General features: G+C 44.0%; 2 protein-coding genes across 3 annotated transcripts; both read left to right on the top strand.

Moving 5' to 3' along the window:
* Positions 1–76,297: 76,297 nt before the first annotated feature.
* SRP9 (signal recognition particle 9) lies at positions 76,298–87,363 on the top strand. Its single transcript, XM_063441525.1, has 3 exons — positions 76,298–76,515; positions 85,433–85,501; positions 86,500–87,363. Exons 1-3 carry the CDS (start codon positions 76,444–76,446, stop codon positions 86,617–86,619), a joined length of 261 nt encoding a protein of 86 aa, XP_063297595.1. The 5' UTR covers positions 76,298–76,443; the 3' UTR covers positions 86,620–87,363.
* Positions 87,364–93,006: 5,643 nt separating this feature from the next.
* EPHX1 (epoxide hydrolase 1) lies at positions 93,007–136,583 on the top strand. Of its 2 annotated transcripts, none has more exons than XM_063444070.1 (9): positions 93,007–93,261; positions 110,505–110,692; positions 111,533–111,713; positions 117,425–117,652; positions 118,052–118,181; positions 118,308–118,528; positions 124,745–124,853; positions 133,857–133,982; positions 135,955–136,583. In XM_063444070.1, the coding sequence occupies exons 2-9, from the start codon at positions 110,510–110,512 to the stop codon at positions 136,154–136,156; spliced, it is 1,380 nt and encodes a 459-aa protein (XP_063300140.1). In that variant the 5' UTR covers positions 93,007–93,261; positions 110,505–110,509; the 3' UTR covers positions 136,157–136,583. The 2 variants fall into 2 exon arrangements, with proteins under 2 accessions (XP_063300140.1, XP_063300139.1); XM_063444069.1 differs by lacking the exon at positions 93,007–93,261 and adding an exon at positions 96,576–96,596.
* Positions 136,584–144,179: the final 7,596 nt, after the last annotated feature.

Here is a 144,179-nt window from a genome sequence, read left to right as displayed (position 1 = left end):
CACACGATCAGAGCGCAAGCTCGCACCGGACGCACAGTCGCTGTGAGGGTGGCTGGGGGCGCTATTCACAAACTGCCCACCGCTAATATCCTTGTTGATTGGGGTTCCGGGTCGAAACAGCTAGAGGTGGGGATTATGCAAGAACTACCCGCCGAGGTTTTGTTGGGGAATGATGTAGGATGCTTGACCTCCCAACTGGCCCGAGACCCCCCTGCTGAGGCATACCCAGTGACCACCCGAGCTCAAGCCAGACTGGAAGCTCCGCTGCACTCTGAGGAAAACCAGGTAAGAGTCGAAATACCCCCCTTACCCGATCCTACCTTCCCTTTCTGGGATACCCCCCAGGGGTTTGAACAAGAGCAGCGTACCGACCCCACATTAGAGGGTTATAGGAAGGCAGCGGCCGTTACCCCAGGGAACAACCCGCACGAAAAGTTTGAGTGGTATAAGGGGTTACTATATAGAGTGACCGAGGGGGTGGGACAGGGGGCCACCCAGGTCATCAAAAGACAATTAATTGTACCCCGTAAATTCCGGGCTGAGTTGTTAAAACTCAGTCATGACATTCCACTAGCAGGACATTTAGGGGTTAAAAAGACAAGAGACAGGTTAACCCAAACCTTCTTCTGGCCCAGGGTCACCCAGGACCTCAAGTATTATTGCAGGACGTGCGACGTCTGCCAAAGGGTGGGAAAAAGGGGAGATCTTCGGAAGGCCAAACTTCACCCATTGCCCATTATAGAACAGCCCTTTCACCGAGTAGCGGTAGATTTAATAGGACCCCTCAGCCGACCCAGCCAGTCGGGCAAAAAGTTCATACTAACCGTGGTCGACTACGCCACTAGGTACCCGGAGGCAGTCGCCCTCACCAATATAGAGGCCGAGACCGTGGCCGAAGCCCTTATTCAGATTTTCACCCGAGTAGGTTTCCCACAAGAGATCCTATCCGATCGGGGAACTCAGTTCACGGCTACCCTGACACAACAATTGTGGCAGAGCTGTGGAGTGAAACCCCTGTTCAGCGCCCCGTACCATCCCCAGACTAACGGGCTCTGTGAACGTTTCAATGGCACTCTAAAACAGATGCTAAAAACCTTTACGGAGTCCCACAAGAACTGGGAAAAATTCCTCCCCCACCTTCTGTTTGCCTACCGTGAGGTGCCCCAGGCCTCCACTGGGTTTTCCCCCTTCGAACTCCTGTATGGGAGAAAAGTTCGGGGCCCACTGGAGCTCGTACGGGAGCACTGGGAGGGCAATACAGACGAGGGGGGAGTCCCTATCGTCCAGTATGTTCTGGAGTTCCGGGACCGTCTGCGGGCGCTCACCGCATCGGTTCGGGAGAACCTGCAGACGGCCCAGGAGGACCAGAGGAAATGGTACGATAGGGGAGCCCAAGATAGAGTACTAGAATTGGGGCAGAAGGTGTTAGCTTTGAGGCCAGTTAAAAAGGATAAGCTACAAGCCGCATGGCAGGGACCATTTAAGGTAGTAGAACGGGTTAGCGAGACCACCTACATCGTGAGCAAATGCTCAGATGAAAGGCTGACCAAAGCCTTCCATGTGAATATGCTCAAACCATACTTTGAGAGAACAGAGGATGTGGGCGCCGTGTGTGCGCCCGCCACAGAAGATAGTGAGGGACTACCCCTTCCCGATTTACTAGACACCGCTCCCTGTACCATTGACCAAGTAAGCTTGGGTCAAAATTTAAACCCCCTGGAGAAAGGTGAGGCCACGCAACTGCTGCAAAGATATCAAGAGATGTTTTCAGCCACCCCAGGCTATACCTCCGCTGCGGTACACCGCGTGGAAACCCAGGGAGAGACGCCACTGCGGCAACAACCCTATCGGATCCCGGAAGCAGTGCGTGAGAGTATGCTCACCGAGTTAAGGGATATGTTACAGTTAGGGGTAATAGAACCCTCGCAAAGTCCTTGGGCCTCCCCGGTAGTCCTAGTACCGAAGCGCGACGGTACCACGCGCTTCTGTGTAGACTATCGGAGGCTTAACGATCGTACCATAACAGACGCCTACCCCATGCCCAGAATAGATGAGCTCTTAGACCGTATGGCGGGGGGGAACTACTTGACTACCCTGGACCTGTGCAAAGGTTATTGGCAGATCCCCTTGGAGCCTGCGGCCATCCCCAAGTCGGCATTCGTCACCCCTTTCGGGCTATACCAATTCAAGGTTATGCCCTTTGGGATGAAGAATGCCCCGGCTACCTTTCAGAGGATGGCCGATAGGCTCCTGGAGGGATTTCAGGACTTCGCATGCGCGTATCTAGACGATATTGCCGTCTACAGCCGCACATGGGGAGACCATCTGGGCCATGTGTCCAGGGTACTCCAACGAATCCACCTCGCCGGGCTCACGTTAAAACCCGACAAATGTCACGTAGGTCTGGCCGAGGTACAGTATCTCGGCCACAGGGTGGGCTCCGGTAGACAGCGTCCAGAGCCAGCGAAGGTAGAGGCCATAGCGAACTGGCCCCAACCTAGGACCAAAACCCAGGTACTAGCTTTCTTAGGGACGGCCGGTTATTATAGAAAGTTTGTCCCAGAGTACAGCGCCCTGGCCAAACCCCTCACCGACCTTACCAAAAAGGCCCTCCCCAAACAGGTTTCCTGGACCCCAGAGTGCACGGACGCTTTCCAGAAGCTTAAAGCGGCATTGAGTGAGGCTCCTGTGTTGGCAGCACCTGACTACACTAAACAATTTCTTGTACACACAGATGCCTCCATGTTCGGACTGGGAGCCGTGCTAAGCCAAGTGGGCACAGACGGCATGGACCACCCGGTGGCATACCTCAGCCGTAAACTGTTACCCCGAGAGGTCAGCTATGCCACCGTAGAAAAAGAATGCTTGGCCCTCGTGTGGGCACTCAAGAAGCTCCAGCCCTATTTGTATGGGCGGGCATTTACCCTTATGACGGACCACAACCCCCTGGTATGGCTTAACCGGGTAGCTGGAGACAATCCCAGGCTATTACGGTGGAGCCTAGCCCTTCAACCTTATAATTTTACTATGCAGTACCGGCCTGGAAAACAAAATGGTAATGCGGATGGCCTGTCACGCCAGACCGAACTGGACTCCTAAACCGCTGCTTTTCTCGGACATCCCCAAGCCAACCCGACAGGGTCTAGGCGGGTATGCCGACCTATGGACTTATAGGGGAGCAGTGTGAAGAAATGACTATATTATTCGATATTTTGTTGCATAGTTCTTGTTTTTTTGTGTACTTTTCATTCGGCAGATGGGACTGCCGAACCGAGACCACCCCTGGCTCACTTAACTTCAAAGCCGGCATCACTTTCACCCTCTATGTGTGCGGTCAGCGTTCGTACTGTCGAACGCCACGTGGCAGAGAAAACCGCGGCCATCTTGTTTTCGCCAAACAAAGGCAGCGGGACTTGGTCGTCGAGTGTCTGGAACTAAAATCGGACACTCGACTTCCCAAACACCGGTCTCCATCATGCGAACGCTGGAACTAGTGATACCGATTAGCTAGGAGAGCGCTATTCGGTACAAATATGCACACGAATGAGGGGAACAATCGCTGCTAGGAGCCAGGGGAATTCATTCGGTACTTTTATGCATTTCTTCCCTTTTTCTGAAGTGACCGGCAAAACCACACGAACCTCTGGAACTATTTTGGGCAGTCCGCCCCCAGTGGACCGGTCACAAAGGACTTCCATACTTTTTGCGAACCCCTGAACCGATCCGGGTGAAATTTGGATATGTTGGTCACCCGGATCGGGGCTATCAGGGGATATAGTATTTGTGGGGATACCCCAGGTATAAAGGGGTGTTCCAGAAGTTGGGGGAAATGGTGAATTTTCAGCCTGGAGATAATTAGGTTGGCACTATATCAGACCTGATTATCTCCAGGACTAGGGGAGGGAACTGCCTGTTTGTATTAGGTGTGTTTTATATTTTTACTGTCCAGGATTGGATAAATATTACTCCTCCCTGTGGGATGTCCCCTTGCATGGGGACCTGCATAAAAAGCCATGTGTGTGAATAAACGTTAGTTCTGCTTGTATCCTGAATCTGGACTCTGACTGTTATTTTGGAATTCGTATGCTGTAACAAGGGAATTATCTTATGCAGCTGTTATATTCCGTAGGGATTTCGTTCCTGGGACTACCGAACCGGACTCTCGCTACCTTAGGCTCTGACCGTCCGGGAGGAAACTACCGAACTCGGTTTGGTTAAACTGGGTTTCCTTACACACACCATTTACCTGACTCCCTTCTTCCCTACTGACACCATTTACCTGTCTCCCTTCTTCCCTACTGACACCATTTACCTGACTCCCTTCTTCCCTACTGACACCATTTAGCTGTCTCCCTTCTTCCCTACTGACACCATTTACCTGACTCCATTCTTCCCTACTGACACCATTTAGCTGTCTCCCTTCTTCCCTACTCACACCATTTACCTGTCTCCCTTCTTCCCTACTGACACCATTAACCCGTCTCCCTTCTTCCCTACTGACACCATTTACCTGTCTCCTTTTTTCCCTACTGACACCATTTACCTGTCTCCCTTCTTCCCTATTCATACCGTTTACTCGTCTCCCTTCTTCCCTACTGACACCATTTACCTGACTCCCTTCTTCCCTACTGACACCATTTACCTGTCTCCCTTCTTCCCTACTGACACCATTTACCTGTCTCCCTTCTTCCCTACTGACACCATTAACCCGTCTCCCTTCTTCCCTACTGACACCATTTACCTGTCTCCTTTTTTCCCTACTGACACCATTTACCCGTCTCCCTTCTTCCCTATTCACATCATTTACCCGTCTCCCTTCTTCCCTACTGACACTATTTACCTGTCTCCCTTCTTCCCTACTCACACCATTTACCTGACTCCCTTCTTCCCTACTGACACCATTTACCTGTCTCCCTTCTTCCCTACTGACACCATTTACCTGTCTCCCTTCTTCCCTACTGACACCATTTACCTGTCTCCCTTCTTCCCTACTCACACCATTTAACCGTCTCCCTTCTTCCCTACTGACACCATTTACCGTCTCCCTTCTTCCCTACTGACACCATTTACCTGTCTCCCTTCTTCCCTACTGACACCATTTACCCGTCTCCCTTCTTCCCTACTGACACCATTTACCTGACTCCCTTCTTCCCTACTGACACCATTTACCCGTCTCCCTTCTTCCCTACTGACACCATTTACCTGACTCCCTTCTTCCCTACTGACACCATTTTCCCGTCTCCCTTCTTCCCTACTGACACCATTTACCTGTCTCCTTTCTTCCCTACTCACACCATTTACCTGACTCCCTTCTTCCCTACTGACACCATTTACCTGACTCCCTTCTTCCCTACTGACACCATTTACCTGTCTCCCTTCTTCCCTACTGACACCATTTACCTGTCTCCCTTCTTCCCTACTGACACCATTTACCTGACTCCCTTCTTCCCTACTGACACCATTTACCTGTCTCCCTTCTTCCCTACTCACACCATTTACCTGTCTCCCTTCTTCCCTACTGACACCATTTACCCGTCTCCCTTCTTCCCTACTGACACCATTTACCTGTCTCCCTTCTTCCCTACTGACACCATTTACCCGTCTCCCTTCTTCCCTACTCACACCATTTACCTGACTCCCTTCTTCCCTACTGACACCATTTACCTGTCTCCCTTCTTCCCTACTGACACCATTTACCTGACTCCCTTCTTCCCTACTGACACCATTTACCTGACTCCCTTCTTCCCTACTGACACCATTTACCCGTCTCCCTTCTTCCCTACTGACACCATTTACCTGACTCCCTTCTTCCCTACTCACACCATTTACCCGTCTCCCTTCTTCCCTACTGACACCATTTACCTGTCTCCCTTCTTCCCTACTGACACCATTTACCCGTCTCCCTTCTTCCCTACTGACACCATTTACCTGACTCCCGTCTTCCCTACTGACACCATTTACCCGTCTCCCTTCTTCCCTACTGACACCATTTACCTGACTCCCTTCTTCCCTACTGACACCATTTACCCGTCTCCCTTCTTCCCTACTGACACCATTTACCTGTCTCCTTTCTTCCCTACTCACACCATTTACCTGACTCCCTTCTTCCCTACTCACACCATTTACCTGACTCCCTTCTTCCCTACTGACACCATTTACCTGTCTCCCTTCTTCCCTACTGACACCATTTACCCGTCTCCCTTCTTCCCTACTGACACCATTTACCTGTCTCCCTTCTTCCCTACTGACACCATTTACCTGACTCCCTTCTTCCCTACTGACACCATTTACCTGTCTCCCTTCTTCCCTACTGACACCATTTACCTGTCTCCCTTCTTCCCTACTCACACCATTTACCTGTCTCCCTTCTTCCCTACTGACACCATTTACCTGTCTCCCTTCTTCCCTACTGACACCATTTACCTGTCTCCTTTCTTCCCTACTGACACCATTTACCTGACTCCCTTCTTCCCTACTGACACCATTTACCTGTCTCCTTTCTTCCCTACTGACACCATTTACCTGTCTCCTTTCTTCCCTACTGACACCATTTACCTGACTCCCTTCTTCCCTACTGACACCATTTACCTGTCTCCTTTCTTCCCTACTGACACCATTTACCTGACTCCCTTCTTCCCTACTGACACCATTTACCTGACTCCCTTCTTCCCTACTGACACCATTTACCCGTCTCCCTTCTTCCCTACTGACACCATTTACCTGTCTCCCTTCTTCCCTACTGACACCATTTACCTGACTCCCTTCTTCCCTACTGACACCATTTACCCGTCTCCCTTCTTCCCTACTGACACCATTTACCCGTCTCCCTTCTTCCCTACTGACACCATTTACCCGTCTCCCTTCTTCCCTACTGACACCATTTACCCGTCTCCTTTCTTCCCTACTGACACCATTTACCTGACTCCCTTCTTCCCTACTGACACCATTTACCTGTCTCCTTTCTTCCCTACTGACACCATTTACCTGACTCCCTTCTTCCCTACTGACACCATTTACCTGTCTCCCTTCTTCCCTACTGACACCATTTACCCGTCTCCCTTCTTCCCTACTGACACCATTTACCTGTCTCCCTTCTTCCCTACTGACACCATTTACCTGTCTCCTTTCTTCCCTACTGACACCATTTACCTGACTCCCTTCTTCCCTACTGACACCATTTACCTGTCTCCTTTCTTCCCTACTGACACCATTTACCTGTCTCCTTTCTTCCCTACTGACACCATTTACCTGACTCCCTTCTTCCCTACTGACACCATTTACCTGACTCCCTTCTTCCCTACTGACACCATTTACCTGTCTCCCGTCTTACCTTCTTCTCACACCATTTACCTGACTCCCTTCTTCCCTACTGACACCATTTACCTGACTCCCTTCTTCCCTTCTGACACCATTTACCTGTCTCCCTTCTTCCCTACTGACACCATTTACCTGTCTCCCTTCTTCCCTACTGACACCATTAACCCGTCTCCCTTCTTCCCTACTGACACCATTTACCTGTCTCCTTTTTTCCCTACTGACACCATTTACCCGTCTCCCTTCTTCCCTATTCACATCATTTACCCGTCTCCCTTCTTCCCTACTGACACTATTTACCTGTCTCCCTTCTTCCCTACTCACACCATTTACCTGACTCCCTTCTTCCCTACTGACACCATTTACCTGTCTCCCTTCTTCCCTACTGACACCATTTACCTGTCTCCCTTCTTCCCTACTGACACCATTTACCTGTCTCCCTTCTTCCCTACTCACACCATTTAACCGTCTCCCTTCTTCCCTACTGACACCATTTACCGTCTCCCTTCTTCCCCACTGACACCATTTACCTGTCTCCCTTCTTCCCTACTGACACCATTTACCCGTCTCCCTTCTTCCCTACTGACACCATTTACCTGACTCCCTTCTTCCCTACTGACACCATTTACCCGTCTCCCTTCTTCCCTACTGACACCATTTACCTGACTCCCTTCTTCCCTACTGACACCATTTTCCCGTCTCCCTTCTTCCCTACTGACACCATTTACCTGTCTCCTTTCTTCCCTACTCACACCATTTACCTGACTCCCTTCTTCCCTACTGACACCATTTACCTGACTCCCTTCTTCCCTACTGACACCATTTACCTGTCTCCCTTCTTCCCTACTGACACCATTTACCTGTCTCCCTTCTTCCCTACTGACACCATTTACCTGACTCCCTTCTTCCCTACTGACACCATTTACCTGTCTCCCTTCTTCCCTACTCACACCATTTACCTGTCTCCCTTCTTCCCTACTGACACCATTTACCCGTCTCCCTTCTTCCCTACTGACACCATTTACCTGTCTCCCTTCTTCCCTACTGACACCATTTACCCGTCTCCCTTCTTCCCTACTCACACCATTTACCTGACTCCCTTCTTCCCTACTGACACCATTTACCTGTCTCCCTTCTTCCCTACTGACACCATTTACCTGACTCCCTTCTTCCCTACTGACACCATTTACCTGACTCCCTTCTTCCCTACTGACACCATTTACCCGTCTCCCTTCTTCCCTACTGACACCATTTACCTGACTCCCTTCTTCCCTACTCACACCATTTACCCGTCTCCCTTCTTCCCTACTGACACCATTTACCTGTCTCCCTTCTTCCCTACTGACACCATTTACCCGTCTCCCTTCTTCCCTACTGACACCATTTACCTGACTCCCGTCTTCCCTACTGACACCATTTACCCGTCTCCCTTATTCCCTACTGACACCATTTACCTGACTCCCTTCTTCCCTACTGACACCATTTACCCGTCTCCCTTCTTCCCTACTGACACCATTTACCTGTCTCCTTTCTTCCCTACTCACACCATTTACCTGACTCCCTTCTTCCCTACTCACACCATTTACCTGACTCCCTTCTTCCCTACTGACACCATTTACCTGTCTCCCTTCTTCCCTACTCACACCATTTACCTGACTCCCTTCTTCCCTACTGACACCATTTACCTGTCTCCCTTCTTCCCTACTGACACCATTTACCCGTCTCCCTTCTTCCCTACTCACACCATTTACCTGACTCCCTTCTTCCCTACTGACACCATTTACCTGTCTCCCTTCTTCCCTACTGACACCATTTACCTGACTCCCTTCTTCCCTACTCACACCATTTACCTGACTCCCTTCTTCCCTACTGACACCATTTACCTGTCTCCCTTCTTCCCTACTGACACCATTTACCTGACTCCCTTCTTCCCTACTGACACCATTTAGCTGTCTCCCTTCTTCCCTACTGACACCATTTACCCGTCTCCCTTCTTCCCTACTGACACCATTTACCTGTCTCCTTTCTTCCCTACTCACACCATTTACCTGACTCCCTTCTTCCCTACTCACACCATTTACCTGACTCCCTTCTTCCCTACTCACACCATTTACCTGACTCCCTTCTTCCCTACTCACACCATTTACCTGACTCCCTTCTTCCCTACTGACACCATTTACCTGTCTCCCTTCTTCCCTACTGACACCATTTACCTGTCTCCCTTCTTCCCTACTGACACCATTTACCCGTCTCCCTTCTTCCCTACTCACACCATTTACCTGACTCCCTTCTTCCCTACTGACACCATTTACCTGTCTCCCTTCTTCCCTACTGACACCATTTACCTGACTCCCTTCTTCCCTACTCACACCATTTACCTGACTCCCTTCTTCCCTACTGACACCATTTACCTGTCTCCCTTCTTCCCTACTGACACCATTTACCTGACTCCCTTCTTCCCTACTGACACCATTTAGCTGTCTCCCTTCTTCCCTACTGACACCATTTACCTGACTCCATTCTTCCCTACTGACACCATTTAGCTGTCTCCCTTCTTCCCTACTCACACCATTTACCTGTCTCCCTTCTTCCCTACTGACACCATTAACCCGTCTCCCTTCTTCCCTACTGACACCATTTACCTGTCTCCTTTTTTCCCTACTGACACCATTTACCTGTCTCCCTTCTTCCCTATTCATACCGTTTACTCGTCTCCCTTCTTCCCTACTGACACCATTTACCTGACTCCCTTCTTCCCTACTGACACCATTTACCTGTCTCCCTTCTTCCCTACTGACACCATTTACCTGTCTCCCTTCTTCCCTACTGACACCATTAACCCGTCTCCCTTCTTCCCTACTGACACCATTTACCTGTCTCCTTTTTTCCCTACTGACACCATTTACCCGTCTCCCTTCTTCCCTATTCACATCATTTACCCGTCTCCCTTCTTCCCTACTGACACTATTTACCTGTCTCCCTTCTTCCCTACTCACACCATTTACCTGACTCCCTTCTTCCCTACTGACACCATTTACCTGTCTCCCTTCTTCCCTACTGACACCATTTACCTGTCTCCCTTCTTCCCTACTGACACCATTTACCTGTCTCCCTTCTTCCCTACTCACACCATTTAACCGTCTCCCTTCTTCCCTACTGACACCATTTACCGTCTCCCTTCTTCCCTACTGACACCATTTACCTGTCTCCCTTCTTCCCTACTGACACCATTTACCCGTCTCCCTTCTTCCCTACTGACACCATTTACCTGACTCCCTTCTTCCCTACTCGTCTCCCTTCTTCCCTACTGACACCATTTACCTGACTCCCTTCTTCCCTACTGACACCATTTACCTGTCTCCCTTCTTCCCTACTGACACCATTTACCTGTCTCCCTTCTTCCCTACTGACACCATTAACCCGTCTCCCTTCTTCCCTACTGACACCATTTACCTGTCTCCTTTTTTCCCTACTGACACCATTTACCCGTCTCCCTTCTTCCCTATTCACATCATTTACCCGTCTCCCTTCTTCCCTACTGACACTATTTACCTGTCTCCCTTCTTCCCTACTCACACCATTTACCTGACTCCCTTCTTCCCTACTGACACCATTTACCTGTCTCCCTTCTTCCCTACTGACACCATTTACCCGTCTCCCTTCTTCCCTACTGACACCATTTACCTGACTCCCTTCTTCCCTACTGACACCATTTTCCCGTCTCCCTTCTTCCCTACTGACACCATTTACCTGTCTCCTTTCTTCCCTACTCACACCATTTACCTGACTCCCTTCTTCCCTACTGACACCATTTACCTGACTCCCTTCTTCCCTACTGACACCATTTACCTGTCTCCCTTCTTCCCTACTGACACCATTTACCTGTCTCCCTTCTTCCCTACTGACACCATTTACCTGACTCCCTTCTTCCCTACTGACACCATTTACCTGTCTCCCTTCTTCCCTACTCACACCATTTACCTGTCTCCCTTCTTCCCTACTGACACCATTTACCCGTCTCCCTTCTTCCCTACTGACACCATTTACCTGTCTCCCTTCTTCCCTACTGACACCATTTACCCGTCTCCCTTCTTCCCTACTCACACCATTTACCTGACTCCCTTCTTCCCTACTGACACCATTTACCTGTCTCCCTTCTTCCCTACTGACACCATTTACCTGACTCCCTTCTTCCCTACTGACACCATTTACCTGACTCCCTTCTTCCCTACTGACACCATTTACCCGTCTCCCTTCTTCCCTACTGACACCATTTACCTGACTCCCTTCTTCCCTACTCACACCATTTACCCGTCTCCCTTCTTCCCTACTGACACCATTTACCTGTCTCCCTTCTTCCCTACTGACACCATTTACCCGTCTCCCTTCTTCCCTACTGACACCATTTACCTGACTCCCGTCTTCCCTACTGACACCATTTACCCGTCTCCCTTCTTCCCTACTGACACCATTTACCTGACTCCCTTCTTCCCTACTGACACCATTTACCCGTCTCCCTTCTTCCCTACTGACACCATTTACCTGTCTCCTTTCTTCCCTACTCACACCATTTACCTGACTCCCTTCTTCCCTACTCACACCATTTACCTGACTCCCTTCTTCCCTACTGACACCATTTACCTGTCTCCCTTCTTCCCTACTGACACCATTTACCCGTCTCCCTTCTTCCCTACTGACACCATTTACCTGTCTCCCTTCTTCCCTACTGACACCATTTACCTGACTCCCTTCTTCCCTACTGACACCATTTACCTGTCTCCCTTCTTCCCTACTGACACCATTTACCTGTCTCCCTTCTTCCCTACTCACACCATTTACCTGTCTCCCTTCTTCCCTACTGACACCATTTACCTGTCTCCCTTCTTCCCTACTGACACCATTTACCCGTCTCCCTTCTTCCCTACTGACACCATTTACCTGTCTCCTTTCTTCCCTACTGACACCATTTACCTGACTCCCTTCTTCCCTACTGACACCATTTACCTGTCTCCTTTCTTCCCTACTGACACCATTTACCTGACTCCCTTCTTCCCTACTGACACCATTTACCTGACTCCCTTCTTCCCTACTGACACCATTTACCCGTCTCCCTTCTTCCCTACTGACACCATTTACCTGTCTCCCTTCTTCCCTACTGACACCATTTACCTGACTCCCTTCTTCCCTACTGACACCATTTACCCGTCTCCCTTCTTCCCTACTGACACCATTTACCCGTCTCCCTTCTTCCCTACTGACACCATTTACCCGTCTCCCTTCTTCCCTACTGACACCATTTACCCGTCTCCTTTCTTCCCTACTGACACCATTTACCTGACTCCCTTCTTCCCTACTGACACCATTTACCTGTCTCCTTTCTTCCCTACTGACACCATTTACCTGACTCCCTTCTTCCCTACTGACACCATTTACCTGTCTCCCTTCTTCCCTACTGACACCATTTACCCGTCTCCCTTCTTCCCTACTGACACCATTTACCTGTCTCCCTTCTTCCCTACTGACACCATTTACCTGTCTCCTTTCTTCCCTACTGACACCATTTACCTGACTCCCTTCTTCCCTACTGACACCATTTACCTGTCTCCTTTCTTCCCTACTGACACCATTTACCTGTCTCCTTTCTTCCCTACTGACACCATTTACCTGACTCCCTTCTTCCCTACTGACACCATTTACCTGACTCCCTTCTTCCCTACTGACACCATTTACCTGTCTCCCGTCTTACCTTCTTCTCACACCATTTACCTGTCTCCCTTCTTCCCTACTGACACCATTTACCTGACTCCCTTCTTCCCTACTGACACCATTTACCTGACTCCCTTCTTCCCTACTGACACCATTTACCTGTCTCCCTTCTTCCCTACTGACACCATTTACCTGTCTCCCTTCTTCCCTACTCACACCATTTACCTGTCTCCCTTCTTCCCTACTGACACCATTTACCTGTCTCCCTTCTTCCCTACTGACACCATTTACCCGTCTCCCTTCTTCCCTACTGACACCATTTACCTGTCTCCTTTCTTCCCTACTGACACCATTTACCTGACTCCCTTCTTCCCTACTGACACCATTTACCTGTCTCCCTTCTTCCCTACTGACACCATTTACCCGTCTCCCTTCTTCCCTACTGACACCATTTACCCGTCTCCCTTCTTCCCTACTGACACCATTTACCTGTCTCCTTTCTTCCCTACTGACACCATTTACCTGACTCCCTTCTTCCCTACTGACACCATTTACCTGTCTCCCTTCTTCCCTACTGACACCATTTACCTGACTCCCTTCTTCCCTACTCACACCATTTACCTGACTCCCTTCTTCCCTACTGACACCATTTACCTGTCTCCCTTCTTCCCTACTGACACCATTTACCTGACTCCCTTCTTCCCTACTGACACCATTTAGCTGTCTCCCTTCTTCCCTACTGACACCATTTACCCGTCTCCCTTCTTCCCTACTGACACCATTTACCTGTCTCCTTTCTTCCCTACTCACACCATTTACCTGACTCCCTTCTTCCCTACTCACACCATTTACCTGACTCCCTTCTTCCCTACTCACACCATTTACCTGACTCCCTTCTTCCCTACTCACACCATTTACCTGACTCCCTTCTTCCCTACTGACACCATTTACCTGTCTCCCTTCTTCCCTACTGACACCATTTACCTGTCTCCCTTCTTCCCTACTGACACCATTTACCCGTCTCCCTTCTTCCCTACTCACACCATTTACCTGACTCCCTTCTTCCCTACTGACACCATTTACCTGTCTCCCTTCTTCCCTACTGACACCATTTACCTGACTCCCTTCTTCCCTACTCACACCATTTACCTGACTCCCTTCTTCCCTACTGACACCATTTACCTGTCTCCCTTCTTCCCTACTGACACCATTTACCTGACTCCCTTCTTCCCTACTGACACCATTTAGCTGTCTCCCTTCTTCCCTACTGACACCATTTACCTGACTCCATTCTTCCCTACTGACACCATTTAGCTGTCTCCCTTCTTCCCTACTCACACCATTTACCTGTCTCCCTTCTTCCCTACTGACACCATTAACCCGTCTCCCTTCTTCCCTACTGACACCATTTACCTGTCTCCTTTTTTCCCTACTGACACCATTTACCTGTCTCCCTTCTTCCCTATTCATACCGTTTACTCGTCTCCCTTCTTCCCTACTGACACCATTTACCTGACTCCCTTCTTCCCTACTGACACCATTTACCTGTCTCCCTTCTTCCCTACTGACACCATTTACCTGTCTCCCTTCTTCCCTACTGACACCATTAACCCGTCTCCCTTCTTCCCTACTGACACCATTTACCTGTCTCCTTTTTTCCCTACTGACACCATTTACCCGTCTCCCTTCTTCCCTATTCACATCATTTACCCGTCTCCCTTCTTCCCTACTGACACTATTTACCTGTCTCCCTTCTTCCCTACTCACACCATTTACCTGACTCCCTTCTTCCCTACTGACACCATTTACCTGTCTCCCTTCTTCCCTACTGACACCATTTACCTGTCTCCCTTCTTCCCTACTGACACCATTTACCTGTCTCCCTTCTTCCCTACTCACACCATTTAACCGTCTCCCTTCTTCCCTACTGACACCATTTACCGTCTCCCTTCTTCCCTACTGACACCATTTACCTGTCTCCCTTCTTCCCTACTGACACCATTTACCCGTCTCCCTTCTTCCCTACTGACACCATTTACCTGACTCCCTTCTTCCCTACTGACACCATTTACCCGTCTCCCTTCTTCCCTACTGACACCATTTACCTGACTCCCTTCTTCCCTACTGACACCATTTTCCCGTCTCCCTTCTTCCCTACTGACACCATTTACCTGTCTCCTTTCTTCCCTACTCACACCATTTACCTGACTCCCTTCTTCCCTACTGACACCATTTACCTGACTCCCTTCTTCCCTACTGACACCATTTACCTGTCTCCCTTCTTCCCTACTGACACCATTTACCTGTCTCCCTTCTTCCCTACTGACACCATTTACCTGACTCCCTTCTTCCCTACTGACACCATTTACCTGTCTCCCTTCTTCCCTACTCACACCATTTACCTGTCTCCCTTCTTCCCTACTGACACCATTTACCCGTCTCCCTTCTTCCCTACTGACACCATTTACCTGTCTCCCTTCTTCCCTACTGACACCATTTACCCGTCTCCCTTCTTCCCTACTCACACCATTTACCTGACTCCCTTCTTCCCTACTGACACCATTTACCTGTCTCCCTTCTTCCCTACTGACACCATTTACCTGACTCCCTTCTTCCCTACTGACACCATTTACCCGTCTCCCTTCTTCCCTACTGACACCATTTACCTGACTCCCTTCTTCCCTACTCACACCATTTACCCGTCTCCCTTCTTCCCTACTGACACCATTTACCTGTCTCCCTTCTTCCCTACTGACACCATTTACCCGTCTCCCTTCTTCCCTACTGACACCATTTACCTGACTCCCGTCTTCCCTACTGACACCATTTACCCGTCTCCCTTCTTCCCTACTGACACCATTTACCTGACTCCCTTCTTCCCTACTGACACCATTTACCCGTCTCCCTTCTTCCCTACTGACACCATTTACCTGTCTCCTTTCTTCCCTACTCACACCATTTACCTGACTCCCTTCTTCCCTACTCACACCATTTACCTGACTCCCTTCTTCCCTACTCACACCATTTAACCGTCTCCCTTCTTCCCTACTGACACCATTTACCCGTCTCCCTTCTTCCCTACTGACACCATTTACCTGTCTCCCTTCTTCCCTACTGACACCATTTACCTGACTCCCTTCTTCCCTACTGACACCATTTACCTGTCTCCCTTCTTCCCTACTGACACCATTTACCTGTCTCCCTTCTTCCCTACTCACACCATTTACCTGTCTCCCTTCTTCCCTACTGACACCATTTACCTGTCTCCCTTCTTCCCTACTGACACCATTTACCCGTCTCCCTTCTTCCCTACTGACACCATTTACCTGTCTCCTTTCTTCCCTACTGACACCATTTACCTGACTCCCTTCTTCCCTACTGACACCATTTACCTGTCTCCTTTCTTCCCTACTGACACCATTTACCTGACTCCCTTCTTCCCTACTGACACCATTTACCTGACTCCCTTCTTCCCTACTGACACCATTTACCCGTCTCCCTTCTTCCCTACTGACACCATTTACCTGTCTCCCTTCTTCCCTACTGACACCATTTACCTGACTCCCTTCTTCCCTACTGACACCATTTACCCGTCTCCCTTCTTCCCTACTGACACCATTTACCCGTCTCCCTTCTTCCCTACTGACACCATTTACCCGTCTCCCTTCTTCCCTACTGACACCATTTACCCGTCTCCTTTCTTCCCTACTGACACCATTTACCTGACTCCCTTCTTCCCTACTGACACCATTTACCTGTCTCCTTTCTTCCCTACTGACACCATTTACCTGACTCCCTTCTTCCCTACTGACACCATTTACCTGTCTCCCTTCTTCCCTACTGACACCATTTACCCGTCTCCCTTCTTCCCTACTGACACCATTTACCTGTCTCCCTTCTTCCCTACTGACACCATTTACCTGTCTCCTTTCTTCCCTACTGACACCATTTACCTGACTCCCTTCTTCCCTACTGACACCATTTACCTGTCTCCTTTCTTCCCTACTGACACCATTTACCTGTCTCCTTTCTTCCCTACTGACACCATTTACCTGACTCCCTTCTTCCCTACTGACACCATTTACCTGACTCCCTTCTTCCCTACTGACACCATTTACCTGTCTCCCGTCTTACCTTCTTCTCACACCATTTACCTGTCTCCCTTCTTCCCTACTGACACCATTTACCTGACTCCCTTCTTCCCTACTGACACCATTTACCTGACTCCCTTCTTCCCTACTGACACCATTTACCTGTCTCCCTTCTTCCCTACTGACACCATTTACCTGTCTCCCTTCTTCCCTACTCACACCATTTACCTGTCTCCCTTCTTCCCTACTGACACCATTTACCTGTCTCCCTTCTTCCCTACTGACACCATTTACCCGTCTCCCTTCTTCCCTACTGACACCATTTACCTGTCTCCTTTCTTCCCTACTGACACCATTTACCTGACTCCCTTCTTCCCTACTGACACCATTTACCTGTCTCCTTTCTTCCCTACTGACACCATTTACCTGACTCCCTTCTTCCCTACTGACACCATTTACCTGACTCCCTTCTTCCCTACTGACACCATTTACCCGTCTCCCTTCTTCCCTACTGACACCATTTACCTGTCTCCCTTCTTCCCTACTGACACCATTTACCTGACTCCCTTCTTCCCTACTGACACCATTTACCCGTCTCCCTTCTTCCCTACTGACACCATTTACCCGTCTCCCTTCTTCCCTACTGACACCATTTACCCGTCTCCCTTCTTCCCTACTGACACCATTTACCCGTCTCCCTTCTTCCCTACTGACACCATTTACCCGTCTCCCTTCTTCCCTACTGACACCATTTACCCGTCTCCCTTCTTCCCTACTGACACCATTTACCCGTCTCCTTTCTTCCCTACTGACACCATTTACCTGACTCCCTTCTTCCCTACTGACACCATTTACCCGTCTCCCTTCTTCCCTACTGACACCATTTACCTGTCTCCTTTCTTCCCTACTGACACCATTTACCTGACTCCCTTCTTCCCTACTGACACCATTTACCTGACTCCCTTCTTCCCTACTGACACCATTTACCTGACTCCCTTCTTCCCTACTGACACCATTTACCCGTCTCCCTTCTTCCCTACTGACACCATTTACCTGTCTCCCTTCTTCCCTACTGACACCATTTACCTGACTCCCTTCTTCCCTACTGACACCATTTACCCGTCTCCCTTCTTCCCTACTGACACCATTTACCCGTCTCCCTTCTTCCCTACTGACACCATTTACCCGTCTCCCTTCTTCCCTACTGACACCATTTACCCGTCTCCCTTCTTCCCTACTGACACCATTTACCCGTCTCCCTTCTTCCCTACTGACACCATTTACCCGTCTCCCTTCTTCCCTACTGACACCATTTACCCGTCTCCTTTCTTCCCTACTGACACCATTTACCTGACTCCCTTCTTCCCTACTGACACCATTTACCCGTCTCCCTTCTTCCCTACTGACACCATTTACCTGTCTCCTTTCTTCCCTACTGACACCATTTACCTGACTCCCTTCTTCCCTACTGACACCATTTACCTGTCTCCCTTCTTCCCTACTGACACCATTTACCTGACTCCCTTCTTCCCTACTGACACCATTTACCCGTCTCCCTTCTTCCCTACTGACACCATTTACCTGTCTCCTTTCTTCCCTACTGACACCATTTACCTGACTCCCTTCTTCCCTACTGACACCATTTACCTGTCTCCTTTCTTCCCTACTGACACCATTTACCTGTCTCCTTTCTTCCCTACTGACACCATTTACCTGTCTCCTTTCTTCCCTACTGACACCATTTACCTGACTCCCTTCTTCCCTACTGACACCATTTACCTGTCTCGCTTCTTCCCTACTGACACCATTTACCTGACTCCCTTCTTCCCTACTGACACCATTTACCTGTCTCCCTTCTTCCCTACTGACACCATTTACCTGACTCCCTTCTTCCCTACTGACACCATTTACCTGTCTCCCTTCTTCCCTACTCACACCATTTACCTGACTCCTTTCTTCCCTACTGACACCATTTACCTGTCTCCCTTCTTCCCTACTCACACCATTTACCTGACTCCTTTCTTCCCTACTGACACCATTTACCTGACTCCCTTCTTCCCTACTGACACCATTTACCTGTCTCCCTTCTTCCCTACTCACACCATTTACCCGTCTCCCTTCTTCCCTACTGACACCATTTACCTGTCTCGCTTCTTCCCTACTCACACCATTTACCTGTCTCGCTTCTTCCCTACTCACACCATTTACCTGTCTCCCTTCTTCCCTACTGACACCATTTACCTGACTCCCTTCTTCCCTACTGACACCATTTACCTGTCTCCTTTCTTCCCTACTGACACCATTTACCTGTCTCCTTTCTTCCCTACTGACACCATTTACCTGTCTCCTTTCTTCCCTACTGACACCATTTACCCGTCTCCCTTCTTCCCTACTGACACCATTTACCTGACTCCCTTCTTCCCTACTGACACCATTTACCTGTCTCCTTTCTTCCCTACTGACACCATTTACCTGTCTCCTTTCTTCCCTACTGACACCATTTACCTGTCTCCCTTCTTCCCTACTGACACCATTTACCTGACTCCCTTCTTCCCTACTGACACCATTTACCTGTCTCCCTTCTTCCCTACTGACACCATTTACCTGACTCCCTTCTTCCCTACTGACACCATTTACCTGACTCCCTTCTTCCCTACTCACACCATTTACCTGTCTCCCGTCTTACCTTCTTCTCACACCATTTACCTGTCTCCCGTCTTACCTTCTTCTCACACCATTTACCTGTCTCACTTGTAACTTTTACCTTCCCTTTGACTTTACTGCCTTTAAACCTATCCCCTCCGATCCACTTGATGCCATTGTCCTGCTTTACACTGATATCAACGGTTAATTATCTGAGCTGTGCTGCCATGCTTTTTAAATCACCTTAATCCAGATTACAGAGAGGCACTCAGCGGGTTGGTGGCCTTTTGACATAATTGTTGAAATCTCACTTCCTGGTGTTGTCAGATACAAATTTAGCTCCAGTCCTCCTGACAAGGTCACATAGATTGCTTCCTAAAATATTACAATAATTTCAGTTACATATGGTGGAGACAGTGCCGTCAGCTTACATTGCACCATTAACATGCTTTCAGACTACTGGGTTTTGACCTGTATTTCTTTCTTAGTAATGTTGATACAATGTAATAGATTCTATACCAGCTGTTGCTGCCCCGTCATTCAATTCTAAGGGGGCCTCAGTAGTGTTGTTGTTGTTCATACCCTATCACCTTCCTGATTACCTTTACCCAAAATGACATATTTGGGCACCCTAAACCATATGTCCTCTAACCGCAACATATCATCATATTAAAGAAACAACCAAAAGCACCATAACCACTCCATCACTCTGCAGTATACTATTATTTGCGTGTGTTTGTGTATACACACACAATGTGTTTTATGCGATTCCGGTTTATGATTTTCTTTACATCCTTGGCTGACCTTGCTGTCTGATTCCCACGCATGCATGAGAAGGATATAAACAAAATCCACTGCTCAGATCTGTCCACATATTAATGTGTGTTTACTTACTATAAGAACATATACCGGTAGATAGAACTTGGCTTCCTCAACCAAAGCTAATTTAAATGCGATCTGAGCCTTCGTTAACCTTGTCTTAAACATTACGCTTAAAAAGTCCTATCTGTCTGAGTGTGAGAGAGAGTGAGTGAGAGTGTGAAAGTGTGAGAGAGAGAGTGTGTATGTGTCTCTATCAAAAATTAAAAACTACGACTTTTGTTTTTATAAGAAGAAAATACAAACACTTTTTAAGGAGATTTCATTTATGGCACAGACATGGGAGCATTTCCCCTTGAGACAATGACTTTATCCATGTAAAAATAATTCAAATCTAGCTGTCAAGTCAAAATAGTTTAGTGACTAAACCCCTTAATGTTCCCATCAGTCTCTTTTTTTGAGTATGTCGATGTCCATATGACACATGGTGCTGTCTGGTTTTTGTCATTTGTGAATGTCTAAATCAGTCCTGTCAGATGTTAAGGCTCTCCGTCATCGCTATAGTCAGGAGTGACCCGCATTATCCTCGGCTTCAACGGATGGTGAGTCACTTTGCTGGCAGCGTCACGGCTATTGTGTCTGTCCTGCACTCACTCTTGTTTTCTGAAGTGCTTTATTCGTCCGGCCAGACTATCTTTGGCAAATTACCTCATCCCTCCATTTCCCAAATCACCAACTGTACTAGGGAACTGTTAGTTCAATATGACATTGTAATAATACCGGTTGATAAAACACTTAAATTCACTCCAATGAGTTGAGCTGTTCAAACATCCCTGTCTGCTGTTGATATTAAGGCCAACTTAGTTTTTATTTTCAAAACACAAAATTCCTCCTTGACCACAAACTGGCCAATCTTTTTTGGGTCAAAAAGCTTTAATTTTCACTCAATCTAGGATTTTGTTAGATGACACTTCTAGGTCAAACTAAAATACTGTGCCCCCAAAGGTGGGCTCTGCTTACCCATTTTATTCCAAAATACTGGGACATAGCATGGCGTGGTTCCCCCTTTGTGGCCCATTTTCCTTAAAAGCTTTCCACTAATTATTGGAATATGGTCTTGCTGTTAAGGAAAACTCCAAACACCTCAAGCACTTTGTCTTGCTGACAGTTTGTCCTCTTCTTTCATTTTGCAAAAAGTGCAGATTTCAATAGAAATTGTCACTTTTATAAATTAACATTGTTACACCTTACTGGCTGTCAATCAGACAACCTTCCTGGTTTGGTTAGTTCAGTGGAGCTGAACTCAAGAGGCAGCGATTGCCCAGTGCACCTGCCTTGCAAAGACTTTTCATTGAGCTGCATTGGGAAGTCTGTGATTGGACAGCCACGGAAAGTGTGGGTGGGGTTAGAAGGGGAGGAGCTTGCAAAGGCTGCAGACAATAGCTCCACAGCTTTTGCAAGCTGTTTTGGCATTCTGCAATTGCACTCCTGACGATCTCAGCTACAAATGAAATGTGCACACTCTGTATGATTCAAGGGATAGCTTAAAGAACAACTCAATGACAATTAGTTCCTATTGTGGTTATTGATATATACGCCTATTGGGTCTGTATGTTTGTCTGACTAATTTGCCTTGTAAAGACTTGTTTTGACTGTTTTATTTTCTCCCTTTGCTTTGTATGCATACTCAGAATGTCTTTTTTTTTTTATATATTTTTTTTTTTATATTTTATAGCACCGTCTAAAGACAGGTTTGAAAAGTTTGACATTCTAATGGTGATAAATTAATTTTCAGTTGTTTTTAACAAATAAAACCTTGCAGTATGGCGGTGATACAGTTAAACAGAAAAAAATATTTCCAATGATAGTATATATTCAGCTTCATTCAAATCTAACATTGCCATTTTTGTGTTTGATTGATAAACTCACTTTTTTTCATTTTTTCTTTCATTTACATTATTTTGCATGGTTCTTTGCCAGCGTCCACTATCAGTCCTGTGAAGTTATGTTTCATTTATCCGGTTATCAATCTCTTGTAGTCATTTTAACCAGTGGAGCTTACCGAAACACCCAACAAGGTTACACATATAGATCTACTCAAAGGCTCATAGTAAGGACTGAATAGTTCTCTCACACTGTCCGAGAGCCAAATTCAATCTGATGGGATGTAATAAACAGAACACCACGCAACTAATCATCAGTGGATACAGGCAATTAGAAGGTTTAATTTACACTATGACTCAGTGATACATTCCCTGACTCTCAAATGACCTAGAATTATATAAATATTAATATTTCCGTAATGTCTTTGTGCACTGACATTACAAATTGTCTGGAGCCGGAAAAAGATGACTTCTGTATATGAGAAAATAAGATGTGAGGATGATAAGGAATGAACAGTGATTGCAAACTTCGGCACCCCAGACCGAGCAGATCATCTACAGAAATACAGCCCACAAACAAATTGCGTAGACAATATCTGGACACTAAGAGCGGCAACAAAGTATATAAAGAGCTCTGCTGTTTTTTTAATCAATAAGTAGAGTTCAAAGTGAGATTCCCAGAGTGTTCAATCGTTTAAGAAGTGCCTTAAAACCCATCTCTTCAGGATAGCTTATGGCCTCCCAGAGTAATCTCTACCTCATATACCTGTCTCTTGCTCTCTCCTAAAGGGCAGCACTCTACTCTACGAAGCAGCCTGTGACAGATTTTACTTTGAGTACAGACCTGAATGTTGGAGCTTCATTTTTCATTTATTTTTTTTTGTAAATCTTTTTATAAAGCAATCATATGTTATATACGACAAGCAGGATAATTAAACAGGTGAAACTCGCAGGTTTCTATCAACTGTAAGGCAAACAGTAAGTCAAGATGCAGAGGTCTCAGCATTAGTGTCAGCTTGGAGGCTCGCAGGGCTCCGTATGAAGAGAGAATATCTTAAGTGTGAGATGAATAGTACAATAACATGGTTCACGGGAGAGAGGTAACATACAGGATGACATTTTCAGGGTAAGCTGGAAGTATCATACAATACCATGATATGTCGTTAACTGTTGCGTATCATTATTGGGCACAGTAATCTGGCAGCTTATCATAAACATATGCGGTGTAGGCTATGCCAGAGGTACAAGACAGGATGAAAGCGTTAGATTGGGATGTCGAAGGATCAGACCAATAGGTGTCCCGCCAAGCCCTTTCTACTGTGGGCTCCTGGGACAGCGTTAGGCTCTCAGGATGGTCCCTGGAGGGTAGGGGTAACCATAGTCGAGAATCTAATTGGGTGTACCCATGGTGCGCACCTCCATCTCCATGTTATAAGCGGGTCTGATTACGGTTTCCCTTCCCAACCCTCCCAGCAGAGCCTGTGATACGCGAGTGTCCCAGTATGTAGTTGACCTATTGTCCTCATTGATAGCGTAGCAAGCTCACGTTGGTGCATATGACCAGGTGGCGGTCTGTTTATCCGTATAGGCTCAGTTTTGAGTGTGGTGCATGTCTATATGGTTAGCGTCGTGTGCTGTGGGCCTGAGTCTTTCTACATCTCAGGGTAAGTCGGGGTAATGCGTGTCACTAAGTATAGCTCGTGTTCCCAGAGTACGGGGGTGTATCCGAGCCCTGCGAGAGTTAAGAGTAACATAGAAACATAGAAACATAGAAACATAGAATGTGACGGCAGATAAGAACCATTCGGCCCATCTAGTCTGCCCAGTTTTCTAAATACTTTCATTAGTCCCTGGCCTTATCTTATAGTTAGGATAGCCTTATGCCTATCCCACGCATGCTTAAACTCCTTTACTGTGTTAACCTCTACCACTTCAGCTGGAAGGCTATTCCATGCATCCACTACCCTCTCAGTAAAGTAATACTTCCTGATATTATTTTTAAACCTTTGTCCCTTTAATTTAAGACTATGTCCTCTTGTTGTGGTAGTTTTTCTTCTTTTAAATATAGTCTCCTCCTTTACTGTGTTGATTCCCTTTATGTATTTAAATGTTTCTATCATATCCCCCCTGTCTCGTCTTTCCTCCATGCTATACATGTTAAGATCCTTTAACCTTTCCTGGTAAGTTTTATCCTGCAATCCATGAACCAGTTTAGTAGCCCTTCTTTGAACTCTCTCTAAGGTAACAATATCCTTCTGAAGATAGGGTCTCCAGTACTGTGTACAGTACTCCAAGTGAGGTCTCACCAGTGTTCTGTACAATGGCATGAGCACTTCCCTCTTTCTACTGCTAATACCTCTCCCTATACAACCAAGCATTCTGCTAGCATTTCCTGCTGCTCTATTACATTGTCTGCCTACCTTTAAGTCATCAGAAATAATCACCCCTAAATCCCTTTCCTCAGATGTTGAGGTTAGGACTCTATCAAATATTCTGTACTCTGCCCTTGGGTTTTTACGTCCAAGATGCATTATCTTGCACTTATCCACATTAAATATCAGTTGCCACAACTCTGACCATTTTTCTAGTTTACCTAAATCCTTTTCCATTTGGCTTATCCCTCCTGGAACATCAACCCTGTTACATATCTTAGTATCATCCGCAAAAAGACACACCTTACCATCAAGACCTTCTGCAATATCACTAATAAAAATATTAAAGAGAATGGGTCCAAGTACAGATCCCTGAGGTACCCCACTGGTGACAAGCCCAAGCGTTGAATATACTCCATTGACTACAACCCTCTGTTGCCTGTCACTCAGCCACTGCCTTACCCATTCAACAATATTGGAATCCAAACTCAAAGATTGTAGTTTGTTGATAAGCCTTCTATGTGCAACAGTGTCAAAAGCCTTACTGAAATCGAGGTAAGCAATGTCTACTGCACCACCCTGATCAATTATTTTAGTTACCCAATCAAAAAAATCAATAAGATTAGTTTGGCATGATCTCCCTGAAGTAAACCCATGTTGTCTCTGATCTTGAAATCCATGTGTTTTTAGATGTTCAACAATCCTATCCTTTAACATGGTTTCCATCACTTTCCCCACTACTGAAGTATGGCTTACTGGCCTATAGTTGCCCGACTCCTCCCTATTACCTTTCTTGTGAATGGGCACAACATTCGCTAACTTCCAATCTTCTGGGACTACTCCTGTTATCAATGATTGGTTAAATAAATCTGTTAATTGTTTTGCTAGTACACCACTAAGCTCTTTTAATAGCTTTGGGTGTATTCCATCAGGTCCCATTGACTTATTTGTCTTTACTTTTGACAGTTGAAATAGAACCTCTTCCTCTGTAAACTCACGTGTAATAAATGACTCATTTATCCTTTTTCTTAACTGAGGTCCCTTTCCTTCATTTTCATCTGTAAATACCGAACAAAAATATTAATTGAGGCAGTCAGCTAGACCTTTATCCTCATCTACATACCTTCCTTCTTTTGTTTTTAATCTAACTAATCCTTGTTTTACTTTTCTTTTCTCATTTATGTATCTAAAAAAGGTTTTGTCCCCCTTTTTTACTGACTGTGCTATTTTCTCTTCTGTGTGTGATTTGGAAGCTCTTATAACTTGCTTAGCCTCTTTCTGCCTAATCTTATAGGTCATTCTGTCTTCCTCACTCTGGGTTTTTTTATAATTACTAAATGCTAACTTTTTGTTTTTTACTATTTTGGCTACATCTGTGGAGTACCACAGTGGTTTCTTGAATTTTTTGCTTTTACTGACAAGCCTAATGCAATTTTCTGTTGCCTTCAGTAGTGCAACTTTTAAATAATCCCATTTCTTTTGGACTCCATTTAAATTGCTCCAGTCTGATAATGACTCCTTTACACATATTCTAATTTTGGAAAAGTCTGTTTTTCTAAAGTCTAAAACTTTTGTTTTTGTGTGGTGTGACTCAGTCACTGTTCTTATATTAAACCACACTGACTGATGATCACTGGATCCTAAACTTTCACCTACAGTAATATCTGATACCAAATCTCCATTTGTTAACACTAAATCTAGTATGGCCTCTTTACGAGTTGGCTCCTCAACGACTTGTTTTAGAGACAATCCCAGTAGGGAGTTTAGAATATGTGTGCTCCTGGCACAAGTAGCTATTTTTGTTTTCCAATTTACATCAGGAAGATTAAAGTCACCCATGATGATAACTTCCCCCTTCATTGTCATTTTAGCTATTTCTTCAACTAGTAGATTATCTAACTCTTCAATTTGTCCTGGGGGCCTATAAATCACACCTACATGAGTTACTGTGTGATTACCAAATTCTAACGTAACCCAAACTGACTCTATGTTCGCCTCACTAACCTTTATTAGGCTAGATTTTATGCTATTCTTTACATACAGGGCCACCCCTCCCCCTTTCTTGCCTTCCCTGTCTTTTCTATATAAAGAGTACCCTGGTATTGCTATGTCCCAGTCATTTTTCTCATTATACCATGTCTCAGTAACAGCGACTAAATCTACACTATCAGTTGCCATTATTGCCACAAGTTCATGGATCTTATTCCCTAAACTGCGAGCATTTGTAGACATGACTCTAAGCTTATCATTTTTTAACACACTTGCTACAGGCACCTTCTGTCCTTGTTTTGGGGGACAATTGGATTGATGTTTTATCACCCTTTTGCCCCCCCCTCCTAGTTTAAATACATCCTAGCAAAACCTCTGAACTGCTCACTGAGAACATTTGTTCCCTTTTGAGAAAGATGCAAACCATCTTTTTTGTACAGTTTATTTCCATTCCAAACAGAGCTACCATGAGCAATAAAGCCAAATCCTTGCTCCCGACACCATTCACCAAGCCACAAGTTAAAGTCCCTAATACGCATCCGCCTGTCATTCTGAGTGTTATGCACAGGCAGAACTTCAGAGAATGACAATGTGGAAGCAACCTGCCGTATATCATTGGCAAAAACACTAAAAACTTCCTTAACCTCTGAAACCTCATTGCAAGCCAAGTCATTTGTCCCTAAATGGACAAGTACATCCAATTCCCCTTCCTGCTTTGCTTGCTTAACAATATTACAGATACGTCTCCTGTCTCTGTGAGCAGTAGCTCCGGGAAGACACCTCACAAGACCACCATTGTCCATCTCCACACCTCTTATGATGGAATCCCCCACCAACAACTGCTTTCTATTAAGCCTCACCATAGTCTTCAAGCCTCTCTGCACAACACCATTAGCCTCAGTGCCTCTCTGCACAACACCACTAGCCTCAATGCCTCTCTTCACAACACCACTAGCCTCAATGCCTCTCTTCACAACACCACTAGCCTCAGTGCCTCTCTTCACAACACCACTAGCCTCAGTGCCTCTCTGCACAACACCACTAGCCTCAGTGCCTCTCTGCACAACACCACTAGCCTCAGTGCCTCTCTGCACAACACCACTAGCCTCAGTGCCTCTCTGCACAACACCACTAGCCTCAGTGCCTCTCTGCACAACACCACTAGCCTCAGTGCCTCTCTGCACAACACCACTAGCCTCAGTGCCTCTCTGCACAACACCACTAGCCTCAGTGCCTCTCTGCACAACACCACTAGCCTCAGTGCCTCTCTGCACAACACCACTAGCCTCAGTGCCTCTCTGCACAACACCACTAGCCTCAGTGCCTCTCTGCACAACATCACTAGCCTCAGTGCCTCTCTGCACAACACCACTAGCCTCAGTGCCTCTCTGCACAACACCACTAGCCTCAGTGCCTCTCTGCACAACACCACTAGCCTCAGTGCCTCTCTGCACAACACCACTAGCCTCAGTGCCTCTCTCCACGACACCACTACACTCTGAAAGTGCAGAAAATGAATTATGTAGAGCAACAGACTGTGCAATATGCCTTTTATCCACAACTCCAAGTCTACCAGATCCTACAGTAATCCATCTGTCATTCCTAGTATGTCTCTGCGGCAGTGGCTTTGCAGCAGTTCCAGCCTGAGTTTGTTTACCAGATAATTTACAAATCTCAGACTTCAAAAATACAATCTCCTGCCGCAAAATAGAGAACTGTCTACAGATTAGACAACAACCAAACCTCCAAAAAGTGGAACGTGAAACAAATGCAAAGCAACTATTACACTGAACTAAGTCTGCCATTCCAATGAGGTGAATAATTTAAATCAAACAAACCTTAACTTTTTATTTATCCTCCTGAATACCTCGGATTACCTCCAGGTTATCTCCAGAATATCTCCAACCACACACACACTTAGAAGCAACACTCTCCAGAATATCTCCAACCACACACACACTTAGAAGCAACACTTAGATGAAGCAACCAAGCTCTATTAGCCAAGCTAATGACAACAGCCCTTATATACTCCTCAAATCACCTCCCACTAGGAATGTTTAACACCTGGGCAGGCCTCTGCTTATTAGCAAACAATAGCTAATTTAAATAGCAATCAATAGCAAGTAGCTACCTAATCCAATCAAATGCCTTATAATTACCAACAGGAAATCAAACCTTGTGCAGTCAGTAACCTTTTCCTACAGATGAATCTTACCAACAGGAAATCAAACCTTGTGCAGTCAGTAACCTTTTCCTACAGATGAATCTTACCTGCAATCAGTAAAAAAGAACTCTTAGCACAACTCTTAGACAGTTGAAGCTTCTGTAAAACTCTCCAGAATATCTCCAACCACACACACACTTAGAAGCAACACTTAGATGAAGCAACCAAGCTCTATTAGCCAAGCTAATGACAACAGCCCTTATATACTCCTCAAATCACCTCCCACTAGGAATGTTTAACACCTGGGCAGGCCTCTGCTTATTAGCAAACAATAGCTAATTTAAATAGCAATCAATAGCAAGTAGCTACCTAATCCAATCAAATGCCTTATAATTACCAACAGGAAATCAAACCTTGTGCAGTCAGTAACCTTTTCCTACAGATGAATCTTACCAACAGGAAATCAAACCTTGTGCAGTCAGTAACCTTTTCCTACAGATGAATCTTACCTGCAACAGTAAAAAAGAACTCTTAGCACAACTCTTAGACAGTTGAAGCTTCTGTAAAACTCTCCAGAATATCTCCAACCACACACACACTTAGAAGCAACACTTAGATGAAGCAACCAAGCTCTATGTATACGTTTCCTAAAGGTGTAGTGTGTTGTATGGGTATTTTTATATCCCTTAAAGTCTGGTTTATGACCTCCTGGTCTCAGTCCCCCGGTCCGAATCTTGTGGGGATGGAAAGAGGGCGAGAAGGGGATAGATGGAGATAAAAAAGGGGGGAAAGGGGGAAGGGGTAGGTGAGGATAAGTAGGAGGAGGTCCGGTTGCGTCATGCGGGTCCCACAGCTATTGCCGCTCCACTAGAGGTTGCGGGAGTGGTGTCCGATTGTCTATATCGAGTGATGTATGTGAACCATGGGAGCCACATTTCCAGATGTTTCGTTTCACGGCCTGTCAAGGAGGCCTGCATGCCTTCCGCCTCATATATATCTTCGACCCTTCGGATCCATTCCTTCTTAGTAGGCGGATCGCGTTGTTTCCAATGTGCTGGGATATTTGCTTTGGCGGCGTTAAGTAGGTGGCGTAGTATGGATCGTTTGTATGTCCGGATAGATAGTGTCGATATGTGGAGTAGGGCTAGTTCCGCGGTCCATTCCGGAATGTCTCCCAGTATGTCGGAAACAGCGTCTTTAATCATCGCCCAATATGGGACGATGTCCCTGCAGTCCCACCAGATATGCATAAGCGATCCGCGGTCCACCTGGCATCTCCAGCACAGTGAGGTGATCGATGGATAGATCCGGTGGAGCACGGTCGGGGTCCTGTACCAGGAGGAAATCAGTTTGTAATTAACCTCCTGATAAAACGAGCTCATAGAGCTTTTCTGTTGCCAGAGTAAGGCCGTGTCCCACTGTGCTGGGGTTAGTGTCTTTCCGAGTTGGGTTTCCCATTGGCGTTGAAAAGTGGTGGCCTGGGTCGAGTCTCCTATTAGCAAGTGTTGGTATAATGTCGAGATTGCGTGCTCTAGTTGCTCGCCTCGGTCGCAGAGGCCCTCAAACCAGGTGAGATCTCGGTGTAAACGATCCCTGTGTGGAATTGAGTTATAGTAGTGTTGCAACTGCAGGTACCTAAGTACCGCGATAGGTGTCCCGGGGTGTGTACCCATGAGAGAGGTGAAATCACGTAATTTGCCCCCGTCAAGGACCTGGTAGATGGGGATATATTCCCTATCGCTCAAAATGGGCCATGCACCCGATGGTATACCTTCAGCAACCTCCGTGTTGTGCGTGAGTGGAATCATGGGGCTAGGGGAGGAGCTTCATTTTTCAGTAATAGAGTAATTATTTGCTTACTTGTAGCCATTAATAATGACGTCTGGCAATTCTACAGACATGGAGGACGAGAGCTAGATAACTCACCAATGTCAGATTATGTAACCTCATGCTATGGCGCTCGGCTTCTATGTTTGCCTTCCATATTGGTGGAACTATTGCTCTAATTTTTCATGAAACAGTGCCTCACCACACAATGCAAGCAGTGAAAGGAAACAACACTTACCCCATCACATTAAGAAACAAGAACAAGAATGCCAGCTGGCTAATGTAAATTCTGTGCAAACTTGGCTCCTGCTCTGGCTAGGGAAGTGACTAACGCCATGGAGGGTCAGGCTGCAGGGAGAACTTGCCCTCGGAGCTTGCGTTGAGGTAAGTTTGAGGTAAGTCTTTATTTCTGGGGAGGGTTGGCAGTAAAGGATGGGTACTCTGACCAAAAACAGGTTTTCTTAAAGCACTGTTTATTTGGTTGAAATAACCTTTTAAAAATATAGGGATAGACGTTTTGCACAAATATATTGTATGCAAATTTTACATTTAAAAACAGGGCTGCCGTGAGCAACTTTGGGGCCACTTTCACAGTTCAAGGCCCACCTCAGGTCCGCCTAGAGGGCCCGACACCCATTCCACCACCATCTTGCAGGCACTTAGCGCTGTGCTCGGGGGTGTAGTTTGTGTTTGTAAGGGATGTAACTTGTGTGTTTAGGGAAAGCAATGTATGTAATTTAACCAAAAAACTCCTTTACGCAGGGGTTGTGTTACTTAAAGGACCACTATAGTGCCAGGAAAGCAAACTTGTTTTCCTGGCACTATAGGGTTATTAGGTCCCCCCACCTTCGTTGCCCCCCTCCCTCTGGGCTGAAGGGGTTAAAACCCCTTCAGCCACTTACCTTAATCCAGGCACAGGCTCCCTCTATGCTGGGGAACTCTCCTCCTCCTGCTGACATCAGCGCCAAATTACTCAATGTTTTCCTATGGACGTCCAGCATCTTCTCACTGTGATTTTCACAGTGAGAATCGCAGAAGCGCCTCTAGCGGCTGTCAGTGAGACAGCCACTAGAGTCTGGATTAACCCTCAGTGAAACACAGCAGTTTCTCTGAAACTGCTATGTTTACATCTGCAGGGTTAAAACTAGAGGGACCTGGCACCCAGACCACTTCATTGAGCTGAAGTGGTCTGGGTGCCTATAGTGGTCCTTTAAAAAGTGCTTGATGTGTAATAAAATAGCAGCTTTTAACACTAGTGCGGGATACCCTCTTCCCCACATACCACAATAATTATACACGCTCTGATGGTACAAGATATGCTTATACCTATAGTGGAGCGCTAAAGTGCAAAAAAAATATAAGGGGGTAACTTACCCAATGTGTATGTTAATATGCACAGAAAAATATCTAGTACATTTAAAACAAAGGAGAAAATACAAACTATAGTGCAGTTAATAGTATTTAGATATATCTTTAAAAGATCATATGTTTGATCTCCATTCCCCACAGCTGTATAGATATATGTACACATATATAGTATGGGTGTCAGGCCATTATCTGTATTCCCCCCACCACCGATATGACATCCCTGTTTAAAAACAAGAACATATAAGAACAGTTAAAGGAGATAAAGACATAAAAAAAATAGCAGCCAAAGTAAAGTGGATTATGTTTAGACATTTCTTTTAGAAGAGACATTATTACAGAACGTTCTATTTATAGTCTACTCAGTGATGCAGTTTTCCATTAACCTCAGTAATAAATTAAAGGAATTTCTGTCCTTGGTCAGATGGCTGCCTCGCACGGTTATTGTGTGTGCGGTTTCAGACTATCTTCCAAGGAACATAAAATGTGAAACAGCTTTTCCTTCATACCAGATTGTTTCTGTAGCATTTTCAAAGAACCCAAAATGATACAATTTTTCCCATTTTATTTTTATAAGTGGATTCTTTACCACCCCTTGTCCCCTTGGAACAAGGCCCGTATTATGGAATTACGCATTAAGTATTACGTTTATTTAATGACACCCTTGTCCACAAAAGTCCACTGCAGAAAGCTTACTTTTAAAATTTGAAAATTAAGCAGCTCTGATACATGAAGTTTTCTTTACTTAGATCATTACTCCCAACAGAATGATATTAGAAATTTAGAATAAATGTAGGTGTAATTGCCATTTCAAGATATCATGAATTTTATTTGAGCTGCTCAGAAATTGTTAGTAATACTATAATTAAAAAACACAATTCTGACATTTCCTGCAGTTATTTCTCTTAGTGTGTAGAAAGTGTGTAAGCAGTGTGCTGTGTGTAAGCAGTGTGCTGGGCATGTAAGCAGTGTGCTGTGTGTGTGTGCTGTGTGTAAGCAGTGTGCTGGGCATGTAAGCAGTGTGCTGTGTGTGTAAGCAGTGTGCTGTGTGTAAGCAGTGTGCTGTGTGTAAGCAGTGTGCTGTGTGTGTAAGCTTTGTGTAAGCAGTGTGCTGTGTGTAAGCAGTGTGCTGTGTGTAAGCAGTGTGCTGTGTGTAAGCAGTGTGCTGTGTGTGTAAGCTGTGTGTAAGCAGTGTGCTGTGTGTAAGCAGTGTGCTGTGTGTGTAAGCAGTGTGCTGTGTGTGTAAGCAGTGTGCTGGGCGTGTAAGCAGTGTGCTGGGCGTGTAAGCAGTGTGCTGGGCGTGTAAGCAGTGTGCTGGGCGTGTAAGCAGTGTGCTGGGCGTGTAAGCAGTGTGCTGGGCGTGTAAGCAGAATGTCCCATTTACAGAAATATATCTATTTTAATTTATCAAAAATAATTGACCTTCTCATTACAGACACAAGATGAACTGCTTTAAAAAACTGTGTTTAATATATTAAAAAATGATCTGATCCCTCCATACGTTGTTTCCCCCTTTTATCCCCATCCTAATCTGCCCCCTTCCCTTTCTCTCTTCTAATCTCCTTTCATCTTTTCACACAATCCTCATTCTTGCATGTCCATGGGGTGCCGGGATCAGTAGGCTAGATTTTATATGTAAAATGCAATCTTGCAGCTTATTAAATAGTCTGTGAATACCTAATTACATGGGATTTCCTTATTTCCATAAAATATTTGCATATTGCGCAAGTTTACCAAATTTGATCTACTGTAAATCCCAGCACAGTAAAGAACTGTAATATTTGCATAATATTGGAAATAATTTTAACCCCTTCACTTCCAAGCAGTTTTAGTTTGCAAAAAAAAAATCAAAACATCTGCGTAGCTAGAACATAAATGTACGATAAAATAGAAATTGTGTGAATTGATTGGTGTTACAATTAAAATCATGTCAATTTGCACCATTTATTTGTTTATCCTTTATAGAAATATTAGAAGAGTACAAAGCTTTAGATACACAGGTGTCATATAAAAGCAACATTTTCTCACATATTCTACGTGTGACCAAAATATACAAATAAAAATGGCAAAATACCCTGCTTATAGACATTTGTACACCCCTGAGGGCATTACAAACAGTAGAGCTTACTGAAAATGGCAACAGAATGTAAATATAATACCCGCAGAACATTTGCAGGAAGTAGTTACCTAGTAGTTTAAAAAGTCTTACAGCAATTTGCCTCAATTTCTGTAATGCGATGTGAGAGATATCATTCACCCTTTCACCACCACCACTGCTGGAATAATCTTTGGAGCTTTTTTTTTACTGTTTGGAAGACGGAGGGGGCTGTCAATTACAGCCCAATTGCAGGCACTTGAAGAGTGGAAAGGGTTCTTGGTTGATAAATATTTATCTCTATAAGATGGTAATCATGGCAAGAATATAAATTAAGGTAAGTGAGGCTTTGTGGACTGGATTTTCATTTTGTAAAGCAGCGGAAATTAAAAACCTGTATACACGTTTTTGGTAGTGGAGGCTTTAGTAGTGAGTTTGCCCTGCACTGCACTGTAATGAGTAGAGACCCGACAAGGTATCTCCATTATACCTTCCTCGAAGCTAAAAGAAGCGCTGTAATAATCCTAAGACCTTTCCCCCCCAGCAACTAGACGACACACAGTTCTGGGAGTCAACTGAGCTCCGTGCGTTCGACGACCATGTACCGCTACCTGCGTTCGGGAGACAAAATGGCCGTAAATTCTTGAAGCATGTGTGTTCGGTTATATGAACGGCGGACACACAGGGAAAGCACTTGAACTAATCGCTCATTTGTGGTTAACAGCCAGGGGTAGTCGGTGATTAGGAAGTGTGAACAAGGAGACCACACAGAGTTGGCGCGATAAACGAACGGAGGGTGTACGGACAGCCGACCAAGAGGAATAAAAGTATATTTCACACATCCATTCTGCTACACTTGTCCTGCATGAGTCAATGCAGTTTGGGCACCCATCTTATACATATATATTTATATACAGTCAAAGATGTTTGGATTCCACCAGAGGGAATAAGGACAAACTTAAAGCTGCAGCAAATATGGAACGTCTGCAAACATATGCAACTGTGTGCAAGGAACATAGATTGTTATTATGTTTGGAAAGTCCATTTATAAATTGCAGATACCAAACTGTTACTTTTATTGACAAAGCATATCAGCAATGTTGTCTTTTTGATACAGTTTCCCTGCTCATTAATCAATCAACTGCAACAAGGCCCGAAAGCTAAAATTCTGTCAGAAATCAAAGGGTATCATTGATAAAACGTAGGAAAAAGGGGCAGTAGACATGTACAGACATAGGAGTAGTGGATAACTAATATGGAAACAGTTTTAATCAGGTTCCCGCCCATCCTGTGTATTAAGGGCTTGTCCTGTTAATCAATCCTTTTTCGGTTTAGGTAACATTTAGTTGGCACTGGTAAAAAAAGACCTGGAGCTTCGAGCAGGGGGACATTGATAGCGTCCAATGTTTTTGGGCATTGATAGCGTCCAGGCCATTAAAATCTATGACTGGTGTGTGTTAAAGTTTTCCTATACTTTCCTATAAGTTAAAGATTATGTATCGACATTGTCACTGCAATACGCACGGCAGATTCCAGAAAAAATTATTACATTTAGATAGTCATTGAATATGTGACTTGGGTAATGACTTCATGATTGGTGGGTTCAGAGACCTGCCAATCATCTCCTACAGATTCGTGGTGCTTCTGCTCCACGCTACATCACAAACCAGGAAGCGGCTCTGCTGCTTTTTTAAAGGAACACTATAGGGTCAGGAACACAAACATGTATTGCTGACCCTATAGTGTTAAACCCACCATTTAGGTGGCTTGGCCCCCCTCAGCACCCTTAAAATTAATTAAAACTCACCTTATTTGCAGCACCGCGCGGGTCCACTGACCCCGCCCCTGATCTGCCTCCTTGATGACATCATCAGAATTGCCGATTTTAAGCCAATCCAATGCTTTCCAGGCAAGGAGGCGGGATGAACAATCAGCACTTCTTCTTAGAGATACATTGAATCAATGTCCCTAGGGTCAATGTAAACAATACCTTTTCTATGAAAAGACAGTGTTTGCATTAAAATGCCTGAAGGCAATGGTTATACTCACCAGAACAACTACAGCTGTAGTTGTTGTGGTGACTACAGTGTCCCTTTAACTTCCTACAGCAATAATGAGTTTATACCGTAAGCACTGATATTTGCAGCAGGAACAGTGTGGGTTTCTGGGGGCTATAAAATAGTTCAAAGTAGTAAAACTTGAAACAAGACAATTTTGGAGATTTTTTTTCAGTTCTGATATTTTTAATTAAATTTAGAAATGTACAAATTTGAATTCAGAGTGTGAATTATCAAGACTTGAAACTGACTTTCAAATTTTAGGTCAAAATTGTTAAATTATATGTTGCGGACCGTTTCAGCATAAAAGGGGAAAAATCCGTTTAGGCGATAATCCCCTTTAGATAGACCAGCAGCTACTATAATCACCAACTTCCCGAACTCCCAAACTGCACGAATTCACCAACTCTCGAACAGCAGACACACGAACCCTGGGAGCAGCCGAACAGGAAAAGCAATACGAACAGCTTACACTCCTGGCAGTCGGCATACAGTCCCCTTTCCCCCCAAGAAAGAGACACACTCCAGCTTCAGGGTTAAACAGCAACAACACTGATTTATTCACACACAGGCTTATATGAGATTCTCCCATGCAAGGGAGGGGTTTACAGTACACCAATCCAGTTTAAGGTACAACCCACACATCTCCTCCCTCCAACATATCGGTTAACACAATTAACAGGGACATAGTTTTACCCAAGTTTTGGATGTACCCTAAATACTTGGGGTACATCCACAAATCCAATATCTCCAGATAGCCCTAGTCTGGAGGAACAACATATGTTAAAATCAGCCCATTCGGATAAAGTGTTCGGGAGTTATGGGCAGGCAAAGTTTTGACCGACCGCATGGGTAAAGTATCCGAAAACAGTTCCATGCATTTTGGCCCTGCGGTCGGTCGAGGAAAAGGGAACGAAACTGACGAATTGCCTGGGTTATGGAGCCTAAAGGGGATTCGCATGAATCCCCTAGTTCGTGCGTTTCTTTCTACCGAACGGCGGGCCGTTCGGTAGTTTCCCCACGAAATCCTGGAAGTCTGGAGGTCTCAGCGGTGTTTGCCTAGTCGAGTGTCCGTTTTCAGTTCCAGACGCTCGACGGCAAAACACCGCTGTTCGGTAGTTTAAGATGGCCGCCGCCACGTGTTCGTTTCCCGAATGGCGGCCACCCAGAGGACAAAGACCACACTACACTGATTGCCAATTACCCGTTTGCAACATTGTTGCAAACGGTAATTGGAGGCACACTTAGTCCTGGGTGGTCTGGTTGTTCGGTAGTTTCCTCAATACAATGAATGGAGTGATTCTACCGAACAATCAGATGAATGCTGCATATATATAACCCAGGTTAACTGCACACATAAATACATACATGACATTAAAGGATTAAAGGCCGGATTACTGTAATACACTCCACAGTCTTAAAGGTACAGTATCCCAAAAGTCCCAATAGGTCCACGGATGGCTCTTAAAGGCCCAGTAGCAGTAATATAAATTATTACATGCCCAAATATAGTTTTTACAGTACAATACGTCCAGGGGCCATAGTCGCAGGGCAGGAGGCTAGCAACCAGGCTTCTCCAGCTCACAGTGGCGAAGTTGGTTTCGCCACATTATACAAATTCTCTAAGTTGCCATATTTTTTGCTATTTTAGGCTAATAGGCGGTATTCACCTAAATGAGAATTTAAATTTCAAATTCAAGGCCAGAGTAGCTAAACTATAAGCAGGAATTTTTCAGATTTGTCTGTTTTGACCTTACATTTCAAATTCACGCTGAAATAACTATAAATTCTCACTTTAGTGACTTAACCTGTTACGTTACAAATGCACTTTGAAATCCCAGTAACCCTTTAGATTGTAAGCTACTTTGGGCAGGTCCGCCTTCACCTACTGTTCCCAGGCGTGTGTTAGAATTAAATCTTTCAGTGCTACAGAATATGTCGGCGCTATATAAGTAATTGTAATGATACGTGGGTTAATATAATGGATTGAATTAGTGGAAGGCATGCAAAGTTTATATATGTGAGTATGGCAGATCCTGCCTTCCATGTGTAAAAATAAATTAAAACAATAAATAACCAATCACAGAAAGTGGACAGTACTGGCCTGTTGGTATTAGAATACAAAAATAAACACTGCATTTCCCAGAAGCACATGGGGTAGGATGCTGACTACGGGTGGGCCTACAAAAAGTGTCTCGACAAAGCAGGAGATGTATGTTTATCTTGTTATGGGTCAGTCTGAATCACCCCATCACCATGACACATACAGAAAGGATGTCATAGGGCTGTCATTCCCAATATTTACTAAGCCTCATGAATCCTCTGGTTGATGTGAGCTATCCGAGGCCCAAAGCACATGTTCCTGTATTTCCTGGAATATAAACTCTGTGTCCACATGGGCGTCAGGAGCCAGTAACCTAATAAAACATAACAGTCAATGCAAATCATATATAAACTATAAACATATTAAAAAAAACACTGCCCACTGCTTGAACACATATATAAAATACATAGGCGGCTGTCAAAGAATCATGGTTGAGCTGTAGTTGGCTATAAGCCAGAGGTACGGTAAGTTATTTGAATCCTTCTGCTAAAGTTTCAAGTTAGTAAAATATGATTATTTTTGTCTGTTCATTTAAACTTTTATCAGCTGTTGTGGCAAGATAACAGATTAATACGCAACTCGTAATTTAAAGACATATTAGCAGTATATTTTGCTCTTTAATGCATTTGTTTAACATATTAAATATTGCTCCTTTTTTATTATGTTTATATATATTTAAATTCACATTATGTGAATTAAGTGAGGGGCCAAGGCATACCCTGACATAAAATGTAAAAGTGTGGTGGAATCTCGGTAAAAATAAATTTAGTAGGCCGAGATTACCACGTGGCATGTGTACGTGCATATGCTGACGTATCGATCAGTTGGTTGCACGAGGCAAGATACGATCAGTAGTGTACGGAGCATGTGCAAGAATACAGGATGTAGTATTCCCCTCCTCCATTGTGCTGGACAGGCCATGCGGTCAAGCAGGAAGTTAATTCTTATTTGTATTGATTGGTTAAGAGAATGTGCGGGTGGAGCTTAATATGGGAGGAGTTATGTGCCTATATAAGGAGCCTGCACTATTGTCCGGGGCTCAGAACTTGCTGTATTTTGGTGACATTAGTCCCTCTGAGTCCCGATCGGTGATCCAATAAAGAATCTCTTCCTTCCTGAAGAAACCTGTGTCCATCTCTCTGTGCTTGGCTTCCGTCAGTTTCTCCGGTATCATTTGGTGCATTGGCCGGGAAGCTTATCGTTCAACGGTAGCTGAGAGGCAGAGGCGTAAGACGGTCTATCTTTGCCCACGTTCTCTACGGCTGCACCCCTGAACTTCTGCGTGGACCTCCCTTCGTCTCGGCTCCACTGGTCTGTCGTCCAGGAGATCATCGGCCTCTACGTAAGAAGTGCTGGGGTGTCCCCGTCGATGAGTGTGAACTCAGGTTCAGGAACGAGGAGGTAAGACAACTGCTGTTTTAGACGGCAGACCCACTAGGGGTATACCGATTGTGCGGTAGGCCCATAAGGGGTTATTTGTGTATGGAATCTGCCCCCTCTGTCGGAGGGAAGGAGCGAAGGCGCACCGCTCAATCGAACGCTCTTTAGTCAGACCGTTTGATTTGGTTAGTCAGGCGGGGTCCTGTGTAAATAGCCCTAGCCGGACACCGGTGTCTTGTCTAGACTAGCGTTCTAGGGTGTATATTACGTTCGCTAGGTCGGAGGGACCGGGAGACTAAGCGGCGCCTGTGTAAATTCGGTTCGCTAGCTCTCAACCTATCTTGGCTAAGTGGGAAGGCGTGTAAATTTGGAACCCACTAGATTTTTGATAGTAATCGACTAAGAGGCGCCTGTGTAAATTCGGTCCTCTAGCTCGCTATATGTGGTGCTTGGGCAGTGTGGCTAACCAAAACGGGTGTACATAGTTTTAGGTAGTCCATTCAAGGTACTGGCCAATAGTTTAGTTGGGAATTGTAAATGTGTTAAAGATTGTTTAGTAAAGTGTATATCTTGTTAGATAGCGCGAGCTCAGCCGTCTAGCGAGAGTGTTAATAGTGTGTTGCTGTATTATAGTGCACGGTACCATAACCCTGTATATTTACTGACACTGTATATAAGTACTAATAATTGTCGTCCATTGCATGTTTAACACCATAACCACTAATAATTGTATTGTGACCTTAAATTGTGCTTTGACCTATGCTAACCGTACTGTAACCGCTATTTGTAAAAGACGATGTTACTGGGGTGTGTTATAGACGGGTAATTCGTATATAGAGAATTATAGCGTGGGTGACTGTATAGTTTCGCCAAAGGGCATAATATTGATTATCTAGTGACTGGTGTAACAGCTGTGTGTGTACGGGAATTCCCTGAGTGTTTATTGTGTTATTGTGTACGTTTCACTTGGTAACCGTACCACGTGGTGCTGTTGCCAGAGGAAACGGGTGTGACTGTTGAATAGTACGCGTGCATAGTATTCGTTGTCAACGACGTTCCATTGATAAGTATGGGCGCGTCGCAGTCAACGATTCCGGATCCCTTAGGTTGCATGGTGAAGAATTTTAAAAAGGGATTCAAAACATGTGATTTTGGGGTTAAAATGTCTCCTGTACGTTTGGTCACTTTGTGTACTAGGGAGTGGCCTACTTTGGTTGCGGCATGGCCGCCACGTGGCAGTTTGGATCCAACTCTGGTACAGCGCTTACACGTGGCTGTATCGGGTAGGCCTGAACTTTACGGCAGTTTCCTTATATTGATTGTTGGAGACAGGCCGTAAATGACTCGCCAAAATGGATCCAGACGTGCCACGAGGAGCAATGTCGCCTCATGGTGGCTAGGACTTGTTTGTCCACTAGGACTGGTGTTAGGCCCATTTTGGACACGCCCCCTGAGTCCGAGATCCCTTTGCCGCCCCCTTACTTTCCTTTAAGAGGAAGTGACGCAAATGCAGGAAGTCCTGCAACCCTTCCCTCATTGCCCTCATCCACTTCCGCTTCCTCCTCCAGTACAGAATCCACCCCCTCTCGTACTAAATCTCCCCTTCCGGAATCAGAGCCAACCCTCATTAGATCTGAATATCCTGATTTGGCGCCACTTCAGACTTCCGGTCAAGCTTCTTCTAGCTCGGCTCGAAGTGTTTTATTTACTACCTTTTCCCAAAACCAAGCTCCCACATCCTCATGCCCTATTTCTCCCCGACTGGAACCCATAACTGACGCCCCTCCACGTAGCCCCATACTAACCCGACAACTGACCGGTACCCAACAATTAAAACATTATCAGATGCCTCTTCGTCTGAATCCCGGGTCAGCCTATATTGATGCCGCAGGTCAAATGGCACATGCTGACCCAGTCTTCGTATATGTCCCGTTCACGACAACCGATCTCCTGAATTGGAAGACCCACAATTCCTCGTATACTGAGAAACCACAAGCTATGACTGATCTGTTCACCTCGATAGTTCAGACACATAACCCGACATGGGCTGATTGCCAGCAGTTATTAATGACTTTGTTTAACAATGAGGAAAGGACAAGAATTAATCAAGCGGCCATTAAAGCGCTAGAGGATAGAGCCCGTGCTTTGAATCAAGCCAATCCAGCAGCATGGGCCGCAACACATTATCCTAACACCGATCCCGATTGGAATGTAAATGGTGCTGATATGGTTCAACTCAGAGCCTATAGAGACGCTATAATTGCTGGCATGAAAGCCGGAGGAAAGAAAGCTATTAACATGTCGAAGACAGTTGAGGTGATTCAGAAAAGTGATGAAGCGCCCAGTGTCTTTTATGACCGATTATTGGAGGCATACCGCTTGTATACCCCCTTTAATCCGGAAGACGCAGATAATTCCCGAATGGGGAACTCCGCCTTTGTCAGCCAAGCTTACGGAGATATTAAGCGCAAGCTACAGAAGTTAGAAGGGTTTGCAGGAATGTCTATCACCCAACTAATGGAGGTAGCGAATAAAGTGTATATGAATAGGGAAACAGAAAGTAAAAAAGAGGAAGAGCGCAAGATGCGTAAAAAGGCTGATATGCTAGCGGTAGCGATCGCAGGCGTAGATAGACGGGGCCCAGATAGAGGCGATAGTAGATGGAATAGGGAGCCTTTGAGTAGGAATCAGTGCGCGTATTGCAAGGAAGAAGGGCATTGGAGGAACGAGTGTCCACAAAGAGAGCAGTACGAGAGAGACCAACCCAGGGCAGGTTACGGAAACTTTAGAGGCAGAGCGAGAGGTAGAGGAGGCCCCGGAGGGAGTAATGGTAATAGAGGGAGCAATGGGAACAGAGGAAGTGTTAGGGAAGATAGGTATTTCCCAGCAGCGCAAAGGTCCCGCGATAGAGAAGGTAGGGACTTTGTAGGATTGTCTGACACGGTCATGGAGGACTATTGATACCGACCGGGCTCCATCCCCCTTGGTCGAGCGGAGCCTATGGTCGATGTATCAATAGGGGGAAAAAGGAGTGCGTTCATGATCGACACTGGTGCTGAACATTCAGTGGTGACTAATCTAGTTGCTCCTCCATCTGGAAGGACTATTACTGTAATAGGAGCAACTGGAAGAAGTGCTGAAAAACCGGTTCTTAAAAGTCGACTCTGTACATTGGGAGGCCACGTAGTAAAACATCAATTCCTTTATATGCCTGAATGTCCAGTCCAATTGCTGGGACGTGATATGCTATCTAAATTAGACGCGCAGATTACGTTCCTACCAAATGGAACAACATCCTTAAAGTTTAATGGACCTTCAGGTATTATGACATTATCCGTACCAAAGGAAGAAGAGTGGCGACTTTATACAGCGTTGACTAGCCAAAACCCTAGGAGTGATGAGTCTTTATTCAACATACCAGGAGTTTGGGCAGAGAACAACCCACCAGGACTGGCCCGCAATATTCCACCTATTAAAATTGAACTAAAACTTGGGGGTTATCCAGTGAGCCTAAGACAATATCACATCCCGCAGAAGGCTAAGAAGAACATACAATCTTATCTGGATAAGTTCATACGGTATGGTATCCTAAAATTCTGTACTTCCCCCTGGAACACCCCATTGCTGCCTGTTCAAAAGCCCGGTACAGATGAGTATCGACCTGTGCAGGACTTGAGAGCAGTCAATGATGCGGTTGTTAGTACACATCCAGTTGTACCCAATCCATATAACCTGCTTGCTTTAATTCCGGGCGGGGCTACTTACTTTACAGTCTTAGACCTCAAAGATGCCTTCTTTTGCCTCCGAATTGCCGCAGAAAGTCAATGTATTTTCGCTTTCCAATGGGAGAACGCTGTAACGGGCTCAAAACGCCAAATGACCTGGACAAGACTGCCCCAAGGGTTTAAAAATTCACCTACCTTATTTGGTTCAGCTCTAAGTCAAGATCTACTGGATTTCGAGTCCATCCCAGGAGAGTGTGTGTTGTTACAGTATGTAGATGACTTGTTGATAGCAGCAGTTACAAAGGAAATATGTCAGCAAGCAACGCACGATCTACTACACATTCTCTGGAAGGCAGGATACAAGGTGTCTAGAAAGAAGGCTCAGTTGTGTTTGCCAACTGTCAAATATCTGGGATTCCATATCTCTGAAGGTCAAAGAATTATGGGGCCAGAGAGAAAAGAAGCTGTGTGCCAAATACCGATACCCAAGAATAGAAGACAAGTGCGAGAATTCTTGGGGGCAGGAGGCTTCTGTAGGATATGGATTCCCAGCTACGCGATACTGGCAAAACCTCTGTATGCAGCTATCAAAGGTACAGAGCACGACCCCTTCTTATGGACTCAAGAACAGCAAACGGCATTTGAAGATGTGAAGAAGGCTTTGATGAGTGCCCCAGCATTAGGTCTACCTGATCACACACGACCATTCTACCTGTATGTACATGAGCAAAGAAGAATGGCTGTGGGAGTATTGACACAGTACTTGGGATCATGGCAAAGACCTGTTGCCTACATGTCTAAGCAACTGGATGCAGTGGCCAGCAGACTTCCACCTTGTCTAAGAGCAGTAGCTGCAGCCGCCCTGCTAGTAGCTGAAGCCGATAAACTCACTCTGGGTCAAGAACTTTATGTACGAGTCCCACATGCAGTACAGACGTTGTTGGATTACAAAGGAAACCATTGGTTTAGTAACAGTCGTATGACCAAGTATCAAGCAATGTTGTGTGAAAACCCAAGAGTGCATTTAGAGACTGTAAACACCTTAAATCCAGCTACCCTTTTGCCACAACCTACTGAAAGTCAACATGATTGTTTGGAAGTAATGGATGAAGTATTTTCAAGTAGACCAGATCTTCGTGATTTTCCCATCCAGAACCCCGATGTTCAATATTATACCGACGGCAGTAGTTATGTGAAAGAAGGGATCCGCTATGCAGGATATGCAGTAACAACAATAGACAAGGTGATAGAAGCTCGGCCACTGGCGAAAGGAACATCAGCACAAAAGGCAGAATTGATAGCACTGACACGAGCGTTACAATTGGCTGAAGGTTTAAGAGTGAACATCTACACGGACTCCAAGTATGCGTTTTTAACCACTCATGCCCACAGAGCTTTGTATAAAGAAAGAGGACTATTGAATTCAGAAGGCAAAGAAATCAAATATGCAGCTGAAATCCTACAACTATTGGAAGCAGTGTGGGAGCCGAAAGAAGTCGGTATCATACATTGTCGAGCGCATCTGAGAGGAGATGGTGATGTAACTAAAGGAAATCGGATGGCAGACAGTACAGCTAAGCGTGCCGCTGAATCAGGAAGACAGGAGTATGTGGGGCATATAGCTGCCCTTATACCAACTCCACTGTCTCAATGGACTCCAGTTTATACAGCTCAAGAAGAGGAGTGGTTAAAGACTGAACCTGGAAAGTATTTGGAGAACAAATGGTATCAGTTAGAAGATGGAAGAATAGTCATTCCAGCATCACTAGCGGTAGAAATTGTCCAAAACTATCACAACGGGACACATTCTGGGAGAGACAGCACAGAAGAATCTCTCAGAAAACATTTCTACATACCAAGATTGTCCAACTTGACTCAGGCCATTGTACGAAGATGTGTAACGTGTGCTAAAAATAATGCAAGACAAGGACCAGTAAAGCCACCAGGAGTCCAGTTTATGGGGGGACTCCCCATGTCCGATTTACAAATTGACTATACAGTGATGCCTAAATCGGGAGGACATCGTTACCTGTTGGTAATTGTGTGTACCTATTCAGGCTGGGTAGAAGCATGTCCTACTCGTACAGAGAAAGCAGGAGAAGTTGTGAGATTCCTGTTACGAGAAATAATACCCCGATATGGACTACCCTGCTCTATAGGATCGGACAATGGTCCAGCTTTTGTTCACCAGTGCCTACAGCAACTGACTCATATGCTTGGTATAAAGTGGAGGCTTCATACTGCATATAGACCCCAGAGTTCTGGTAAGGTAGAGAGAATGAATAGAACTATTAAGAATCAGTTGGCTAAAATGTGTCAGGAAACCCAACTTAAGTGGAACGTTCTCTTACCCATAGCTCTATTGGGAATCCGCAGTACCCCTACCAGAAGGATGGGCCTCTCTCCTTTTGAAATCATGTATGGGCGACCACCTCCCGTACTTGGTAACTTCAGGGGGGACTTGAGTCAGTTGGGAGAAGGAATTACCCGGCAGCAGGTTGTAGAGTTGGGTAAGACTATGGAGGAGGTACAGAAATGGGTACAAGATAGATTACCTGTGAATATTTATCCCCCAGTTCATAGTTACCACCCAGGAGACCAAGTGTGGATTAAAGAGTGGAATAATGTACAGTTAGGGCCCAAGTGGAGAGGTCCTTATGTTGTTCTTTTGTCTACCCCTACAGCGATAAAAGTAGCCGAAGTGACTCCGTGGATACATCACTCCAGGGTTAAACCAGCAGCAGTCGATTCTTGGCAAGTTACAGCAGATCCAGAGAATCCCTGCAAGATCCGGTTAAAACGCACGACTCAGTCGGAGTAACGAGGAACTTTGTGGATTACAAAATTTTATTGTTACAGAGATTTGGTGAAGTGAGTGTTTAGACGGCCATAATAAAGCCTGTCCGCCCACCGACGTATAGTGTATAAGCCAGGGAAAGTCTCGAAGGGACTCCTGTGAAGACGAGCAGAACTCCATTCCCTGCAGCCCTTACAACCTGGAAGCTGAGGTGCCTTCGCACGGACGAAGACTGAGGATGACGGCGAAAGATGTGTTCTTGATAATGTTTATTTATGTGTATTTTTATATTCAGGAAGGTAGAGGTACCGACACTCCTAGCTGTGAGGTATGCATTAAGACTACAAGAACAGGTAACCATATTTCCCAAACCCTAATTTGGCATTCACAATACGAGTGTAAAGGAGATGTATCAAGATGTAGATACCTTAATATAGAATATAGTGTGTGCCATTTAGGAGTAGGAGAACCTAAGTGCTTCAGTCCAGAGTATCAACCCCGTACAATTTGGTTGACTCTCAGGAATGGAGATCCTCAGGGGACCCTAATTAACAAGACAGTATTAGAATCCGTATATTCTTCGGGTGTTCTGCTATTTGATGCATGTAAGGCGATATCAAGTGGTAGAAAGCCGTGGAATGTATGTGGGGATCTTAGATGGGAGAGGACGTATGGGTCTAACGATAAATATATTTGTCCCAGTAGTAAAAATAAATATGTGAGTCCTAGATGCCCAAATAGAGATTATAACTTTTGCCCATATTGGTCTTGTGTGGGGTGGGCAACTTGGGGACAGACAGTAGACAAGGACATGATAGTGACTAAGTTGCCTACCAGCCCATATTGTAAGTCTATGGAATGCAACCCAGTCCATATACTTATAAATAACCCCGACAAGTTCTTAGACAAGTATGGTAATTTATTTGGGTTTCAAATATATGGGACGGGTTTAGATCCTGGGACAGTATTGTTTATAGGGATAGAGACTGATACGGTATCCTCCCAGACTCATCAAGTATACCATTCCTTTTATGAAGAGATGAGTATAGATAATAAGATCCCCCATAATGCTAAAAACCTGTTCATCGATTTAGCCGAAAGTATTGCCGGTAGTCTTAATGTTACCAACTGCTATGTGTGTGGAGGTACTAACATGGGAGACCAATGGCCTTGGGAAGCAAAGGAGGTAATGTCCGGTTCTGAGGCAGTTGACCAATTAATATCTACACAAGCCGATTATCATATGAGTGTTAGAGGTAAATCTGAGTGGAGATTAAAGACCTCCATCATAGGTTATGTTTGCATAGCAAGGAAAGGAATGATGTATAATACTTCTGTAGGAGAATTAACTTGTCTAGGGCAAAAAGCTTATGATGATGATACAAAGAATACAACTTGGTGGTCGGTTTCAAATGTCTCAGAACCATCTAACCCGTTTGCTAGATACGCCAATTTAAAGGATGTGTGGTTTTATCTATCCATCACATCTACCTGGAGAGCCCCAGCAAATTTGTACTGGATCTGTGGTAAGAAAGCCTATTCGGAGTTGCCACAGGACTGGGAAGGGGCATGTGTGTTGGGTATGCTCAAACCATCCTTCTTCTTGTTACCTATTGAAACAGGTGAGACTTTAGGTGATAAAGTATATAATGTGAATCATAGGAAGAAAAGGGGACCCATAGAGATAGGCGCCTGGGAAGATAATGAATGGCCTCCCCAGCGTATTATAGATTATTATGGGCCAGCCACGTGGGCAGAAGATGGTACCTTTGGTTATAGAACCCCTATTTATATGCTCAACCGTATTATAAGATTACAGGCGGTGGTTGAGATCATTACTAACGAAACATCACAAGCGCTCAATCTTCTAGCGAAGCATAATACCAGGATGAGGACAGCAGTCTACCAAAATAGATTAGCCTTGGATTACCTTTTGGCAGTAGAGGGAGGTGTATGTGGGAAGTTTAACCTGAGCAATTGCTGTCTTCAAATAGATGACGAAGGGCAAGCAATAGCTGAGCTTACTAGCCATATGGTTAAACTAGCGCATGTGCCTACTCAGGTATGGAAAGGGTATAATCCAAGTAGTTGGTTTGGTAGCTGGTATGAGTGGTTTGGAGGGCTTAAGGCAGTGGTAGGTGGAGTCCTACTGATTTTAATGTTGTGTCTACTCCTGCCGTGTCTTATACCCTTAGTAGTTAGGTCTGTGCAAAGCCTGATAGAAAATATAGCAGAGAGGAAGGCTGCTGCACAGATAATGGCAATTTATAAATATGAGGCTCTAGATCAGGGAGAATCAATGCAGGAAGATGAGTGTTGAAGATTCACATCATAAGTTAAGTCTGGTCTGGTTCAAGGTAACTTGCGGTGTATGCAAACTAAGGCTAAGTGATGCCTCAAGTAATTGTGAAATATCAAGAGGCATCAAAGGGGGGAATGTGGTGGAATCTCGGTAAAAATAAATTTAGTAGGCCGAGATTACCACGAGGCATGTGTACGTGCATATGCTGACGTATCGATCAGTTGGTTGCACGAGGCAAGATACGATCAGTAGTGTACGGAGCATGTGCAAGAATACAGGATGTAGTATTCCCCTCCTCCATTGTGCTGGACAGGCCATGCGGTCAAGCAGGAAGTTAATTCTTATTTGTATTAATTGGTTAAGAGAATGTGCGGGTGGAGCTTAATATGGGAGGAGTTATGTGCCTATATTAGGAGCCTGCACTATTGTCCGGGGCTCAGAACTTGCTGTATTTTGGTGACATTAGTCCCTCTGAGTCCCGATCGGTGATCCAATAAAGAATCTCTTCCTTCCTGAAGAAACCTGTGTCCATCTCTCTGTGCTTGGCTTCCGTCAGTTTCTCCGGTATCAAAAGAATAGTTAGCCATGATGTCGGCACACTGTGTGCTCTCAGCATTATGGGTAATTAATGTTTTGAGCTAGTTATTATGTGTCTAGCATCTCAGGAAAGTGAGTTAACCACTCATCTCGGAAAACGTTTCTTATTAATTGGTGAACATAGGGTGTAGGTAGGTAGTTTTACTGTATATTACTGTTGGACAACAGGTCATTGATTTACGTATTGGTTTTATTATAGAATGAGTAGCACCATAGAACCTGTGCAACCCGGATCTTAAATTACATATAGTCACACAGTTAGAACAGAATTCTATATTGAAGTGGTCTCAAAGAAAATAATGGGTTCTGAAAACTGTTGCTTTTTCATTAAAAGGGGGCGCACTCAGATGATGGGATCGGAAATCTTCTGGTCCGATAGTACAGGAAAGTAATGGGTTAATAAATCAGAAAGCACTCTGTCGGAATACTCTTTACAAACACTTTTTTGGGGGAAATAACAGGTAAAGGAAAAATAAAAGATTATATTAAAGCTTTTATTGCAACCCGGGAAACAAGTTGCCGTTATTGGAATCTTTAGTGGGTGTTATTGTTAGTGTTATTGTTATTTCGCTATTTAAGGCGCAGTTTGCTTTCTATCTAATAGTTTTTGTTCCGTAGCACACCTTATTTTCTCAGCAGGCTCCTTGCTAAAGTCTCTGCCACCCTAAACATTTCTTAAATCCACAAAATGAGAAAGATACATTAAAACTTAACAAGAAAAATGATTTGTGTGCACAGAAATTAAAAAAAACGAAATACAAGATATATTTTTAGTTTTTTTTTTGTAAGGTTACGTGGAATTTCTACCCAGTTGTTTCCAAAAATAGCAAGAATTAAAAGTCACGATCATAATTTAATGCAAATCATTTCTATTCAGCTCATTGTTTCTTGTTTTTGAATGGGAGAACGTCACCGAAGAGAAAGCGTTACTGGAAAACAGAAGGCGAGTTGATTTGGAGTCGCTGGTTGTGGGATTATCTGTAAGGTCCGTAGTCTGGCTTTCATCATGGACTGAACTAATGCAATTTAGGAAAATGTACTGATCGACTCCACGCAAAACTCAAATCAGATTTTCCATATTAGATTTCCGTGTAAAGGGCAGCAGCTAAAACAAATCATAATGAGGATTTAAAAAGTGAAAGTTCACATTCCCTCACCCAGTAAACAGCATTAAAGTGACGACTTGGCTAAGGAATTTAAAGGAGCTGCTATGAAAAAAATGAACCTAACCTCTGCATCACATCTGTGCCCAGGTCAGTGTCGTAGCGGAGCTTAATGATGCCTCCCTTTCTCTTGCACACTCGGACCTCGGCACAAAAATAAAGTTTTATACGGGTACACAGGTATTAGTTCAATAGTGCTGGACACAGGCCTACAAGGCAATATATAATTACTAACAAAAAAAAAATGTTACCTGCGCACTATCCCAAGTCCATATTAATATTTAGGTAACTGGAGGTTTTTAGTCAATCCAATGGCCATTGAAGTGTAAGCTGAGAGTCCTATGCTAACAATTTATTTTGCTGTTTTCTGTTAAACGGCAAAATATCTAATGACTTGAGATAGATAGGGGTATGTTTCCAAACCCTACAACTGATATACTTTAGCAGTGAGAAGGAGGTCGCAGCTGTGAAGAGAATGAATGCCCGGAGTTGGGATGACCATAAAGAATTTGGAGGACATCAAAAAGTTCTGGGCAGACTGCAAATGATAGGTCAAAATTGAGACCTTACAGGAGCATTACTTGCATCAGGTGTGAGTGGTGGTCTATGGCATACCTTACAGATTACTTAGAAGGAGAGCGGGCACCCCCTGGGTCAACATGAACCCTGAGGTGGCTGTCAATATATGTCCTTTTGGTTGACACATTGAAGATGTGCAGAAGAGGTTGACACATTGAAGATGTCATCTGTAAAGTAATAATTTGAGACACGTCATGTCCTCCATATAAAATACTGCTTTGCACTACTTGAACCCATCAACAAGTAGATATCATCCGCCATGAGAATACGCACAGATACAAGCTAAAATCACAAGAGATCCCTGCATCATTCTCAAAACAGCATGGAGTCAGGGGTCGTATCGCTGAGTTAGGGACCGTTTCAAGTAAACTCAGTGCTGCGTGAACATCAACCTAAAAAGATAAATGAAAAAGTACTGACTGCAGTTGTTTTGATAAGTGCATTTAAAGCAGAGCTGGCGCTTGTCTGAAAGGGACCGTTCCTAAATGCTATTTAAGGGCAAACTATGTGAGCAGTGCAGCAGAGATTAAAAAAACAAAACAAAAAAAATCACGCTTATCTCTGCGCCACTTCCGTGTTCATGGCGACGTGATTGGTTTATGATGTTCAGGTGCGTTCATGTGACTTGAGAACATGCAGGTGTACCAAGCACCCATGCCTACGAGAGTGTGGGGGTTAAATTATTTTGCGCAGTATCCCTTGGTTGTTTCAGGTTAGACACGTGTCCATGTAGGTATCAGACAGTTAGTTAGTTACGAGCAGCCACATACTGTATGCCAGTGTTATGCCAAAACAAAACACAGAACATTTAGAGTGTCCCCCCTGGAGATATGACTAAGAATACGTTACAGGAACTAGCACAGACACTAAGGGTCAAGTTATTCTGACCTTTTCTTCGTGTCCTCAGGTTTGCTAATGGAAATGTGTTTTTACTCCTTTGTGCTTCGTCAGGATCCCCTGGAATGGTCTGGGGTGGGCAATGACTCTCTTGAGACTCACATCAAACTTAATGTATAAAATGTCATACCCTCTTACACTCCAGCTGCTATAGCCTGAGGATGCACTTGGTACCCCGTGACAGCTAGCGTGTCAGATGTTAAGAGCGACCTAATTTAGGACCTAGACACCATTCCAGAGTCTCACAATAGAAAGGTCTGGTCCTTGTTCTACACAAAGTCTGCATTACAGTGGCTGTTGTTGTATTCTACACAAGGGATGGACAGTTTTGCTACTCAATACAAAGCCCTGCTTTACAGTGATTATATTATACACAAGGCCCGTCTTACAGTGATTATATTATACACAAGGCCCCGTCTTACAGTGATTATATTATACACAAGGCCTGTCTTACAGTGATTATATTATACACAAGGCCCGTCTTACAGTGATTATATTATACACAAGGCCCGTCTTACAGTGATTATATTATACACACGGCCTGCTTTACAGTGGTTATATTATACACACAGCCTGCTTTACGGTGATTATATTATACAAAAGGCCCGTCTTACAGTGATTATATTATACCCAAGGCCCGTCTTACAGTGATTATATTATACACACGGCCTGTTTTACAGTGATTATATTATACACAAGGCCCGTCTTACAGTGATTATATTATACCCAAGGCCCGTCTTACAGTGATTATATTATACACACGGCCCGCTTTACAGTGGTTATATTTTACACACGGCCTGCTTTACGGTGATTATATTATACACAAGGCCCGTCTTACAGTGATTATATTATACACAAGGCCTGTCTTACAGTGATTATATTATACACACGGCCTGCTTTACAGTGATTATATTATACCCAAGGCCCGTCTTACAGTGATTATATTATACCCAAGGCCCGTCTTACAGTGATTATATTATACACAAGGCCCATCTTACAGTGATTATATTATACACAAGGTCTGTCTTACAGTGATTATATTATACACAAGGCCCGTCTTACAGTGATTATATTATACACAAGGTCTGCTTTACAGTGATTATATTATACACAATGCCCGTCTTACAGTGATTATATTATACACACGGCCTGCTTTACAGTGATTATATTATACACAAGGCCCGTCTTACAGTGATTATATTATACACAAGGCCCATCTTACAGTGATTATATTATACACAAGGTCTGCTTTACAGTGATTATATTATACACAAGGCCCGTCTTACAGTGATTATATTATACACAAGGCCCATCTTACAGTGATTATATTATACACAAGGCTTGCTTTGCAGTGATTATATTATACACAAAGCTTGCTTTACAGTGGTTATATTATACACACGGCCTGCTTTACGGTGATTATATTATACACAAGGCCCGTCTTACAGTGATTATATTATACACAAGGCCCGTCTTACAGTGATTATATTATACACAAGGCCCGTCTTACAGTGATTATATTATACACAAGGCCCGTCTTACAGTGATTATATTATACACAAGGCCCATCTTACAGTGATTATATTATACCCAAGGCCCGTCTTACAGTGATTATATTATACACAAGGCCCGTCTTACAGTGATTATAGTATACACAAGGCCCGTCTTACAGTGATTATATTATACACAAGGCCCGTCTTACAGTGATTATATTATACACAAGGTCCGTCTTACAGTGATTATATTATACACACGGCCTGCTTTACAGCTGTTGCATGGATTAGTGGAATTTTACCTGTTAACCAATCCTTGTCCTTCTAAGGGTTTTAAGGTGAATATAGTTCAAAACTGTCCATTTGGATCCATGTTTCTTTTAATTTGTGAATGGGACAGTAAGCAACAGAACTACTACAGCTAAATTTAGTGGTTCTGTTATTAAGAAAGTGTCCTCTACTGGCTATCAGTTAGACAGGTACTAGAAGCATTTCCTGATGTGGTTCTGCAATCCTTGCAGGACCGACGTTCAGTGTCTCCACACAATGCATGGACCTCTATGTGGAGATGCTAATTCTGTCCCTGTCCCTTAAATTTATTTTTAAAGGTATCCTTTTAATAGGATTTCCTGATATATTTATCCCAAGTATTAAATACCAGGGATGTAATAAAGAGGTGATTTCAAAAGGTGATCCCCCCTTTTATATATGTATACTTTTAAGTTGTCACAAGTTTTTATAGTCTTTTAGAAGATTTTAATATATGTATTTTCTCCTCTCTCCCTAATGAATTTCGTGTTTGAAATACCTGTATGAATTTATGCTATAATGGGGATGTTAATCTTAAGAGTTTTATTGTATAGATTATAGTATGCTATATAATGTTTTGTAATATTTTTTAAATAAAGGAATAGCCTTAAGAATATTATAATGTCGTTAATTATTTGATGTTTAGTCTATATATATATGTATATGGAGTTTCTTTGAGAATGTCCAAATGATGTAGAAGATATAAAATTGCCCTTTTTGGCTAGTTGGGAATGCATATTTACTGTGGGCAAAAGCAATAGGATCGGAGAAAGATCCTTCCCCCAGTATATGCGTCCTGACGTTATGATGAAGGTAGCGTCATGACGTCATCAAAGAAAGACGGAAGCCGCGAGGATGCACGCCAAAATGGATGATGCGGCTACGCCGTCGGAAGTTACAACGGAAGTTTGATGACATCAAGACGGACGAAAAAAGGCGCCAAATTTGAAGATATTTAAATCATCAGAAGAAAAGGTGAAGGAAGGACTTTTGATAAAGGCTTTGCCGAAACGCGTTAAGTCTGATTTATACACAAGTGGACTTTACAGACATAATAATTGTATTTTAATTGTTTTTATCGAGCTGCTTTAGAGAGTGTGTCCAATAAATTGTTTGCATTATTTTCCTGCATCCTGGAATATTTTAAAGCAACAACATTCTGAAGGACCACGGAGGGGAAGCAGTTTGGAGTCTGATTGCCACGTGCATTCACCTAATATACGCCTAGTCTGAGCCAGCTTTTATTAAGTGGCTCAAGACCATGTGAGTGCAACCAGTTACTTAATAAGTTACACTGTGAGTTTGTACGTTATTACCCTATGCTGCGGTTTTCTCTGTTTTAATTCACAGGATATTTAAAGCATTGGTATACCAAAGTGTGTAATAAGGGTAATGTGCAATTTTAATTAAGAGTGCTCTCACCATTTAACGTTTTTTTCACTGTATAGAATAAAATTGTAATGGCAAATATTGCTCACTACCATCATAGCTCATTAGCCTTAGTATGCGCCTTTGTAGACATCCTTCCAGTGATGGGAATTGCAGTCCAAGACCAGCTCTGTGTTCCTGGTAGCCCTATTGAGCTGTGTGTAACAAGGTGGTAATACGAGATTTTCCACATGTTAAACCTATAACTCCAATGAACGATGCTTAGTTTAGGGATCATCTCGGCTGGAGAGCTGCATCTACATATATCAATGCAGCATCCTTTTTGTAATTATAATTTGCAACCGTATGGTTCTAAAAAATGAGCTGAATGTTTAAAGGACCACTCTAGTGCCAGGAAAGCATACTTGTTTTCCTGGCACTAGAGTGCCCTGAGGGTGCCCCCACCCTCAGGGTCCCCCTCCCGCCCGGCTCTGGAAAGGGGAAAAGGGTTAAAACTTACCTTTTTCCGGGGGCGGAGCTTGGAGCCGGAGCTGAATGGCCGCCATATCCATTCGCTCCTGAGACAGCTGCTGTAAATCCGCAAACATCTCCTTACCACGACACCATCCGACCCTGTAACCGGGAGATCCGGCATCAGGACTCACACCCGCATCGATAGATGCCTTTCTTTCAGAGCCCGAAGACCGGGAGAACGAAACGGCAGACTTGGGCCTACCTCCCAGCGGCTTACCGCGACCTGGATATCCTCCTTGGCGGGACGCCTGATCGGAGCTGCACTGCATCACAGAGCCCACTTACCTCTCCTGGCGACAAGACTCCGGTAAATATGGGGCGCCGAACGCAGAAACCACAATCAGGCCCCACAGCTGAGCATCCAGACATTGGAGCCATGCTACAACGGCAACCACAACCCAAGATGGCTGCCGCAGAGGCCCCAGCCACACTATCACAACCCCATCTGGGGACTCACCCTAATGCACAGCCCAGACCGGACCCAGCACAGGTCCAAGTACCCTCACTGGTAACTCCAGATGACAACTCACTATCCACAAAAAGGGACCTACAAAACTGGGTGCTAGACATTCAGAAAATGCTCTCTGCTGACATAGGGACCCTTAAAACTGACATGCAAAAGGTTACAGTCCGTGTCAAGGCGACAGAGGATCAAATAACGGAAATCCACAACAATATGTCCAGTATGAAAGACCACATGCAACACCTGCACGCGGTACAACAAACCCTCACGTTGCAGATGTCTACCCAGGAAGACCGCGCACGACGCAACCACATTAAAATCCGCGGCATACCAGGTGACATAACTGCGGATGAACTGCCACACTACACCAGGAGACTCCTGGCCACCATTATGCCCCCGGCAACTGCCCGGAAAATCACCTTAGACGGGATATACCGTCTCCCAACTCCACCGACAGCACCCACCAACGATGCCAGAGACGTCATCCTTCGCTGCACTACATCGTACGAGAAGTCACAAATTATGACAGCACTCCGCGGCAAAACACCCCTCACATTCGAGAACTCACATCTTTCCTTCTTTCAGGACATATCTCGAGCAACACTTCAATGGCGTAAATCTCTGAGCCACCTCACCAATCAGTTACGCACTAAGGGGATACAATACCGCTGGGGACTACCAAGATCCCTCACAATCACCCATGCCGGCAATGTCCACAAGATCACCACAGGGGCGGATGTCCCGGCTCTGATGTCCACACTGGGACTCACACCGACATCTACTGAGTTACCCCAGCAGACCGCCTCCTGGAACCCTGACACTGCAGTGACTTTTGTCCCACGGGCACCAGCATCTCTGGACTCAGCCACATGACTGGAATTAGGGTTGACCGAACCAGCGGCAACAACAAGAGCTGCAACACAGTTCCTATTTGTTTACATTTTGTGTTCGCAGTTTGAATTATTTTTTATGCTGTCATTTGTACTACCACCTGATGTTGATGCATGCTCGCACTAACTTGCAACCACCACAAGCAGCCGCACACATACCATAATAGGTAACCTCCTCCACCCCCCCGCTACTCCCTTGGTTAGGAGTACCCACAACCCACAAATGCCCTAGATACCACAAGAATGGTGCTAACAACCTGGACACCACACACAGAAGCATTTGGGACCCCCCACACAAGTGAGACCACACACATCACCTGAACTCCCCTCCTGGCACATGATGTAACCGGTAGCGAAATACTACCACACACATATAGCCACCAGGTTCTACCCCACACCAGGAACGTGAGCACACACACCGACGCCTAGAGCTCCGAACACGTAACACGCAGCTTTACTCCTCACAATACTGCCTGAATATGGGGTTTTTACTCTAGTAGACAGTCTAACTTGTTTAAAATATTGTTTAATTTTTAAGGCCGTAATGTGATACATGTTTCATGACTGCAGATCTCTATGCTTTAACTAACTCACCATATACGGCGCACCAAACTTGTACCCTACTCCCATAAAAAGAGGCTGAATAGCAAATGTATGAAGTATGAAAATTGTCGTCAACACACTGTGAAAATTGTAAAGATCTCGTGTACCATGCATATACATGACCATATTGTTCACTCTTATGCCTCAAAAATAAAAAGAGATTTACAAAAAAAAAACAAAACAAAAAAACTTACCTTTTTCCAGCGCTGGGCGGGGAGCTCTCCTCCTCCTCTCCGCCTCCGTTCCTCCCCGTCGGCTGAATGCGCACGCGCGGCAAGAGCTGCACGCGCATTCAGCCGGTCGCATAGGAAAGCATTCATAATGCTTTCCTATGGACGCTTGCGTGCTCTCACTGTGATTTTCACAGTGAGAATCACGCAAGCGCCTCTAGCGGTGTGGTGGAATCTCGGTAAAAATAAATTTAGTAGGCCGAGATTACCACGTGGCATGTGTACGTGCATATGCTGACGTATCGATCAGTTGGTTGCACGAGGCAAGATACGATCAGTAGTGTACGGAGCATGTGCAAGAATACAGGATGTAGTATTCCCCTCCTCCATTGTGCTGGACAGGCCATGCGGTCAAGCAGGAAGTTAATTCTTATTTGTATTGATTGGTCAAGAGAATGTGCAGGTGGAGCTTAATATGGGAGGAGTTATGTGCCTATATAAGGAGCCTGCACTATTGTCCGGGGCTCAGAACTTGCTGTATTTTGGTGACATTAGTCCCTCTGAGTCCCGATCGGTGATCCAATAAAGAATCTCTTCCTTCCTGAAGAAAGCTGTGTCCATCTCTCTGTGCTTGGCTTCCGTCAGTTTCTCCGGTATCATTTGGTGCATTGGCCGGGAAGCTCATCGTTCAACGGTAGCTGAGAGGCAGAGGCGTGAGACGGTCTATCTTTGCCCACGTTCTCTACGGCTGCACCCCTGAACTTCTGCGTGGACCTCCCTTCGTCTCGGCGCCACTGGTCTGTTGTCCAGGAGATCATCGGCCTCTACGTAAGAAGTGCTGGGGTGTTCCCGTCGATGAGTGTGAACTCAGGTTCAGGAACGAGGAGGTAAGACAACTGCTGTTTTAGACGGCAGACCCACTAGGGGTATACCGATTGTGCGGTAGGCCCATAAGGGGTTTGAATTGTGTATGGAATCTGCCCCCTCTTTCGGAGGGAAGGAGCGAAGGCGCACCGCTCAATCGAACGCTCTTTAGTAAGACCGTTTGATTCGGTTTGGAGTCAGGCGGGGTTCTGTGTAAATAGCCCTAGCCGGACACCGGTGTCTTGTCTAGACTAGCGTTCTAGGGTGTATATTTTGTTCGCTAGGTCGGAGGGACCGGGAGACTAAGCGGCGTCTGTGTAAATTCGGTTCGCTAGCTCTCAACCTATCTTGGCTAAGTGGGAAGGCGTGTAAATTTGGAACCCACTAGATTTTTGATAGAGTAATCGACTAAGAGGTGTCTGTGTAAATTCGGTCCTCTAGTTCGCTATATGTGGTGCTTGGGCAGTGTGGCTAACCAAAACGGATGTAGATAGTTTTAGGTAGTCCATTCAAGGTACTGGCCAATAGTTTAGTTGGGAATTGTAAATGTGTTAAAGATTGTTTAGTAAAGTGTATATCTTGTTAGATAGCGCGAGCTCAGCCGTCTAGCGAGAGTGTTAATAGTGTGTTGCTGTATCATAGTGCACGGTACCATAACCCTGTATATTTACTGACACTGTATATAAGTACTAATCATTGTCGTCTATTGCATGTTTAACACCATAACCACTAATAATTGTATTGTGACCTTAAATTGTGCTTTGACCTATGCTAACCGTACTGTAACCGCTATTTGTAAAAGACGATGTTACTGGGGTGTGTTATAGACGGGTAATTCATATATAGAGAATTATAGCGTGGGTGACTGTATAGTTTCGCCAAAGGGCATAATATTGATTATTTAGTGACTGGTGTAACAGCTGTGTGTGTACGGGAATTCCCTGAGTGTTTATTGTGTTATTGTGTACGTTTCACTTGGTAACCGTACCACGTGGTGCTGTTGCCAGAGGAAACGGGTGTGACTGTTGAATAGAACGCGTGCATAGTATTTGTTGTCTACGACGTTCCATTGATAAGTATGGGCGCGTCGGAGTCAACGATTCCGGGTCCCTTAGGTTGTATGGTAAAGCATTTTAAAAAGGGATTCAAAACATGTGATTTTGGGGTTAAAATGTCTCCTGTACGTTTGGTCACTTTGTGCACTAGGGAGTGGCCTACTTTGGTTGCGGCATGGCCTCCACGTGGTAGTTTGGATCCAACCCTGGTACAGCGTGTACACGTGGCTGTATCAGGTAGGCCTGAACTTTACGGACAGTTTCCATATATTGATTGTTGGAGACAGGCCGTAAACGACTCGCCAAAATGGATTCAGATATGCCACGAGGAGCAATGTGGCCAGGGCATGGTGGCCAGGACTTGTTTGTCCACTAGGACTGTGGTTAGGCCCATTTTGGACACGCCCCCTGAGTCCGAGATTCCTTTGCTGCCCCCTTACTTCCCTTTAAGAGGAAATGACGCGAATGCAGGAAGTTCTATACCCCTCCCCTCATTGCCCTCATCCACTTCCGCTTCCTCCTCTAGTACAGAATCCACCCCCCCTCGTATTAAACCTCCCCTTCCAGAACCAGAACCAACCCCCGTTAGATCTAAATATCCTGATTTGGCGCCACTTCAAACTTCCGGTCAAGCTTCTTCTAGCTCGGCTGGGAGTATTCTATTTACCAGCTTTTCCCAAAATCAAGCTCCCACATCCTCATGCCCTATTTCCCCCCGACTGGAACCCATAACTGACGCCCCTCCACGTAGCCCTATACTAACCCGACAACTGACCGGTACCCAACAACTTAGACATTATCAGATGCCTCTTCGTCTAAATTCCGGGTCAGCCTATCTCGATGCCGCAGGTCAAATGGCACATGCTGACCCAGTCTTCGTATATGTCCCGTTCACTACTACCGATCTCTTGAATTGGAAGACCCACAATTCCTCGTACACTGAGAAACCACAAGCTATGACCGATCTGTTCACCTCGATAGTTCAGACACATAATCCGACATGGGCTGATTGCCAGCAGTTATTAATGACTTTGTTTAATAATGAGGAAAGGACAAGGATTAACCAAGCGGCCATTAAAGCGCTAGAGGATAGAGCCCGTGCTTTAAATCAAGCCAATCCGGCAGCATGGGCTGCAACACATTACCCTAATACCGATCCCGATTGGAACGTTAATGGCGCAGATATGGTTCAACTCAAAGCCTATAGAGACGCTATAATTGCTGGCATGAAAGCCGGAGGAAAGAAAGCCATTAATATTGTAACGGAGCTCCGTGTACTCCGACCGAGTACCCTCCGTTGATGGATGCTCCTAGCGCTCTCAGAGGACTCCAAGCACTGCAGACGACACCACAACCACCGCAGGCTCCACAACCGCCGTAGCTTAACTGGAGCCGCGCCGTCTTCCTTCCACCCTGGATCGGCTTCTGTCCTCCAGGACCGTGTGGGGAAGACCTCTCCTCCAGGAGAGCGTATCCGGAACAAGCTCTTACAAGAGCTAAGTGATTAAGAGCTCAGGGGAATATGCAGCGCATGGCAATCCCCAGTGTGATATAGCAGTTCCCTCCAATAACGAGACACGGCTACGTATTGAGGGTCAGAAGAGGTCTGAGGACTGGAACACCCAGCCTGCTTTTTATTAGGATAAGGTACACACAGGACACTCCCAGGGGGAGGATGAAATTAACCAATAACAGCATAGTACAGCCCACAGGTTCCCTCCCCTCAGATAAACAGTTAAACCAATTATTACATACAATAAAAATACAGTTTTCACATACACACTGTAACTTTAAAACCATACATTCAATTTCAATAAAAGTTACATATTCAGACTCAGCATACATCAAACATAAACACTTCCAAAAATCAGCCAAATCCCTCCAGTGGATCAAAAGTTAGCTGGAGGTCCTTTATGACCGACCGCAAGCACAATTTCCTGCCCAAAACAGTTCCATAGATTTGGGCTGTGCGGTCGGTCAATTTCATGCTGAAAAAACTACTAAGTCCCATTTCGAACGGGACTTAGTCTCTGGAGCTGCAAGTTCAGTATGGGAGAAGGTAAGGGTCAGCGGTGTTCGGCAGAATGTGTAGCCGATTTTAGTTCCACAGAATCTTTAGCATACACCGCTGACCGCATTCGAATGACTAAAATGGCTGCCGCCACGTGTTCGGCTGCCGAATGGCGGCCACCCAGCGCTCGGCAATTAACCTGCAGTAACCTCACAGCCTGGGAGGTAAATTGCCTGCACACTTTAACTTCTGGGTGGTCCGCCTGTGTGGTACTTGGTTCAGTAAGCCCTATTTACTGAACCAAGTGGGAGAAAGCCAGGGGCAAGTTATTTTACAGGTCTGGGGACATAGTCTTAAAGGGACATTGTTCAGCAAAGTCACAATATGTCCCCAGACGGTTCTTAAAGGGCCATACACACCCAATAAATGTTAATAAGTTTTCAGGGGCACAATCTTCCAGGGGCCATAGTCATGAGGCAGGAGGCTGGCAAACATGCTTCTCCACAATCCAGGGAAGCAGGGCAATTTCTCATTTAAAGGGCCAGTTACAAATAGCGATTTGTAACAAATATGTCGAAGACAGTTGAGGTGATTCAGAAAAGTGATGAAGCGCCCAGTGTCTTTTATGACCGATTATTGGAGGCATACCGCTTGTATACCCCCTTTAATCCGGAAGACGCAGATAATTCCCGAATGGTAAACTCCGCCTTTGTCAGCCAAGCTTACGGAGATATTAAGCGCAAGCTACAAAAGTTAGAAGGGTTTGCAGGAATGTCTATCACCCAACTAATGGAGGTAGCAAATAAAGTATATATGAACAGGGAAACAGAGACTAAGAAAGAGGAAGAGCGCAAGATGCGTAGAAAGGCAGATATGCTAGCGGTAGCGATCGCAGGCGTAGATAGACGGGGCCCAGATAGAGGCGATAGTAAGTGGAATGAGGAACCTCTGAGTAGAAATCAGTGCGCATACTGTAGGGAAGAAGGGCATTGGAGAAGTGAGTGTCCGCGAAGAGAACAGTATGAGAGAGACAGACCTAGGGCAGGATATGGTAATTATAGAGGCAGAGCGAGAGGTAGAGGAGGCCCCGGAGGGAGCAATGGTAATAGAGGGAGTAATGGGAACAGAGGAAGTGTAAGGGAAGATAGGTACTATCCAGCAGCGCAAAGGTCCCGCGATAGAGAAGGTAGGGACTTCGTAGGATTGGCTGACACGGTCATGGAGGACTATTGATACCGACCGGGCTCCATCCCCCTTGGTCGAGCGGAGCCTATGGTCGATGTATCAATAGGGGGAAAAAGGAGTGCGTTCATGATCGACACTGGTGCTGAACATTCGGTGGTGACTGACCTAGTTGCTCCTCCATCTGGAAGAACTATTACTGTAATAGGAGCAACTGGAAGAAGTGCTGCAAAACCGGTTCTTAAAAGTCGACTCTGTACATTGGGAGGCCACGTAGTAAAACATCAATTCCTTTATATGCCTGAATGTCCAGTCTAATTGCTGGGACGTGATATGCTATCCAAGTTACAAGCGCAGATTACGTTCCTACCAAATGGAACAACATCCTTAAAGTTTAATGGACCTTCAGGTATTATGACATTATCCGTACCAAAGGAAGAAGAGTGGCGACTTTATACAGCGTTGACTATCCAAAACCCTAGGAGTGATGAATCCCTATTCAACATACCAGGAGTTTGGGCAGAGAACAACCCACCAGGACTGGCCCGCAATATTCCACCTATTAAAATCGAACTAAAACTTGGGGTTTATCCAGTGAGCCTAAGACAATATCACATCCCGCAGAAGGCTAAGAAGAACATCCAATCTTATCTGGATAAGTTCATACGGTATGGTATCCTAAAATTCTGTACTTCCCCCTGGAACACCCCATTGCTGCCTGTTCAAAAGCCCGGTACAGATGAGTATCGACCTGTGCAGGACTTGAGAGCAGTCAATGATGCGGTTGTTAGTATACATCCAGTTGTGCCCAATCCATATAATCTGCTTGCTTTAATTCCGGGCGGGGCTACTTACTTTACAGTCTTAGACCTCAAAGATGCCTTCTTTTGCCTCCGAATTGCCGCAGAAAGCCAATGTATCTTCGCTTTCCAATGGGAAAACGCTGTGACGGGCTCAAAACGCCAAATGACCTGGACAAGACTGCCCCAAGGGTTTAAAAATTCACCTACCCTATTTGGTTCAGCTCTAAGTCAAGATCTACTGGATTTCGAGTCCATCCCAGGAGAGTGTGTATTGTTACAATATGTAGATGACTTGTTGATAGCAGCAGTTACAAAGGAAATATGTCAGCAAGCAACGCACGATCTACTACACATTCTCTGGAAGGCAGGATACAAGGTGTCTAGAAAGAAGGCTCAGTTGTGTTTGCCAACTGTCAAATATCTGGGATTCCATATCTCTGAAGGTCAAAGAATTATGGGGCCAGAGAGAAAAGAAGCTGTGTGCCAAATACCGATACCCAAGAATAGAAGACAAGTGCGAGAATTCTTGGGGGCAGCAGGCTTCTGTAGGATATGGATTCCCAGCTACGCGATACTGGCAAAACTTCTGTATGCAGCTATCAAAGGTACAGAGCACGACCCCTTCTTATGGACTCAAGAACAGCAAACGGCATTTGAAGATGTGAAGAAGGCTTTGATGAGTGCCCCAGCATTAGGTCTACCTGATCACACACGACCATTCTACTTGTATGTACATGAGCAAAGAAGAATGGCTGTGGGAGTATTGACACAGTACTTGGGATCATGGCAAAGACCTGTTGCCTACATGTCTAAGCAACTGGATGCAGTGGCCAGCGGACTTCCACCTTGTCTAAGAGCCGTAGCTGCAGCCGCCCTGCTAGTAGCTGAAGCCGATAAACTCACTCTGGGTCAAGAACTTTATGTACGAGTCCCACATGCAGTACAGACGTTGTTGGATTACAAAGGAAATCATTGGTTTAGTAACAGCCGTATGACCAAGTATCAAGCAATGTTGTGTGAAAACCCAAGAGTGCATTTAGAGACTGTAAATACCTTAAATCCAGCTACCCTTTTGCCACAACCTACTGAAAGTCAACATGATTGTTTGGAAGTAATGGATGAAGTATTTTCAAGTAGACCAGATCTTCGTGATTTTCCCATCCAGAACCCCGATGTTCAATATTACACCGACGGCAGTAGTTATGTGAAAGAAGGGATCCGCTATGCGGGATATGCAGTAACAACGATAGACAAGGTGATAGAAGCTCGGCCACTGGCAAAAGGAACATCAGCACAAAAGGCAGAATTGATAGCACTGACACAAGCGTTACAATTGGCTGAAGGTTTAAGAGTGAACATCTACACGGACTCCAAGTATGCGTTTTTAACCACTCATGCCCACGGAGCTTTGTATAAAGAAAGAGGACTATTGAATTCAGAAGGCAAAGAAATCAAGTACGCAGCTGAAATCCTACAACTATTGGAAGCAGTGTGGGAGCCGAAAGAAGTCGGTGTTATACATTGTCGAGCGCATCTGAGAGGAGATGGTGATGTAACCAAAGGAAATCGGATGGCAGACAATACAGCTAAGCGTGCCGCTGAATCGGGAAGACAGGAGTATGTGGGGCATATAGCTGCTCTTATACCAACTCCACTGTCTCAATGGACTCCAGTTTATACAGCTCAAGAAGAGGAGTGGTTAAAGACTGAACCTGGAAAGTACTTGGATAACAAATGGTATCAGTTAGAAGATGGAAGAATAGTCATTCCAGCATCACTAGCGGTAGAAATTGTCCAAAACTATCACAACGGGACACATTCTGGGAGAGATAGTACAGAAGAATCTCTCAGAAAACATTTCTACATACCAAGATTGTCCAACTTGACTCAGGCCATTGTACGAAGATGTGTAACGTGTGCTAAGAATAATGCAAGGCAAGGACCAGTAAAGCCACCAGGAGTCCAGTTTATGGGAGGACTCCCCATGTCCGATTTACAAATTGACTATACAGTGATGCCTAAATCTGGTGGACATCGCTACCTGCTGGTAGTTGTGTGCACCTATTCAGGCTGGGTAGAAGCATGTCCTACTCGTACGGAGAAAGCAGGAGAAGTTGTGAGATTCCTGTTACGAGAAATAATACCCCGATATGGACTACCCTGCTCTATAGGATCGGACAATGGTCCAGCTTTTGTGCACCAATGCCTACAACAACTGACTCATATGCTTGGTATAAAGTGGAGGCTTCATACGGCATATAGACCCCAGAGTTCTGGTAAGGTAGAGAGAATGAATAGAACTATTAAGAATCAGTTGGCTAAAATGTGTCAGGAAACCCAACTTAAGTGGAACGTTCTCTTGCCCATAGCTTTATTGCGAATCCGCAGTACACCTACCAGAAAGATGGGCCTCTCTCCTTTTGAAATCATGTATGGGCGACCACCTCCCGTACTTGGTAACTTAAGGGGGGATTTGAGTCAGTTGGGAGAAGGAATTACCCAGCAGCAGGTTGTAGAGTTGGGTAAGACTATGGAGGAGGTACAGAAATGGGTACAAGATAGATTACATGTGAATATTTATCCCCCAGTTCATAGTTACCACCCAGGAGACCAAGTATGGATTAAAGAGTGGAATAATGTACCGTTAGGGCCCAAGTGGAGAGGTCCTTATGTTGTTCTTTTGTCTACCCCTACAGCGATAAAAGTAGCCGAAGTGACTCCGTGGATACATCACTCCAGGGTTAAACCAGCAGCAGTCGATTCTTGGCAAGTTACAGCAGATCCAGAGAATCCCTGCAAGATCCGGTTAAAGCGCACGACTCAGTCGGAGTGACGAGGAACCTTGTGGATTACAAATTTTATTGTTTCAGAGATTTGGTAAGTGAGTGAGAAGGCCATAATAAAGCCTGTCCGCTCACCGACGTATAGTATATAAGCCAGGAAAAGTCCCGAAGGGACCCCTGTGTGACGAGCAGAACTCCATTCCCTGCAGCCCTTACATCCTGGAAGCTGAGGTGCCTTCGCACGGACGAAGACTGAGGATGACGACGAAAGATGTGCTTATAATAATGTTTTTATATGTGTATTTTTATATTCAGGAAGGTAGAGGTACCGACACTCGTAGCTGTGAGGTATGCATTAAGACTACAAGAACAGGTAACCATATTTCCCAAACCCTAATTTGGCATTCGCAATACGAGTGTAAAGGAGATGTATCAAGATGTAGATACTTAAATATAGAATATAGTGTGTGCCATTTAGGAGTAGGAGAACCTAAGTGCTTCAGTCCAGAGTATCAACCCCGTACAATTTGGTTGACTCTCAGGAATGGAGATCCTCAGGGGACCCTAATTAATAAGACGGTATTAGAATCCGTACATTCTTCGGGTGTTCTGCTATTTGATGCGTGTAAGGCGATATCAAGTGGTAGAAAGCCGTGGAATGTATGTGGGGATCTTAGATGGGAGAGGACATATGGGTCTAACGATAAATATATTTGTCCCAGTAGTAAAAATAAGTACGTGAGTCCTAGATGCCCAAATAAAGATTATAACTTTTGCCCATATTGGTCTTGTGTGGGGTGGGCGACTTGGGGACAGACAGTAGACAAGGACATGATTGTGACTAAGTTGCCTACCAGTCCATATTGTAAGTCTATGGAATGCAATCCAGTCCATATACTTATAAATAACCCCGACAAGTTCTTAGATAAATATGGTAATTTATTTGGGTTTCAAATATATGGGACGGGTTTAGATCCTGGGACAGTATTGTTTATAGGGATAGAGACTGATACGGTATCCTCCCAAACTCATCAAGTATACCATTCCTTTTATGAAGAGATGAGCATAGATAATAAGATCCCCCATAATGCTAAAAACCTGTTTATTGATTTAGCCGAAAGTATTGCCGGTAGTCTTAATGTTACCAACTGCTATGTGTGTGGAGGTACTAACATAGGAGACCAATGGCCTTGGGAAGCAAAGGAGGTAATGTCCGGTTCTGAGGCAGTTGACCAACTAATATCTACACAAGCCGATTATCATATGAGTGTTAGAGGTAAATCTGAGTGGAGATTAAAGACCTCCATCATAGGTTATGTTTGCATAGCGAGGAAAGGAATGATGTATAATACTTCTGTAGGAGAATTAACTTGTCTAGGGCAAAAAGCTTATGATGATGATACAAAGAATACAACTTGGTGGTCGGCTTCAAATGTCTCAGAACCATCTAACCCGTTTGCTAGATACGCCAATTTAAAGGATGTGTGGTTTGATCTATCCATCACATCTACCTGGAGAGCCCCAGCAAATTTGTACTGGATCTGTGGTAAGAAAGCCTATTCGGAGTTGCCACAGGACTGGGAAGGGGCATGTGTGTTGGGTATGCTCAAACCATCCTTCTTCTTGTTACCTATTGAAACAGGTGAGACTTTAGGTGTTAAAGTGTATGATGTGAATCATAGGAAGAAAAGGGGACCCATAGAGATCGGCACCTGGGAAGATAATGAATGGCCTCCCCAGCGTATTATAGATTATTATGGGCCAGCCACGTGGGCAGAGGATGGTACCTTTGGTTATAGAACCCCTATTTATATGCTCAACCGTATTATAAGATTACAGGCGGTGGTTGAGATCATTACTAACGAGACATCACAAGCGCTCAATCTTCTAGCGAAGCATAATACCAGGATGAGGACAGCGGTATACCAAAATAGATTAGCCTTGGATTACCTTTTGGCAGTAGAGGGAGGTGTATGTGGGAAGTTTAACCTGAGCAATTGCTGTCTTCAAATAGATGACGAAGGGCAAGCAATAGCTGAGCTTACTAGCCATATGGTTAAACTAGCGCATGTGCCTACTCAGGTATGGAAAGGGTACAATCCAAGTAGTTGGTTTGGTAGCTGGTATGAGTGGTTTGGAGGGCTTAAGGCAGTGGTAGGTGGAGTCCTACTGATTTTAATGTTGTGTCTACTCCTGCCGTGTCTTATACCCTTAGTAGTTAGGTCTGTGCAAAGCCTGATAGAAAATATAGCAGAAAGGAAGGCTGCTGCACAGATAATGGCTATATATAAATATAAGGCTCTAGATCAGGGAGAACCAATGCAGGAAGATGAGTGTTGAAGATTCACATCATAGATAAGTCTGGTCTGGTTCAAGGTAACTTGCGGTGTATGCAAACCAAGGTTAAGTGATGCCTCAAGTAATTGTGAAATATCAAGAGGCATCAAAGGGGGGAATGTGGTGGAATCTCGGTAAAAATAAATTTAGTAGGCCGAGATTACCACGTGGCATGTGTACGTGCATATGCTGACGTATCGATCAGTTGGTTGCACGAGGCAAGATACGATCAGTAGTGTACGGAGCATGTGCAAGAATACAGGATGTAGTATTCCCCTCCTCCATTGTGCTGGACAGGCCATGCGGTCAAGCAGGAAGTTAATTCTTATTTGTATTGATTGGTCAAGAGAATGTGCGGGTGGAGCTTAATATGGGAGGAGTTATGTGCCTATATAAGGAGCCTGCACTATTGTCCGGGGCTCAGAACTTGCTGTATTTTGGTGACATTAGTCCCTCTGAGTCCCGATCGGTGATCCAATAAAGAATCTCTTCCTTCCTGAAGAAACCTGTGTCCATCTCTCTGTGCTTGGCTTCCGTCAGTTTCTCCGGTATCAGCGGCTGTCAGTGAGACAGCCACTAGAAGAAAAAAGGGGAAGGCTTAACTAATTGATAAACATAGCAGTTTCTCTGAAACTGCTATGTTTATAAAAAAAATTAGTTAACCCTAGCTGGACCTGGCACCCATACCACTTCATTAAGCTGAAGTGGTCTGGGTGCCTAGAGTGGTCCTTTAAGAATGAGTGAAATGTTTCAGTATGCTTTTGTGATTGTGTGATTTTGTCAAGGCGTTTTTCTTAAACCCTTAAATAAATGACAGTATCTTGCACACATAGTTTTATTTGATTTTGCAACAGTAAGCAACTTATTTTTTATTTAATTCTTTATTTCACATTTTTAAATAGAACAAAAAGCAACTTATATTATCCACGCACTCAATGGTTTGTTCACTAAACAGTGCACTGAAAAATGAACTATAGTCAGATTGAAATAGCCAAGCGGTGACTATAGCTATTCAAGGCCTACATTTTCTAATTTGATTTCAATTCATTACAATTCACTGCTTACACTTTAATGGTCATTGGAGTAAAGCGAGAAAATAGTTATTTAAATATGCATAGGGATTTGGGGTAGCGCACTAATAGCTTATTTTTCTTTGGTTTCTATTGTATGTATTGGAGCTGATGTGTACTATAGTCATTGCTTACGACCTGGAGTAGTGGGAGTTTGAGCGCAGGGCTTAATATTGTATGTTTGTATTTACAAGATGTAGTTGACTCAGAAATAAACAAGCTCAGTGAAAAGATCGCTGGAGTTAAAGGGCTAGAAACGTCCTGAAGCCTTCTTTCCAATAGGCCTGAATTCTGCAGAATCATTTTAATTAGGACAGAAAAAACTAAATACAGAAAAAGAATGTGAATGCGTGCAGCACTCTGTGTAAACATGAGTCCATTCATGCCCTCTGCATGCGCGCAGGGCAGGTTGAAATGCAGTGAACACATCATCAGCAGTGACATGTCCCCCATGCAAACTACACCTCTGCGGAACCCCATCTCCCAGGATCCCAATTGTTTGGTCCTGTCCTGCCATTTTGGGCTGGTTCCCTGGTGTCCTGCAACTGGATACACCAGGGAACTGCACCCAGCAAGTGCAGCGCATGCACATCATTAGCATATCTTCCAACAATGGGAGTTATGGAATCGGGACAGGGCCTTGAATGGGTATCAATGTGTCTGTTAAAACCCAAAATGTGTGGGGACATCAGGAAAAGGGACTGGCTCACCCATTTATATGCTGTATGGACAGCGCCCTTAATCTTCTGGACCATGCAAGGAGAGCTACTGAAGTGATCCCTGCAAGGTCCTAGTGCCTACTGCACGCCAGGTACGCAACTGCCTCCGTATGACTGTCCCGGTTTCCATTGTTAGACAGGGATGTTGAAAGATATACAATGGTTCCTTCTTAAAGTCTCTGGCCTGGAGTAAAAGGGGTTACACGGAGCTGGAGAAACCAGAATGTTTCTTTCGAAGGGCCTGCAAGCATTCCATGACATGGATCCTACCACTAACAACCGATGCTTTCAAACAAATCCTATCTTCCATGTAAAATGTAAATGTATTTATATTTTCAATCATCGGTATTAAACCCCCAGCAATGAATTATCCCAAAACCTGGAACTGTTTACACATAAAGTGCTAAAGTCTTGGCAGAGGAATGTCCGTAGGGAGCAAAATATACCAAGCTCTTCACCTTCCTGCAGTTACAACATACTTTACAAGTCAGAATCGCTGTTTCCATTGAGGAGACGGCACGGAAAATGAAGAAATGTATCCACAAATCATTTGTGTTTGTCTAGTTTTTTGGTCATTTGTGTAAGTTTGCAAAGATCTTAACTATTTGTCTTCCAGGTACATAAGCTGCTGAAATCAGGGGTGGCCAAAAGGAAGACCCCTGCCGTCTAAAACGACATTCCCCGCAGTGTTTGCCAGAGGTCGAAAAGGTCTAATATTTACTTATTTGACTTAAATATTGATGGAGACAGAATGGCACTGCACGGGTTAAATAGGTCCCAAAATGGTAGGTACTGTCCTAATAGCTGCTTTGGACTCCGATAACTGGCAACCTTCCCAGAATTTCTACTTTTCACTGTGATGTGACTTAGGAATGTTCAGTTTGTAGGAACTAATCTGGAACAACAGCTTCCTTTGTGAGTCAGCTCTGGGGCTCCTGTGCTGGTTAAGAGCCTTCCCTTAGGTAGCTATTTCCAAACTTGCTGTTTATTTGGTCTTTGTTAATGTGCAATCCTCTAACAAAGGCACAGTGACGGAGCGGTGGAAAAGTGGCATTTGGCATCTCGTTGATGTGGCACACGGGGTTCGAGGATAAAAAGGCTGAAGGATGGGAAAAAAAAACACAGCTCTGAGATTTGTTGTTTAGAAGGGGACCTATTTTTGGGACCGTAATGACAGCTTTTGTACAACAGATATGAAACAGACCTTTAACCCCTTGGTATTCAAAAGATTCAGATTTATATAAAACAAAAAACGAACGAAAGAAAAAGTATAATATAATAATAAAATAATATAATTAAATGATCGGTTAACTAACACTTGATTCAACATTTTATTGTCACTCACAAAAACTCGATGTGTGTGCAGCTCTGCATAACTCTTAACTGTCCTGGATCCGGCAACACAGTCCTGATATGGAACCATATCATCCTAGGTGGTTTACTAGTGTCCCACATTTGGGAAGCTGGACTACCATTCCCAGGAATGCTGCGTGTGTGAGACGGTGCTGTGTATAAGGGGTGTTGTGTGTGTTTGTGAGAGGGTGCTGTGTATAAGGGGTGTTGTGTGTGTTTGTGAGAGGGTGCTGTGTATAAGGGGTGTTGTGTGTGTGTGTAGGTGTGTGAGAGGGTGCTGTGTGTGTGTGTGTATGTGTGTAAGGGTGCTGTGTATAAGGGGTGCAGTGTGTGTGTGTGTGTGTGTGTGTTGCAGAGTGTGAGGGGTGCAGGGAGCAAATTAGTGTTGTTGTTGTTGTTTTTAAAAAAATCATTTAAAAAATAATAATAATAATAAATAATGATTATTAAAATCTTTATGTCTTCCCCCAGCCCTTGTGGTCCGGTGGTGAGTTATGTTCAGCCTGCAGCAACTTTGGCTGCAGGCTGTCTCCTGTCCTCCCGCGCACAGAATGCTGTGTGGAGTGTTGCCATGGCAACGCGCGGCAACGCGCGGCAACACTCTATACGGTCTACTCGCGCGAGGAGCGCTCTTCCTCCCAGGTCCCTCCCCCTGCCTCAAGGTCCTCCCTCTCTCTCCTCTAACGAAGGGCCTTTGCGCTGGTGAGGGAGATCTTTGATCTCCCCACCGGCCCGAGAGGGCCCATGGCAAGAAAACAGGGCCGGCTCTCCATGGGCCCGCAGGGGAGATCAAAGGATCTTCCCTGTCAGCCTGGGCACATGGGCATCGTGGTGGGGCCCCTATACTTGTAGGGCCCCCGGGCAACTACCCAGCGAGCCCATGGGGAAAGATGGCCCTGCCTGCATGCCTTTACAGAGCTGCATACACTCACTATACTACAATACAAAGTACTTTGCAAGTAGGGAGAATGCGCATACATATAGTTATACACACTCAGTTGTCAAATATGACTGTTTCAGATGTTTTAGGCCTGTGATGGCCAATCAATAAATTAATTATTCTTATTTAGAAGACTTTTTTAGGGAGCAGTAAACGGCTTATAATGTTGTGCCTACAGGCACCTGACAAGTAAAAATACTAATTATCAGCGTTAATTGCAGAGAATGTCTCTAGAGATGGGTGTTGGCTTACCCCCCGAGATAACATGGAAGCATTATGGTGTCATTATAAAGGATTTCTTGGGGAAGTGTCAGTAGGCCATAGAGCTGAGAGCAAGTTGGGACGGGAGATATTAAAGGGACACTATAGTCACCCAGACCACTTCAGCTCAATGAAATGGTCTGGGTGCCAGGTCCCTCAGGTTTTAACCCTTCAGATGTAAACATAGCAGTTTCAGAGAAACTGCTATGTTTACATTTGGGGTTAATCCAGCCTCTAGTGGCTGTCTTCCATATTATGCCTCCATCATGCAGAGCATCCATAGGAAAGCATTGAGAAATGCTTTCCTATGGACACTCTGAATGCGCGCGTGGCACTTGCCGCGCATGCGCATTCGGCTCCAATGACGTCGGACGGGGAGGAGAGGTCACCAGCCCCGAGGGAGCCCAGCGCTGGAATAAGGTAAGTGGCTGAAGCGGTTTTAACCCCTTCAGCGCCACAGGAGGGGGACCCTGAGGGTGGGGGCACCCTCAGGGCACTATAGTGTCAGGAAAACCGCTTTGTTTTCCTGACGCTATAGTGATCCTTTAATGTAAACCCCACGGACCTCTGAGCATGGTGACAATGAAACACTGGAGAGGAGGTAAGTGAGACTAAAACAATTCAATATACTATTTATCGCTACTATTAATGATATATTCAGAGTTTACAAGCACTATGATCCAGACCTTAATAGTTACTCACCACTGCGATCACAGAGAGGCCATGTCACACTCACAATGGGGAATTCTCACTAGCCAATAGCTAGTGGTGAGTAGACATTTTGAGCTAATATATATTTAGTTTAACTACTCTGACCTAGGTGTATATTATTACATGGATCCCGCACTGCTAAGTAAGGCCAAGTTTAATGACCCCACTAAGAAAAATCAAAAGACGGGAGGGCTAGTGGCACAATTAGACCTTTTTGTTTTGGTAAAAGCTATAACAGGTGACACATTGCTGGTTCCAGTTAATGGTGGAATAAAGTAGATCACTGGAACATATCCTTTGGTCTAGCAGATGTTTTGCATTGCCTGCGTTGTGTATGTGATCATGCTGTGGACACAACTCCTTTGGCCAACTGTACGTACTATTGTAGCAGCAATGACTACGATATTCATCAGCCCTGGTTTCTGTTTATTGAATAAGCCATAAAATGTATTTTTTGCTACCCTTCAGTATCTACCCGCTGCAGGATTCATGATTAAATAGTTTATTTTCTGCATGCACCATTTGAATTCTGTATAATATGTGCAGCGATCCCAGATTCATGCAGCCAGCAGACACAGGACAGGAGAGGGGCAGAAAGCAGAAGGAGTGAGGTGCAGGGACACGAAGCGCCCGGTGAAGATGACTAAATATAAGCTATCCTAAGCACCTTGAAGCTGTATAGGCATGTCTAAGAGCAGAGGAGATCTCTGGAACTTACTGAGATGCGTTCACCGGCTCTAAACACCATATATTGGGAAGAGGAAGCCTGCATGTAGCCGTCAAACCACAAGGGCAAAAGCCCCAAGATGGCAACATCATGTCTATATCATCAGCCTCTAGTATAGCAGACATTGATGTGTCCATGCTCTCAGCACGGGCACCTCCAGCAGTGACTGAAGTAACCATACAAAAGATGTTAGACAACCTACAGGTTTAACTGTAAGACAGCATCTCCACTCTAACTACAGAGATCCAACTCAATGGCGAACAAGCATGAAGCTCTAAAAACAGAATGACCGCAGCGGAATTAAAATTTAACGATTTTGAAGTTTGTTCCAGGAGGAACAATTTAAGCCTTAGGGGCATCAAAGTAATTTGTGAACAATGCGGTACTGTATGATTTTGTACAATATTGCTTCCAAGTCCTGCTGCCCTCTGTGGATCTGAAGAGATTTACTCCTGGACCTAGTTCACAGACTGCTGCGTCCTAAACACCAGCCTGCCTCTACACCTAGCGACTTCATAGGGTGCATGACACACAAAAAAAACTAAAACGTGCAAGTGGCTTAAGAAATAGGAAATAAAACCATGTAGCCTGCCTGGTGTATCCAAAGAAGTGGCTACTGTGGAAATTTCTAAATAGACAGCAAGTCAAACAGCTAACTGGATACACATTATAAAGTATCTTTACAAAAATAGCTACTGGTATAAAAATGTTACCAACAGCTGATTGTATATACCAGAACTTGCAGTCTCAATTCAAGCAGCTAAAGTGGGTATAATGCTGGGAGCAGATAGCTATATAAATGGATAAATGAAGGACATTCTTACCAAGTATAGTGACCCAGGGGGAGGGAAATAAAGAGCAACAATATTTTACCCTTCCTACCTAGAGACTTCAGGGTCCAATACTTGGAAGTTGGAGATTAAGTTTTTTTTTTTTTTTTAAAAACATGCTCTTGAGAGCTATCATTTTGAATGAGTGACTGAACTAACACTGCTGGGAATTGAACCTGCAGCCGTGAGGCTTGGACAGGAAGTCCTGCTGCTGTAGGAGTTAAAGGATCACTATAGTGTCAGGAAAACATAGCGGTTTTCCTGACACTATAGTGCCCTGAGGGTCACCACACCCTCAGGGTCCCACTCCCGTGGCACTAAAGGGGTTAAAACCCCTTCAGCCACTTACCTTAATCCAGCACCGGGCTCCCTCTGCGCTGGTGACCTCTCCTCCCCCGCCGACGTCAGCTCCCGCGCGTGCATTCAAACAGTCCATAGGAAAGCATTTCTCAATGCTTTCCTATGGACGTTCTGCACGATGGATGTAAATTTTCGCATACAGCGTGGCAGATGCACCTCTAGCGGCTGTCAGGAAGAAAATGAGACAGCCACTAGAGGCTGGATTAACCCCAAATGTAAACATAGCGGTTTCTCTGTTTGCATCTGCAGGGTTAAAACCTGGGGGACCTGGCACCCAGACCACTTCATTGAGCTGAAGTGGTCTGGGTGCCTATAGTGTCCCTTTAATTGTGATCATGTTATTGTCTGTAACCAATAGACTTGGATTCCCAGCATTAATGCGGTGTAATACCCTGTGTGGCCGATGGGGGCGGTGTAATACCCCTGGGTGACCGATGGGGGCGGTGTAATACCCCTGGGTGACCGATAGGGGCGGTGTAATACCCCTGGGTGACCGAAGGGGGCGGTGTTCTGCACACCCAGCATGGGCTTCCATAGACATGTCTATGTGAGCTTTCCATAGAGTGGCGGCGTCATTTCCGGTGACCCGGAAGTAGTGCGCGTTGCGCTCTGTGTTGGCTTGTGATTGGTCGGAGGTCACAGCGGCAGCCAATCAGGCGCGGTTTCGGGGGAGCGCTGAGTGCTGATGTGTGATCCCGGCTAGCCGTGTCCCAGTCTCTCACAGCGCGCGGCCGCAGCATGCCTTATCACCGCACCTGGGAGGAGTTCGCCCGGGCCGCAGAGAAACTCTACCAGGCCGACCCCATGAAGGTGAGGGCACCGAGACCGGGCACAGGAGGCCGGAACTACAACTCCCATCATACCCTGCGAGCTGGGAACTGGGGGGAGAGAAAGAGAAAACACACCGTTGGGAGGGGGGGGGAGAGAAAACACACCGTTGGGAGGGGGGGGGAGAGAAAACACACCGTTGGGAGGGGGGGGGAGAGAAAACACACCGTTGGGAGGGGGGGGAGAGAAAACACACCGTTGGGAGGGGGGGGGAGAGAAAACACACCGTTGGGAGGGGGGGGGAGAGAAAACACACCGTTGGGAGGGGGGGGGGAGAGAAAACACACCGTTGGGAGGGGGGGGGGAGAGAAAACACACCGTTGGGAGGAGGGGGGGGGAGAGAAAACACACCGTTGGGAGGAGGGGGGGGGAGAGAAAACACACAGTGGGGAGGAGGGGGGGGGAGAGAAAACACACAGTGGGGGGGGGGAGAGAGAACACACAGTGGGGGGGGGGAGAGAGAACACACAGTGGGGGGGGGAGAGAGAACACACAGTGGGGGGGGGGGGGGAGAACACACTGTAGGCTGTAGTAATGTAGCAGCTGGAGGGTCTGTGACTTCCTCCCACCTGTCAGTATTGCGTACAGTTACTAGAGCTGCTTCCTTGTTCCCAGTGGAGTGTTACTCCATGAAATGGTGTTGGACGTCCTTGCGCTTTGCGTCCTCAAATTTTCTAAAGTAAAGCATTGATTCAATGCCTTTCTATGGAGAATCTTTAAAGGAGTACTATAAGCATCCAAACAATGTTTAGCTTAAAGGGACACTCCAGGCACCCAGACCACTTCTGCCCATTGGAATGGTCTGGGTGCCAACTCCCACTACCCATAACCCTGCAAGTGTAATTATTGCAGTTTTCATAAACTGCAATATTTACCTTGAAGGGTTAAGTCCTCCTGTGTGCTTGAAGTGTGCTATAATGACGCTGGTCGTCCTCACGCAATGTGAGGACCTCCAGCGTCGCTGAAATCCCCATAGGAAAGCATTGAAAGCATTATTCACTGCTTTCTTATTGGGAGGTCTAATGGTCTCCGCCGCCGGCCGCGCATGCTCAATAGGTCTCCCCCGACGGATGATGTCATCGGGGGAGGAGCGTGGGCGGACCCTGACCCAGCGCAGAGTGACATCTGGATACCGGTATGTCACTGGAGGGTTTTTTTTGTTTTTAACCCCTTCAGCAACTTGGGATGGAGGGTAGGAGAAGGGACCTGCAGTGCCAGGAAAACTGTTTGTTTTCTTGGCACTGGAGAGTCCCTTTAATGAAGCAGGTTTCGTGTATAGATCAGGCATAGGCAACCTTCGGCACTGCAGATGTTTTGGACTACACCTCCCATGATACTTTGACAGCATTATGTGTGTAAGACAAACACAATAGGTGGAGCAAATGGTATACTTCCCTCTTATACCAGTCAGTTCAGCAGTGCTGCAAAAACAGAGGGGTGTACAATAGTGCAGACAACTCACAATATTGAATAGAAATATAACAAATGAAAAACACACTCACAAGAGTAGAGCCATATATCAAACCTGGCTCTGGTGTGGATGACCTTAGGACCTATTTTGGTTGATCCAAATCCCTTTGTGTGTGGTCTGGATGCTTGGATGCCTAATTCAAATGCTTGGACTGGATTCTTGTGATAGTTACCTCCCAGCAGTGAATAGCAGGAAATCCAAATAGATGAAAAATGAAAATTTATTAAGTATACAGATAAAAATAAATGTAGATAGCTATTAATCTATTCTCCTAAATAGAAGGGAATTAGGAAAGAGATCTGATATATTTGTGGACTAAGTATTACACTGAAGGAGAGTAAAATAGCTCCCTTCTTTTGAGAGACTTTGCCTTGCTGCAGCATTGAGTTTGGTGGAACGCAGATGCGTTCCAGACATACAGAGTGCCAGTGGCCGGAAGAGGTGAATACCGTCATCCAAATGGAACGCAGAATGGGTTCCACTTACGGCAGATTCCCATGTGACAGGAAGCACAGAACATCGGCAGACGATTGGAACGCAGGCTGCGTTCCACGAACTAAAAGACCTTGAAATTAGAAGACAGGGAATCTATAAAGGTGGACTTGGGAACTTTGATAAAGCCAACTGAAAAAGCCATGTTGGGCGAAACGCGTTTTGGCGATATTTTATAGCATACAATTTTATCTACATTTATTTTTATCTGTATACTTAATAAATTTTCATTTTTCATCTATTTGGATTTCCTGCTATTCACTGCTGGGAGGTGACTATCACAAGAATCCAGTCCAAGCATTTGAATTAGGCATCCAAGCATCCAGACCACACACAAAGGGATTTGGATCAACCAAAATAGGTCCTACGGTCATCCACACCAGAGCCAGGTTTGATATATGGCTCTACTCTTGTGAGTGTATTTTTCATATGTTATATTTCTATTCAATATTGTGAGTTGTCTGCACTATTGTATACCCCTCTGTTTTTGCAGCACTGCTGAACTGACTGGTATAAGAGGGAAGTATACGATTTGCTCCACCTATTGTGTTTGTACTATATGTATTTGGTGTTGGTATAGGGGATACCACACAGGTGTTTAGAGCTTATTGTCACTATTGTATATACACCACTTGTATTGCATTATGGGTGATGTAGTCCACAACATCTGGAGTGCCGAAGGTTGCCTATCCCTGGTATAGATCATGCTTCTGCAGTCTTGCTGCTCAATTCACATACTTGTAAACATTAAATCACTTTTGTTTCTGATTATGGAGCCCTTGCCATACCTCCCCTGGCTGTGACTCTCACAGCCTGCATGGGGTAAAAATGCTTTAAATTTTAACCAGATGTTAACTTACTTTAGAAGTTTTTATCTCCAGCTCTGTAAAATGATGTTTAATAAGAGCTCGCACGCAAAAGTAATCCTGGCATCCTACATCCGAGCTCCTATAGCTGGGTACAAGCACCCTCCAGAATCGCAGCACCGAATTAAACTGCTTAGCAAGTGGGGGTTTAGAAGCAAATGTCAAAATAAAAAACGGGTTGACTAGCAAAGGTGCGAACTTTTTAAATGTGATACGTTTTTTGCTATATGTGTTAAATGCAAATGGATTATATGCAGTTGTACTATATACATATGTTCCTTTATACACACCTGTTGTAAAACAAGTTCGAATTATTGCAAACCCACAAAAATAAAGAATTAAAAAAAAAAAAAAAATGATGTTTAATTACCCTGTAGGATCTAGAAAGCTATTAACAAAGCAGTGGATAAGAAATACTAGATTAAACAGACTGTGCAATAAAGGAACCTGGAATATCTAGGCTTCTTTTAAGGAAGGCTGTGTAAGTCACATGCAGGCAGGTGTGTCATGGGCTTTATAAACCAAGAGATTTAACTCCTCAATGGCAGATAACTGAGTATTGAGACTGCAACCGCATGATCTATATTCCAAAACTGGAGGAAAGTTTGAAAACAGGTGCTATATCGATGATCTACTCCTGTCTGTTTTACTTCTAGACTCCTAAAGGGTTATTCACGAAGGTGAGAATTGCCAGGTATTTACAGTGAATTTCAAGTTTAAGCCTTACCTCCAAGTCCATTCTGTATCCAGTTTGGCTATTTTTTGTCCTTCATTTTAAAATTTCCAGCAAGTTTTACTTTAGCTAATAATCCTGTTGGACTGTGATCGCCTTGAAAGGATATTTAAGTGTGGATAACTGTTTTGTGCCTGGAAATATTGTGTAAAATTAAATCTGATATTCAGTCTTACAATAAAAAAAGTTTTAAGACAACCATTTAGTTACTGTCCTATTTGATTTCCCTCCCACCTTCTACATGTTTGCACATGACATCCAGTAAGAATCTGCATCTGATAACCGCCTTAAGCAAACATCACAACAGATTACTTTTGATTTCATGATCCCAGGTGCATGCTGGGTAGTGTGTATGTGTCCCATCCACTATAGTATAGCTGATAAGTGACATGTACCTGATGTGGGTCTTTTTCTTTTATACTTTTTCTTTTGCTTGTCTTTGTTCCCAGGATTGGTTGAGAGCTGTAGAAGCCACTGCAGGCTGATTAGTCTATGGAGTTTGTTTGTGAACATGCCGTATCCTGGATTTAGCAGAATTACTTGGTGTGTTTGTTACATTATATCAGGAACCAGAATAGAATCCAAAGAATCACACAGTGTGTGCATATAGTAACAATTTCTCTAACAGATTTTGTCTGTTTTAACATCTTAGGTTTTTTTTTTTGTTTTGTTTTTTTTACCTGCAGCCATCCACTATTCCAGCTATATTTTGTTTGGGGGAATTCTAGGAGTTGTAGTCCGCCATCTAGTAGCCTCACCAACTGTATGTCAGGTCATCTGTCAGTCTCCAGAGGTAGAATAATTTTTGATTCCCCTCACATGGTGACCTGCTGGTAGGAGAATATCAAAATGGGAAGCGCAGTGTTTTATAAATTACCCGCTTCCTGTGTGCTGCAGCTAATGGTATTCAAAAAGACAATCTAAACTAGGCAACAAAATGCCAGTTAATCTCTCACTGTACATTATTTTTAGACCGATTTAAAATTATCTTGTTACCATGGAAACAGAACATGTCTGAATGGATTTTGTTTTTTACAGTAGGATGAAATATTCCAGACACAAATGGGTTACGATTTTGAGATGGCTTATTTTAGCATTCCAGTTGCAAGATGTCTAAATTGGGTGACCAATGGGTAGCACCCAGCTGTTATCAAGCTACTTCTCCCATGATGCTTTGTCATTCTACATTTTTGTCCGCCGCTGTTCTAAAAAGGTCTCCTGTACAGTGCTGGAGTCTGTAATACCATTTACATTAATCATATGGCATGCTTTCAAGAAAAGTGTTACGCCTGTACAAAGCCCTATATCTGGGTGCAATCTTTAACACCTTCGTGTCCATTGGTGTTGAGAGTACTGTCATGGTATACGGAACCTCTGGTCTTGAGTTCGTTAGTTGTGCTGGGTCTAATAGTAATGTATAGTGGTACAGTCATCATGCATTTTCTTTAAATCACACAGGCCTTCCATGTAACCTTTAAACGTGTTAAAGGGAAACAATCACCAGGTTTATTTAAATGGTTTACTTATCTGCCATATTTAACAAAAATCCATAATTCTTTTTTTATTTTTCAACTTGGTTCCTCCATATTATCTCCCTGTCTGTCATTGCTATAAGTCAGGGCTCAACAAATCCCAGGTCGCCATTGTGATTAGAATTTTCACCCTGGTGCCTGGGATGTATCAGCCCTTTGGCTAAACCTGCTGGTTGGGCAAACCATAGAGCCTCCCTCCCTGGGGTGCATGGAGGTGACCGGCCGCCCACCCACCTGCGAGGAAGCCGTGATCTTCCTGCAGTTCCTTTCTGTTCCCTCACCCTGTATAGTAATACTGGGAGTCGAAATATGACGTAATCCCAGCCCCATCATCACTGCAGAAAGAAGCTGCAGGTAGATTACTGCTCCCTCACGTGCAGGATGAGAGGGCAGCCTCACCGAACCCCAGGGAAAGATCCACTCGGCTCTCCCATAGGAAGGGAGGCTAGATAGAAATTAAAAGTAAATTTGTGTCTGTTTAGTTACCTGCCCCCCCTACGATCGCATGAGGTGTTTTTTACTCCCCTTTTCCCCCCACGCTTTGCCAGTTTCACCGCAGCTTGTCCTTTATAGCTGAGATCATCAATCTTTATGATCTCCGCTAAGCCAATGCTTTCCCATAGGAAATCATTGGGAGGATATTGCGTATGTTCTCCATCGGTAACAACCCTGTATTCGGGACCGTATAGCATTAAAAACGCCATCTGCCCCATAAATATAGTAAAATCTTAACGTTATTCTGATCTGTCTGCTTGGCTGACATCAGAAGTGTTGATCTGAGCCAATCGCACTGCTTTCCATAGGATTGGCTGAGACTGTCAATGAGGCACATCAAGGGCAGAGCCAGCGCAAGTCAAACACAGCCCTGGCTAGTCAGCATCTCCTTATAGAAAATTAACTTAATCAATGCATCTCTATGAGGAAAGTTTAGGGTCTGCATCCAGAAGGTGGAGACACTGAATGTCAGTCACACTGTGCAGCAATACCCCAAGAAGCACCTCTAGCAGCCATCTGAGGAGTGGCCAATGAAGTTATTCCTTGGCTGTAATGCTTTGAGTGTTCCTTTTTAAGTTCCTGCAGTCTATCTACCTCCTCCTCCCCCCTCAACCACTGATGATCAATGTTTTCCTTGGAGAAATGGTCTATAGCATAGGTGGCCAATTACACCACCAGCGTAGAACAATAACACTTGTGATGCTTGGCCAGCATCTTAAGGTTGGTGGAGGGTCATGGTAGTGCTTTTCTAAACCAGCTGGGGGCACTCGATGTTCACACGTTATTTTAAAGCTGTTGGTGCATTAAACCTGCTGCTCCAATTCTTGGCTCAGAGAGTGGCTTAGACCTGGAGCTGTTTGTCGAATGTCTTGGTTCTAGGTTGTCTCCATTAATCTCGTTCCCTGGAGCTTGAGCCAGGCTGTGTACTGTGCGTGCGCAGACTCTGTAGACCAGAATGAGACATTACTTGTTGGATCTTCTCTTCCTGGTTTGGGATATATGTGGGGGCGATTTATGTTTTCTTTTTTTCTCATTACTAATGTTAGTCCTGCCGTGATCTCTGTATTGTAATTAGACTATGCATTCAATAGTCCACTTTCTCATGTGTCCGCTTGTCACTGCTGTGCATTATTTCTCTTGTCAAAAAACAAACAAAAAACACACAATAAAAACTGATGGGGGAGGGGGTGGGGGGGGGGGAGAGAGATATGTGGGGTTGGGCAGTGGGAGTATACCTTGTTTGTCTGTATGTTACAAAATAAAAAAAAAAACCTCATCATGTAGTAGACTGTAGTAGACATTTGCACAAAGTGAGCATTCTGAGGATGATTACAATGCAGCGGCACTCCCTCCCTGGCCAGACTGGCTGCATGGACCTTTGTTATTGACACTCATGCACAAAAGCATGGTCTTTTGAACATGCTCTCCAGTGTTATCAGAGGGGGAACTACTTGTAATCTATTCTGCCTTCCTGTTTTTTAGGAAGAGGAGGAGAGGAAGGAAATCGAGAACTGTTGCTTGGTTTCTATGCTGTGCTTTTAGTGCTATACTAATAGAAACTATTTGTGTCACCATCTAAGTGTGGAATCCCTGTATAATGGTCATTTAGTGCAGGTTAGGACCGTATCTACTTCAATAAAAAAGGAATGGCCATCCAGTTGCTCTGTGGCTGGTCTTCAGTTCCTGTTCTTAGCTGCTTAACTCTGAGTTTTAGTTCAAATGGGAGATCTGCATTTAAGCGGCACTATCGTGCCGAACTTGCCTTTCCCCAATCGCTTCCTCTTCTCTCCCTCTGTCTGGATCTAATTTCTTCCTGTCTGCTCTAGTTTTCTTTAAAACATAGGACAAAGTAGGGACTACTTGTCTTTATGGAGGTTTCTTATGTCTGACCAACGGAGGAGCAAATTGTGCTCAGTTTCCTGTGGTCAGAAATTTTCCCACAATTCTTACCATTCCCCCGTGCTCTCGCAATGCATCCTTTCCGTATTCCCGAATGCCAGCAAGCCTACCGCATTTCACCCTAACAGAATGAGAGCAGTTCATCCATTTGTGTTAGGACGAAATTCAGGACATTAGTTCGGATCGAAATTTCATTCGAATGAATGAACTTCCGATCTGATGGCTGCTGCATCTTGCCCTAAATGAAAATGCAGAGGGTGACCTATTGTCCCCCAGCCCCCACCCATGGGTGAATGGTGTGGGCTAAATCTGAAAATACCCCCCCACCCCGGTGACTAGGGGTCCCAAAGCCCCTAGTCACCCCACACCCTCAAAAAAAGTACCTATCCCCCTCACCCTAAAAATAGTGAGGGGGAGACCATAAATCTAAATCCCTATAAATAAATAAAATACTTACCATTTGATGTCTTCTTTTTTTCAGCCCCCAAAAAAGGCCACCTAAAATGCAAAATGTAGACACTTACCTGTCAGTCTCTAAATTTACCTGTCACTCTGAGCCTAATTGCAGGACGTGGGAATGCTTTTGTAAGCGTTTCCCTGCCCTGCGGAGCTGTCTGCGCCGTGCCCTCGCTTGGTGAAGATGGATTATCCCCCTCCCCATTTTTATTTAGGGCCGCCACCTGGAGGGAGGACAACAGCTCGTCGTCACCTCCCCCCACACCCCCATGAGCGGCAGATGGGGGCCCTGTTTAGTTGAATAGCCCCCTCTTGTGGGGCTCAGGGGGGGACACTATTCTTCCTCCTCTCTCTCCCCCCCCCCCCCTCCCTACTCGTGGCATAGCGAGTAGGGGCATTTGGGAGATTTTATTCTCCCTTATGCTATTATGGGGGTCATATTAACCCCCATGGAGTGAGGGGGCTTGGGAAGTGGCTGGGAGCACAGAGGTCTTCGTTCATTTGCTTGAAATTCCTATTCATTTATTCGTCTTTCTGACGAATGAATAGATGAAATTCCCATTGAATGCCCAACTGGGCATGCGCGGAATTGTCACAGCAATTTCTAGTGTGGGCAGATGGTGTCCCACAGAGACTTCATCTACCCACACGAAGATGGCGGCGCCCAGGACCTAGGTCTGAGCACAAAATAAAGATGAAAAAAATAGGTAATATGCAGGGCATTTGGGGGTGAGTAGGGGGACAATTAGATGTAGTGGAGTCGGGAGGGGGTAAAAAAAAAAAAGCTACCCTTCTCCTAAAGTTTACTAGTGGAGTGCACTTGGGGTGTGTGTGTGTGTGTTCCATGTGAGCATTGCTCTAATATCTATGTTGGTATGTTGCCCAGTAATTAACACATTGTATTCACAAAACACTTGATTGGTAACAGTCTCTGTTTCCATCCTTTTCTGTCTAGGTTCGTGTGGTGCTAAAGTACAGACACTGTGATGGCAGCCTGTGCATTAAAGTAACAGATGATGTTGTGGTAAGTAGTGATACTTTCTGACCATGGTGGCTTTTAAAACTCCTAACTAGTAAAGTCCTTCATAATTTACATATTCCTAGCCCTCTGTGTGAGAATTTGTAAAGCCTCTGGCACAAATTCTGTAGAATTTGCATTTATTTTTATTTTTCCATTTTCTTTTCTTTTTCTTTTTCCTGTATGTATTATGTGTGTACCAATATTTCAACTGCTTTTCCAGTCATATTAGTGTGCTTTCCTCAAACTTCATCACGTGTGCATTGTTTACCATGCATGTCATCTGCTGTAACTTGTGAGAGCATCATTTTCTTGTTGAATTATTTTGAGGGAGTGTAGAATATTTTCTAACTGGAAAATCTCTTACCCAGGTCTGCCTGTGTGGAGCCTAAGCTGGATTTACAAGCAGACATGTCAGAAGGCAAAATATGCCTAGTTCCATTTCTTAGGAGTAAATTTGACTGACAAATCCATAAACCTCTTTCCTCTAAAACATGACACCGACAGCTGGAAATACTTCATATCTAGACCCATTATAATGCAGAGGGAGGTTAGGATGCTACTTGGGGATCAAAAGACCTATAGAAGGGTGTAGTATGACTGTTCTAGATTTGGGTCATGGCTTTTGTATTTTATAAAGAGACTGGCAGAGAAGCAGGGTTGATATGCCTTCTTTTGGCAAACGTGTTGAAAACGAATTGGTGGAGGGAGGTTAGACCGGAGGGGACATGTTAATTTTTAACAAACTGCTGGACTTCTACTTTACTATCTGAGCCAGGGAATTGCCATTTATTTATTTGTCTCTAGCTGATGGCAAAAGCTTACATTAGTATAATTTGGTATGTCCCCCTCATCTGGATTCAAGTGGGAAGAAGAGACCAATACTCTGCTTCTTGGATGCAACACTGTTAAATTTCAATTTAGTATACGGAAAGATTAAAGAATCTGGTGAAAGACTTATGGTATGTGGAACATGAATAGGCATCTTGTTTTTCTCTTTTCAGTGTTTATTGTACAGGACCGACCAGGCGCAGGATGTAAAGAGGATTGAGAAATTCCACAGTCAGCTGATGAGAGTAATGGTTGCCAGGGAATCCCGCAGCACTGCCATGGAAACAGACTGAGCGTCTGATAGCGCAGAGAAACGTGTTTCGGATTCATCACCATGAGCCGATGAGGGAACAACTGAGAAAACAACATGATTATAGGATGCTCAGATTAACTGAGAGAACGCTGAAAACAAACAGGAGGGCAGTTTGTGTCTATTTGGACATCTGGGGAAGTTTTATATATTCTTTCAGTTGAAAGACTCTATTTATTTTTGGAATTGGATCAAGAAATATAAACCCAACTCTGGACAGCATTCTTCCAAAATAAGCAGTGTTTGGCAGGATGTAAACTTGTAACTTTTTTTTTTGACATGGCAAAAATGTATACCGGTACTCTAAAAATTAAATTAGCAAAATGAGTCTGCCGTGTGGAATGGTTTCACAAGATCCTTCTAAAACAAAAAGCTCGATAAATGCTTGAATTATTTTTTAAATTTTTTTTTTCCCCTATTTTTTTTCCATTTGTACCTCCAGTTATGTGTGCCCAACCTTGCAATCTTTGTCTTAAATCAATATAATTTTTGATTGCGCAGAATCCCATTTTTATTTCAATTGTGCTATTTACATATTTGTTTTAAAGTGCAAAAAATAGTGTGCCCAATGTTAATAGAGCTAATACGGTTATATTGTGTAAATCTGGGGATTCCTGGACATTCCCTGTGTGAGGACACAATACTAATTCTGGCTAGCAAATCAAAATGTCTGCCTCTTCTTGAAAACAGGGTTATTAGTGCATAAAAAGTTACTGTTTTGTTGAAGAATTGTTTTTTTTTTCCCCCCTTTATTGAATCTTCTATATGTACCTGTTGGGGAAAACAAAACTAATTTTAGAAATGAGTTAAAGAGGAACTGTCATGTTTGAGTATTTTTCAATCCAGCAAATAAAGATAGCTGTTATTTGAGTTAATTATTTATTTTTGTGCCTGATTATCTCCAATATTATCTCTAATATTGCACAAGTTTTGATTGGAATACCAAACCATTTGATGGGGGTGATTCAATTATGGCAGAGGAGGGGGGTACAATGTCATTATATTAAATATTTGACTAGAACAATACAGACCAGGTTACTTGGGCCTTCATCACATGTTATCTGTAAGCAGCAGGGAGGGGATGATTTCCTAACACACATTACATATTGCAGCCCAGACTACAGCATATTTCCTCTTCACAAATATTCATTCTACAAAGTGCAAATAAACGTATTAAAGATTACCAATATTAAAGGGACATTAGTCACCAGAACCACTACAGTTTAATGTAGTGGTTCTGGCATCTATAATCTGTCCCTGCAGCCTCCTTTGAAACGCCAGTGTTTACATTGCTGCCTAGAAACACCACTAGAGGTACTTCCTGTGTTAGATCCTACAATCTTTGCAGGACCTGCATTCGGCATCTCAGAGCGTGGAGACGTTTCACACTTTCATAGAGGAGCATTTATCCAACGTATCTCTGAGGAGGTGCAACATTTGTGCTTTCCCGTGGTCTTGCTCTGCCAGCCATTGTAAGACCAGAGCGGTGATGGTGAAAAGGTTTTTATAAATATCTTTTTACTCCATATATTATTCAAAAATGGTTGGCTTTTCACCAGCTGGTATTATGCATATTACAACTGCTTTCATTATAAGGTAGCAGGCAAATCTAATTTTAAAATATCTGTCCATTGTGTTCAAACACAAGCACGGTTATTTACTAAAGTGAATTTCAAATTTTAAGACAAAAGTAGCAGAACTGACAGCATACCTGATTTAGGGAATTTCTTTTTTTTTTTCAACCACAGTTGATGAGCAGAGATAAAGGGGGTATCAAAAGAGCAAGACCCTACAGGCTAAGCCACGGCGACCACCGAACCCCCGGCGCCGCTGGTCCCGCAAAGACTGACCTGGGGGCCGAACGAGTTTACCACTCACCCAGCACACAGCCAGAAATAGCCCACCTCAACAGTCTGGACCAGAGACACAGCAGCTACTGCCGCACACTACCAAGATAGCTGAGGGGGACACCACTGCATCACCTGGGAAGGAGAAGAACTTACCAAGCCGGAATGAGATGGCACCCCGGGATCCCTACGGAAAGACCTCTTCACACTGAGCAGCTATCACTATGGGCACAGTTCATGACTCCTTCTTCCTTTATCTTTTTCCTCTCACCATTTTTTCCTCAAATTTTGTCTCATAGTAATGTAGCTTTGCACTAAGTCTCCCATGCTGTACATCACACTCATATTTGCAAATCCTGTCAACGAGACTAGTCTTCCATAATGTGAGCCTTAATGCTATACTTAATCAATGTAATCACACATCAGACCTGTCGCTGGTATATAAATTGCATATCTCTCACTTATGCACCAATAAGCCCAATAGTGCTGTAATATGAAGTATGGTCTAACATGTTTGAGCCTTATTATTAAGCATCCTGTTTTAAAGATCCAAGGCGACGTTAATGCATAATGGTGTAAACATTAATAATTAATCTTACGCGAGACTAAGCTTGAATTATCTTACTCTTTAGTTTAAAATCGCATCTCTTATTTTGACATAACTGTTACAACTCTGATATCAATATATAAAAAAATGTGCTGTCAAATCGCTTGCCATGTCAACTCCACTGTATCTAATTGGCCTGCTAATGCTACTGTGGCATCGCAAGGCAAAATGTTAACTGTATAAACATGCACACGAAAAATAAAGAATTAAAATAAAAACAAAAAAACAATTGTGGCCAAATGTAATAAAAGTGACTATGTAGTGCGGCCAAACATAGGCCTAATGTATTCTGATCGCAGTAAAACAATTTAACATGGCCAAATGTACATTGAAAGTACATGAACTCCGAGAATATGTACCAAGGCTAATAGTCTATAAACTCAGAATATGTAGCAAGTCTGAATGTATTGAAACAGCAATATGAAATGTGGCTGAACAAAGGCCGAATGTACAATTTTAAAGGAACACTATAGGCGCCCAGGCCATTTCAACTCATTGAACTTGCCTCTGGGCAGTGGCCCTGTATCCTTAACCCTGCAGAGTGGTGAGAGGTAAGCAGAGTACCCTCGGGTGTTTAAAGCAGTGTGGTGAGAGGTAAGCAGAGGACCCTCGGGTGTTTAAAGCAGTGTGGTGAGAGGTAAGCAGAGGACCCTCGGGTGTTTAAAGCTACTTAAAAAGGTAGAAGGCTGTAGAAGTTATGATTATTATGAGGGAATGTAGAGCTGTCCCTATCAGAAATGTGACAGTTCCCCTTTTAAGTTACCCCTTGTCATAGTCTGGAGGGTTGCGGAAGAGGAGGAGTATCAGCTGTGATCGAAGATAAAGAAGAACAGTGTAACAAATTCATTGTAAGAAAACAAACAAGCTCAATTTCAAGAGATAAGAAATATCATCTTGGTATGAGAACTGGATATGTAGTTGTAGTTCCTCAAGTGTCAATGGGTGGAAAAACAGAAAAATTGACTTCATGCTGACTGAACTTTTCCTTTCCCGTCAATATGGCATGGCAGCAATTACTCATGGATTAATCCCTCCCCAACTCCTACTGGACAGGTAATAATTAATAAAAAGCCACCACTTCCATTATCCCACAGTCTAATTCTAAAGTCCTCATAAAAAACACAATACAGGGTGGGAAGCGTAGTGCTGCCGTGGCATAAAGCTGGGAAAGGAAAATATTGGTAAGTAAGAAGTCAATGTTCCTGTTTCCTGTCCATAACCAAGGCAGCATACGCCACAGTGGGATGAATAAGACTCGGAACATATACATGCTACAAATGGTTTACTGTAGAAAACACACAAGTTTCTCAAGAAGCCAAAGCGCTAAACCTGGAATATCCAGGCTGTAGTGCTTCAGAAATATCGAAATATTTGACTAGGTAGCTGACTGGCAGAACTTATCAGGAGTAACACTAACTGCAGCTGTTCAGAATGATAACAGTGCCCTTGTGGGATCTGCTAGTAAACCTGGAGGGACTGGGACATTCTTGACCTTGTAGGCAGCAGAGATAGTAGATACTAGCCAAGGTTTTATAGGAAGACTTTTCTCCCTTGTTGGAACCAGAAGGTACCACTACATGGCTGGACAAACATCTGACAGGATGCAGGCTACGCAGCTCAGGTTGGTAATTCCCAGCAGATGACAGAAGGCATAACAATATTTTAGTTCATGTGGAGCACTAAGACCAACTTGGTTCTGAATTTCTGTACCATATGTAAGATGACTGTGTCCTCGTAAAAGAGAGTGTATGGACTCTCAAAAGAGTGCGAAGCTAAAAAAAATTCAGCGACCAGAAGCCAAAGCCATCATTAATGCCATTTTGTGGCAGAGGAATGTATAGAGGAATTGATTCTAGCAGTTCGAACAGATGGTTTTGAAGTGCAGAGAGGACGGATATGCAGGACACCTCTAATGAGTTGCATGAGCCCATTTGAAATCAAACAGGGTTTGATTAGCAGAGATGTGAACTTTCAGAGTATATTTAAACTGAGACCTTTTTGAAGGAAGCTAAGAACATCCACTGACAAAATGTTGGTTGGGTCCACACGTTTCTTAATGGCCCAATTCAAAAATATGTCCCAGATCCTGTGATGACATTTTCTTTTTTTCTTGCGCTTAAAAGAATTTAAACTACTGAATTCCTTGGTCAGGTGTACGCTGTGAGGTTCTGGGTAATCTATGGGGCTTTGGGTGAGAAGGTCCTTGATCTCTACCAAGGGTTAGGATCTGATCTGGCTAGTTGTAGAAGCAGAAGGAAGTGGAACCATGATCTCCTGGGCCAATGAGGTAGCACTGCAATGACTTCTGTCTGCTCCATTAATATTTTCCTCAGTATATCGAGCCGGCCCTTCAGCGAATGTCTGTAATGCTCCAGAATTCTACTATATATATATATATATATATATATATATCAAAACAAAATGAAAGCACTCTCTGGGATTTCAAACATTTATTTCAGAATAATAACATCTATCTTTCAACAAGTTTTACCAAGATACCAGGAGAGTCAAAACGTGAATGTTATTATTTTGAAATACATGTTTAAAATCCCAGTGCTCTATATATAGTGTGTCTCTTCCCATTCACCGTATGGTCATTTAGAAATTCTAATCATCAGGTGTCCTTCAATGTTGGGTTTTCCTGTTCTTCCCGGCGGTGAGATGGATTTATAGAATGCCAACATATTTCACAGCACTTTACAGTTCATTGGAGATATAAAACAACAAGTAATGCATTAATGTGATCAGAACAAAAAGTGGAGATAACCTTCAGAAGAGCTTACACTCTAGGAGGTAGAGACATTATATAATGAGGTAATACATAGAGAATATACTTTTGTATTCTAAAAGTGGTGGTTTACTAAAAGATTTAAGGGACTTGTGTTCTCTACCCTTACCTCTTGAGCCACTTTACCCCACTCATTCTAGAATGTAAGCTTATTTGAGCAGGGCCCTCAACACCAAATACTTGTCTGTTAGTCCACCCATTGTACAGCGCTGCAGAAATTGTTGGCACTATACAAGTAATAATAATATTGATTAGAAGGAGCGATATCATTAGTACCCTCCATTTGATCCATCATCAACAGTGCTCCGGGGTACGGCCTGTCTTAACGAATACGCACGCACCTCTTAGGGCTGGCGTGTCCAAAAGTTAAATCCCTAGATGTTTTAAAACGACAGCGTCCATGATGCTTTGTCTTTGTAAAGGCATTCTAAAGGCATGCAAAGTATCAAGGGAATTGTAGTTCAACATCAGGGGATCTCCCTTTTGGGCACCCTGTTAGGGAGTATATGTTAATCCATTCTCCATAGCCAAATGATACACCATCTCTGGGAAGGATATTATTAGCAGTACTAGAATAGGATGTAGATCCCACCTTTAAATATATATAGAAACATGCAGTTTTACACACAAAATTCATAATAATAGTAATAATAATAATAATAATAATTCAAATCAGTTATTCAATAAAAAAAAACTGTCCACTGATATTATTGGATCTTCCTACACACATGGTGGTGGAGTGTGAATTAAATTAAACTCATGAATTATTCCTGCATTAACTCCAATTAGTTATAGTAATGAAAACACTCTGGGAAAGAGAACATAATACCATTAGTAATAATAATTACTAACTTAGTGTCACATAATGTGCTACATCATGACATGAGGCACAGTCTGTCACAGCCAGGGGGAGACTGCCCAAATCACCTCATTACTGCCATTGACCAGAGACCCAGAGATACATGTTGCAATGTTTAATCAATCCATTACTATCAGCCAGTGCCAAGCCCTTAGCCCTGCTTATCTCAGCAGTGTCTGTGGCCCTAACCTTTGTACAGAGCAACTTCTGCATGCACACTGGGGACTACAACTTCCATCATGCACTGCGAACCGTGTTTCCTTAGTAGAAGCCCTGGGATACTTTGTATCTGTGTGTGTGTGTGTGCAGGGATTCCATTGCAGGGAGCAGTAGAACTACCAGGTGATCGGTAAGAGAGCAGGATCCCTTCAGAGGCTGTAACAATAGGCTTCTTGCAGCAATCATACTGAGATTGACCCCTGCTGGTACCCGTAGTGGCAGGTCCATATAGTCTGCCTTGGGAGGACTGCCCAGCTCACAGCATCCTGCAGGGCTCTAGCTGTGGGCAGACACCAGCTCACAAGGTAAATGCATTGATTATTCCAGGGGAGGAGGGGGGAGATATTTAATGCCTTTACTCCCAGCACATGGCTGCCTGCAGTACCCCCACCTGTTATAAAATGATTTATTATCTGCATGTACAGTAATGCTGTTATGGTCTGTACACAGTGTGCATGGTGGCAGCACTGCCCTTGTTAATGTTTGGGGCATGGCTGGCACTGTATGCCAGGTCATTACTCTGTATTCCATGGGCATCATGATAAACTGCAGGCTGCTGGGGAGCTTTTCACATTTTGCCCTATTTTGGGCTATGCTGGTCCTGTCTGATTAATGATGCTGATTCCTGGTATGGGACCCCTTACACCCCTTACCCTAGATCTGCTCTGTGTGGAGGAAAATATAACTACTGGCATGGCTTGTAAATAGATCAGTTTTGTAAACAATTAAACCTGAATGTTCCTTAACTTTATAGTGATGACATTGATTGACATTGTACAGTGCTACGGAATCTGATGGCGCTATATAAAATAATTTAGAGGTAGTTAAATAAAAATGCATCTGACTACTTTTTTTAGCCTGAGTTTGTTTCATTGTTAGAGCATTTTATTCTCCTGTCACTGTCTGCACCGATTATGTGTCTACGATTCTTGGTCAGCGATATCCAGTATTGGCTGTAGTTAATGGGATTTAAAGCACAAGGCTGTACGTTCATGCTTTTGCTTTGTTTTTCCCTGAGTCTGCTTCAGATTATGTAACGTATTGGTTAATAAAATCCATAATGAGTATGCGAAGCAATGTGATGGCGCGACTAACTATACCGTCTGGGGAACACAAATTGTTATTGTTGGCATATAGAAGGGAATTTTCTGTCTTCTTTCGAAAAAAAAAATTATTTTATTTTTTTATAAATCTTACCGTAACCTTAAACTCTGTGTTTTGCAGTTTGCCATTTTTGCATATGTGTTTTTCAAATATAAGGAAAATAAATGATAAAATAAACCACAATGGTTTTATGTACCTAATTAATTTCCCTTTTTGTGTTTATTATTTTTTTTTTTTAAACCATCAGTTTTCCTTTGTGGACTATGACAACAAACAGCCTATTGTATACAGCTTAGTCGTAACGTGTATTAACGCATGTCTTCCCCTGGCTATATACAGGGGGAGATTTTAAAAAAAGAGTTCTGAGAAGTGTCTGATTTACTCTACGTGAATTCCGCAACTTTTCACAGAAAAAAAAAGTGACATGAAATAGTTTTCTAAAAGATTTATAAATGTATTACCTTGTTGTAATAAATTATGGCTAGGAAGCCAAAAATTAAACATTTGAAGATGAGAGCACCCCCAAAACACCAGAATAAATAAAAATTGCCCAAGAGTTAGAAAGAAAGCTTCTTAACCCCTTAAGGACACGTGACATGTCATGATTCCCTTTTATTCCAGAAGTTTGGTCCTTAAGGGGTTAAATAGGAGGGAAACCATCCAAAACGTGTCCCATGCAAACTGCCTTAGATTTCCCCCCCCACCCCCCAGAGAACGCTAGGTGCAGAAAAGATTAATCGCCATTTGTTACGTTGAGCTAAGGTCTAGCGAGATATGGTGACAATCCCTTGCAGTTACTGGCTTCCCTGTGTTCATGCTATCCTTCGATACCTTTTCAGAGTAATTGAACAGCTACTTAATAGGTATAAATCCTCATAATTAGCAATTGCTTTCGGTCTTTCCCAATATCATGTTCTGTTACCAGTGTGGACCCACCGAAATAACATAAGGATCTAATTTGAGGTCCCAACACAAAAGTCTACGGTCCCTGGCATTTCACCTGTTCTTCTAATGTCCTTATGAAAATTTTTACTTTTTTAAAAATACTAATTTGTATTCAGTTAAGGTTTGCAACAGTGACATACTACCGAGAAAGGAGGCTAGAGTGTCCTCAAATGGACCCACACTGTGTAAACCAGAGAATTGTCCCATTTACCCTAAACCTGAGGTTACCATTAAAGCCCTGAGACCGAGTCAAATCCCAAATAACATTAGTTAATGTGTGAGGCCCCTTCCCTATGAGATGTGTACGTATCATGTGTCTCATTGTGTGACACTTTACAAGAAACTGCTATCTGGTATAGAATTTCATTTGGGTTATAGAAAAGCAGATTAATTTTAATCTTTTAAACCTGTACCAGCAAAATCCATAAAAATCATCAGCTCAGTCTTGCATGATTTTAATTTTTGTGAACTCCACACCTGGAAAATCCTCACAATTGACACACATAAGGCCAGAATTTCCCATCAGATGATTAGACCCCCTTCATTGCTTACTTTGTATAAGAGAATAAGAAATTGCTTAATAAAACCTTAAATTTGTTTAATGGAGTGAATGGAACTAGGGAGGAAATAAAAAAACAAACTCACACCTACCTCCGTATTCAGTCTACTGAGATATTTAAAGCTACACTGTCACCATCTGGGAACTTTGCATCATTTTCAAAGACCCCAACCGTGACATCGTCGCTGGGGGACGACAGGCAAAGGTGAGTTTAACTTACCTGAACCTGTTGCTCACAGGCCCCAACGTCTTCTGCCATCTGGCCCTCTTCAGCACCTGGCACTTCAGAGCCAGGAGCCGACGTCACTGCTGGACTCTTGTGCATGACCGAGAGTAAAGAATTGAGATTTGTGGAGGGTCTCGCAAGACCGTGGGATCCTCCATAGATTGCCAATCCCCTGCAGCCGTCACAGGCCATAAGTGTCGGGCGTATGAGGAATATAGAGTCAAAGTAGTCCCTACTTTTGGTCTCAGTATATCTCTTGACTGGGTTGTAATTTTAGTGAAATTAGGGGGGCAAATTCTCAGAAATGGTGGTTTATCTCTAGAGGGCCGCTCCCGGCTACAGATGACTCGCATTTATTTACTTAATTATTTTCACATTACATGTTGAAATATATGCAAATAGCGCTCTTCTTTATCGATTTTGTGTGTTTGGGGATCTTTTTCCTGGACACCAACCTTGGCCAACTCATTAGTTTCTATGCGAGTGCTGAGTACATTATAGTAGAGCTTTATGTGGGTGTTTTATCAGAAAATGCAATGAATGGAATTGTTACGCAATAGAAAGGTTGAGGTGATATATAGCATTGGCCCCCGTCCAGCAGACACACTTGGTTCCGGTATTTGGACCTCCATGAGGGAGGGGGGGAGATAAAACCATAAAAGGGAAGCTCCATCCGTCATAAACTATAGATAAAAGGTAGATTATTTTGAGATTATTACAGCTGATACTTTAACCAAGTCTTATTTATTTTTATTTTTTTTCCAGTTTTTGCAATGACGCAGGTTGACCGGGCAAATACATGTTTTGTACGGATTGCCTGGAATTCAAATTAAACATCAAATTTAAGATTGAAATAGGTAAAGCTTTGTGCCACATTCTGCTGCTTTTTGGCCTAAAATTTTAAAACCGCTCTGAATTCCTAACAATCCTGTGGAATTTTTATTAGTTAACCGTGTGTATTAGTTTAGACTGCTGCTTTAAAACTCATTAAATATGGCCCTGTTGCAGCCTTCATGCACACCAGGTTACCATTTGTTTCACAAGGTTAACAATTGCTATTGAGACAGGAAAAATGGGTGACATCCATTAATTTAATAATTGCAGAATATTCGCACCGGGAAGAAAGGGTATGAGAAGGCCTGCTAACCTGCTAAATTCTAGCTGTTATGCCAACCAAGATATTTACATTACATTGCGCCAACCTTTTAGGCCTCTTTCTGCATCATGGGATATATAGTGTATGAATATCTGGCGTACGCAGATTAGCCTAAAGTGGATACGGGGTTAAGGTAGTTCCCACATATTCCCTCTCATTCTCCATTGTGTATTGTTGGCACGGGAGCCAGCTTAGCTCGTTCTGATAGCTGCTGGAATGTTTTTTTGTCTCCGAAACAAAAGAGGCCAGCACAGCTATCACTTTCCTGTTATTAACACGCACAGTTTACTTCTTTGGATGGGGTTACACATTGGGAATTGCAATGCACTGCATACAGTCAAAGACTGTTTGTTCTTTAATCTAGGAGATCTTCATTTTTATTTAAATAGGTGGAGGTTTTTTTGGAATGGTCAATAATAGAATCCCAAATGGTTGTCAGATCCACATTACTATACCCATTTTTTTTTTTTTTTTTTTTTTACATCTACATGTATTTTATTTACATTTTTTTTGAATTTTTATGCATACGGACATATAACCAAACTAACAGGTAGTCAGCAACTCAAAAGTCCACTAAAAATTATCAAAGGACAGAACTCTGCCCGAAAGTACATAATATGCGATAATCCGTCTACTTTAAAGGCGGCCTGTCTTGTGGTCAGTCGAGAAAAGAAGAGGATAGAGGTGCGTGGGAGACAGGAAAATAATCAGTGATTTCATTAATTATGATTGTAAGTTTTGCTATTCTGATCGAAAACCAAATCTTGACTTCAAGTTGGCTCAGCAAAGGCAGGTGGTGCCAAGCAGAGTCGATAGAGATAATATATTGTGTGCATTACGAGAGAGCGTGAGGTCTTTGTTCTCCCTGTTTATGAGGATTGCCCCCAGATTGACCATATGTTAACCTAAACAAAATGGGGCAAGGTGGATTCATAGAAAGATATAGATATAAATACACTTCCTGGCCCAAAAGTCGACACCAAAAAAAGTCACACACTCTAAATATTTCGTTGAACCGCCTTTAGCTTTGATTACGCATTTGCTGTGGCATTGTTTCGATAAGCTTCTGCAATGTCTCAAGATGTATTTCAGTCCAGTGTTACATTCATTTTTCACCAAGATCTTGTATTGATGATGGGAGAGACGGACCACTGCGCAAAGCCTTCTCCAGCACATCCCAAAGATTCTCAATGGGGTTAAGGTCTGGCCTCTGTGGTGGCAAATCCATGTGTGAACATGATGTCTCATGCTGCCTGAACCACTCTTTCACAATATGAGCCTGATGATTCCTGGCATTGTCATCTTTGGATATGCCTGTGCCATCAGGGAAGAAAAAAATCCATTGATGGAATAACTTGGTCATTCAGCATATTCAGGCAGTCAGCTGACCTTTATTCTTGATTCTATTACTTACCTCTCCATCAGTCCACATAATATACAAAGTTGCATTATAAGTGCTGAAAACCAGGTGCCCCCTACTGGACACGCTCCTGTAAGAAGGTGCCTAATCTGCCTAATGTGAAATAATGCCCTGATGTAGTGAGTGGAATTATTGAAGGCTTTTAAGTTGGTATTAGCAGTTTGAATTGTCATGCTTTGCCCCAGTGGTCCTCTGAATACGGAGCTTTCAGCTATGTTTTTTTTTTTTTTCATGTCTCTAATCCTGCTGCGTTTCACCTATACTCTTTGTTCATGAGATCTGGTTCCAGTCTGTAATAACCTATTATAACTCCTCTCTCCCCCCCCCCCCCCCCCTTTTGTGATCATTATGTCAGAGCAGGTGGTACATGTCTACCCCTTATTGTATTGTTTGAACACAGTGTTAACCTCCATCTTTGATATCGTTTTTAGTACTTAATTATAATTGTCACCTTTTCTGGGAATGGTGTTTTTTTTTTTGTTTTTTGTTTTTTTTTTTCTGCCATAAATTATCATTTGTGGTGGTCTTTATTGCTCTTAATTGCTGTGTTTTTTTTTTTTTTTTTTTTTTTTTTTTTCTTCCTTTGCTGTGTTACTATGTGTAGTGTATTCCATTTCTGTTTATGCCTCCTGTTTTGCTCCAGAAATCGATCTTCTCCTGGTTTCTGACATTGCTTTCGTCTTGTCTTGAGACAGAATATTGTCACTTCGTGCAATGTAATTTTGGAAATGTAGTTGTTTTGTTGTTCTTATTTAATACCGAGAGAGATCCATAATCTAATTACTATATATACTATATATATATATATATATATATATATATATATATAATGTGTTTGAAGAATTTGTCTCATTGTTGTGTGCCATGGTTCGGAATCCCTCGTGCCTGTATTCGTTCTGGGGGGGCTGCAATTTGTCCAAATTTAGGGCAATTAGATGATTATCACGTTCCTGACTCTTGAAGCACGTCCATTTCGGTTTGTGATTCTGGATCTCACGTGGCACCAAAAAGAGAGCTGATTGATTGAGGTGAAATGGCTGATGGCTAGGGAACAGTCATGACATTTTATTGTATTGATTGCAAGCGATATACATAATTTATGTATATATTTTGCAGTGCACTGACTGGCCTATTTATGGGCCTTTTTGGTCTGTCTATTGTTCTCAAAGCGGGTTTCGGGAAATTCTTCTGAGTCAAACAGACATTCGGCCAAAATTCAGACGTCATGGAAAATGTTCTGTTCTAGGTAGTGGGCCATAGAAACTCTAACTTGATAGTTTTGTAACTTTGTGAAAAGAAGAAATAAACCGCGGGAGACGAACTGCCTCCAAAACATAATGTTATCAGCTGGCGTTTATCCCAGCGTCTCACTGTCCTCTAACCTCGTTCTTCCATTCCACCAGCACTGCGCCCCACACACTGCTAAGGAATGTAAGGCAGAGGTTGTTGGAATGAGCGCAGCAAGCTATCTTACCAATCACAATTGTTTAGTTTCTTTAATTTTGTGCTGACATTCTCTTCCATAAACCTACTTTGTAGCCAAAGAAAAAAAGTATAAAAATGCATTCATTTAAAAAAAAAAAAATAATAATAATTTTTATGGTGCTTGAATTTAAACCTTCGTTCCTGATTCCCATCAGATGTAATAGAAATGAATGTGTTTCGCACCCAGGTCCTCGATGGGGGAAACATTTAATTCAAGCCACAACAGATGGACCCAGCAATATTTCGGCACTGCTAGGGCCTGCGTTACTCCTGGCTTACAATGGGTCTCACGTGCTTTTAAACATATACTGTTACATGTGACAAGTCAGTAAGGCTTTATTGAATAAATGTCACCAATGCAGTCCCAGAAAGGGCAGAGTGCCACCGGTCTCTGCCAGTCAGTAGCTCCCCATTCATAAAATCTGTGGGGTTTTTTTTTTTATAATATTCTTTTATTTATATAGATAGAGTTAATGTTTGGCTTAGATCAACAACTGACCGCTCTAAGACAATCGGTGGCGGCACTCTGTGCTTCTTGAAACTGGATTGGAGAAACCTGATGTTGCTGGGGACAGGCTGGTCCAGCGCTGAAAAGCAACCTTTCGGGTTAAACGGTTCTTGAATGGTTTAACCCATACAGGTCAGAAAGCACCAGGGAACTCTGGACAACATAACTTGATTTTGATGAAGAAATCTAGAAATCCATCCCTCTTTATTCTGCAACCGTGCGTCTCCATCTTCCTGTGAATCATGGTTTGAAACTCTGTCCTTTGCATCGGGCAATCGGCATAGAGGAAGCGTACAGAGAAGAGGATAAATGAAACCATGTTTCATTCTGTATTTGAAACATTTGCCTCGGCTTTGTTCCCTGAACTGGATTACAAAATAATTTTCTAAATCTATAATATAAATGTAAATGAGCATCTCATGGAAGAATAAAGTTTAACAGAAAATTGTCACCTAAAACGTTGTGTTAAAGTTGGACAAACGTGAGATCTGCTGCAAAGCAAGACCGTGGTAGTTACATTGTAACGGGAATGAAGCCCATGGATCAGCGCAGTCAGGGGAATGGGCCTTGACAGAGCCAAGGAGTAGGCAGGTGGTGCTATAGATTCGGGGGTGGGGTTTAGGGTGGAGCATGCAAAAGGGTGTGGAAAAGTGCGAGTATATTAAGCGGCCATTTTAGCAAACGGCCATTTTAATTCAGAATCCGCACTTACCTGTTAATTGTTTTTGGCAGGTTGTGGGGTTTCTTTTCTTCTGTCTTTCAGATGGCTTCGCTTGAAGAGATCTTGGACGGTGTGAGAGCAGCAGTGAGAGACAGGGGGATGGCTTGGCTACAGCAGCAACTGGCGGCTCCTGGGACCAGCGGTAACCCCCCAGCGGCTGTGGAAAGGCGATCGGTGCGGAGGGCGAGACCGCCCCAGCGGCTGAGCCCGGGCGTGATGCCCGCAGCGCGTCGGAGACGGAGTCCTTCCAGAGAAGCGAGCGGATCATCAGTTAAGGAGGCTGGCCAGTCGGAGCCAACGCAAACGCCGCCGGCCCCGTCTGTGCGACGCGGTGCCGGTAAGGCAAGGGCGGAGAGTAGGCCTGGCACGGTGTCGCGGCCTACCACGAGGAGCGCTGCTCGCAGGACGGCGGGCGGCAAGGCGGCGAAAGTAGCGACGGCCTCCGAGGAGACCGGGACCGCAGAGGATATCGGAGGTGTGGATAGAGCCCAGACGCATCCCGGTGAGTCTGCCGCTGGTTTAAATACCGGGCGGCAAGGAAAGGCGCTGGGGAGTGGGAAGGACGGGCTGACACCACCTCAGAGGACAGCAAGGGATCCCAGCGGAGGGAGACCTGATCAGGCGGGCGAGACAAGGCCCAGGCAAGGCAGCGGGGGGACAGCAGGAAAGGTCACCCAGCTAGGGCCGCAGGACCGACTCAGGGCGACAACGGAAGGGGCTTCTGTTTGTCAGGGCCAGCGCAGCGCTTCTCCAGTGGACGGAGGAGCGGACAGTGAGGGAATGTCCCAGGGGTACGACACACACTCTGACAGCGGGGCTAGGAGTGTACGGGAGGGCCATAAATGTTGCTCCCGGGGACGGCATGATTACAGAGACAACCCTAGGCCTATGGAATACAAGAGACGGCGCAGGACTAGCGCCAGGCTAGTCCGGGCAGGGTGTGTCAGGGAAAGGAGCCCGTCTACTGACGGGTGCAGTAGGCAAGGGTCAGTCTACAGGGCCAGGAGGAGAGGGGAACGGCGCTGCGAGTCTGGGTCCTCCGACGGGAGCGCTCAAGGACGGCCGGACAGTTCTTACGGCCCAGAGGGCCTGGCTACTAGGCGAGAGAGGCGCAGGGGTGACGATAGGGAACGTATGGAGGAAGGGCGGGTAGAGGGGCACTCGAACAGACTACCCAGGTGTTCTTCTCCCTACAGGTCGCGGAGCGGTACACCTGCGGTCCCGCGGAGGGATCTGGCGGAAAGGAGTCGGCGTCAAAGGGACACCCCGGAGCCGCACGCGGCGGAGGGAAGGAAAACGACCCCGCGGCCTTCCGCGGCCGGAGGATCTGGCGGTGAGTTGCCTGTCATATCACATTCTGATTCCATGTTAACTTGCCTAAAATCATTATTAGACTCATGGGGCGGTGGGGAGGGGGCTTCACCGCAATTTTCGAAGGTATGGGTTCCGGAAGTAGGTTCCGGGACGCCGGGGCAGGCGAAGGGGGCGGTGAGTGGTGTCTCCGGACGGAGCACGCCCGAACCAGGCGACAAGACAGGCTTAAGTTCGGTGGGAGGAGGGGAGGTTTCTGACGCGGCGCGGCAGAATGTACATGTCTCCTTCGCGGGCCCCTTGGGATGTCACCTGAAGTCTGAGGTGAAGGACAGGATTTGGAAGGGTGAGTTCGTAGAGGTTTTTTCTCTCCTTCCTCTGGAGGAGTTCCTCGATCTAAAGGATGAGGATAAAAAGGATGCGAAGAAGGAGGAGGAAGAGAAGAAGCGTAGGTATCGGAAGATACCAAAGACGTTTGCGAACTGGTTGCGGGCTTTTTGCATACTGGCCAGCGTCATCGGGGAAAAGTTTCCCGATCGCTGTTCACAACTTTTTTGCTATTTGGACGGGATAGGGGACGCTTACCGGACGTATGGTGGGATTGCTTGGTGGAAATACGATGAGCAGTTCCGCCAACGTTTAGCAGCGAACCCGAACATGAGATGGGATCAGATGGATCTCCCCCTGTGGATGCGGCTCATGATGGCGCAGAAGGCTGCGCCCTTTCACGGGGCGGCCGGTGCAGCACCTGGAGGAGCGGCGCCGGCCGGACAAAAGAAGGGTTTCTGCTGGCTTTTCAACGAGGGCCAATGTAAATGGGGCTCGTCGTGCAGATTCAAACACGAGTGTTCCGGTTGCGGCGGTACACATGGAGTCAATAGGTGCTTCAAGAGAGGCAAATCGACTAGCGGGGGAGGTCCCAGTGGCGCCACGGCTCCTGCCGCTGCCACTGGGGGCAACTCCGGTGAGGGTAGGCGAGATGCTGCCATGGCTAAAGCGCTACGCTAACCGGGCTGACGCGGAATTTCTGAGGGAAGGATTCACGGAGGGGTTTAAGATACCGTTTAAAGGGACAGGGTCAGGGACTTTATGTTTGAATTTACGTTCCGTTCGGGATCACCCAGGGGTGGTGCGGGACAAATTGATGGCGGAGGTACGGCTTGGCAGGATGGCGGGACCCTATGCGGTCCCACCTTTGCCGAATTTGAGGGTGTCTCCGTTGGGGGTGGTCCCCAAGAAGGAACCAGGCAAATTTCGGTTGATACACCATTTGTCTTACCCAAAAGGGGCGTCCGTTAACGACGACATTGACGCGGCCCTGTGCTCTGTGTCATACGCGTCATTCGATCATGCGGTGGAGTTGGTACGGAGAGCGGGGCCGGGAGCGTTGATGGCGAAGGTGGACGTGGAGGCGGCTTTCAGGTTGCTTCCTATTCACCCGACATGTCACCACTTACTGGGTTGTTTCTTTGATGAGGGTTTTTTCGTGGATCTGTGTTTGCCCATGGGCTGCTCTATTTCTTGCTCGTACTTTGAAAAGTTCAGCTCTTTCTTTGAATGGGTGGTGCGTCTGGAGTCGGCTGGGGGTGCAGTAGTGCACTATCTGGACGACTTTTTGTGTGTAGGTCCGGCAGGGTCCGATCGTTGTGGGCAAATACTAGGGGTGTTGCAATGGGTGGCACGGGTCTTTGGGATCCCGTTGGCGGCGGAGAAGACGGTAGGCCCGACGGTATGCTTGAGCTTCCTAGGGCTGGAAATAGATTCGGTGAAGGGTGAATGTAGGTTGCCTTTGGATAAACTGACAGCGCTCCGCCAGCGGGTGGGGGTAGTCAGGGGTTCGAAGAAGGTGACCTTGAGGCAGTTGCAGTCCCTGCTGGGGAGCTTAAACTTTGCCTGTAAAGTGATCCCTATGGGGAGGGTTTTTTGGCAGGCAGATGGCTCGAGCAACCTGCGGGGCGCGATTGCCAGGTCATTATATCAGAGTCTCCGCGGCAATGAAGGCGGATCTGGATGTTTGGTTGTGTTTCTTACAGGAGTTCAATGGTCGGGTATATTTTAGGGAAGAGGCGACGTCTTCAGAAGCGATAGGCTTATATACGGACGCTTCCGGGAGCGTAGGTTTCGGGGCCTACTTGGCTGGGAGATGGTGCGCGGAAGAGTGGCCAGAGGCGTGGAAGGAAAACGCCTTGATCAGGAACCTGGCCTTCCTTGAACTCTTTCCCGTGGTAGTGGCGGTATCTTTATGGGGCGAAGAGCTCGCGAACAGGAAGGTGATCTTTCATTCTGATAACATGGCGGTGGTGCAGGCAATTAATAATATCTCGGCTTCTTCGCTGCCTGTGGTACGGTTGTTGAGGCGTTTGGTGCTGCTGTGCATGTCTTGGAATATTGTGTTTAGGGCGAAACACGTCCCGGGATTGTTGAATGTTATCGCTGACGCCTTATCTCGTTCGCAGTGGGAACGTTTTCGGGCAGCGGCGCCGGGTGCTCAGGAGACAGGTCAGTCATGCCCGGCGGAGATGTGGCGGCTCGGGACGTCTTGCTTGGGGGCTTTATAAGAAGTTCCCTGGCGCCCGGAACGTGGACTGCGTACACCAAGGTATGGTATGAATGGGAGGAGATGATGGGGCAGTCTGGAGGGGCGAATTCGCCGGCAGGTAGGTTGGACACGCTTTTGTGGTTGTTGTGTCGGTTATTCGCGGGAGGGGCTTCTCCCGCGAAGGTGGACCGTTACATGTCAGCACTGGCATTTTGGTTTAAATTCACGGGTAAGGAGGATATTACAAAAACTTTTTTGGTGAAGCAGGTGTTGAAAGGCTTTCGTAAAGGACGTAGGTCTGTAGACTCGAGACGGCCTGTGTCGTTTAACATTCTACAAGGCCTGGTTGACAGGCTGCATGACGTTTGCACATCTGCGTTTGAAGCGCTCTTGTTTACCGTAGCTTTTGTTTGGGCGTTTTTTGGGGCGTTCCGCATCAGCGAACTGGTCAGTTCTAATAAGTCCGGGGTGACTGGGATCAGGTTCGAGGATGTGTGGCTGGGACAGGACAAGGTCGAGATACGCCTGAGGCACTCCAAGACGGACGTCTTTGGGCGTGGTAAGACGATAAGTTTGTTTGCGTTGCCAGGGTCGGCAGTCTGCCCAGTAGCGTGTGGGCACAAATACTTGGGCGTGCGCCCTCAAAGCTCTGGGTGCTTCCTCGTTCACGAGGATGGTCTTGCGCTGTCGCGCTTCCAATTTGTCAGGGTATTCCGCATGGGGCTGCAACAACTGGGTTTGCATCCCATGCAATTTGGGACTCATTCATTTCGCATAGGGGCTGCAACGGAAGCAGCACGGCTCGGACTCGGGGATGACCGGATTAAACAGATAGGTCGGTGGGAGTCCGCACGCTTTAGGACTTATGTGCGAACAGATAAGTTGGTTTGAAAAGGGTGTTTGGTTGGGTTTGAGTTGTGGTGTCGATGCTCTGCTAGTTTATAACTTGTGTTTCTTTACAGGTCGGGTTGTATGGTTGGTGGGTCACTCCTACGTTTATTGGGCGCAGAAGAGGGCCGCAGTTCGGAGGAATGGAGCACAACTGGGCTTTCTTCAGGACACTGTACAGTTACAATGGTTTGGTTTTCGTGGTTTCAGCTGGCAGAGCATTAGTGGAGTGATTTTTGGTAAATTGTTGGAAGGCAATTCTCCGGACGTAATACTGATACATGGTGGGGGTAACGATTTGGGGCTTATCCCTCAGAGGGAGCTAATTAGGAGAATGAAACGGGATTTGGATCGCATCCGGGAGCGGGTGCCGGGGGTGGTTATAGTGTGGTCTGAGATGGTGCCTAGATTTAATTGGAGACACGCCAGGGACACAGCGGCGGTGTCGAGATGCCGGGGGAAGGTTAATAAGGCCATGTCAGTTTTCGTTAGGAGGTCAGGCGGGGTCCCGGTAAGGCATTGGGAGCTAGAGGGTATGTTACCGGGGTATTATCGTAAGGATGGGGTGCACCTTTCGGAGGTAGGTTGTGACTTGCTAAACCTCGGTTTTCAGGAAGGGATCTCCCGGGCCCTATTTCTGTGTGGTGGGGGGCGCTCGAGACATTAAGGGATCAAGTCTCGGGCTGTGGCGGGATAGGGCTAGGGTAATTGGGATGGAAGTGGATTAGCAAGTGGCTAGGCTAAGCTTAAGTTGAATTAGGCCAGAGTTGGAAGTGGTCTGTTGGTTCGAGCTCATCGGTGGCTCCGAACCTGGTGGTGTAGGGGTGTCTCGGTACACCCCTACAGTTAATAAAGTTACAATTATGGGGCCTCTTTGGTAGGCCGTGTGTTATATATTTATGTGTTATTTATATTGTTATATATTGTTTATGGTATGGGGTCATTGTCTGGGTTAATGCTGTACGGATGGGGGTGGGGGTAAATTAATTTATTTGGCAATGACCCCAATTTGTTATCTTGTTTATGGAAAAATTTAAATAAAGCTGTGGACTTTTATTTTCCAACAGAAAATTGGTGTCTGTGTTTATTGGTGGGTTATGGGGAAGAAAATGCCACAAGCCGAATAACGACTGTGCGCATGTCATGAAGCCCATGGATCAGCGCAGTCAGGGGAATGGGCCTTGACAGAGCCAAGGAGTAGGCAGGTGGTGCTATAGATTCGGGGGTGGGGTTTAGGGTGGAGCATGCAAAAGGGTGTGGAAAAGTGCGAGTATATTAAGCGGCCATTTTAGCAAACGGCCATTTTAATTCAGAATCCGCACTTACCTGTTAATTGTCCCTCCCACCCTCCCTAGGTTTTTAGCAGGTCCCGTTTTGTCACAGCGGCGGGATAGGGCTAGGGTAATTGGGATGGAAGTGGATTAGCAAGTGGCTAGGCTAAGCTTAAGTTGAATTAGGCCAGAGTTGGAAGTGGTCTGTTGGTTCGAGCTCATCGGTGGCTCCGAACCTGGTGGTGTAGGGGTGTCTCGGTACACCCCTACAGTTAATAAAGTTACAATTATGGGGCCTCTTTGGTAGGCCGTGTGTTATATATTTATGTGTTATTTATATTGTTATATATTGTTTATGGTATGGGGTCATTGTCTGGGTTAATGCTGTACGGATGGGGGTGGGGGTAAATTAATTTATTTGGCAATGACCCCAATTTGTTATCTTGTTTATGGAAAAATTTAAATAAAGCTGTGGACTTTTATTTTCCAACAGAAAATTGGTGTCTGTGTTTATTGGTGGGTTATGGGGAAGAAAATGCCACAAGCCGAATAACGACTGTGCGCATGTCAAGATATTTTGGATGATTTCCTGGGACAAGCATTTTGTTTCTGAACGCACGTTTCTTTTTTAATCTTTAGAGACAGTCGCTTTCATTCAAGAATGTAGAACAGATATATATTTATATTGCGCAGACTAGATGGGCCGACTGGTTCTTATCTGCCGTCACATTCTATGTTTCTATATTTAGTGCTGGCAATTATAGGTGCTGTAACCGGTAGAGAGTATCACAATATCGGCTATCGATCTAATGTATAAAAGTTACTGTAGGGGGGCGGGGCCTGGCCATCATGGTGGTTAGATGCACATGGTGAGAGCTCCTCACATAAAGCTTCAATTCCACTACTTAAAGGTGGGATCATACCTGCAGCGAACACTCAAACGTGTACCTACCTGACCCTGTATGCTGTGGTTACCTCCTGACCAAGTTTGGAACTCCGGCACATATCCTCGTGGCCTGGAAAGCTTTTGCGGCCTAAACGCCTGGGATACTCCATGGAGAAGAGAAATGGCCGATCTCCTAGCCTGGACATGCCGGCGTCCACAGAACGGACCTTAGAGCCCTGTTCCCCCCCCCCCTTTGTACCGGTGGGGGATATCCCAGTCCCCACTGGTGCAATCTTGGGGCTTACCCTGCAAAACACCGAGAAGCTGCAGCACTGAAAGAAGGCAGCCTGCTACCTAAAATGGCGGCACCGTCAGGGCCTACAGCGACACACGCCTACTCAGTCACCCACCACTGTGGACCCGGTCCTGCAAGCGTTTGACAGAATATGTGCAAAATTCTGGAAGAAACTCAATGACCGGGCCCTTGTTGCTACTCACATGGCACAGGCGGTGGTACCCCTGATCAGTTCTGCAGGCGCATCCCGGCGCACTCCCCACGCAGCAGCAGCACGGAAACGCAAGCGGCGGGTACACAAGCGCTGAAGCAACAGCACTCGGGCGCGAGAGTCCGGAAGACCGCAACCCCTGCTGCGCTCCCGGATAGAGAGCCACAGAGCAAAACGACGACCAAATCCTGGTCCCTCATGCCACCCCCAGAGGGCGAAGACACCCACCACAGGGAGTCCTCACATCCCGGGAGCAACCTCCATGAGCACCTGGAGAGGGACACAACGGTGGACCATGTCTGCAGACATGAACAGTGACTTACCGGGCGGCACTCTGCCCTTGACGTGCAGGGGAATAGGCTGAGCCTGGCAATAGGCCTATAGCCTGCACAACGCAGTCACCTGCACAGGCGGATGCCACATTACACCCTTCTCGTATGTATTAGAAAATCGTTATTGTTATAAATAGTATTTTTGCACCCCATAAATCAGCTACACACTGAGATGCAGGACCATAATGTCCAGTCTCAACACCAGTGGTCCACTCTTTCGAGTAACTTCTCAGCAAGTCATACAGCAATATCACAAATAATGCCTCTCCCTTACATTAGCCTATGACTTGCCTATTGGTGGTTTTGTGATATAACTCACATGTTAAGCTATTTAACTCTTTGCTACTACTGTACATGCATGTCTAATAGTACATATTGTCAGTCCAAATCGAACGTCCTGTTATATGCTTTCCTAGACAATACTGTTACTCATTCTTATCTTTTTGACTACAAAAAAAGTGCAGCATATCTTGTGATTTACATGTATAACACTTGCTATGTCATTCACCAATTTTGCCATATGTAACTAACTCTGCACTGAGAAAAATAAAGAATAAAAAAAAAAAAAAGTTACTGTAAACGTTTTTTGTCTGCAGCCCTTATAGAAAAGACTTTTCTGTTTAGATTCCTGCAGTGGTTATAAATGCGATGATAAGGCAGTGGTGGTGGTTTCCTTTTGCTTTTCATTATTTTATTGTGTCTCCGGAACGTGATAAGGAACCTGTACATGCATTTGATGATCTGTGACTTATGGACACAGAGTGCGGATGCTTGCCCACGGCTCTCGGACAGTTCTCCTGCTTCAAGAGTTCAAGACAAAAAAGGTTTTGTGCTCACTGTTGGCACTAGGTCTGTGGTTCGTACAGGACAGACTGGTCCCTTTTTCTAGCGCGTTTTCGAGATTCCTGTCTTCATATAACATAGAGCCAAATTATAATATGTATGCATTATTAATGGCTAGCTCAAAGTGACAAACTCACCAATGATTTACACTTTGTAAATTCTACAATTACGGCTGTGCATCATCTACATATCCCAAGGTGGATAAACTGTCTGAAACCCGCGTTTCTGTTGGATTCTTCATATATTGTCAATGTCTTGGTTCAGTCATCCAAAATATATCTCAATAAACTCACAATCTTTACCTTTTTCAATTCCCTTTACTGAGCGTTGACAGCACAGTTCAGTATTTTTTTTTTGCATCTTCATTTTGTTTAACTTTTTTGTTTGCGTGGTATTTAGTGTAATCTCCCCATTTTATTATGTGCATGTTAAAGACCAATATATACAACTTCATCGGGGTAGTCCTATATTCCGTAGGTTCATTTTCCATATCATATGGTTCAATGTTTTTATTAGTTTTAGTCTTTGAAACATTTCCAAGGATTGACATGGTTTATGGTCTCCTTATTTAGAATTGGTGGTCCTCTTCATCTTGCGGTGTGTTTTATTTGTTGTAATTTGCAGTCATGCCCACTAATTTGATCTCCTGTTATGTGTTCTTATCCTCCCTTTCATGTACCTGCCCTATATAATCTGCTTTCTTGATATAAGGACTGAAATATCTATTCATGTTTCCTTGTCATTCACTTATGGTGACATTTTTTAAATTGACCTACAGACCCGATATTTATTATTTCTATTGAGAATATGGAGCTTATATCTGATTTTATGTCCGTTCTTTCTTGCAGGCACAATGTTTCTTGAACTCCTATTAGCCGTCATTGCTGGGGCAGTGCTTTACCACTTCATTTTCCGGAAAAACAATGAGGAATTGCCAATGGGTGATGGGTGGTGGGGACCTGGCCAGAGACGAGAGAGCGAGGAAGATGAAAGCATTCGACCTTTCAAAATTGAAACAACCGATGAAGAATTAAATGTAAGACTGCATGCGCTTCATATGTGAACTTGTTTCAGTTATTCGTTTGTAGACCCCACAATCGGTCATGTGATCTTCTATTACATTTTACTTGTGATTAATAATTTTACATTGGATATCTCGTATGGTTACCAGTCATAATGGTAAATGAACATGGCACACACGTGGGTTTGAAAATAAATCTAAATTTTTTTATAAAATCACAGCAAACGCAATGCAGAAGATGTCTACGTTGACTCGCTCGAGATTGTCTTGACATTGCTGAGTTGTGAATATTTAGATTCTGTGCATTGGTTTATGGGTAACTGTGTGTGTGTTCGTACGTATAAAGATGAACCTTTATAATATATAATTCATTTGCTGCCAGAAGGGTATACTACTTAATTAATATGGATCAAGCCATGGTAGGAGGGGGAAAAACCAGGGGGCGTTTAAATGAGCCAAAAATAGACTGGATATATTGTCAGACCTGCTTAGTGCGTTGCCCAGATTATCCCAATGTAAGATGATCTAGCATGGAGCCAAACTGAACTAATTAGTGCTTTTACTCACTAAAAGGCCAAAGAAAGAACAGACTCTTAAGAAAAAATAAATATATATATATATATATATATATATATATATATAATTTAGTTCTTTCCCAGGGTGAAGATCACTAGTTGGTTACCATGATAATAATGAATTATAATCGGCAATTCTCACCGATGCACACTGTGTTTCCCCATATGCGTGGAGTTATTTTGAATGTATAGTAAGGTTTCCTCTTTTCTTTTTAAAGAGACCATGTACTCTCTCTGTTCCAACCCTGAGTAAAAGTTCGTTCTTTGTTTCTGTTTTTAGGACTTGTTCCATCGTATTGACCAGACTCGTTACTCAGAGCCTCTGGAGGGCAGCCGCTTTAATTATGGATTCAACTCCACCTATCTCAGGAAAGTGGTTTCTTACTGGAGAAATGGTTTTAACTGGAGGAAACAATTGGACATAATTAATAAGTACCCGCATTTCAAAACCAAAATCGAAGGTTTGTATCAGAATAATGGCTAATAAAAACCATCATAATTAATGTTTTTATCATATTTTTTTTTTTTTTCAAGCCCCTTCATGGCAGATGACTTACCAGAACTGTCATGATACAGTAGGGTTTGCCTTAAATTTTGAGTTTAAAAAATTAATTTAAAAAAATGTCCAGCCCGAGTAACGTCCGGTATCACAAACTGCAGGATTTTACTAATTAATCCGTCTCCTAAAGTAATTACATTATCAGCTGTAACTGTGCCCTAGTTTCCTGTTTTAATTACACAAGGGAATGTTGCATGAGAGAAATATATACTTTAATTTAATTTCTTTTTTTTTTTTTTTTTTTTTTAGCTTAAAAATAATTTAGACGTTAACTCTCTGGGTGGCAGTGGCAAGCACATCTTGTAAATTAATGCATTGATCTCAGATTTGTCAGTCATTTTGAGTTTTTTTTTTTTTGCTAAACTTTGGAATTGTGAAGAAATGACAAACAAATGGCACGTGTTAGCCAGAATTATCCAAATTGCTAAATTTCCCTAGCTTTCCCTAGCTGTGTAGATACATTTCCAGTTTTTTTTTTTTTGTTTTTTTTTTTAAATTTCTTTATTTTATTGTGCATTTATTAGACAAGGTACATTGTATACTAGCGATGCCACAACAGCAAATGCCAGAGTTTTCATAAGCCTAGATCTACAATCATATGGCATGGATAGACTGTACACATTTTTATATTATAGAAGAGTAGACAACAGTATAATGCTGAACTTAACGTGTATATGAAAGATTAAGGAGGCTTATCTACAAGCTATGCTATATAAGAGTGTCGTAGATGCTTGTTCCCGAGGGGACCAAAATTTTGCACAGTTTAGTTATTAGGTAGCTTAATAATAAAACAGTAAACATAGTACGATTTCATCGTGCTCTGTGGCGATTAAGGACAGGTAAACAGTGCCTGACTAGTTAAGATTTGTATATCAGACATGTTAGCATAATTGCACACATTTTGCTATGTCGTCAAGAGTGGCGCTTTCAAGGCGGGTAGTAAAATGCCGCTTGCTTATGTTACCCTGAAATCGCTTCATAACAATGAACTGCCCAATTTCCTAGCATTTAAACAGAAAGGCCAGGAGATATGTGGGTATGTGCTCAAGGTTGCCTATGTGCAGCAGTATTAAGTAAACAAGATAATGCAGACGCTTGTGATTCATAATATGCAAGATGTATGGTTGTAGTTAGCCTGATCCAGCCGTTGTATACAAACAGCCCCTGCCGACTCAAGACAGTAGAAAAAGCAAACTAAGTAAACTGATAACAGGTTGAACATATATGCATTAGGATTTTGTGATATTCTCATTACATCTAGCTGCTTGCTGGCTTTCCAGGTTATGTGAAGGCCCTGCATAACTCACTAAATTCAATGCTTGTATTTTGTACAGATATAATAAAAAGTAGGATGTAACAGGCTAGGTAACTTGTACACTTCCAAATAAGCTAGGCACATTTTTTTTTTTTTTTTTTTTTTTTTAATTCTTTATTTTGGTCGTGCAGATATGAGAATTACAAACAAGCTTTCTATAAGTCACAGCATCATGAACAAGCTTCAGTACAGTATGTTTAAAACGTAAAGTGACTTTTGAGGATCATGCACATTTTTTATATATATAACAGGTTTGAACCATTTAGTTGCAACTGGAGAGTTCCGCAAGGCATAAAATATGGGTGGGCAACATAAAATGTTAACATGGAGCTCCGTTAAATGATAAGTACAATATAGTAGCTGATACTATGCAGTTGTATACAGTAGGCTTGCTAAACATTGCTGTGGGCATCAGGAGGGAGACAGCCTGGTAAATAATAAAGTGGGACACACTAAGAGCAAGGTATATCGAGTAGCCAGTGATGGCTGACATTTTGCACATTCATGTGTGACTATAAGTTAGGATAACTACTAGGTAGCATTTTTATACATTAGGTTTGCAGCAAGCCTGTTTCAATAATCAGTAGGCCGCCAGTAAGATCTAACAGAGTACCTAGCCCATGTCCAAAGGTGCAAAGACCTAGCTTTCCCTGCACTTAGTCTGGGATCGAGAGTCCTGGATGTCGAGGGTTAGGGAGGCAGCAATTATATATGCGGGTCATGGAAGCGGTTAACGGTGGTGTCTGGCAACAGTCCATCGGTCCTGGGCTTGGGTTAGTCTGCCTCAGCCGATACCTTGCACATTGAAGGGTGTTCGGGATGGTTGAGAGTCCTGGTGAGGCACCGCGAGGTGCAGCTTTGTGGGCTCCAGCTGCTGTCTCGTCCGTCCGTCGCTGTGGAAGCCCGCTCTGACGGTGCAGGCAAGTGGAGTCACCTTCTGGTGCTTTGGGGCCTTCCGTGGCGTCATGTGGGGTCGTGGCTGGCTTGTTGCTGCGTGCTGTTCGGGTCTCCGTTTCAAGCAGGATCTGGGTTGATCTTGTGGGCCCGTTAGGGCAGTGATCGTAGCGTGGTGTGATCTTGCCTGTTTGCGTTTCAGCAGATGAGATCTCCGCCGTCGGCGCCATCTTTTAGGTCCCATCAGTCGAGGGCCAGTGCAGTCGTGTCTAGTATGTACGGGTTTCTCGTTGGGTTTATGCACTGGTGTTTTAGTATAGCGCTCTCCTCTTGACATCTGTGCCCAAAAGGCGTCGAGTATGGCGTCGAGTCGTGCCATGAATCTTATGCTGGGGCTGTCTGAGCGGCAGTGTTGAGCGCACGTGGCGTCCGCCATTTTAAAAGCCCGTGTAGCTTGGGGTTGCCCTGTAAGCTCTGCCATCAGCTCGCGTTGTAGCCCTGCTGCCTGGACGGGTTGGACCGGGATCACCCCCGCCGGTCCTAAGGGGGGGGAGCGGGTATTCAGCATTGCAGTACCTCCGGCGTAGGTGCGAGGAGAGCGGCCGTCCCCCCTCTGCTCCTTCCACCGCAGGCCGCTGCCTGTCATCTTGGGTTCTCGCTTGCGGGGAACACTTGGATTCAGTATCTGGTGATTCACCAGGGTGCCCCCAGCATGGGTAACACACCCCGGCATCAATTCAGGCCTGGTATCAGCCAGTAGTTCCCTGTAACCAGTCTATGTGGTGGGAGCTCATCCACCATGCGACTGCTCCGCTTGCAGGTCAGGCCCCGCCCCTCAGCTAGGCACATTTTATCATATTTATGTTTCTAAAGTATGGAGCCATCTCCACTTGGTTCACTATGTTGATGTAATATATGTGTGAATAAGAGTCGCGCTGGCGATAGCTATTAATGTACAGAGTCACTGGTAACGTGCTGTCTCAACAGCAGTACCTAGAGAAAAATATTGTGGTCCCTTGATGCGCCGGCTCTCGGATCATGTAAGTAGCTGGCGTGGGAGGTTGGTTTGGCAGTCTTTGTTGCCTTGATGTGGGGGCCTGCGTGGTCACTCATGTAACATGGTGTGGCTTCCTGCCCGTGAGAGCGGCGGTGTTTGCGTAGCCTGGCACCTTCCCGGATGCCTGTGGTGGGTGCCTGTAATGGCGCCGGCGGGTTACTGGACGAATCCATGTAGCCACTAGTTTTGCCGCCCGGCGGTAAGGCAGTCCTCGTTCACGCAGCATATTCCAGAGGCTCTGGCAAAGCCGGTCAAATTCCCCCAGAGGGTGCGTATATGGTTGGGTGTGTGCGCTCCGCTTTTGGGGTTCTCGCTGGGCGGCCATCTTGGCTGCGGTCCAGTTGCCTGGTGGTTGCCGGAGCTGTTCCAGCCGTGTGGAACGGTCCCCGCTTTAGTTTAGCTGTTGTGTCTCAAGCTTAGAGTACCGGGATATCCCTCACCGGTGGGGGGGGGGGGGGGCAGGAAGTGTACCTGGTAGACCTCCGAGCGAGTAGCTACAGACTGCGTGGATGTCGGGTGCCTCTCTTGCTTCGTCTGAGTAGGCCTCAGGTCTATCCCTGGTCAGATGCCACCGATTTCGGTCAGAAAAGTTGCCGCTTGGCTTCTGGATGTAAGTGCTCACTTCTGTAGGTCGTCTAATCGTCGATTTGGTAGGTTTTTGCCCACTTTTGGGCCAAATATAAGCATTTTGACACGGAGCTTGTCTCATGTGAGACCTCTCTGCATGGCAGCTTGGCTCCGCCCCCCCCAGTTTGTTTATTTTTGATCCAACATTTGCATTTTCTTATCTGTTTCCTTAACGCTAATTTACTGAAAACCCCCAATTATTTAGTTGGCTACAAATCCACATAAAAATAAAAAATACATTTTGCATTTTCCCATGTATGGAAACACGTTTCCTGCTTATTTATATAAGATGCTGGTAAATGTGGAACTGTCTGGTTAATAGGGGGTCCTACAATAGTTTGTGTGTTTGTGGTTGGTAACTATGGTAGAGAAAGTCCCAGTTTAACTTATTAGTTTTGTTTGTCCCAGAAATCTTTCTATAAAAGAATGCTCCTATCAAACCGATGAATGTGGTTTCTAACCTACGGATTTCTGTCTGGACTTTGTCTTTTTCTTGAAGGGTTCGGCTCTCTGATATGTTTGTTTGTCCCATAATACATTTATCCAATTTGGCTCCTCTGTGACGTCTAGCGTTTTAGAAACTGACTGCAATTTCAACCAATCAGATTTTAATTTAATGTATGACAAACTGTGCGTTTTCATTGAGTAATAATATTTCTTCTGCCATAGAAGTATACAGATTTGTGTACCGTGCCCTGCCATCTCTGTATGACGACAGGACTTTTTTTATTTATTTATTTATTTTTTAGCAGGGGGTCCATGATTTATGGCCACAAAATTAAATTGTGAATACTAGAACTCTGGGACACCGTTGAAAAGACCATGACCTCTTTACTTACTCTCTTGGCGAATTTCACATTTTAGGCCAAAGGAGTCAAATGAAACGCACAATTGATTTTGGAGAATGTTTCCAGTTTTTCTAGTTTGACCATAAAATTACTATTCACTCTAAATTCTAATTTTATTGAATAACCGGTCTGCCTGTGATAACTTTGGGCTTTGCAACATTCTTGGGAGGGTGGGAGGGTGGGAGGGGGAATTCAAGGAGAGAAAATATTACTCTGGATAGTAAAACAAGATTACATACTAAAAGGAATAGTAACTAATGTTTTTAGTAGTGTATATAGAATATTTAATATGTCTTTGGCAATTCTGATATGAAGAAATGGGGGGGAGAGAGTTCTTTTTAAAACATCCAGATTTATTATACTTTATTTTTTTATTTTATTTTTTATTAAAGAGATGTTCTAGGCCAGGTGTGTCTAAAAGAGACTGACAGCCTCATGGAAGCTTTAGTTTTAAAACCTCTGGGGATCTAGCATTTGGGCACCCCTGCTCTAGGTACCGTAATGATGATGTGCCATTGGTTGCGGGGATTCAAACGACAGTTCGTCCTTTATCTTACTTTTTGTTTTACCCAATATTGATGCCCTCCAATGTGATCTCTTGAGTTGTTCTGTTAAGGTTACTATTAAAAATTTAGCTTCATTGTAATAATGGTCTGGACTCTCTCTCAGCTTATTAAGGGTTTATTGAATAGCAATATCACCTTCGATTTTTAATGGAGGAATTGCTGTTCAGTAAGCCGAATAAACTGTGCCAAGAGAATCCAGCCCTACGTGTTCAGGAAATAAGTCTAATTTAAAAAGGGTTGTGTTGACTCTAGGCTTTTCCATATTTTTTTTATTTTTATATATTATTTCTCTAACTGTTTGTGCAGGTATCGATGTTCATTTCATTCATGTGAAGCCGACAAACCTCCCCGCTGGTCGGTCTGCCAAGCCTATTCTCATGGTGCACGGCTGGCCAGGATCATTCTATGAGTTTTACAAGATCATCCCTTTCCTGACTGATCCCAGGAGCCACAGCCTGAGCGATGACCAAGTCTTTGAGGTGATCTGCCCGTCCATTCCTGGATATGGCTTCTCTGAACCATCTCACAAACAAGGTGAGCCTTGAGATACTTCTTATCATGGTCTCTGTTTTCCACAGAACCAATCCTTTAATCCTACTCAGGCAGATTAAAGGGCTTTAAAACACCTATTTGATTGTAGGACGGTCCCTTAGTTTGTTCCCCAAAACTAAATGAAGAATTTCTTCAACACCCTTACCAAATTTCACCTACTCTAGGCAAACCTTGTTCTTGCCTATTGGCATAGCCTAATGTCTCCATATCAAGGACTCCTATAAAGCACACTCCTATGTTATCACAAGGATACAACACTTAAAATAATGATGATAATTTTGTCTTTTTGGGGATTTTTGTTTGTTTTGTTTTTATTTCCCTGGGTGACCGTTTTCCTTCTCACAGCCGGCTGATTTCTAATAACTGTATATTTACCGCTAGGCTGCAATTCCGTTGAAGTTGCCCGCATCTTCTACAAGCTAATGCAGAGGTTGGGCTTCCGCGAATTCTACACTCAAGGAGGAGACTGGGGATCCCTCATCTGTACAAACCTGGCACAGATTGCTCCCAGGTAAAGACCCAATTCCTGGAGTTACATTCCAAAAAAGGCAAACTACTATTTTTAGCCGTCTCTAAACCGCTCTAGTTCTCTATCACTTTCAGAACTAATAATATAATGTATTTCTTGGTTCTCTAGCAATGTCAAAGGGCTACACCTTAACATGGTGGCTGTGTCTGGCTCCAATTCAAGGTTGCCCCAGCTGCTGTCCGTCCTCTTTGGCCAGCGGTTTCCAGGACTGTTTGGCTTGCAAGAAGAAGATGTGCGAAGGATGTTTCCTTTTTCAAGCAAAGTGTTTTACCATCTTGTAAAGGAAAGCGGATACATGCATCTCCAGGCCACCAAACCTGATACAGCAGGTAACAACATGGGCAATAAACACGTCACCTGCCTGTGTACGGCGTGCGTTTTAGCGCTTAATAAATATCATCCATGTATACTTCTAATACAGGTCATCTCTTTATACATGATTTAACTAGTGCTCTGAGTAACCTGCTGATTGTTCTGTTAGTCGGTGTGTCCTTCGTCTTCCATCTTTGCTTCTATTGCAGTCCTTGTAGCATCTGCAAAGTATATAATACAAATTCAGACATCGTACATATAACCGTAAAATAGCGACGTCCTGTTTGCATTCATGAAAAGGACGGCCCCAGGCCATAAATGTATTAATACGCTTGTATTTCTGTCCGTGGATGTTAATGTCATTCTAGTTTCATTTTGCAGTGAGAAAGTTATGGGTTTAGACCAGTGTTCCATCTAATGCCACTCTGAAACTCTGTGGCTGTCCAATCACAGACTCCCAATGCAGCTCAATGAGAAGTCTTTACAAGGCAGGTGCTCTGGGCAATTGCTGCCTCTTGAGTTTAGCTCCACTGAGCTAACCAAACCAGGAAGTTACAAACCAGGGTGTCTGACAGCCGGGGGGGTGTAACCAGGTTCATTTATGAAAGTGCCAATTTATATTACATTCTACACTTTTTGTGAAATGTAAAAAAACACACTCTTTTCACACATAAAATGCTTCAACAAGTTAGTTTTTTTTTTTAGGTGTTTGGAGTATTTCCTTTTAATTATACAATCCAAGATGTCATACTTGCCATTGTGTAAGCTTTGCAGAAGCCATATGAAACATTTGTGAATTACAGAATACATTGCCATGTGCAGGCAGAGCATTGTGTAGATCAGACTTCCCCAAACTCCGGCCCTCCAGATGCTGCTGAACTACAACTCCCATGATCCTCAGCCTATCTATTTAATTCACAGAATCCTGGGAGTTGTAGTTCAGCAACATCTGGAGGGGCCGGAGTTTGGGGAAACCTGGTCGTGGGTAGTCAACCTGGTCCCTATCGCCCACTAGTGGGCGGTTTGGAAATTCAGGTGGACGGTGGTTAGTTAAAAATGAACTGAACAAATGTAAATGATTTTATTCTATTACAAGCTGAGTGGTCGGCAGTGACATTGTAGTGATTGAAAAGAGGTTCAAAAAGCCATCCTTGAACATTTACTGCACACGTTATTAACTATTTGTATTTAGCAGTAATAGGAACATTGCAAGTAAAGGTAAGGGGAGGGGGAACCAAGCCTATCCTGATAAAGAGATAAAGTAGATAAAAGAAGTACACGCGATGTGGTATCTATTAGAGATCCTCACTCTTGCACTCGAGTCACCTGTTACTCATTCATACTCAGCCGAGGCTGTCTGTGTCGGTAGAGCTTACCTTCACCTATGCTCCAACATTACAAAGGTCAATTTACAAACTGAGCTGATTCATTCTGACTATCCATGGAGAATCCAGATTTATTTTTTATAGAGACATTCCGCTCCTGTGCTTTGTATTGTTCATTTTGTTAGCCACAATTGTTGTGTAACAACTACTGTACACTAAACATACACTTTTTTTTATTTTTATTTAGATAGTCAAGACTGGTTTAATCCCACACTTTTACATCCACGCTTTTACCTGTGCTTGACTGGTGTCTGTTTTTTGATGCTAAGAAGACCCGTATCCCCCATGTCCGCCCGCTGTGTCCTGAATGAATTCTACCCATTATTGGGATGTGTATATAAAAGGCAGGTTATCTGTAATTAGTGAGGGTTTAGGATTTTATAACCACATCACAATGGGAATGAAGTTGGTTGGCGCAGGCTGGGTATAGGTGGCATTTACGCGGTATTTTGAATCTTTCTGTTGAATTCTGTACATTGAATCTACATCAGTCATTTTAAGTTTACTATGTGTTCCCCAAAATGGAAATCGCATTCCCTCTATTAATTCTAGCTTATATATATATATATATTTCCTCTTGATGGAAGTAAATTGTACCTTACATTTAAAATGGGATTTAAAGAGGAGAGACGTCTCTCATCATCCTCTTTTGCCAGTAAATAATTTTACTTTGCATTTTTCAGCTGATTTCCTTAGTAAATATGTACTAAATCCGTTAATGGATTAATTCTATTTCAATATGATCATATCCCGCATTATCTGCTTTAAAGGCACATTAACCTACTCAGTGCCAGTACAATCTAAACTACTCTCCTCTGTTCAACAGGTTGCACAGCCCCCCCGGCACACTAGCAGTTAAACGCTATAAATAGTGCGTCTTTTATTAAAATGAGTCATATGTGGCACTTCCTATTCTCTCTTCCCCCGACTGCGGCTCTACAATACAATACATTCTACGTTAGAATCCCATGGTTTCTTGCTGCTCTTTTGATAGAATCATGGGATGTTTTTAGCGCATCAATGGGGAAACTTTCGGCTCTCTAGATTTTCCACCTCCCAAGTTCACATGTTTGAAACCTAAATCCTTTTCGGGAGATGGTAACGTTTGGATTGTCTAAGCGAATCCCAGAGCTCCACAGCGGTAATACTCACAGTAATGCATTATTTATGGGGATTCTCACAGAGCTCCATGTGAATTACTCCCAGTGACATGTAGTGTGAATGTGTGTATCACAGAGCTCCACAGTAATAAAACACATTATGTGGCATCTATGAGCATCACAGAGCTCCACCGCAATAACACATAAATTTACACACACTGCACGTTAGAGTTCCACAACAATAAAATACACCGTGTGTGTGTGCGCGCACGCGCGTATATCACAATATTGAATGGCAATAAACATCACAATATTATGTATTAAAATTGTGGTAAATACCGGTAAGTTTCCAAATAATTCCGTATAAATAATGTACTTTGGCTTTAATTGCTACTACTAAGCGCTTTAGTAACCAGAAGCGACACCTTCGTTATTATTTATAAAGCGCCAACAAATGCCGCAGCTCTGAACAATGGGTGTCATGACTGCATTGAATATTTCTGACTGCTAACTTTAGCAGGGGGGGCGGAGCGGTGGTGGCCAGGGGCAGGGCTGAACATTTTTACGTGGTTTAGTAATAACAATTCATGGAACTAAAATGTAGAGTCGCACAAGAACAATGTATCTTATTTACACAGACTGATTTCTAAACACATTTATTGAGACACATTACTGGGAGTATTATTGCTGCCGAGCTCTGTTATACACTCAGTGACATTACTGGGAGTATTATTGCTGTAGAGCTCTGTTATACACCCAGACACAGCAACAATATGGAGCTCCTAGAAAAGAGGGATGTTAGGAGACAAAAGAGTGACAGTACAAATAAAACCGGGGGTCCAGGGGTGAAATGGTCGCTCTCTTGCCGGCCGGATAGGAGTGAGTCCTGACCCCCTCGTGCTGCTGCAACACTGTATCTCTGCCGCGTACGTTCCACTGCGGCTCCGGATGCGTTCCAGTATGCTGCTTCAGGGATCGATTGCACTGTGCCGCAGCATACTGGAACGCATCCGGAGCCGCAGTGGAACGCACGCGGCGGAGATACAGTGTTGCAGCAGCACGAGGGGGTCAGGACTCACTCCTATCCGGCCGGCAAGAGAGCGACCATTTCACCCCTGGACCCCCAGTTTTATTTGTACTAATAAATATCACTCTTTTGGTACACTGTCTGCCGCACTCTATAATTGACATAAGAATTTTAACCCCTTTTTTGGATGCCAATATTTTTTATATGAGTTTTTATGTTTATTCCTAATATGTACTGGTTCTCCACTATATAAGGTGCAGAACCATTACTATAATATACATTTCAGCTAGTTCTGGATTCCCCCTACCGAATATTGTGGGAGGTAGGACCTCACTAGCTGATACATGCTCAATTGATATTATCTATCTATTTTTTTTAATTGCCATTACGTACTTTATTTCCATTTCCACTGAGTCCTGTCCATACTATTGGTTTATTCCAATAGACACCCAGTAATTTATATTCTAACCCCAGGTGGTGTTTTTTTGGGGACAGTGATACAGTGGTGGTGGTGGTGGTCATTGTTTGGTCTCTAACTTCATGAAAGGAGGTGATTATACCATTTACTGGTACTTACCCACCATACAGCCACTAACTTGTTAAAGTGTTTTATGTGTCTGGAGTGTCCCTTTAATGAATAAATCCCCTCTGTGTTAAAGGTATCCCCATATACGGGTCATTCAATCCATTTTTAGTTAACTTATTCATATTTGGAACCAAGAAGGGCTGTTATTAATGCTGATTAGAATACATGTATTTGTTGTGAATGTTTCCTAGATCTTTATATATTTCTAAAATAACCTAAAAAGAAAGGCTGTCCGCACACTCAGCCAAGACTGATGTGTTTTTATTGCCCTTTCTGCTATATAGTGCATAGCTTGCTCCCATCTGCTGGCGTTGGAGCTCTGTAAAGTCATTGGCTCCCAGCGCTGCGTGGATGTAACATTACCTAGATCTCGCGGAGTGGGAATACGAGCTTACTTAGCATTTAGTGGTTATAAAGTGTTACACAGGAACCGTAAATCCAGCACAACAATCTAACTTTTTCTTGTTTGAGACACTATAGTCACCAGAACAACTACACACAGGAAGCTCCTAAATACTCTAGCTAACTATTAACGGTGCAGAAGATAAGAAATTCTAAAATAAACGGACAATAAAGGAAGTTTAAACATTAGATCTCTCTTTACAGGAACTGTTTAGGAAGGCTGTGCAAGCCATATGCAGGGAGGCATGACTAGGGCTGCATAAACAAAGTGATTGATCTGAGCAGTGAGACTGATGTACACCAAAACTGTTTCATTAAGCTAAAGTTGTTTTGGCGACCTATAGTGTCCCTTTAAAGAGGTCAGCTGCTTCTCTTTGCTTGCAATTCCAATCCACACGACAGCCAGGCCCCTTAATATTGCCTCTTTATCTTTCCATGGGTCTGGTTGAATTATAGACACTGTATACCAAGCATAAAACACGGTCTCCGTTACACTGGGCTCCCTTTATAAAGTTTATAATTCTTTCATATATATATATATATATTGGGGGGGGGGGGGGGGGGGGGGGGGGGTTGCACTCACCTGAACATGCTTAAATCTATATCTATAGACCTATTCCAAGCCATTGGTGTAAAATCTATAGATTTTATTCTTTTTTCTTCATTGCAAAATAAGTTACTAAATGGGACTTTGATCTTTATTCAGATGGCATCTGGTCTTGGTTGAAGCCAATTATTAATGAAATTACAGGGCATAAAGCCAATTGATTTGATGACTGCTGCATACATAGTACCTTTATGTGCGTAAGTGTTGCCTACACAGAATCTGCTCCCAGCTTTGCAATGAACTTGAAATGTTATTTTAGAAATATATGCATTGCATTTAACCCCTTCACATCCAGAGCAGAATAAATCAAAGCAGTTTTGTTATCTGTGCAATCCAACAACACAACTCATGTTAACCCTTTATTTATCTCCATGGGGTAAATGGTAACTGGAAAGGGGATTACAGCAGGATTGTCAAATCGGTGTCACAGGTCCTCTTACTTTGTCTTCTGATGCTCTGTTGGTTGTATTCTATCTTAAAGGGGAACGATGGTCACAAATGCAACTTTAGCTTAATGAAGCTGTTTTAGTGTATAACTCATGCCCCTGCAGTCTCCTTTCTCAATTCTGCCATTTAAGAGTTGGATCACTTTGTTTATGCAGCTCTATGCACACCTCCCTGCATGTGACTTACACAGGCTTCCTAAACACTTCCTGTAAAGAGTCATCTAATGTTCACACTTCTGCAAATTTCTGTTTAATTTAGAATTTTTTTATTATATCCTGCTCTATCAATATCTTGCCCCCTGTGTGTGATTAAAGTACAATTCACAGAGCAGGAGATAAAAATGTTTAAAGTAAGTTACATCTGATGGGAAATGAAAACCTTTTTGTTTTCCTGCAGTCTGTCAGTCACAACCAGGAGAGGTGTGGCTTGGGCTGCATAAACAAAAACAAAAGGGATTTAACACCTGAATGACAGTGAATTGAACAGTGAAACGCCAGAAGCATGATCTACACACAAAAAAAGTGCTTCATTAAGCTAGAGTTGTTTTGGTGACTAGTGTCCCTTTAATGAGATTACGGATTCCGATGAAGTTGCTTAACGCTGTCAAAAATAATCATTTTGTGTACAGTATGTAAATCACCCTGCTGGTCATCTCGTAACCCATCTCGCCTATTTCCAGGGTGTGGATTAAATAGCTCCCCAGTTGGACTTGCTGCGTACATACTGGAGAAATTTTCCACTTGGACTGACCGTGATTTTCGTGATTATGAAGATGGTGGACTTGAAAGGTAAACTTACTAATGCATTGTACACAAACTTGTCTGGTCATAAAAGATCCAATTTTACTAACCTGCTAAAAGATCACAATAACAAAAAGGACTTGCCACTGATCGCACATTCACCAAAACTAAAATAATGGACGCATTTCGGGGGAAACAAATCGCCAAATGAAAGGAATTTGTTTCAGACTAAACAAAATGTATTCTTGTCCAAATTCCTGTTGTCCTCACCGTGCGCAAGTCTATTAGTTACACAATTTGTAATAACAAACTGTAGAGAAATCCCAATTTTAACTGAATGAGATTTACAGCTTCCAAGAAAAACCTAAATGAAAGGGAATTAGAGTGATTTTTTTATTTTTTTATTTAATCTTACAATGTGGTCAAATATATTTTAACAAGATGTTTATCCTCGCATCTCCAGTCACCTCTCTTATTCCAAAGATCTATAAATATATGATTAACCCAATCGGACGCCCTATTCATTCTTGAGCTGATTAATTTACTTTATCCAAGTTCCAAGTTCCTAAATTATCACCCCCAGCAATAGTAAGTGGGTCCCCCCTCCCACACCAGAGACTCTGGCTGCGTCCTTATGATTTTGGCAAGTATAGTTTGGCAGCCTGGCTACTTATGAATCACTATTGATGTCAGTGCTTTTTACACAAATTTCAACCAAGTATTAGCAATTGAGGCTCTCGAGCATTATCGCTTTACTTATGTGTTTAATGATCTCTATTAAATAGGGGACAGGTAGATAGTATGGTACAAAAAATTTAATTTTTTTAAATTTCATGCTTGGCAAAATTACCTTAACCGTTTTATTTACAGATCGAGCGTACGGAAATGGGGGAGAGTTTTGCACCCTTCCTAATCCTATTAAACCGACTCTGTTTCGATGACATCCTGATTATTTGCAGGGATAATGGGGATCTGTTATATATACAGCCTTCAATTTCTTAATCCAAACAACATGGGCTATCCATTTCAAATTGGCACAATAAAATGATAACATTTTGGGATCTTTCAGTCACTGCAGATGTTGATCACATTTTTTCTGTCATATGGTGGCAGTAACCTCTGGGTTTTGCTCCTCCCTGTGGACAAGACCTTTAACAAGCTATTTTAAAAAGGATCCTCCCCCTTTAGGTATAAATACTGAGCCCGCAAAACCTACCCCAGTCTTCTTTCTTGTCCCGATAGGGATGGACAGGACTTTCGTTGTTGGTGAGGCACACGGGATGTTGTCTGGGGGATCCGGTCCGAGAGCTGCCCGGGTGGTAAGCTGAGTGGCCCATGCTCCGTTGTCCTGCCGTTACGGAGTGAACAGAGGCTGTTTCATTTATGCCGAGAAGGTTTCCGGCAAAAATGCTTCCGGGAGGCGGAGCTCGCTCTGAGCAAGCGCACAGCGGTGGAACGCACGCCCTGGCGGTGTTTGCGTTCCACCTAAGCTTCCGGGTGCGCAAAGACGCATGCGCAAACGGAAGCTTAAAGATATACACACAAAAAAAAAAAAAAAAAACCCGCGAAATTTGAATTTAAAAGCTGTGCTGGTACCCACTGACAGCATGGATGCAGTTCAGAAGTGGTACGCCGTGTCACCTGCCCCCCCACACGGCTCAGAGGTATTTTGAGGTAAGATTGATAAAGAAATCTTTACTTTAAAATATTTTCTGAAGAAGAGTCTATATTCTAAGAGCCTCCACTTATTTTTTGCAGATATGTCTAGTCCACCTGAGATGGATAAGGAAAAGCTAACCCCCACGCCTAGAAAGGCTACGGTGAAGTCCAAGCATATTGTTTGCAGCGAATGTGCAACTCCTCTCCCAGACGGGTCTAGGAAGAAAATATGCAGTCAGTGTACTGCAAACTATTTGGAAAGAGAAAAGCAAAAGGATATGCAATCTTTCCTATCCTGGTTCCAGGTGAATTTGTCCCAGACCTTGGACACGATTAAAGAATCTAAGAGGGTAGAAGCCCCCGTTCAACAAAAGATTAATAAAAGAGAGAGGATTTCTTCATCTGAATCATCTTCGGGAGAATGTTCTTCTTCTTCCGAATCAGTGGATTCAGGTTCCTCGTCAAGTGAACCAATGGGGTTTCCCTCTGAGGCAATCCGTAAATTTATTAAAGAAGTAAATCTGACAATCCTACCTCAGGGATCAGAAAATCCAAAGAAAGGCTTTTCTGTGTAACAGAGCCTAGTTGAATTTGTATTTAGGGAATGGAAAAACCCGGAAAAACGTGCCTTTATTTCTAGACACTTCAAGGATGTCTTCAGGCTGGCTAGCGACGTCATGTGGGAAGATCTCCCAAAGGTGGATGTTCAGGTGGCACAGATTGCCAAGAGAACCACTATCCCTATTGGAGAAACTGCAGCATTAAAGAATCCTATGGATAAAAGAGCCGAAACCTCGTGTAGGCGGGCTTATCAGACAGCTGGTTTCCAATGCAAAGCCTTACTGGCAGGAGCGGCTGTAGCCAGAGCAAATGAAGTGTGGCTAAATTTAGTACAGGAAAATTTATCGTCTGGTCATATTGATGATCTAAGTCGCATGTTTCAGAACATGCATTTGGCGAATGAATTCCTTTTGGATATGTCGGCTGAGGTGCTGAAATTGGCCTCCAGGATCATGGGTTTGTCTTCTGTGGCAAGACGTGCCCTATGGTTGAGGTCTTGGTCGGCGGATACAGCGTCTAAGGCAGTCCTTTGTGAACTTCCTTTGGAAAAATCTAAATTATTCGGCGCTCCCTTAGAGGAAATCATAAGACAGATGTCTGAAACCAAGAAGGCACTTCCGCAAGATAGAAAATCCTCCTGGAGACCGGGGTACAGAAGTTACCAATCTAAGGTTAGGAGATCCTTTCAAGAGAGACCACATTTTTTTCAAAGAAAGGATAAAAGCCGGAAATTTGAAAGTAATGAGGTCAAGAGATCCTTCAGAGACAAGGGGAGACGTTTTTGACGCCAGAGGTGTGGGAGGACGGCTCCAATATTTTTTTCCGGTGTGGGAACAGACCACAGAGGATCCCTGGGTTCTGAAGATTATCCGAAAGGGACACAAGATTATTTTTTTGGAAAAACCAAGGTCAAGGTTTCTGCTATCGACTTACCAGTCTGCAAAAAAATCTCGAGCTCTAGATTATCAGTCCAGGCTGCTTCTACACAAAGGGGTTATAGAAAGAGTTCCAAAAAAACAGGAATTTCGGGGAGTCTATTCAAGACTATTTCTGGTTCCAAAACCGGACAAGTCGTTTCGGCCCATTCTGGATTTAAAGAAGATAAATCAGTTTATCCCCTATCACAGATTCCGTATGGAATCAATCGCATCAATTTTTCCTCTATTACAACAAGGCGACGTAATGGTAAAGATAGACTTAAAGGATGCGTATCTTCATGTTCCGATAGCCACCGCTTCAAGGAAATATTTAAGATTTGCAATAAGAAGAAGAAGTCACATCCTTCATTTCCAGTTCAGGGCCCTGCCTTTCGGTCTGTCGTCCGCTCCAAGAATCTTTACAAAGATCCTGTCTCCTCTAACTGCTCATTTGAGGGAAAGGGGTATTTCAATTATCCCATATTTAGACGACTGGCTTCTAGTGGCACATACCGAGGATCAACTACACGAGGATCTGCAGGTCACTATAAGGTTTCTTCAGGACCATGGCTGGATCTTGAATCTAAAGAAATCAGTTTGCATTCCAACAAGAGTTATAGAGTTTCTCGGCTTCGAGATCAATTCGGACTCCATGTCAATATTCCTTCCCAAACGAAAGAGAAAAAAGATCCGAAAAACGATTTCCAACCTCCAGAGGAGGAAAACTTGTTCCTTCAGAGAGGCCATGAGTGTGTTAGGTCTTCTTACGGCCACCTTCCCGGCGGTCAAATGGGCAAGATCAAAGGTCAGACCCTTACAGTGGAACATCCTGACTTCCTGGTCAAAGAAGGAGGAAGATCTGGACGAAATTTTCCTGCTGTCCCCTCAGGTGAAGACACAACTAGATTGGTGGAAAACCTCAGAATGCCTTTCAAAAGGTTTGTCCTTTCTACCAAAGGTCTGGATAATAGTCACCACAGACGCTTCAAACTCAGGTTGGGGAGCCCACTTAGGCTCCATTATGTTCCAAGGAAAATGGTCTTCCAGGGAAGCAAAGGAATCTACAAATTTCAAAGAATTATTGGCGGTTCTGTATGCTCTTCATCACCTCAGACCTTGGTTACTTCAAAGAGCGGTCAAGATACAGTCAGACAATCGCACGGCAGTCTCTTATATCAATCGCCAGGGAGGAACCAGAGCAAGAAGGCTTTACAGTCTTTGTACAGAAGTTATGGAATGGGCGCAGAGAAATCTAGAAGACATCGCAGCGGTGTACATAAGAGGCAGCGAAAATGTAATAGCCGACGATTTGAGCAGAGGGAAGTGGGACCAAAAGGAATGGTCTCTAAACCCAGACGTATTCAGAATCTTGACTGGAAAATTCGGAGTCCCAGAAGTAGATTTGATGGCAAGAGAATCAAACAAGAAGGTTTCCCACTTCGCCTCCCTATTCAGAACGGATCTACCCAATTGGATAGACGCTCTATCGATAAGGTGGGACTTTCAGCTGGCTTACATCTTCCCACCTCTGCCCCTGATCCCAAAGGTCCTCCTCAAAATACGTACGGACAAGGCGAGGATATTGGCGATAATCCCTTATTGGCCAAACAGAGTCTGGTTTGCGATCCTAAAGAAGATGACTATCAACTATTGGGAGCTTCCCATTTCAGTTCAGCTCATTGTGAACAGGAACCTACCCTTGAAAGTACTGGAAATGTTCAGGTTGACGGCTTGGCTACTGCAAGGCTGATCCTTCGAAACAAGGGCTTGCGAGATGAGAGAATAACAGTATTACTCCACGCAACTAGAAGATCAACTTCTAGGATATACTTCAGAATTTGGTCCAAATTTCTTCACTGGGGTAGGGATCACCGGGTCTCGATATTACAACCGTCTATTGATAACATTCTTCAGTTTTTGCAAGACGGCTTTGACGCAGGCCTGGGAGTCTCAACTCTCAAGGTTCAAATCTCAGCTTTGAATTTTTTTCTTATTAAGGATTTGGCAGCCAATGTTTTCATCAGAAGATTTTTTAGGTCCATCAGCCTCAAGAGACCTCCTAAACGATCGGTGTTTCCGACGTGGGACTTGTCCCTAGTCCTTCAGGCCCTTAGTACTAACCCGTTTGAACCTTTGGAGGAAGTTCCGTTGAAAATGTTATCTCTTAAGGTATTGTTTTTGGTGGCCATTACGTCAGCCAAGAGAGTGGGAGAACTCCACGCCCTATCCTCCTCAGATGAATTCACCATCTTTCATGAGGACAAAGTGGTTCTTTACCCGAGACCATCTTTTCTTCCAAAAGTTCTATCTTCTAAAAATGTGAATCAACCTATTGTTTTACCTTCCTTTTTTAGTGCGCCCTCATCCCTTCAAGAGCACAGATGGCAAAAGTTGGACGTCAGAAGAGCGTTATGTATATATTTAAACAGAACAAAGGAGTTCAGAGTTTCGGATCACCTATTTGTTAATTTTCAGGGTCGCCTAAAGGGCAAGGTGGCTTCCCGTGGGACCTTATCTCGTTGGCTTATTCAGGCTATCGATTTGGCATATTCTTCCTCGGGTCTTCAGTCTCCTGCTACAATCAAGGCCCATTCTACTCGAGCCATGGCTACCTCATGGGCAGAAAGAGCACTTGCATCTCCAGAAGTCATTTGCAAGGCGGCATGCTGGTCGTCCTTCAACACATTTATCAAGCACTACCGGCTAGACATATTCTCTGCCTCTGAAGCTGCTTTTGGGCGTAAGGTGTTACAAGCCGTCGTGGCATAGGTCCCGCCCAGAGGGATTCTTGCTATATCCCAGAGGTTACTGCCACCATATGACAGAAAAAACAGAAATTTTTACTTACCGTAAATTCTTTTTTTCTTAATATGGTGGCAGTATTATTACCCTCCCTCTTTATTAAAGAAATTTTTGCATTGGATGTTGGCTTGGTCTGGTTTCTTTACTTGTTACGTACTGGGGTAGGTTTTGCGGGCTCAGTATTTATACCTAAAGGGGGAGGATCCTTTTTAATTCTTTATTTTTGGTGTGCATGAAAATATAACATGTGGGCTCATCATGCCCCAAAAGCTATGACAAGCATGAAAACAGATATTTAACAGTTGGTTGGCATGTGGAATATTCTGCACAATTTTGTATGGAGTAATAGCTGATTAAACTGCACTGTAGTACACATAGTATGGCAGGTTAAGTACAATTGTTGCTTTAGATTAGTTACTGAGTGTTAGCACAAGTTTCAAGCTTAACTAAATAGTTATTCCATCAGAGTGGGATTTAACCTAAGTTACTAGCATGGAGAAAAGACATGTAAGATTATCAGGCTTAGTTACTTAAATCATACTTTAAGCTATGCAATCTAGGTAGGCTTCCTACAGTTGGTACCTGAACTGGCATTCAAGAGTTTACTAACAATGTGTACCTGTAATGTTATAGTATGCATAGTAATTGCTTGGCTGCCTGTAACATATATAGAGCATGCATATCATGGATAAGTAGCGATACAGGAGCCGTCCCCAGTACTTAGGTATTATAATGTGGGGAAGTCCACTTTGCCGGCCGGGGTCAGCCAATGCCCATAGTGGCGATCTGCTGGTGTGGTGTGCTGAATTCTGTCAAGGCAGGAACCGGAGCAGTGTCCTGAGAGTTATGTGTCAGCACCTCACCGGTATATCCTCTGGGCTGCTGCGGTAGGTCGGCACATGGGGTGGAGAGGTGGAGGGTTATGGCTGCTCTGTCGCGTCTCAGGCGCCTTGTTGTAGCGGATCTGTGAGGAGTTCTCCGGAGTGTCTGGTAGGCTTTTGCTTGGGTCCTGCAGGGTGGTCTCTGCGTTGCCGGCTGGTAGCGCCCTCTGTGCTGCTTGCCTGACATAGCTGGTTTGGGCTGCTTATGCAGGCGACCATGTGGTCGGTGAGGTCTCCTCCGAGCCGCAGTCCCAGCGTTTGCCCGCTTCCGCGGTGTTGTGAGTGCATCCGGGTAACACAGCTGACTGTGAGGGGGCACAGGTTGTGGAGCCGCCAGTTTAGTCGGTGCCGGAGCAGGGAGTCGACTCTTCTCTTCCAGTCGCTCCCAGAATCGCCGGCATACGGCGTCAAATTTGGCCCGAAAGGTCGCTGCCCAGTCGCTTGTGCTGTGGTGCTCCTGGTGGGCTGCACCGCTGTCGGCCATCTTGGCTAGGCCATATGCGTCCCGTTGGTCGGAGCCACTCTCTTGAGCGACCCGTAGGTGAGTGCTCCCAGTAGGTAGGCGGACCGGGATAACCCCCGCCGGTCCATAGGGGGGGGGACAAGGGCTCGTATGCTCCGAGGCTGTTAGTTGTGGCGGTGGGAGAGCGGCCGCCTCTCCTGCGCACGCCACGTGGGTAGGCCTCAAGCGCTTGTCGGGTGAGTAGGTCTCGGATTGTTGCTTAAGGGGTGTCATTTCGCTCCTTTTGATGTCCCCTCACTTTTGTTGGCCTTTATGGCCCAATTAGTCGTCGTTTGGGTCGTGTGAGACTGTTATTTTTAAAGCTTGGTGCAGGAGCTCAGGAGGCTAACGTCCTCTCAGCTCCGTGGTCAGGCCCCGCCCCCCGGAGGATCCTTTTTAAAATAGCTTGTTAAAGGTCTTGTCCACAGGGAGGAGCAAAACCCAGAGGTTACTGCCACCATATTAAGAAAAAAAGAATTTACGGTAAGTAAAAATTTCTGTTTTCACCACCACTTAAACAAAAACCTTTTGAATGTTAACTCCTCCCTTTATGGCAACTGTGGCCACCACCTTCAGTGAATCTACAATGTTTGCCACTTGGTCAGGATTTGTAGAAACTGTACAAATCGGGAGGACTTTAAAGAATCATTAAAACTAACAAGTAAGGTCCTGAACAAAAACGAACCTCTTATTGTTATCACAGAGACTTACCATAATTTTAAGAAGCCTATATCGAAAATCTGATTTTAAAGGCCTAAATAGAGACTCTGACTCCCTGACTGTTGTGCACTCTTGATACACCAATACAACTTTGTTTTACTTGGGATGTTCCGATACCAGACCAGTGTTCAAACCTGCCACAGTTTTGTGTTTCGGGTGGTCTGTTATGAGAAAAGTATTAGAATTATGAGAACTACTAGGTTATTCTGTTACTGGGCCCCTCATCACACGACATTATATCACACTCTGAGTATGGTCTTTTAGCAAAGGAGACCCTCAAAGAATATCCCCTCCCTTCAAATTGTGCCCTGGGCACCATTTGTCCCGACTGTTCCCGGATTCCCACGTTTCTATTTGGGAATTTTTTATATGTATCTATATTCGGTGTATAACTTGTTGACCTGCTATATGGGGTTACTACCTTCAGATACTCCGCTAACCTGTCTGGATATAGCTTGAGCAATAGAATTACATGCACAATCACTTTTGTTTTTACCTTTTAACTGCTGGATGTGGCCAGTGGTATGCGGGACAATGCCATTGATTCCTAAAAATGGCATTCAGGGTACACCTATCTTTCATCTAAAATTAAAAAATAAACTTGCACTTCAATGGCAGTACATCTCTACAAGAACCACATTGTTAATCCATGCAAGATCATGGATATTAAGTGGATCCCCAGACGTGTATGTTCTCTGAGAGACACCAGAAACTGTTTCATACAATTTGAGCAGCTTATCTGTCAGTCTGGGGCCACTAAGTAGGGCCCCAGATATAGTTAGAATGCAATGGAATGACTTCAATTCCTTAAGGGATTAAGTTCTCTATGCTCACGTTATTTATTACATAATGGGCAGACAATAAATTTGGAGATTTAATTTTGTGTAAAGGTTCACGATCTACTTCAACTTTTATTTATTTTTTAATATATATATAGTATAGTTACTGCTTTGTGTAATTAAATTGTTTTAACCAATTAATAAGCCACTTTGTCTGTTCCACATTTCAGGAAGTTCACCTTGGACGACCTTCTAACCAACATTATGATTTACTGGTTGTCCGGCTCGATTGTGTCTTCTATGAGGTTTTACAAGGAGAATATCGGCAAGGGGCTTGGTGCTGCCAAGCATGAGACGTGAGTGCATTTTGGAGGGAGGGAGTGAGTATTTAGGGCCGCCTTCAGGGGATGACAACCATGATGGTTGTCATGGGCCCGGCGGTCCTTGGGGGTCTGGCTCCCAGGGCCCCACTTTCCCCATCAGTAGCGGCGGACCTGGTGCTGGTGCCCCGGGACCCGCACGCTGTTGGGGCCCATCGATTTGCCCATGCACTATGTCTTCAGGGGCATGGTCAGCGCTCTGGACCTTTAATGGCATGACTGGGCACCTTTTAATGAGATCAGCCACAGGTGGGCCTGTTACTTCCTTCCAGCTTAATCTGCGCGAGACTGAGAAGAGAAAGCAGAGGCTTTGAGAAGGGGAGAGCCAGCGGACTCCCAGAAGCCCTAGCCATCCTCCTGCACCCAAAAGATAAGAAACCCAAGGGTGGATGAAATATGAGCTGCATGTATGTGTGTCAGTGTGCGTTTGTTTATGTACGTGTGTGTCTGTATGCATGTTTGTATGTCAATGTCTTTGTCCGTGCGTGTATGAGTGTCTGTGTATTTGTGTGTGTCACTATGGGTATATATTTGTTTTTTGTATGTGTGTGTGTGGAAGTGTATACACTACACACAAATGTACACCTGCATTTAAACATTAGAATTCACACACATACTCCATAAAGAAACCTGCTTACATTCAAACACAAATTGTAAGTTTTTGTGTGTGTGTGTGTGTGTGTGTGTATAGACACACACGCATTGCTTCCACTACACATACACTAACAGACATAGTGTCCACTTTACACACACTGCATCCAATACACAAACACACACTGCATCCACAAAACACTCACCCTGTATCCACTATACATACATTACATCCTTGTGGGCGTACTTGGAGGCAGGCCTTGTGAGTGGACTTAGAAGTGGGCCCTGTGTGTATGTGTGTCAAGTGACTAGTCCGATATCTCCGCTTGCCTGTTTTTCCTGCTTCGAGCACATAACATTCAAGAATTAAGTGACTTTAACAAGGGCCAAATTGTCATGACTAGATGACTGGATCAAAACATCTACAAAATGCCAAGTCTTGGCAATGGCCTCTTTCAGCAGGATAAAGCACCCAGTCATACTGCAGAACTTGTTCAGGAATGGTTTGAGGAATATGACAGAGTCCAAGGTCTTGCCTTGGTTTCCAAATTCCCCTGATCTCATTCTGATTGAGCATCTTGGGATGTGCTGGAACAACAAATCTGATCCACTGCGGGACTTAAATATCTGCTGCTAATGTCTTGGTGCCAGATATCACGGGACCTGTTCAGAGGTCTTGTGGAGTCCACCCCTCGACACATAAGAGCAGTTTTGGCAGCACTAGAGGGACCTACACAATATTAGACAGGTGGTTTCAGTGCAATTTTTTTTATTTTTTTTGTGTATCATGTTTCCTTCCTATTCTTTCCCACAATTAATGGATATTGGTGCATGAATCTACTCTGTGCAGGTTGGGCCCTACTCACAGTACTCACAGGCAGAATGTCCTTATCTGACCAAGATTATTAGGCATTACGCTCCCGAGCTCCATCTCATCTGGGGGGTCGGGGGGGAGCCAGTGCTCAGGACCGTAACGCCTCTTTTCTGGCAACACTGAAACATGTATGTCCTAGTCTGCCTGAGACTAGTGGGAGCTAATCTACACTACTACACAACACTTAATTACACTAATGCTAATCCTTAATCCCTACACTACCATAACACTGAACATTCTCTTTGTAACCTAAACATCTGCTCTACCTTTGTCCTGGTGATTTATGAGATCTCCTGAACCACTAGGTGGCATTATCTTCCCATAATTCACACTTCACTGTTTTAGACCTTCTGTCTATCTGCCTGTCTGAAGAGCCACAATTATGGGGTTCTATAAATTATTCCATGATTAAGCGTTCATTACAAAAATTGTTACTCGGAAGTGATTAGTAAAATTTCTATTTGATGTTTGTCTTCTTTGCAGAGTACTTGTCAAGGTTCCAACTGGTGTCGCCTCCTTCCCCAACGAGCTGATGCATTGCCCCCTCTACTGGGCCAAGCAGAAATACGTCAACATTATCTCATTTAATTACATGCCACGAGGGGGTCACTTTGCGGCTTTTGAAGAGCCAGAAATTCTGGCTAAAGATATCCAGCAATTTGTAGCTAAAGTATCTCAAAAATAAGAACCAGCCCCATGGAGGCTTTTATATCAGAGCTGACCTACTATTATAAGGACATTCCCACCATTTCCATCCAGCCATAGATGATGATAATGGAAGTTCTGCAGCACAATTCACCTGGATACCTCTGAGTGTTGATTTTGGCTGAAACAATTCTAGGTTTGTGTTAGGATAATATTTTGTACGAGTCACTTAAAATTGGTGTGAATTTAAAACCACTATTCTATGCAAATGCTTTGGTAGAGAATTTATATTTTTAGAGATTGATTAATAAACTAAAAGTGCGAATACACATATAAGCTATAAATACATTGCTAAATATTTTGTTATTAATACGGAGGCCTTGCTTGTTATAGCGTAAATTTTCTAAGAAATAGTACGGGAAAAATGTTTGGGTTTGTTTCTTTCTTAATTATGTTAATCATGGGGGGGAAGTTTTGATTTCATAAAACTTTTATATTTTGTCTTGACAAAGGCCTGGTCTTTTAATCGATAAACTCCTTCCTAGGGATATTGTGTTATTGGAGATAAGGTAGATCTGCATTATTTTATCAGTAAAGGTAAATCCTTATTATGGGGCCTTTTTACACGGGTTTGTCAAATTTGGGAGCTAGGGAACCTACATGTACAGATTATGACCTCAACCCAATTGGTACAAAATAACCAATTTCTTTCCAACAAGTTTACGAATGATGCTATGTAATCACCTGAATGGGGATGCTGAGCAGCCACTATAAATTCCTCATTTTCTAAAAGATAGCCTTGGACATTGCAAAATACAGCAGTGTTGTCTGTGGATATATTGTGGTTGTGCTCAGTGCAAGCCGGGGCTTGACTTGATCCCACAACCTTTTGGTAGATCTTTAGATGTTAAAAAAAACTCCAACTCCCATGATGCTTTGCATGCCTTTAACCCCTTAAGCACACATGACGTGTGTGACATGTCATGATTCCCTTTTATACCAGAAGTTTGGTCCTTAAGGGGTTTAAATGACAAAGCATCATGGAAGCTATAGTTTAAAACATCTGGGATCTACCTTTTTGGGCACCCCTGCTTTAGACAGATATTGGAGACAGCACTTGACATCCAGGGCGGTAATTTCCCCTTTCTTTTATTGATTAGACAGCCAGGCATACCTTCATGGGTTATGGTGCGTTAACACAACACAAGTGACATTATATATATTTATACTAACACACACACTGAGAATTTTCCAGTTCGTTATGTCTGTCTCAGATCTGAAACTCACTATAAATTCCTGACAATTCACACTTTAGTACATAGTGCTGAGTGTCTGATTCTTGCAATACTTCCATATATTATAGACTGGTGCCTGGACTCGTTGTTTGTGCAGCTCCTCCTGATACGAAGCTGCCTCTCCTGAAACGCTGTGTTAGACATAAGTTATTTGTGATGAATTGTTTCAAATAGATGAATCTTTGATACTTTATTTTCTAATACTGCACAATACATACAGATCAATAAATAATATGCAAATAGTATAGCGGTATATTCGCTTACAATAAACCAGGTCCAAATGAATGTATGAAGATAATACAGATAATGGAGTGTCCCGCTAGATTACTGACCACACTGGCAGTGTTAACAAGCATTTTACAAAAATTGCAGATTTCAATAGAAATTGCCACTTTTATTAATTAACATTGTTTCATCCCCCTGGCTGTCAATCAGACAATCACTCATGTTACTTCCTGGTTTGGTTAGTTCAGTGGAGCTAAACTCAAGAAGTGGCAATTATTTAGAGGACCTGCCTTGCAAAGCCTTCTCATTGAGCAGTATTGGGAAGTCTGTGATTGGACAGTCATGGAAAGTCTGGCTGGGGATAGAAGGGGAGGAGTCCCAATCTAGATACGGAATCACAAGGACATTGGGAGGAGAATAGCTCCGGTAGGACATAGAAAGAGAATTGACAAACAATACAAGAAAATCTGTATTAAAATCCTAAATATTAACAGTTTATTTAAAAACTCTATTGCCACATAACTTAAAGGGACACTAGTCACCAGAACAACTACAGCTTATTGTATTTGTTCTGGTGAGTAGAATCATTCCCTTCAGGCTTTTTGCAGTTAACACGGTCTTCAGAGAAAATGCAGTGTTTACATGACAGCCTAGGGATAACTCCACTGGCCACTCCTCAGATGGACGCTAGAGGTGCTTCCTGGGGCAGTGCTGCACAGTGTGACTGACATTCAGTGTCTCCACCCTCTGCGTGGAGACACTGAACTTTCCGCATAGAAATGCATTTCTATAAAGAGATACTGATTGCTCAGGGCTGTGTTTGACTTCTGCTGGCTCTGCCCCTGATCTGCCTCCTTGACAGTCTCAACTGATGTCAGTCAAGCAGGCCGATCAGGGGTAAAATCAGCAGCAGACTGCAATAAAGGTAATATTTTTCTAAATTGTGGGGGAGGGGGCTACATGGTGCTTTTAACACTATAGGCTCAGGAACACATTTTTGTGTTCCTGACCCTATAGTGTTTCTTTAAATATGGTTTGTAAATTTAAAAAAGTTATGCTTTCGATTTCTAGATGAATAAAATGAAATGTCTTTGATGACTGCGCAATCAATATTTGACTTTTAAAAAAATATATAAATTCTCCTGCGTGGACACGGTTATAAAAAACTTTAACTATCTGATATTGAAGTACAATGATCCAGAGAAAGGCTTCGCAGAACACAATATGATCAATGGTTTTCGTTTGAGATACTTTTGTGTCATTTTGAAAGATTTAACAATTATTTTATGCACTTCTTAAAATCTGAATGTGTTGTCTTTTGATCCGTTTTACTAGCCAGCTACACATGTTCTGGGTACTGTTTACCATTTATGAACTTTTAACGCAGAATGACAGTACCCATTAGCATAATGGCAGACAGTCGAGCAGGTGAAGCTCTGTCTGCCGGAAGTGTTGATGCTTGTAGCATGTGTTCCCGGGACAGTATCTCATGTCCTTTGTTCTCAAACAGTTGTCTGCAGAGCAGACTTTAAACATGTCCAGTTGTTTAGCTGATACTTCCAGCTGCTCTCCACGGATGAAGCAGAGTGTGTTGTAAAGACATTGTGCTTCCTATTAATAGAATCCCATTTTCATTTTTTAGCCAAATAAAAAGAGACAATCCTGCAATGCTCCTGGCAGAGAAACTCTGGGTAAATAAATTATATTGTAATTACCAGCTGTACAGCCGTGTCAAGAAAACCGATTACCTAAACAAAAAAAAAAAAGCCAACCTTCGTGGTAGTAATAGTCTTACAGGGATATTTATTAAAGTAAGAATTCAAAGATCCTATTTAAGGCCAGAGTATCTGAAGTGAACACATAGCTGTCAGTGAATTCTTCCAGGTTGGATAATTTGACCTTAAATTTGAATTCACTTTGAATTCTCACTCTAAACTACTAACAGACAGCTTGATGCAGAGGGACCTAACATGTAGCACTCAGGGGCCAAACCGTAAGCTGAGGGCCCACAAGGCTAGTTTATTATAAGGGCCATGGCTCTAGTCAAAGAGAACCTTTAATAAATCACAAATGGGCCATGAGGTCAATGGAATCAGTTCTTCACCTCGAAGGCTACGGTTTGTCTAGTTCAGTACAGTAGGAGCTTCCAGGATTGTATAGCACAGATCTCTGTTGGCGCAATATAGATGGCGATGATAATAATCTCTCCCACCAAGCACCCTTCCTGGTCTCCTGTCTGCTCTCATGTATGACTCCAAGACTGAAAGTGTGAATGGAGAGTAAATTGCAAAGATTAGGCCAAAAAAAACAAACCAACTGAATTGGGAAAAATGTGACCGTAAACTCTAAGCGTGCATCACTGTTCTTTGATAATGCAGCAGACTTGTCACACCTTGACAATATGTGTGATAACGGTTGGATGGGCTGTGCATGTGTAGTATTTCAGCTTGAAACTTTGCCTACACAAAGAAATCTGTGATTTTTGTCCCTGGGTCTCGTTACACCTTTACACGTAACTTTGTCAACCTGGAATGCTGGGTTCTGGCACCAAAAAAAAAGTCTGTCAGTACCCATTGTGCGCTGGTGAGGGTTCTAATCAGCTTTTTCTCCTTGCAAGTGGCACTGTGAATGTGCCTGCAAGTGGAAGCGTGTAGGACTGTGCATGACTCGTGTACACACACAGTCTAATTAAACGCTTAATTGATCATTTACCCATCCCTCCCACAGACAGTCTTCTTAGTGCTCACCATAACAGGTTATAAGTCCCTACAACGTTCTGTCCCCCTTGTCCCACTCTGATAGAGAAGCATTGAGGCCAATTCTCTAGTCAGATAAAGCTGATTGGCGCATGACTTGTGAGCGCCGTGAATACGCCAAAGGTTCAACAATGTAAATATTTAAGAAGAATTTGTTTGGAACACAGACCAGAAAAAGGAGCGGAAAGTATTGGGGAGACCCAGCCCTGGAAGCAAGGTTAGTTAACCTATATTTAAATGATTTGCAGCAAATAAAAATGGGAAGTGCAAAACCCATTTGGAGTAAATCACCATGGTCTTAATGTAATCGCATCCCTTTTATGAGAGTTTAACCAAGGCAGACACCTAGTGGTTTATATATACATGGCACCCTTTACTTGTGCAGTTTAGGATTTAGCCATGAGATACTGCCAAGCGTTCAAGCTGTCTAGAACAGGGGTGCCAAAAAGGTAGATCCCTAGTTGTCTTAAAACTACAGCTTCCATGATGCTTTGTGATTCTAATGACATGCAAAGCATCATGGTAGTTATAGTTCTACCGCATCGGGGAATCTACCCTTTGGGCACCCCTGGTCCATTTCTATAATCTACGCAGCCTTTAGAAATCATACAAAGATTTCATGGAATTGCTAGAGCACAGGAAAAGGAGCCACTAAGTGTTTTTTTGTGTGTGTTTATCTAGTACCTACAGACTGACATCTACCTAGCCAGCTCATCAAAGCAATGGTGGAGGGGACTCTAAAACCAGAATCATTCCTCTTAGAGGTGTTACTGCTCTGTGACATTTGACTTTAAAAATCATCGTGTTCTTGAAAATAAAACTTCATGGACGTCGGACTGTGAAAATCATTGTTTTATTGAAAATAAAACTTCATTGAGGACAACAAATGCAGATTCTCAACTTTAAATATCCAAATTCCTTGTGCACGATTATCCCTTGAAGGGCTAGAGAAGCATGCCAAGGCACGTAGGTGTATGTTTAACAAAGAATATGAATTGATATATAACAAATAAATAAATCAGTACTGGGAGTTTTCCTTTACATTTCTAAGGCGTGCCTTATCAAACGGCGTGTGAACTCACCTCTACCTGACGCTAGAGGAGTAGAGAGAATTAGGAGATATATATATATATATATAAAGCATAAATTGTGTGAAAATAAAAAAACAAAGTCAAGTTTATTTTATTAATTAGCGTTCGCTTGTGATTATAAAAGCATGTAAATTAATATAAAATATCAACAATGTAATCAACATCTCTAAAAGGAAATCCCTCCAGCTTAACAAATTAAACCTTAGAGGGAATAGACGCATTGTACTAAAGGTAAATAATCTACACAAAGTATTTGGCCCTCAAAGGTTTAAATTCTTCTAGAACTGTGACATCTACAGATCAACAGCAAACACTGATTTATCGCTTGACTGGTAACTTTCTTTTTTTATATATATTATACATACATTATTATAACCGGCATATTATTATTCTTTTGGCACAATTTATTATTAATATAAAAGTAACAAGATACTGACCGGCTCCAATAAAGCACTGCAACAGTAAACAGAATCTCTAAAGTAGGGCTCAAAATTTCAAATCCTCTGCTACTGACCAGGCCTGAGAAAAAAAGAAAAAAAAAAGCCTGGAGGGTCCATGGCACATGGAATTCCTACTTGCCAGGGATGACCTTTCCATTGCCAATGGCTAGTAAGGAGTGGCAATTTTGAGCCCTGCGCTAAAGTTTATTGGTGTTATAGAAAACACACACACACAATTAAATAAAAATATTGCACTGATTTATTATTTATTTAAATATTGTTTTGAGTGCTGGAGTGGAAATGCCTGGCTGACAAAGATACAGTAGTCATCCACTACTCAAATTCCAAAGAGCCAATGGTGATCCTTTACGGTCAAAGCTCCAAGACTAATGGTTGTTCTCGGACACTCAGAGTTGTGGTCCAGACTTGACTATGACCCTCAGATAGCTGTGCTCCACTACCCCATGGTCCTTAAACCCCCCCCGATTCAATGAGAAAATGGTGGTCCAAAATATACTTACATTTTAAATCAGAGGGTCTCTTTAGCATTGTTTCCTTAAATACAAACATCAGGCACTTAAAATATGTCATTTTCTTGCTGATCCAAAACCGCCAGAAAGTCACCAACCTATTCCTTGTAAAATTAAATTTCCCTCTCATTGAATTTGGCTATAAGGTGTGTTGGTCCCCCAGGTTATATATTAATTTCAGGTACACCGTTTTACAGTACCCAGCTTACAGACTACATGTTTCTATTATTGATAACATAATGCCATCCACAACAGACATGTAGCATCCTGTGTTTAGGCTCACAGTGTCATAAACAGAGAAATAATCCAAAATCGAGGAGGATAGAGATCCCTTTATGGGTGTAGAACCAGGGGACTTAATAGAAATCAGTAAGTATAAAATAGAGTATAAACAGTAAGTATAAAATAAAGAATCATACTTTCATAAAAAAAGATTTTGTTAATCACATATTGTTGTGAGAAAACTTCCATAATATCCCCAAAAAAACACATTCTGTCCAGAGAAAGAGGTTATGAATACACATTCTCTGAATTCATATTCTAGTCTATGCCCAAGTATTTGAGCAGATGACTAATTACCTATCCTATACTGATAGAATTGTGCATAGGGTAAAAGGATAAACATTTGCCAACTTAGCGCAGTGACTACATATTACATTTACTTCATTTTTTTTTCTTTGTATAGAAGTAAAACAGGAGCAAACATTTTGCCTCAAAGAAAACGCTATGAGCTAGCGGTTATTATTTAATGTAACCATAAAATGTGTATCAGAAACATCTCATTTACCTTTGGTTTGCTGCAGCGTATCTTAACATAGCCTGCTAGGATAAGCTGTAACGGCCTTAGCGCTTTCATTATAAAATATATTGAGGATTTTATTTTCTCCTTTGACCCCACACTGAGGGATGAACAAGTGACCAGGGACTTAAAACTACAGAAGCTTTTTAAACTAATGGCTATGGTCATTACTTCATTACCAAGAAGTATATATTAAAGGGTCCCTCTGTGCACCATAACCATAGTCACAAAACCGCTTGAGAAATGACTATAAAATGCAATATATTTAGCTGTACTATGTTTAGTAGGTTTTTCTCCCAAACTATACATATGGTAACATTCTATGTATAGATGGAATTCCATGCTCATGAAAAAGAGCACAAGTCGTTACAGGCACGACGGGCAACCTTTGGATGGAAAAAATGTCACTAATAAACAAATAGGTTATATTATTTCTAATAAAAAATGTGCCTTTACTTGTGGTGTGCTCTGTACTTTTTAATTCACGTTTTAGCTTTGAATTCCAGTAGAGACCTGTTCATGTTCCCTCCCGGAGGAATCCTTAGTTGTGACAGAGCGAAGCTTTGTTCTGAAACTTGTTCAGAATGCGAGGACATCAGCCATCATCACCAAGCACGCTTGCCTAGAGCCTGGCTTCTGTTCAGTAGACCGCACATGTGCAAACTTTTATTAGAAAATACATTTAATATTCGAGACAGTTCCCCTTTAATTTCATAGGCATTAAAGCTTAAAAAAATATCAAATTTTTTCCCAAACCCAGGCCTCCAGTTCCATTATTGTTTCAATAACCAAACTGTAACAGGAAAAGGTATTGACCGCATTTGGTAATTGTGTTTGAGGTATGACGTGATGGGAGAATCATCTCAGAAAAACCAAAAGGATACAGGAGTACACAGACCGGCTCGCTTCTACAATCAGCAAAGGTAT

This window comes from Pelobates fuscus, chromosome 2 (assembly GCF_036172605.1).
Source record: "Pelobates fuscus isolate aPelFus1 chromosome 2, aPelFus1.pri, whole genome shotgun sequence".
Classification (NCBI taxonomy): Eukaryota; Metazoa; Chordata; class Amphibia; order Anura; family Pelobatidae; genus Pelobates; species Pelobates fuscus.
Note: the sequence above shows the minus strand (reverse complement) of the source record. Positions and strands in the feature narration are given on the sequence as shown.

What these genes read in the sequence shown, in the direction of transcription:
- SRP9 (XM_063441525.1), top strand. Translation starts at nt 76,444, where the DNA reads ATGCCTTATCACCGCACCTGGGAGGAGTTCGCCCGGGCCGCAGAGAAA. An exon ending in ACCAGGCCGACCCCATGAAG is followed by an intron (nt 76,516 to 85,432) that starts GTGAGGGCACCG and finishes TTTTCTGTCTAG; the next exon opens with GTTCGTGTGGTGCTAAAGTA. An exon ending in AAGTAACAGATGATGTTGTG is followed by an intron (nt 85,502 to 86,499) that starts GTAAGTAGTGAT and finishes TTCTCTTTTCAG; the next exon opens with TGTTTATTGTACAGGACCGA.
- EPHX1 (XM_063444069.1), top strand. An exon ending in CACCAAACCTGATACAGCAG is followed by an intron (nt 118,529 to 124,744) that starts GTAACAACATGG and finishes GCCTATTTCCAG; the next exon opens with GGTGTGGATTAAATAGCTCC. An exon ending in GAAGATGGTGGACTTGAAAG is followed by an intron (nt 124,854 to 133,856) that starts GTAAACTTACTA and finishes TCCACATTTCAG; the next exon opens with GAAGTTCACCTTGGACGACC.